This window comes from Symphodus melops, assembly GCF_947650265.1.
Source record: "Symphodus melops genome assembly, chromosome: 1".
NCBI lineage: Eukaryota > Metazoa > Chordata > Actinopteri > Labriformes > Labridae > Symphodus > Symphodus melops.
In genome coordinates this window covers 51,575,545-51,716,659 of record NC_136691.1, presented here as the reverse complement: position 1 = coordinate 51,716,659, position 141,115 = coordinate 51,575,545, and the positions used below count along the sequence as shown (strand labels likewise).

The 141,115-nt window shown below is 41.4% G+C and overlaps 11 protein-coding genes and 2 long non-coding RNA genes across 16 annotated transcripts; 6 read left to right on the top strand and 7 right to left on the bottom strand.

Annotated features, from left to right (window-relative positions):
- Positions 1–12,583: 12,583 nt before the first annotated feature.
- smarcad1a (SNF2 related chromatin remodeling ATPase with DExD box 1a) lies at positions 12,584–26,308 on the top strand. Its single transcript, XM_079341938.1, has 23 exons — positions 12,584–13,061; positions 14,054–14,192; positions 14,283–14,412; positions 14,545–14,614; positions 14,867–14,967; positions 15,302–15,403; positions 15,640–15,718; positions 15,827–16,434; positions 17,426–17,622; positions 19,185–19,275; positions 19,661–19,760; positions 20,037–20,096; positions 20,426–20,501; positions 20,688–20,823; positions 20,974–21,105; positions 21,547–21,642; positions 22,281–22,398; positions 22,495–22,610; positions 22,740–22,928; positions 23,026–23,144; positions 23,582–23,764; positions 23,931–24,040; positions 25,110–26,308. The coding sequence occupies exons 1-23, from the start codon at positions 12,947–12,949 to the stop codon at positions 25,169–25,171; spliced, it is 3,129 nt and encodes a 1,042-aa protein (XP_079198064.1). The 5' UTR covers positions 12,584–12,946; the 3' UTR covers positions 25,172–26,308.
- A 241-nt stretch (positions 26,309–26,549) lies between these two features.
- prf1.5 (perforin 1.5) lies at positions 26,550–30,925 on the bottom strand. Of its 3 annotated transcripts, none has more exons than XM_079341981.1 (5): positions 30,066–30,925; positions 29,283–29,558; positions 28,464–28,735; positions 27,893–28,034; positions 26,550–27,750 (listed from the first exon to the last, which is right to left on the bottom strand). In XM_079341981.1, exons 2-5 carry the CDS (start codon positions 29,550–29,552, stop codon positions 26,863–26,865), a joined length of 1,572 nt encoding a protein of 523 aa, XP_079198107.1. In that variant the 5' UTR covers positions 29,553–29,558; positions 30,066–30,925; the 3' UTR covers positions 26,550–26,862. The 3 variants fall into 3 exon arrangements, with proteins under 3 accessions (XP_079198107.1, XP_079198105.1, XP_079198106.1); XM_079341979.1 differs by having other exon boundaries at positions 26,551–27,750; positions 29,866–30,925; XM_079341980.1 differs by having other exon boundaries at positions 26,551–27,750; positions 29,889–30,925.
- A 79-nt stretch (positions 30,926–31,004) lies between these two features.
- mpeg1.1 (macrophage expressed 1, tandem duplicate 1) lies at positions 31,005–35,476 on the bottom strand. Its single transcript, XM_079341971.1, has 2 exons — positions 34,669–35,476; positions 31,005–33,210 (listed from the first exon to the last, which is right to left on the bottom strand). Exons 1-2 carry the CDS (start codon positions 35,116–35,118, stop codon positions 31,540–31,542), a joined length of 2,121 nt encoding a protein of 706 aa, XP_079198097.1. The 5' UTR covers positions 35,119–35,476; the 3' UTR covers positions 31,005–31,539.
- A 1,882-nt stretch (positions 35,477–37,358) lies between these two features.
- LOC306838134 (macrophage-expressed gene 1 protein-like) lies at positions 37,359–52,990 on the bottom strand (the record flags this gene model as incomplete). Its single annotated transcript, XM_079366118.1, has 3 exons — positions 37,359–37,585; positions 50,260–51,933; positions 52,550–52,990. The coding sequence occupies 3 exons, from the start codon at positions 52,988–52,990 to the stop codon at positions 37,397–37,399; spliced, it is 2,304 nt and encodes a 767-aa protein (XP_079222244.1). The 3' UTR covers positions 37,359–37,396.
- Positions 37,571–40,461, bottom strand: LOC306838144 (macrophage-expressed gene 1 protein-like). The gene is made up of 2 exons (XM_079366130.1): positions 39,916–40,461; positions 37,571–39,547 (listed from the first exon to the last, which is right to left on the bottom strand). The coding sequence occupies exons 1-2, from the start codon at positions 40,363–40,365 to the stop codon at positions 37,913–37,915; spliced, it is 2,085 nt and encodes a 694-aa protein (XP_079222256.1). The 5' UTR covers positions 40,366–40,461; the 3' UTR covers positions 37,571–37,912.
- A 14,615-nt stretch (positions 52,991–67,605) lies between the features above and the next one.
- On the bottom strand, positions 67,606–68,562 carry LOC306824309 (uncharacterized protein). Its single transcript, XM_079344403.1, has one exon. It carries the CDS (start codon positions 68,450–68,452, stop codon positions 67,862–67,864), a length of 591 nt encoding a protein of 196 aa, XP_079200529.1. The 5' UTR covers positions 68,453–68,562; the 3' UTR covers positions 67,606–67,861.
- Positions 68,563–72,367: 3,805 nt separating this feature from the next.
- On the top strand, positions 72,368–81,574 carry tspan36 (tetraspanin 36). Its single transcript, XM_079363273.1, has 7 exons — positions 72,368–72,639; positions 77,922–78,113; positions 78,219–78,293; positions 78,395–78,490; positions 79,616–79,768; positions 79,877–79,960; positions 80,710–81,574. Exons 1-7 carry the CDS (start codon positions 72,580–72,582, stop codon positions 80,788–80,790), a joined length of 741 nt encoding a protein of 246 aa, XP_079219399.1. The 5' UTR covers positions 72,368–72,579; the 3' UTR covers positions 80,791–81,574.
- On the bottom strand, positions 72,626–73,517 carry LOC306836284. The gene is made up of 3 exons (XR_013780754.1): positions 73,338–73,517; positions 72,783–73,188; positions 72,626–72,698 (listed from the first exon to the last, which is right to left on the bottom strand). It is a non-coding gene; the product is annotated as an uncharacterized lncRNA (long non-coding RNA).
- A 6,524-nt stretch (positions 81,575–88,098) lies between the features above and the next one.
- On the top strand, positions 88,099–91,144 carry LOC306822789. Its single transcript, XR_013778951.1, has 3 exons — positions 88,099–88,416; positions 89,666–89,754; positions 90,052–91,144. It is a non-coding gene; the product is annotated as an uncharacterized lncRNA (long non-coding RNA).
- Positions 91,145–91,153: 9 nt separating this feature from the next.
- On the top strand, positions 91,154–107,400 carry mapk4 (mitogen-activated protein kinase 4). The gene is made up of 8 exons (XM_079341952.1): positions 91,154–91,749; positions 92,711–92,886; positions 98,102–98,246; positions 99,773–99,855; positions 100,093–100,171; positions 101,503–101,722; positions 101,984–102,149; positions 103,164–107,400. The coding sequence occupies exons 1-8, from the start codon at positions 91,383–91,385 to the stop codon at positions 104,115–104,117; spliced, it is 2,190 nt and encodes a 729-aa protein (XP_079198078.1). The 5' UTR covers positions 91,154–91,382; the 3' UTR covers positions 104,118–107,400.
- A 1,047-nt stretch (positions 107,401–108,447) lies between these two features.
- me2 (malic enzyme 2, NAD(+)-dependent, mitochondrial) lies at positions 108,448–120,170 on the top strand. Its single transcript, XM_079365632.1, has 16 exons — positions 108,448–108,561; positions 109,901–109,962; positions 111,599–111,750; positions 114,923–115,056; positions 115,147–115,296; positions 115,419–115,494; positions 116,037–116,198; positions 116,282–116,495; positions 117,328–117,425; positions 117,531–117,644; positions 117,782–117,893; positions 118,612–118,754; positions 118,909–119,011; positions 119,129–119,199; positions 119,782–119,880; positions 119,996–120,170. Exons 3-16 carry the CDS (start codon positions 111,637–111,639, stop codon positions 120,155–120,157), a joined length of 1,752 nt encoding a protein of 583 aa, XP_079221758.1. The 5' UTR covers positions 108,448–108,561; positions 109,901–109,962; positions 111,599–111,636; the 3' UTR covers positions 120,158–120,170.
- Positions 120,171–123,434: 3,264 nt separating this feature from the next.
- elac1 (elaC ribonuclease Z 1) lies at positions 123,435–127,687 on the top strand. The gene is made up of 5 exons (XM_079365641.1): positions 123,435–123,708; positions 125,689–125,895; positions 126,142–126,200; positions 126,550–126,760; positions 126,845–127,687. Exons 1-5 carry the CDS (start codon positions 123,552–123,554, stop codon positions 127,315–127,317), a joined length of 1,107 nt encoding a protein of 368 aa, XP_079221767.1. The 5' UTR covers positions 123,435–123,551; the 3' UTR covers positions 127,318–127,687.
- A 1,274-nt stretch (positions 127,688–128,961) lies between these two features.
- On the bottom strand, positions 128,962–136,373 carry mier3b (mesoderm induction early response 1, family member 3 b). Of its 2 annotated transcripts, none has more exons than XM_079346618.1 (13): positions 136,277–136,373; positions 135,454–135,478; positions 135,007–135,152; positions 134,725–134,847; positions 134,447–134,570; positions 133,703–133,776; positions 133,527–133,599; positions 133,290–133,438; positions 133,101–133,182; positions 132,721–132,815; positions 132,468–132,595; positions 132,221–132,375; positions 128,962–132,000 (listed from the first exon to the last, which is right to left on the bottom strand). In XM_079346618.1, exons 1-13 carry the CDS (start codon positions 136,283–136,285, stop codon positions 131,525–131,527), a joined length of 1,659 nt encoding a protein of 552 aa, XP_079202744.1. In that variant the 5' UTR covers positions 136,286–136,373; the 3' UTR covers positions 128,962–131,524. The 2 variants fall into 2 exon arrangements, with proteins under 2 accessions (XP_079202744.1, XP_079202745.1); XM_079346619.1 differs by having other exon boundaries at positions 136,294–136,354.
- Between the last annotated feature and the right edge of the window lie 4,742 nt (positions 136,374–141,115).

Sequence of the window (141,115 nt, the reverse complement as noted above, 5' to 3'; positions counted from 1 at the left end):
AACCAAGTGGAAACCTCAGGTGTTGAAAAAGAAACCACCAGAGCAGAAGAACAAAATCCTGAATCCTGTTTGTTGAAGGTCTGCTCCAGGAACACCAGAAGTCATAAACACACCTCCTTCAAAAAAGCCAATTTTTACAGCAGCAAAACTGGGCAAACTGTAAGGGGACACTTTTTTATAAGCATCCATTTTGATTTTATGAACAACGTGTTATTAATAGTAAGGTGTAGCTGACATGATTGACAAGTCTTATTAAATGCCAATAAATGTTGCCATGCTGTTGCTGTTTTAAACAATATAAAAACATCACTAAAGCACAAGTCAAAGTCCAATACTGATTCGTCCGTACACCATTGACCTTTATGGTAGCAGATTATTAGGCTTCAGAAAAAAAAAGTATTGTACAATGACCCTGCTGACCAACATCTATTATCAAAGTCACGACCAGCCTTTAAAACAAATCTCTCCAATTTGATCCAATAGACTGGGTGTGTGTGAATAAACAATAAGAGAAAGCTCCCATTTTAATCCCATCTAAACCTTAAACCCTGCTCTTCATTTTCCCACAGGAGAGAAATAAAGGCTTGTACAATAACCACCACCTACACATGCCTCACTCCATAAACTCCTGCACACACCTTGAGCCAAATTGATGGAGAGTAAACCGAAAATGAAAATTAAAACACTGTCACCTTGTTTTTGGAGATGAAAGATGCCGAGTAAAAGAAAAGTGAGCTGGGAGTTATTGGGTTAGCAGCCGACACAATCGCATCTGAGCAGATTTGCCTCTGTGCTGAAGATGTGATTGTGGGCAATAACGTGTCGATTAAGGAGGCCGTGGCTGGACTATTGGAGGCTTTGTGTGAGGCTGCGGAGGAGGTGATTAGATTAGTGAGGGGACAGAGTGGGAAGACTGAGAGAAAGGGGGTGAATACTGATGAGAAGGTCGAGAAGTAAATACACCAAAGTAACACTTTATGGTGCGCGCTACTGTTTTGTGCTCCACAATGTAAAAAGGAAAATCAAAGTACAAATGGTGGGGTTTTGTTCTCTGTTATCAAAAATACTTGAAATAGGTTACTTTTGGAGATAAAAATTATAAATTATAAAAGTTATACATTTTAAAAGTAAGAATTGTCTTGTTTCTGGTGGATATGCAAACACTATGTGAAATTAAGGATGTGGTAAAGATATGAAAAGACTGACGATTCTACAGGATCTGTTTTTTTTTTTTCGGTCTGCACCATGGTTTGCTCCATCCTACAGGGCTGGCCCGTCCCCACTGGGTCCGCTTCTGGAGCGTAAGTGCAACACGCCTGAGCCTCCAGCCCGAGTCAAGCCATGAGCAGCTGGACTCAGGTTCACAGGAGAACTGCAAGGTCATGCGAGAATAAAGACAACAACGTGCAAATAACAGGTAAGTTTGTCTTTCCGAAATGTATTTGTTGTTTAAATCATTACCGACATTTTCTTATTTAGACTTGTGCTTTTTGGTGTTTTTGTTGGGTTTTTTTTTTAATTCAAAACATCCCAATAAGACACAAGCCTCAACCCCTGACCCAGAATTAGCCTATAGCCTGTTGTGTAAAGCCACCCAAAGCTTGTCTAAAAACATTGTTAATATGTCATTCAACCTTTGTTATTTAATGAAGGGATTTAAAAAGCTGTTGTTTTCAAGTAAATAAAAAACATTGCCTAAGCTGCTAACATTAATAGCTATCTCCCTTGGCTGCGGTAAAAAGCTACCTTTTTCATACACGCTTGACTTCTTTCCACATCATGTTACATCTTCCTTGTCCCCACCTCTTGATCTCCTTCCTCCATCTGTCTCCCCCAGACGAGCAAGAAAGGACCTCTCTGATTTCACCTTGACAAATTGTCTTATCGGTCCGTGAGCCGATTGGGACGAATGAAAACATGACCTTTCTCATGAGGGGTCTCTAACAGAGAACTCCGGGTACACTGATCATGACTGATAAAAGCTGAAGGAAGAGGATACTGCACACTCACACTGAGACTTATCTCCTCGTACACTGATCAGAGATGATAAAGCCTCTCGAGGATAAGAGAGAGCAGTGGAGTGGCAAACAAGCACCATTAGGGTTATTCTGTTCATACTTAGGGAGGGGGAGAGAGAGAAAGCAGGGTAGGCAGTTAAGTGGCTAACTAGAGCCATTAGTACTACTCAGACTTTCAGTGTGATGGCTGGCAGGCAGGCAGACTGACTGACTGACCGACTCGCTGATTGACAGGAGTGGATAGGGGCCAAAAGGTTGGAGCAGGGAGAGAGGAAAGACTTGGAGAAGAAGCAAGAGACGAAACACGAATGATTCCATGTGACACGTCTCTTACACATGCACTTCTGAAAAGTTATGCCCTAAAATTCCCATTCCCACATTCTTCAAAATATTTGTCCTGTTGAGGGGAGGAAGGGGTGTCAGAATACGATGTTGAAAGGACGCAGTAGTAACTGTAATCTTTACACATACGATGATGGACAAAGCGACATAGAGTCCAATGCTTTATGGAAACAGTTTTTTCTCACCATGTCAGTAAACAATGTTCTGGGATGTATTCACAGTATCAACGAAAGAGGGGAAAAGAAAATTCAAGGGAGCAGGTGGAGTGAAGCAGTTACAAGCGTGTTTAGGAGTTTTGTAATTGTGAATGCTGCTCTGGTTTATTTTCTTAAAGTGACTATGCTTGTGTGACTGTGAGAGATTGAACCTATAATAACCTAATGTATCCAATCCAAACTAATTTAAATGTATATAATACGAAGAAATACACAAGCAACGAAGGAGCATAAAGTGTTTTTCGTGAGAGTGTGTGCGGATACAGGGAACAAAAAGGTTTCCTAAACTTTCCGATCTGTCCCATTGTCCTGCACTAAAAGCATCAGTGCCAAATGTGAGAGCACGAGGGGAATGGTCTCCCTGTATGCAGAGGGAAGTTAGTTGAAAGAGAGGAAACTAAGAAAAAAAAAGTAGGGTGGAAATAAAAAGTTTGAAAGAAGACAGGGTTGAGGGTAAAACAAGTTCGGGTGTGCTCTAAAACACAAAACAGCCCCTCCTTTTCTCTTTACCTCACGCTTGGCTGCCCCTGGATTGAGAGAGAAGGAGAACGAGAGAGAGGGGATGAAGAAGAATAGAGGGTCACACGAGACAGTGGGGGCTTTGTGGGCACTTATCAGACTGATGGCAAAGCAGTGGGCCCAGAAAGGGATGAAGGTGTGTGTGTGTGTGTGTGTGTGTGTGTGTGTGTGTGTGTGTGTGTGTGTGTGTGCGCGCTTTTTTTGACTAGGGATAACAAAGACTTGTGGGTATTAAAAAAGTAAAGATCAGACAAACAGTGGACATCAAAAAAAGGGGTAAAAAGATCATGCCAAGTGCAACACGCTGCCGGTTTGTAGATCCCTTTACAGACCTGAAAGCATGCACCTTCAGGAAAATATAAGGATGGAGGAAAGAGGAGGACGGAGGGATCACAGGGACACAGACAAAGAGTGAGAAGGTCAAGGAGAGGTATATGATATGGAGGGAGAGAAAATGGTCGGTGGAGGTAGGAAAGGAGGAATGAAGATTGGGTTACACAGCAGGAGAAGTCCAGTGTCATGTTGATCAGGGTGATGTTTCACAGAGTCCTTTTTTAATGTTGGGATTACGCAATGAAACTCCACCGTCTTTAGGCCTTCAGTAGTCTAATATTGGTGCGTCTGTGTGAGTTTAAAACCCACCAAATGGGAGGTAACGACAGTGATGTGTCAGCATCACCATCTATTGTGATGCATTCATTGCAGTTCAATTAAAAAAACCTTACTTGTACCCAAGGGGCAATTCAAAGTGTTCAAGCACCCAATACCGGACAGCAGTGGCAAGTGTTTAAAAAAAAAAAAAAAAAGATGGTAGATGACATATCTATATCTTGTTTTACAAACTCTGCTGACTCAAGCAAAGTTGATCTGAATTTTGATCAACGTGATATAAGAGATCACAAGTCTATTCTGCCCTGAGTGATTAACCGTTTTATATTGCTACCACTTCCCCCTAATTACACCTCTGTACCGATTCTGGCTTAGCAGCGGGACGATGGCATCCCACCATTATGCCTCTGGTACATTTCCATTGATGTCAAGGTGTAACAGGGGTGGCACGGAAAGAAGGCCCGAGATCAGGGGTCTCCAACTTGTTGCACACGATCATGCACACGTAGCTGATGGCACCTTTTAAGTAGCTCGCTAAGAGGTTCAGATGAACAAAAAAATCCTACAACAACAAATTCACCTTGTGCGCCTCTTTCCACATCAATCCAATCAAATCAATCCGGCAGCTGTAGCTGTAGGGACTTGGGTTGGGAAATAAAGGGTTGCTGGTTCAATTTCTGGTATGGACCAAGGTCTGGAAATTGTACTGGTTGCTGGAGAAGGGTTAAGTTGCTTCCTGAGCACTGCCAATGGGCCCACGAGCAAGGTATCAAACCCCTAACATCTGGGGCGCTATTTCATTGTGCAGCTCCCTCACTCTGACACCTTTACACAACTGCATGCCTATAGAAGATTGTGTTGTGTAATTGAGTATTCTGGCCTACAGTATGTGTCTGTGCCATGTTCAATAAACAGAAAAAAAGGAATTTGTCATCGGGGATTGATAAAATATTTCTACTTCAATACATAGATTCCATCTCCAATACAAAATAACAAGAAAGGCCGGTGAGCTGTTAATTAAAAAAAGGTTATTCTCCTTTCAGGTTGGTCAACACCTGAAACAAACCAATCACAGCAATGTAGCAGCAACCTCCGCACACTGTTGAGTCAGTGACGCTGTAAGCCAGCTGAGCTAAAGTTAAAGGTTCAGTGCTTTGAGAGAGCCTGTTTAGCCAGATTCATGATGGACTTTGACAGTGGCCATGCTAAGAAAAAAACAAAAAAAACACAATGGCATGGAAAGTTTGCACTTTGTAAGTTCTGTATGGCAACATTTAAAATGCATATTAATACAGCTGGTTGACTTGTTTTGATATGTTATGTGACTGTACATAAGCTTTGTGATGTAAGTAGCTCTGGGTCATGTTCGTTTTTCAAAGTAGCTCTCAGATTTGAAACAAAAGGTCAGGATCCCGGAGAAAGTGAAAGACAGAACTTGTTTTAAAAAGTGGAAGGACAATGTAGGAAAAGTTTTGTTGTTGTTGTTTCCCACTTTCTTACCTCAGTACTCTCCTTCATTTCCCTCCTAAAACACACACACACGCAGACACACAAACACACTCAGTCAGCAGCAGCTCCCAGCTCCCCACCGTGCGCCCGCTGAGAGGGGTCATGTCAGACATCAACTCCCGTCGCGTCAGCTCTTTTTCTCCCACAATTCAACACAGCTGAGGCTGTCACCACGCTAACCTCCCCCTCCTCAAAAAGGGCCCAGACACTGGCCCCTAACATTTACGGAGACACACACATATTTATGATGTACACACATAAATCGAAGCACACACACATTCACACGCCTTATCAAACACATACACATTTAGATGCAGCAGCGTCCCAGAGGGGACAGACCCCCAACCGGCTACCACCAGCAGGGTTTCTGATCCTGCGCTGACATTCCCATCTAAGTCGTCTCTACCTCCCTGTCAGTTTACAGAAGAGAGAGAGCAGAGTGCGCACACACACACGCTCACACACACACACACACACACACACACACACACACACACACACACACACACACACACACACGTTCATCGTTGTCTTAACAAGTCTGTCAGCTAAAATAAATCCTTAACATGTTTACATTCTCTTCCTGTGTCTAAAGCTTTTCAAACTCCTTATACGATAAAGCAAACAGTGATTTACATATTGGTTTACACTCTGGGAATGCAAATTTATTATTATTTATTTTATCCCAAAAACCTCAAGGAGATTTTAAGGTAGCAGCAGAGAAGATAGGGATAAAAATAAAATTAATAAAAAATAATAGCCACTTGTAATCAGTTGACCACTGCAGGCGTTTGTCGTAAATAGATTTAAAAAAACAGTGACATTCAGTGAAGAGTTGGGCTGCTCTGTCAGTGATGGAGGAGTGTAACCAACATTTAAAAAATGTATATCATAATTTTATTCATATAGCGGCTTTAAAAACACAGGTTTACAGACTGCTTGACAATCATCAAAAACATAAACAGCAGCAACATGACAAATGCGAAAAACTAAAACCCAACAGACCCAACCCGAGCCCAGATAAAACAAGAACCTAACAACAAGAGCTGAGACCAAGAGGACAGAAGATTAGAAGGATCAAGGAACTAAAAGCAAATAAAAAGATACCAGCAATAAGAAGATAAGAGCAGTAAGCAAAATAGAAGCAAGCAAGTTTTAAAAAAATTGTAACGGCTTGTTAATCATCTGTCGTGCCACAAATAGAGCCAAACTCACATAGTGTAGATTTAGCCCCAGTTCTGACAATGACCAAACAATTGAACTCATAAAGCTAGATGAATACTTGATACATTTGTTACTCATCATTTTTTTGAATCTATTGTAAAAATTCGACCGTAGTGACAAAGTGATTGAGATGCTCTTTTGTTATTCACCACGTGTAACGTAAAATTTCATTTAATATCAAATCACATTCTTCTTTACAGTTGTGGATTTTTCTATGTCTTGCTTGTGTAACATTGCAGCACTTACTATCTTGCCTTTGTTTGTGGTAGCATGAAGTTCAAGTTGTCTGATAGCCATACTTACTTTTATTTGTTCTGTTGTTCAGGTCTCCATGTGGTCTCATGCAGATTAAAAGGGATGACCCAGCACTGACTGGGAAATTATAGGGTTGATGATGACATCACTGGGGCAGGCCTGAAGGGTTTTGTTTTCTGATGTTGCCTGTCTTATCATTTCTTTGTTATGTTAGTTCAGGGTAGAGTGAAGTATTTTAAGGGGATTTAGTTGAGTAACTGATCTGATGTTAAAGGTAAGGCGTTATTTGTATCTATTTGCTGCAAGAGAAAACTTATAACTTACTTATAAAGGTGAGTTGTGCTGAACCCAGGTGTGGCCCTATTGTTAATGGGGCTGTCCATAAAATGGGGGCACATTGGTGCCTGCAGGGAAGAGCTGAGGACGTGCTTCCAGTATGCATTACTTTACCTTTTTATTTCATTGAACTTTTGTTGTTAACACGTGTTGGAATTATCACTATAAATAAATGCTCACCTCTGGAAAAATGCCATCTGCTGAGTTTACGAGTAGTATTAACACATGTTCTAAACTTGTGTGAATTTCCCAACATTTGTTTAAGGTTCCACTCTGATGGACACGTGAGAAAGGGCAAGTATGCGATTTTGGAAGTGGTCTGTCTGGACATTTTTTGTGAAGTGCAAGTGAAAAAGTGGTGTCAGAGTACATCAGTGAACTTTTACATTTAAAACTGTTTGGCCTGCTGGTTGCTCTAGAACACAAAGTAAACACATAATCAGGTGTTTACTGGCATATAAACTCTGAAAAAGTCCACAATGTAATAATGGATGTGCTGAAACTGGTCCTGCTTTGAAATCTTGTGTCAAGATACATTTCAACAAAGTTGCCCTTTTTGCTCGAAAACTAGTCTCACTAGTTTTAATTTTACAGCTCTGATGGGCCACACCCGCTTTGAAATGATCATGTATTTGTAAATGTTTTTAACCTGCATTTTGAATTTATTTTCTATTGTGTGGATTATATCGAAGCAAGAAATCAGACCAAACTGGGTTTCTGTCATTGGATTCGATATTTCAAACCCCTCATATATTAACTCTGATAACATAAGTCAATCAAGGTTGGTCAAAGGTGCCTGGCACTGTTTGTTCCATTTTATATGATTTTTTTTAGTCCTTGACAAAGCAGAATAATAAATCATGGTTCACAATATTATCCGTCTAAATGACAGAGACATAATTGGCAGCATCATTTGATTCAAACAATTGCAGACAGGAGGACAATGAAAAGGCACGCAGCGCCAACAAAACTCTGGCTGAACGACGTTCTGTAAGGAAGCCTGGGGATCAGTCATTGTCCGGCTGTCTTTCTGCACGTCTCCTTCTGTTTAATTAAAACACTTGGAGAATGTGACACACCAAACAGCCAGTGATTGGTGCTGCCATTAAATGTAGCAACCAAGGACAACTTTTCAAGCAATGACAACTTATTTATGTTTTCTAGTGAGTGATTTTGATCTTTAAAAGTCTTCAACTATATCAATGGATACAGTCAAGATCAAATATACTTAGTTTGCGTGAACATATATAACATAGATGTAAAATAATTGCATTAAACAGATGGAAATGGGCACATTTTTGATATAGCTGAGTATTGTTTGATTAAGGGGTGCAAGCAGAGAGACAATGCAGAGGAATGCAGCGCTAACAAAGCTCAGTTTGACTGATGTTCTGTACGCCAGCCAGGAGGATCAGTCATTGTCTCTCTGTGATTGGTGGGTCGTCTCAGCCGCTCTGCAGCATCACCTCCAGCAACATGGGAATTTCACCCCTGCTGCTGTGCCTCTTCGCATGCAGAGAGAGAGAGGGTGGCTACATGAGTGATGACTAAACAAAAGCAGTACAAAAGAAGTTAGGTTATCTGCCAGCAGATATTGAGGAGGATCTTTTGATTGGTCAATGATATCAACATGGAAGTTAACGAGTTATGGAGTTACCCAAAGTTGTGCTGCTTGTGTGTGATATATATTACTGCATGAAGTTTTGAACAGACTCAAGTCCTTTTCACCAGCTTCTTTCCGTATGTACTTTAATGATTCTGCTGATCATGCAATTGTGTGCTTGCTGGAAAGCCTAGCTGACACAACTTTCCGGGGAGGTTAAAGGTCAGACTCGAGGCTTGTTGCCTTTCCTATTTTCTATCTGACACAATTGTTGTTGTTTAAAGGTAAGGTAGGTCATTTTTGAAAGCATGATTTTTATAGTAGCATTACCTCTGTGCTCTGTCCCCTCTATGCGCCCTCAAAAGCCACACCCCTCACTTACATGCAGGAGCGCCATTGGTCCAGAAGCATATCTCAGCTCTTGCTTTGAGTGTGAACTCATGCATGCGTGAGGTAAGCAGGGAGACAGGGAGGCGTGATTGGTTCATAAAAATTGAACCGAGTGTAGACATTGGTCAAAGTTTTTAAAGACTTACAACTGCTGGATTGTCTTTGTTCCTTTTTCAGAGCACATGAATTATTAATCTCTGTCAGGCCGTAAAGACAATTTCAACCAAAATCTTAAAAAGTGTTTCTGGAGGAAATTACCAACCCTGCCTTTAAATAGCAAATGAAATTGCAACCCCAACGGCAACCAGGGTTGTGGTTGGTGTGATCAGGGGCAAAAGCTGACACATTTCTATCTTTAAGATACAGAAAACAAATGATAAAAACCTGATATAAAGTCTGAAGTCTGTGACGCAGTATGTTTGTGCTTTTTAAAGGACAGAGGAATAAACACAATAATGAGCAAAAAAAAAACATACATTATTAAAGTGCACAAACACAGATTATCTTATCATCTGTCTGTCTGTCTGTGTAAGTTGTTAGAAAGTGTTTCATATGTGCTGGTGTGTATGTACCCATGTGGGGTGGGGTGGGGTGGTTATGTCCCAGACATGTTTCCACGGTGACAAGGTGCTCCCTGCCGCCGTCGGGTCTCGGCCAAGTTGGGCGCCATGGTGACTGGGTGGTGACAGACTTTGTGACGAGTCTGCTGGGACACCGTAGTTGGGTCAAACTTAAAGAAAAGTGCGCACGCAAACACACATGCAATTTGTGCACTTACACATGCACTTCATTGAAGTGCTTCATTCAAATCATTGAGGCACATATAATGAACACTTAATATATTCAGATGCAAGCTTTTTACAGTTTCTGTGCAGATACATGTACAGTATGAGAGGTGGTCACTTGTACAGTTTACGTGCTGTAGTCCAACTCATTGGACCTGTGTGAGTTTGTGATGGAGTCTGTGTGTGTGTGTGAGGGGGCTCGCACTTCTCATTACTGACTAAAAGTGTTCGAAAGCTGCAGAGCGTTGGGTCATCTGCTTCACATTTTGCAATGAGAATGATTGCAGGCTTTTACCTCAGTTCTTGCACCAAGCTAAAACATCCTTGAAAACATCAACGGCACTCGTTTAATGTTGTTGATGCAATCACTGTGTGTGTGTGTGTGTGTGTGTGTGTGTGTGTGTGTGTGTGTGTGTGTGTGTGTTTCAACGTGTCTATGTTAAATACTTGCCTCAGTATTGCGATGGCTTGGTGATTTATATTTCTGTGTTTTTGTATATGCGCCTGCTTGTCTGTGTTTGTGTGAGTGTGTGCGCTCACATGTTATATTAAATACACAGAGTTGTACACAGAATATAGATGTGCAACATCCCTGACAAAATTAAACAAAAAAAAAAAATAACTTATCTAATGCAGATAAAAGACACACTCACACACACACACACACACACACACACTAACACATACACATAAATAAAGAGAAGGCAAGGAGCCACAGTTTGAGCCTCCTGCTGTGAGGGGTCATGACCCCTATCAGACTCTATGTCAGTCTGCCTATTGTGCCCGGGGTTGAACACAAACACACACACACATGCGTTAACTTACATGGTCTCCATGACGATGATGGGGGCGACAGTAAGGCGGCAGGATGGCGCTGTGGTGTTCTGATGAGAGCACCCGACCTAATCATCATAATATATTCACTGTATCTGAGCACAAGCCACAGGTGTAACAACATCAGCAGTAAAGTGTTCAAGAAGGTGTTTGAATGGATGTGTACATATACAGGACTTGTACAAAGTGTGATATACACTGTATATGTTATACAGATATTACAAATCTTTTCTTAAAAAAACAAAAAAACAAATATATGTTCTTCGCTGTGTCCATATTAGATATAAGATTGAAGATCAGCAACCAACCACGCACTGTGTGTGTGTGTGTGTGTGCGTGCGTGCGTGCGTGTGCGTGTGTGCCAGAGAGGGAGAAAGAGAGACAGGGGTATCTGCCTTTGATTTTGACCATCAAGTCCAACTGCCAACTGTTGGCAGTGTTTGTGGTTTCTGATGAAAATGTATTGATGTCATTTTGTTACCATATATAAATGTATATAATAAAGTATAATCTTACAGAATACCTTGGGTCTGTTGATCAATGTATAGTCATGATCAACCTTGATGGACTCGTGTATTTGGAAGCATGGGTATTTTTTTTCCAAATCAGTCATTTTGCACGTTGCTAAAGGGCACTGGCATAAAAAGTTATTTTTTCAGTGGAGTCGTAAGTGTTTCAGACAAAATCAATTTTCATCATTTTGTCCTAAAATTATCATCAGTGACAGAGTGCTTGACACAGCCATCGGGGAATGAAGAAATCACAAAGGGTCAAGATTTAAATCTTGCAGGTAAACCTCATCATCTCATGTCAGACTATGGTTATCTGCTGCCCTCTGTTGATCAGTAAATGTATGACAGTCTCTAAATCACATGAATCTGAATTAGTTGAGTTTGTTTGCGCTTCGTGTTTTATATGAAACCAGTCTATCTAATGCTTGTTAGATTATTCCTATACGTTGTTGTTGTTGTTGTTTTCTTTTTCACTAATGTAATGTCTATTTCGTTCAGATTTCCAATATAAACTTTAGATGCATTGGTTAATTGTAATATGTGTTTCATTTCTAAATGACAAATGACAATTTGATTAGGTTTATATATTGAAAATCATTTTAATTTTAGCTTTGAAAAGAAAAGTGTAGCCTACATGTGGCCATTTTTTGTTGACAGATTATTTATAGTGGCGGGTTGGAGGGGTCCTGCCAGTGCATTATAACGTTAGTTTAGTATGATCGTCTACTGTGTTGGATTGTCAAAACTCTTTAATCTGAGCTGGTCACTGGATCAAGTTTTTTAATTATCACACAGAAAAATATTTTTCAATCCAATGATGCATAATAATAACTTCATCTGATTTTAAGAAATAGCCAAATAGGCGGGGCTAAAATCGCTTCAACTTCAGTAGTCTACTATGTTTTGGACTTCAAAGACTGCAATTTATTTCAGTTAACTCAGCAGGAGCAGATAACGTTCTGGTACAACTTTTCTTTGACAACTACAAGGTGCATGAAGAGTGAAAGGCAAAGAAGAGGTCAAAATTCTCCAGTAACAACCCTGATGAAGGACACAAGCCTTCTCCGTCGGTGTTACTTGTTAAAAAAGAAAACACTTTGAAAACATTAAATAAACATCTACAGGCCCTTGTTGCTTACTTTGACTTTACGTTTGACGTCACAACACGTTTCATAAGCGTTGCTGTGACGACTGTCAAGATAGTTCCCTTCCAGTTAGTCTTGACAATTGGTTTGAAGCATACTTTAAACTACTGTTATGCCAGAATGAGGCAATTATATATCTTATTATATATGGGGCTACTCCGAGACGATCACATGGCTACTGAGCGGGGAAATTACATAAATGTCTGTGTCATTGTTAATGATTTTGGTTTGTGAATAAAAATTGAAGCGACAGCGGAAGTAAGGTACAGCGCGCAATCTTGACGTAAGCGTGCGTTTCCTTCCGACTCCGCTCTTCTGACCAATGAGCGGAGCTTTTCGTCCTCCTGGGCCGCTGTGTTAGCGGGAAACCGGCTGTTATCGTAGAGCTGCTAATGGACTCTGCATTTAGCTACCGTCTTTGATATAACATCTGTCCTATATTTATCCAATAATTAAAACTGTCAAATTTGAATTTTGAGCAGTGACACAGTTTTAAACGTCATTCCGACCCACAGCTACCCGAGCTGCTATGCTAACATCCGGCGCTAGTGAACAGTAGCTTGCCAACGGGCTTACAGGAAAAAACACACACTGCTGGATTGAGAGAAACAAAGGGCTGCCACGACCAGTCAAGAAAAAGGTTTGTGAGCATGAGTACGTTCAACCTGGACCGTTTTCGTTTTGACAAGAAGGAAGCGAAGACAACAAACAAAGAAGTGGACAGCGGCTCGAAAAGTCCCGAGTCTGAGAAGGAGAACAAGCCAGGTAAAAAAGATGTTCACTTAGATGTTTTTTTTTATTCATTCACATGCTGTCAGATTTACAATAAATATAATGTCATGGTATATCAGAATGGATGCTTTGAGACAGTGACACCTGTCCTTTAGGACCTGAAACAGATTTCACTGACACAATGAGAGCTCACATGTCTGGACATGATCGATCTGCACACAAGGGAGAAATCTTAGACTCAATACAATCCAGCAAGTAACACATGATCCATTATCTGGGTCTTAAACACGTCAGCCATACTTAATGTCTACCATGAAGCGGGTGTCAAGGGTAAAAACAAGTTATATAAACTCTGATTATTAGAGATGGACAGACTGTGGACATCAGGGCTGACTGTTTAAAATAACAATTGCTGTTTTTAAAATAAGTTATATGATTGGAGCATTTAACATATTTGTAAATAGTTCCTCCTCTTTAAATGTCCCTGGATCATGAATTATAAACTCCACGTGACTGAGATTTCTTAAAAATGTTGTGAGACTCCCACACTGATGATATTTTTCTTTATCTTTGACCGTGAAAACAAATCACAGTCCAACAGTTGATAAAACTGTACACTGTTTGTTTTTACAGGTGCGAGATCAATAAAGGATTATCTTAAAAGATACACAAAAGATGCACATTGTCATTGCATGACACATTATGTACTGATGGGCTGATGTCTGTCAACAGGATGGATATCGGTCAGTGCAGATGTACAAGAGATGTATCTGCTTATCCCCAATTATTGTTCGATCATCATTTTCGCCAGTGACTTGTAATGTATAACACTGTTTTGTCCAGAGGTCAAAATATTTTTATATGATGCTGAACAAACCCTTTCACTTAAAAGCTCTGTGTCAGAGAACTGTCATGTGCTATGAAAACGCAGGTAGCGATCTACTTTTTAAATTAACAACACAGTTTGCTGCTTACATAAAATGCACATCTGACTTGTATCTCTCTTTTTTTTTCTTTCTTTCCAGCTAAAATGAAACCTGTCAAAGCTCCACCAAAGTCCCATGTCCGAGGAGTGGTTTTCGAAGAGGTCATTTCGCTTGATTTGGAGGAGGAAGAAGCCGTTTCTAAAAGCAAAAACAAAGTATCACAAAGCAGTAAATCCATGTAGGTGTCGCCTTAAATAACGTCACATGTTGCTTTTTTTTCACATTCATGCTGCCGTGAGGTTAACACTTGTAAACTCTTCTTCTGTAGGAGTGCCAAACAGAAATCATCAAAATATGCAGAATCTGATCAGAGCGACGAAGAAGACCGCGAGATCGAGGAGAAAATGAGCACACTCTTGGAGATGTTTCCTCAGCTCACAAGGGAAGAGTTGATAGAAGTGAGTCCAGAATGAGCAGATGCATTGCACTTCATAGATCACGCCATGATAACCATCTATAAATTTGATATCATTCCGTTGAATCTCCAAACCCGAGCTGGTCAAAGCATCTTGTCCTGTTTTTGTCTTCAGGTCATAAACAGCACCAGCACTTTGGAGGGGGCTGTGGCTGCATGCATTTTTCAGTTTGGGGATAAAAAAGGTAAATAACTTTTTCATAGGCACATTTAATAAGTTTGCACTACATTTTTATGTATTTTTGGCTTTTAACGGTCAGTCTGTGGCCAGTTAAGGAAAGTCGAAACTTCACCAAAGAAGGTTTGATTAAGTCGGGTGTTCAGCTAGAGAAAAACAACAAAATGCTTTCAAACTGGAAGGAACGTCTCTGTGAACAATCTGTTCTCCTTCAGTTCTCTAATCCTCCAAACACCTGTGGGCTGCGTTGTCTTTTCAGAGCCAGAACAAGGCAGGAAGAGAAAGCAGGATGGATCCAGCAGCTCTCAGGAGGACAGTGTTGATCTTCAGCCCAGCAAGAGGAAGAGGAGATCATCTGATGTAAGATGACTGATGCTCACTTCACACCTGGAGAGATTGGCATCAAATGCACAGGCGTTTGGGATCCCTTATGAAACACTGCAGAGATTTTAAAGTGCATAAAAAGACGGATGAACTGGTTTAAATGTTGATGAAACACAAAAAAGATGGCTGCTGAACAGAGAAACTGCATGTTTTAAATACTCATACGGACTCTTTGTTTATGGTGATTGAATCAACGGTGGCTATTGTGGCTTTCTCTTCATGCAAATAACCATTTCCTGTAAGTTGGTATTGAATTTCATCGGTCAGGGTTCTTTAAACCTTATCAATCCTCTTTTTGTGTTTTTCGAAGGTTTCTGAAGATGAAGGCAGTGAAGACAAAACGCCGAGCTTTGAGAAGAAGGAGGCCATGGTCAGAAGACTGCAGAGAAAGTTCCCCGACCCCGACAAAGAGGTGAAGACACACAAACACTTTGTCTCCGTTTGTAACACACCTACAATTCTACAGGTCACTTAGCAGACGCTTTTCACAATCAGAATTACTTTATTAATCCCAGAGGGAAATTTGGTTTTTACAGTTACTCAAAAACAGCTCAGAAGTAAATAAATAATTTAGACCGTCTAAATGTCCGACGTGTCTGTTATGTGGGACTACTTCAAGCAGTAAAAGTTCTTTTTGGCTTGTTGTAGGAGCTGCGCATGGTGTTACAGGAACACGACTGGAACTATGAGGACGCTCTGCAGGCTCTACAAGTCTTCTCCGATCCAGGTGCGAACACAGAAGCCATCGTCTTAGTCCATCTTGTCACTGACATGTCGATATCGATTCTGAGACTGATTTTGATTCGTTTACTTTTTTTTTTTCTTCTGTTGTTAGAAAATACAAGCCACAGCTCCAATGAGGCAGAAGAAGATGATCTCGGTCAATCAGAATGCAAAAACAAGTCCAGCAGAGAGTCAACCAAACACAAGGAGGATGCAGGCGAGAGCTCCGATGATACAGACAATACAAAGGACAGTGAAGAAGAATCGGACTCAGACGACAGCAGAACTAAAAACAGAAGTAGAATGTCCACTCTGTCTTCATGGCTTACATTAAGTCCAGCCCCAGTGTCTTTGAAGAAATCAACTACCTCCTCGTCGTTAAAGCCAACTTCATCCTCGTCCTCCACGGCCCAGATGCTGTCCAGGTTTGCCAGTGGGACCAGTATAGCCAAGAAGCAGGCAGAAGAGAGTAGAAAGAAGGCCCGCGCTGCGGACCAACATGTCAGTTCTGGCGGGGAAAGTGACGAAGAGGTTAGCAGTGAGTTTGAAGACTCGGACGAGGAGCTGGACACTAAAGGTGGCATGACGGATGTGAAGAAAGAGATACTCACCTTCTTACAGGACGCGTCGATCGACGAGCTGTCGCTGATCGCCGGCTGCTCCGTTAAAAAGGCCCAGAAGATCGTGGAACTGAGACCCTTCGATAGCTGGGGAAGCGTGGTGAGTGTGTCCGTGTGTTTGCAGCACTACCAGAAATAGAAACTTCAGTGTGATGCTGATACATTTCAAATGATATAAACGATGTAGCTTCAGTGTAAATCTTTCATCGATACCACTGTAACTAAAACGTCGTTTTTTTTTCTCTAATTTTGGGGCTTTTTACGCCTTTATTAAAGACAGGACAGTGGACAGAGTCAAAGATCAGAGAGAGGGTGGGCAAAATAACCACAGGTTGGATTCAAACCCGGGCCACCCCTGTACGTTTGTCACATGCACTAACCAATACGCCACCGGCAACCGGTCAGGACTTTGGGTCAAAGAGGTTAACGTTTTAATGCTATTGATCTTTAAAGTAAGAAATGGTACCGTTATTTTTAAACGTGGTATCAAAACGTGTTTTAAGAGTTTTGACAACCTTGATGTGTACGGTTATTAAGCAGCAGACAAGAGGACCCTAAAGGACATTCTGTTTCTTCTTCTTTCTTCTTTACAAATCAAATCTGGTTTTGCACATGTTCTTAAGAAAAGGTAAAATAAAACACAACACAGCCGGTTAGTCAGTCTGCTGATCACCTGTGTAATTAGATTCTGAATGTATTTACTGATTGAGCGTCTTCTGTGTAGGGCGAGACATTCCTGACGAACTGTCGAGTTATAGAAGTCTTCACTTCCTGACAAACCTCCTCTGGTGCTCTGTTATCCAACTGTCGACCTTTGTGTCTTTGTTTTAAAGAAAAGGAGCCTGTTGAACCAAACACAGGACTGTTCAACGTGTAGAACTCAAACACAACCTGAAGATCTTTTTATCTGTGCATGTTTGGTTTTGTCGTCCCGCCTGAAAGATAGATGAGGTCACCTCGACCATACATGTGCAAACAGCGGCAGAACGAGTGAGGACGCTCACTTTCGTCTTGATTGTTGCGTCATCTGATGATTTTGCTTTTCGTCCTCATCTTTGTGTGGATTACAGCTCTCTCACTTCCCTCTTCAGGTGGACGTCTTCAGTAAAGAGAACGGGCTGTCCGAGCAGCTGCTGGTGGGCTGCAGAGTCGTCCTGAAAGAGAGAAAGGTGGTCCGTGGGCTCATGTCCAAATGTGAGACCATCTCCACAAAAATGACCAAGCAGGTGAATTCGGTGATAGAGAAGGGCACCGGGGCCATGAAACCACCGACGGTGCTCAACAGCCAGTGAGTCCAAAGCACAAACACACCAAATCTTATCTTAGACTGTTTAACTGAGCCCAGAAGATCCCAAAACACACACAAGCTGGACGCAATTCACTCCAAACACTCGCACAATATTGTCATCTTATAATATATATCATGATAGAATATCCTTGTCCTCTGTACTGTGCATGTTTGTGTTTTGCATAAACCTGTGAATGTTCTGACTACGTGTACAAGTTGCAGCTCTGTGCTTTTAGTTTTGGCTAACCTCGCTCTTTGCCAACCGTACATTTCTTTGTTGTTGGATTTTTAAACGTTGATCTTAATGTCATCAATTCACGGCCGATAAAGTGGACAGACCTTGTCCTTGTTGCTTGTTCTCAGCTGGTCCTCGTATGAAGACGGACAGAGAGGTCCGCTGAGCTCCAGCACATTTTAAAAAGTCAAAACTCTGCCGTCAGCTTTTTGAAGACGTAGCTTCATGAGAAGTGACCGTATTAGGGTCCGACTGGTGTGGGCATGTTTAACGATAAATCAGCCGATATCTTTCTTTAGATCTATGTTCCATCTTTAGAGACGGGTATACAAAAGTTTTGAGGTTATAGCTCCAGTGCAGTTATCAAACACATGTGGAAAAGACATACAGAGTACAACATGGACGAGATGGAACTGTGCATGTACTGGAGGTCATGATTCTTTGTAAGGTGAATACATTGGGTTATATCAGCACATGTCCAATAGTCTCTGCATACACTGATGTCGGATGATATTACACCGGTCTTTGCTTCCCTCAATGGATTGGTTACTTCTAAGTTGAAGAGTCTTTTTAGCCTTTGAAAGCCTTACATTTTGGAGGCGTGGTAAATTGGCGACACGCACGACCAAGTGGTGAATTGAAGCGTGCAGAACGTGTTTTCTCTTCTACATTTTATTTGACTAAATATCAAACTTCCTGACAGATCTGCGTCATTATGATCATTAAAGTCGTTGTTTAATACGCGCGCATGTGGTCACCCGTTTTCTGTGAGTACCTCACAATATTAAACGTAACAAATCTAAAAGTCCTCCACACATATTTGATCAGCGCCGTCTCACCTTCGGACCTCAGAGGACCGGACTGTGCATGATCCAGCGCCGGAAACCTTTGACCTGTCCCCTCGTTTGTCGCTGCTCTGCATTGACCAATTATTGTAGCAGGCGGAACATGAGGATCATCTACGTACGCACATTTCAAGGTGGATCGTGATTCATAAAGGGAACTTTGCGTGAAGGTGTGCGTACCAACGGTTTAAATAAATCGGAATTATTTTGTGTGCACGCCATTTCCGGGTTTTTGGCGCACGTACATTTTTAGAGCCCAGATCAGGAGAGCTGGAGTAATCCTCTGAAGGCACACCTTGATGGCTTAAAGGATAGATTTCTACTGGTGTTCGGGATCTTCTTTAGTTAGTTTTCTCAAAGTGCTTCATAAATAAACTTCTTACATGGGCCTCTGTTTTTTAGGCTGTTACATCATTGTTAGGATTTCTGAGTGACTTCCAGTTCTTATTCGTGTCCTCAGCAGCTCATTCGTTGTCTTTCAGGTTGAAGCTGAAACCCTATCAGCTCATCGGTCTGAACTGGCTGCTGCTGCTTTATGATCACGACCTGAGTGGTATCCTCGCCGATGAAATGGTAAGGCACCCAGCAGATGACCTTTTAGGAGGGGACGCGTTGCAAAACCCCGTGTTTGTGAGGTGTTGATAAAGATCCTGAAGTAAAGACAGGAGTGTAAACTCCAAACAAAACGTGCAGGGCATCAGGCGCGTGCAGAGCGTTGAACTCAGTGAGCGTGACTCTGTCGGCGTCGATGTGTCGCCTGCAGGTGAACAAAACAACCAGCAGGTAGAAAGAGAACTCTGAAAGTTTTATGGAGCTGGTGTGAATGAATATGGAGTCTGAAAAGATGGTTTTCGTTTGTACTGGTAGTACAGATGTTCAAATAAGTCTTCAGTGTGTCCAGCTGGCTCTTCATACCACACGTGTTCGATGTTTGACCGACTCTCTTTTATTCTCTCAGGGTTTGGGGAAAACCATCCAGGCTATCGCGTTTCTGGCCCAACTTTACCAGAATGGAAAAGAAGAACCGAACCTCATCATTGTGCCGACCTCGACACTCGGTAACCATCTTTACAATCCAACAACCAACAAAAGGACAAAACTGTTCAGCGTAAAATCATTTGAAATAATAACGCCTTTTTCTGAGAGACAGAAAAAATATATTGGATTAGATTTTCTATCAGCCAAGCACAGCGTCCTGTTTGACATGGAGATGTCCGGGGTTTGGTTTGTTTAGCTGTCCTTTTATCCTAGCTCGTTGTCTTGTATGCCTGTTGTTAGTGTTCATTCAGAGTCTGTCATTGAGTATTTTCACATGTTTTGTTTTGGATTTGTAGATAACTGGGTCAGAGAGCTGAAGCTGTGGTGTCCCAGCCTCAAAGTTCTAGTCTATTATGGTAAGACTCCTCACTCGTCTTAAGACATAAAACACAGACAGAAGCTTCACAAACACAAAGAATCCTCTTTTATACATTTGATTTCTGTGCATGCTGCAAGTTGTTGATGGTGTGCACATTTCATCCCCTTTCTTTGATGGATGGTGACTCAGCTTTTCTCTCATTTAGAAGTACATTTGTAAATTCATTTTTCACGTTTTTTATTGTAACTTTTTTTTATTTTGTTTGGAACTTTTGACTTTTCCAAGGATTTCTTAATTTAGGTTTTATTAAGTCAAACAGCTCAGTTTTTTTTGTCACCTTCTGAACTCAGTTCTGATCCTTCACAGGATCCGTGGAGGACCGCCGCTACCTCAGACATGACATCCTCAACGGCGCTGTTGAGTTCAACGTCATTGTGACAACGTAAGCAAACACACACACACAAACACACACACACACCTATTGTTACATTTTACTGTTCATTACAGGATCAGTGCAGGTGATGTTGGGGCCATGAAACGCCTTAGGCAACTTGTCTCTCCCACTTAAATACAAATCAAAGAGTTGGATTGTCTTTGGTTTATCGTTGGTTTTGTTTTTCGGTCTCAGGTATAACTTGGCTATCGGCAACGACTCTGACCGCAGCCTGTTCCGAAAACTGCGTCTGTTATACGCAGTGTTTGATGAAGGTCACATGCTGAAGAACATGAACACTCTGCGCTACCGCCACCTCATGGCCATTAATGTAAGCTCAACAACACTGTGTGATTTTTTTTTTTTTTCTTCTCCCAACAGTATCCCCTGCTTCCTGTGCTGTCTTCATGTCATCACAGTGAATGTCCCTTCGTGACGTTTGCACGTAACATGTTCATGAAGTCTCGTTTTCCCCCTGCAGGCGGAGCACCGCTTGCTGCTGACAGGCACTCCTTTACAGAACAACCTCTTAGAGCTGATGTCTCTCCTGAACTTTATTATGCCTTCGATGTTCTCCAGCTCCACCACACAGATCTCCAAAATGTTTTCCATGGTGAGTGGTTTTCACTCTGAGCTCAGTTTGTCTGGATTGGTAAAAGCTAAGCCATTTGAGGGTGGATGGGTCACTGCATGTACTTAGAAACACAAGCGTGCTCTCCTCAGTGATGAGCTATAGATACTTCAGTTTGATCATCTGCTATCACACTGTGGAGAACTTGGAGATCAGCGCTGCATCCTTCTGGGTGAAACCATGGCGTTCTTGTTTATATATGCAGCAAGCAGATGAGATGCTAACACGAGTGGTCACTGGAGACATATTGTTAATGCAAAGTGTGCTGACTCCACTTGTGATCAGATCACTGTACGCACACAGGGATTCTGTTTCACAGGTGAAATCAAAAAACGTCCTCACTGCGAGCTACGCCACCAATACCGACAAGTCAGCTGGAGCTTTTTTATCTCTTATGTTCAACGTTACACTTTTGTGTTTCAGAAATCCCACGAGGAGCAGAGCCGCTTCGAGAGGGATCGTATTTCTCAGGCCAAACTCATCATGAAGCCTTTTATCCTCAGAAGAGTCAAGAGTGAGGTGAGTCCTTTAGGCACGGTCACGCACACTGTTCAAAATAGGAACAACGGATTTACGAGTGAGGTGGTAGAAAAGAGGAAGCCCTGCGCGCGGCACTGTCACTCCTCCTAGCTAGCGCGAAGCTAGCGCGTAGCAATGACAAACAGTTCCGCGCTGTTTATGAAGCAAACTGTGATTTAAATGCGTTCAAAAAAAATTCTGCGTTATTTTCTTTTAATTAATTAATCGTAATTAATTTGTTAAAGTAAAAAGTAATTCCGCCATCAATTTTCTCTTTGAATGTCAAAAGGTATTAACATTAGATAAATGATGTGCTGTAATTAGTAAGGGTGGCACATTTTTGCTGATCGAATCGTCCTGACTGGTTTGATGCAGTGATCACCTTTCTGCTGCTAAAAATCAACATTTTAATTAGAAATAATTCTGGCACTCCAAACAGAGTTTTTCTGTAGCAGTGTATTATGCTTTAGTGAATCATGCTTTAGCAGACAACAAAGTAGTGTTCAGGTCGAAGCTGTCTAATGTTATACATCAGCACTTTTTACCATATTGTGAGTTTCTCTGCGATTCCCATCCTAAATAGTGAAAAACAAAACCCTCTGTAAGTATTGAGTCTCTAAAAGCTTTTCCTTTGGCAGGTCCTCAAACAGCTGCCAGACAAAGAAGAGAAGCTCGAGTTCTGCCCAATGAGTGACAAACAGAAGGTCCTCTACCAGAGCCTTTTAAAGAAACTCAAAGGCTCCACCAATGGCGAGAGTAAGCCGGATCTTCAGATCGCTGAGCGGCGTCAGAGTTCTACTTTTCACAAATGTTACAGCAGATAATGTGTCCTTTTATATGTTTGTCATGCAGAGCGCGAGTTGTGTAATGTGATGATGCAGCTGAGGAAGATGGCCAACCACCCTCTGCTTCACAGACAGTACTACACCACAGAAAAGCTCAAAGCTATGAGCAAACTCATGCTGAAGGTTGGTTCTGCTCATTTATTTGTCAGATGACACTTTCGCCTCCTCGTTTCACTCAGCCTTGTTGCCACCTTTCTCTGCCCCTCTCATATGAGATATTCACTCACTCTCACTCTCTCTCATATATGTTAGGAGCCAACTCACTTTGATGCAGAGCCGGCTCTCATCCAGGAGGACATGGAAGTGATGTCAGACTTTGAGCTGCATAATCTGTGTAAGCAGTACTCGTCCATCAGCTCCTACAGGCTGGAAAACGATCTGCTGCTCGACTCTGGGAAGTTCCACCACCTCACAGAGCTGTTGGCCTCACTCAAAAACAAGGTTAATACCGTTGTGCTGAATGTGTATGGTACATGAAACAAGAGGCTACCACACATGATAACAGATCATGTAATAAGAATGTCTTTTTACCGTCCAGGGAGACCGAGTGGTGTTATTCAGTCAGTTCACCATGATGCTGGACATTGTCGAAGTGCTGCTGAGACATCTGACGCATCGTTACGTCAGACTGGACGGATCCACGCCGGTAGCAGACAGGTTTGAACTGAACAATACTTAATCTGCTAAAGCGTGATTCACACACACACACACACACACAAGTATTTAACTTAGTCCACAAAACAGAAACTCAGGGATGTGATCTTTAAAGGTCTCAGTCAGTTCTTGTATTTGTTGCTGTTCATTATAATACCCATAATACTCTTACCCAATTGTTCTTTTTACACATGCTGAAGTAAGAGTGATTCTTGTGAGTTGATACTAAACTACATATTTAGTGCATTACAAAGCTCCAACAAAGTGTGTAGGTGAATTAAGATGAATGAAATTGTCCTTGATGAATATTGATGCCAGGATTTGATATGTGCTTCGCCCTTTTCATCTTTTTTTGACTTTGCTAATGAGTTGTACAGTAACCCCTTCTTTCCTTCCTTCCTTCCTTCCTTCCTTCCTTCCTTCCTTCCTTCGTCCTGCAGGATTGTGTTGATCGATGAGTTCAACACAGATCCTGACATATTTGTGTTCCTGCTGTCCACGCGTGCCGGTGGCCTGGGCATCAACCTCACCTCAGCTAATGTTGTCATCCTACATGACATAGACTGGAATCCCTACAACGACAAGCAGGCAGAGGACCGGTGTCACCGTTTAGGCCAAACAAGGTACAAAAAAAACAAAAAAAAACCAAGACATCAGAATGCATGTCGATGTGTACTTCATGCGTGTGGATCCTGAATTCATTCAAATTACGGAATAATTACAAAACCTGTTTGAAGACTGTGTTACCTGTATGTGTTCATTAAATGGCCAACATGCTGTTTGTCTCAGGACTGTCAAAGTGATTAAGCTGATCAGTAAGGACAGCATCGAGGACTGCATACTGCAGCTGAGCCAGAAGAAGCTAAAGCTGGAGCAGGACATGACCGCTGCTGAAGAAGGTAAGGAGATGCAAACAGACAAAATCAAAATCCAGACATCAACACGAAGGCCATTATCATACATTTCTATAGAGCCAGTCTAGTAGTGAACTATTTCCTGTCATGCTGCTCGTGTTTGTGCCTTAAGGTATAGTGACCTTAAATTTACTCTGAAGTGACCTTTGATAAAGAGTGAATCACTGAGGAAAGAGGTCAAAGACAAAGCCAGCCCTCTGCTAGATCACAAACTGTGCACAGAGTGCAGTAACTATACTATCAATCAATCTATCAAAGTTTATTTCTATTTAAACACATTTAAACAACCTTGGTTGACCAAAGTGCTGTACAGGCAAAAATCACAATGTAAAAAAAACAGTAGTAACTAACGGACGAAAGAAGCGTCCAAAACATGGCAGCCTTTTCATTAATCAAAGAGTCGATCCAGCAGTTTGACTTTTCAAATCTGACTAAAGTCTTTGGAAGCTTCCAGTGTGAATGTAGTTGGATCAAATCTGCAGAATGTCTGTGCGGAGTAATGCAAAGAGGAGTACACAAATGTGTAACGGAGGAACGAGAATGAAGGACTCCCTCTATAGCAGAGCAGAATGCTGTGTGTATAAAAACAGCAATGGTCAAATGAAAATGTGGTGAAACACGTACAAGAATGTGATTTAAGCAAAGTCTTCCATCCAGTGACGATCAGTATCAGCTCGTTTTATGGCAGATATTTACTGATATTACTAGACGTGTTCAACAGTCAAAAAGCATTTCTTTTGACTTTTCGATAGCAGTTCTCTTTCACCAGCAGAGGGCGCTATATGGCCGATAACAAGCACTATCTCACTCCAGTGTGTCAGGCTGTGATGCACATCTGTGCACAGCTACCACATTGAGAAGATATGAAGTCACTTCCAGGTGCTGCAAAGACCTAACGTGACAATAGATGCACAGTATTTTAAAAAAACAAGGGCGGTTATCAATCTAACATCAAGATGGTCAGCTGTTGTGTCCAGCACTCTGTTTGTTGTCTTGCATTTGTACCCGTTTGTAAAACTAATCATTAAACCAAAACTGCACATATGTTGTTTAGGTGGTGAGGGGACCGTACCTGAAGATATGGCTTCCTTACTCAAAGCTTCACTGGGACTGTGATTGGCAAACTGGAGATGTTACAAATACCTTGTTTTGTTTGCATTCCTGTGTTTCTGGGCAGACTTGAGTGTTCTGACTGAACACGCACACAGAGACACACACACACACACAGATATACTCTTACTGTATGTGTGTGGACAGGAAAACTACTGAGAACCATTCACTGTCATGCAGAGAAGTTGAGATGATGAAATCCTGTCCACTGTATGGCAGCTGTGCCTAAAACCTTTTTAAACACACTTACAGGTTTGTACTCACTCCTCCCTGTATACAAGGACAAAACAAACGTGCCCTTTAATATAAAAAAAATAACATAATAATCCTAAACTGCGAGTGATGCAGCATGTGTTGGAGTACATTCTCACACTTTAGTTCACCATGTTCCCTTGTAGTTCTGTAACGTTCACTTTTAGATGAAGTTACGGAAAACGGCTGGTTTGGAAATTGATGCCTACAGCTCATCTGCTGGTCAAGACTTTCCAAATTAAGGAAGGAAGGAAATTGAGTTGAGAGAGAGTGAGTGGAAGCTTCTCTTGTTGTTTTTCCTCTTCTCGTCACCTCTGTTTTAAAAAAAAAAAAAAAAAGAAAAAAAGATATTTTCGCCTCACAACTTCTTTGCTGCTGTGACCACAAGCAGAAGGTAGGATTACTATCTTTAAAGTCTTACTATTCATGTTGATTTCTGATCACATTTTCACAGTTGTGGTGCATCAGAAAGTAAGCCACGGATCTGCTGTGACGTCACTCTAAACGCCACGTGTTGACTTTCATCCTGTTTTATAATTGAAGTCGTATTTGGTAAAAGGCAGAACGACTGACGGTACATGCTTTGTGATGGTCTAGACAAAACGTTAGTACTTAAATATTCCAGGTTTGTAGAGTGCAACTCGAGAACAGTTAAATCAAACATAAAATAGATTTGATGAACTTGAATTGAATCATTCTACTTTAAAATATCTGAATCCAGCGTCGGAGAGTGAAATGATCTGAGGAAGCAGCTGCTGCATATCTGTACTGTACACGTAGCCCCTGTGATGTAAGTGTTTCAGTGTTATTGTATTAGCTTTTCTGAAGTCATTTGTATGTTTTTAAGGTTCTTGTTTAAACTTAAAAACAATAAAGATTGTAATAAATGTTTGTGCGGTCGTGTCTTCTACCAGCTGACAGTGAGAGAGTCTCGTCCTGTGATGAAGAACTCTGGAAGGTTTGCTAACTTATCGTCCCTCTGGTGTTAATATTTCACAAGTATCATGTTGACTTGGTACAGTTTCCCTTTCATTTTTGTAGAGCAGTCAAAGATAATGTCATCTCAAGTTGGTTGGAATTACCTCAATGAGCTTATTGAAGGCAGCTTAATATGATGTGCATGCTTTAATCTTGTGTCTTGTTTCTTTGTCTTTGATAGAGAACATTTTCTCCTTCTTGTGAGTCAGTAACACTTTGAGGTGATCAAAGCGTTCTTAATACAAAATAATCATGACAATACATCAAAATCCCTTTTATTTAACTTTGTACAAAGTTTTTTTTAGCGAGTGAGAAAATGTGAACATTTGTTTTGGTTTGAGGGGGGAAAAAAAGTTCACAGATGTTTCCAGTTATGATGAATATGAAATGACAAACTATCTCTTTGTTAAAAAATAAATCTACCACTTGAAAGTTCAACATTACGTATCGACAAAAATCACGAGCGTTTACTCGGCAGTGGGGGAGTATCGTCCGCACCGAAAGCCCGTCAGGTGAGCGTCACATGTGATCGTGTAGCTGAAGTAGAGAACTCCTCTTTTCAGTTGACAACTTAGAGAGCGACGTCCTCGCTCAGGAAAGACTACACATCTACCCACCACATCGTTGTAAATCACATCTCTGTCCCAGACTTCAAACCTCATTTCCTGACCCAGTTCCACTGATCCAAAGTCGTAAGTTGCATTCCACACGGGGTCGTTGTTGTCCATCACCGTCTCGGTCTCCTCGTACATGCCGTTGTAGAAGATCTTCACGTAGGCGTCTGTTTTGGTGAAGGTGTCCGCCCTCAGACCTGCAGCTCTGTGCATCTCCAGTCGCATAGTTCCTCTGCCTGCCCGCAGAGGACAGCAGTTGTGGTCGAGGTTCGGAGTCGGGGAGCAGTTCCTCAAACCAACCTGGTCTTCTTTCAGCTGGTTCTCTCTGATGTACTGAGACACCGTGACTCTCAGGTTATCACTGACCTGCTCGTCTTCCACCAGCTGATGAAGAGGAAAGATGGCATAAGACACCACGTCAGGGTTGTCGTGGAGGCTGTTCATCCAGCTGTGGTACGCCTCAGACGGGTCCTGCTGGTACAGGATGTCGGGAAAGTACCTCTCCCCTCCGATGACCTCGATATTATGGGTCATGAAGCCCTGGTAGAAGCCCATGCTCATGTTACCCTTCAGGAGGTCGTCACATTTGTTGGAGAAGGAGGCGTTGGCGGGGACAAAGCCGAGAGCCATTCGGAGTTCAATGTTCAGGCAGTTTTTAACCTCTCTTTCAGAAAAACCTTTTAGTGTGGCCAAGCAGGTCCTGAAGGCGGTGATCCGCCTCACCTTACCACCAAGGTGGACCTATAGGAGAACAAATAATACATTAAAGACTGGCCTGTCAGTAAGCTTCTAAACCTCTTCACCTTTAGCATTATTTAGCAGTCTTACAAAAAAAAAAAAAAAAAAAAACATCTGTTAGAGAGCACTCTATCTACCGCCTGACCTGGTGTATATAGTGAGTTCCATAGGTGTCTATCAGCCGTCTATAGAGGGCTCTGTCCTGGCTTGTGTTCATGCTCTGTGGGAGTCTCTTCAGATGCTTCGTGAACTCTGAGCTCAGCTGGGGATGGTCAGCGAGTCTGTAGCTGTAAAGAAAACAAAAGGCATGTTGAGTTAACCGCGACACAGTCAGACTTAACGTGAAAAAAATAAACAGTTATGTCCATCCTGAGGTCGTTTCTCACATTGCAAAATGCTTCTTTTATGGAGCTTTTTCTTAAGAAATTAACTTATGAAAAGCTAAGATATCTTTTTTTTTTTTAAGTTAATTTCTCAGCTTCATCTTTGTTGAGCTAATTTTACAAAACTGGCTTGAAGTTTCTTGAGCCAATTCATTTATCCTCAGTAGTACCCATTTAATACATGCACAGTTTGTTACAGAATGTAATGAAAATATTTTTTTCCTGTACATCTTACAATACTTAAGACAATTTCCTCATCGTAATCCTCCTGATTTATGAATTGATTCTACATCTATTTACAAATCTCCATAGATTCCAACTCTGCTCCTTTACCTGTAGTAGGTGCAACTGATTTCATGGATGGCAAACGTGGCCTTGTCCACACTGTGCTGCGAACGAGCAAACTTTGCCATATCTGAGCGACTTCCCCCAAGCACCGCCTTCCCAATTTGGTCCAAATTCAAACCCATGCCCCAGTTGTTGTTAACCAGAGAGTTGGAGCTGCGCAGCAAAGAGTCCACAGAGTGGTGAAGGGCGCTAGAGAGCTGCTTACTGCAGCGACTGAAGGGACGCCAGTCCAGCACAGCTGCAGGAAGCTTCTGAATCTAAAGGGGGAAAAGGCAGGATGTACAGTATTGTTGGATTCAGGTGGAGGAGGAAAATCTATAAAGGAAGTCAGGAGTACAGAGGAAGAAAAACAGGGTAGAAGAACTTAAAGTTAAAGCTCCTGTGAGAAGCTTTTTCGCTGGTTATGAAACTAAAATATAAATGTACCTCTCTGTGGAACCTACAAAAGCCAAAGACTCTATCAGTAATAGTAAGATGAATCATTTTTTATTGTAATTTTCATGCCTGAATCTGCTGATGTGCTGTCTGTGTCAGATTCAGAGGAAACAGTTAAAGCATGCTGCCTGTTTTTACATTGTACATTGGAAGGATTGTCTGAGTGTTGCATCTTATTTTTAAAAGAGAGTATAATTTTTTCTTTAATAGAAAAAATTATTATTGCATTTTCAGGGGAAAAAAAACACTTTGTCCATAGAGGGCACCAAAATCAACACAAGCCAAAAGTTACCCACAGGAGCTTTAAGATTTGAATTGAGTATGTGGAGTTAAAAAATAAAGCGAAAAACAAGGAAACTAAGATTTCACCTGCCCACTTTGGAAGCGGTTCGGACACAGTATACAGGTCTGGTTGTCAGTCAAAGCACCTTTGACATTTATGACATACGCCCCTGTTCTACGCATCCGCACCACGTCAAAACCCTCGCCTGCCAGGTTGTGGCCCGGCACAAAGGAGGCTTTCTCGCACTCTGTCCCTGAGCCAACTCGACAACCATGGGCGCTCCAGACCTCCAGCGTGACCAGTGAGGCCAATATAAACACGACATAGTTGTTCCGTTGGTTTCCTTCAGCTTGCATGGTAACCTAAAATGGTACAAAACATGGAGGGTAAGAAAAGGGTACACAATGTCTTTATTCCATGATGAAAAACTCTATTCGGCATCAAGTAAGTGTTTGGCAGGATGGTCAGTGAAGAGGGGAGTGCATTGTTGTTATTGGCTGAAGAGTTCTGACAGACACGTATCTGTATTATTTTTGTTGTACAGTAAATGCAGATGAGCTTTTAATCCTCTCTGCTTTAGAAACTGGAGTAATCCTGCACCAGATGTAGTGTCAACACTCAAAACGTGCACAACAGACAGACACAGAACTAAAAGACATGCATGCTTACCTCGGACAGTTTTTGATGTTTACCTTTCAAATTGTATCTTTGATTTCCTCCAGGAGTTTTTAGCTGCCTTTGCCTCCTGAAATACTAAAATTCTTCTCCAAATCTCAACGGAAAGAATGAAAATACTGCGGGTGTGCCTCTTCTTCCTTCACTAACCCCATCGGTGGCATGGCATTATAAATGATGAACCGCAAACTGACCTCGTCCTGCTCAAAATAAAATCACGGTCGAGCAGCCTTGTGTTTTCCTGGCGGCCCGTGCTGAATGCCTGCTGGGTGCACTCTTTTGTCCGTCGTCTGCTCTATGAAAAAGACCGAGAAGGGAGTTTCCCTGCTTCAGGACTATGCATCTGTCTCTCTATCCCTCTTCCTCGCTCTCTCTCCCCTAAGGCCACAACAATTTCCTCAGCATGACTGCGTTTGTTTTCATGTTCATGACCCAGCTTTATGAATCCCTCACAGCTGTGTGTGTGTGTGTGTTTGACCATGGTTGTGTGTGCACGTGAATGTGTGGGGGAGGGAGACTGTACAGTCACGAGATAAAAAGATGCATGTTAGTAAGAGCTCGCTTTCCGGGAATTGCCTATGTGTCTATGTATGAGTGCACGGTGCATGAGTGTGTTTCTTTTGGAGCGACCGCGTGTGTTTTTGTCTATATAACGTCTGAGCAGACCTGTCTGTGTACTGATAACCTCACCAGAACCATGAGGTCAGCCTTGCCATTCTCTATTTATGGAGATAGGAGGGACGTTGGTGGTTTTCTCAGTGTGGACAGGAAGGATATAAATGGTTATTTGCACTCTGTGTGCAAAAGGTTTGATTCAAGGAGAAGTGAGCCGATGTGTGCTTTGGTTCCACATTTACAGACTAATTCATGTTTACAAATCAGTTTGCTTCAGATGACACGTTTGCATTTTCTATAATCTTTAATTCCGCAGTATTAACATAAACTATTTAAAATATAGAACTACATAGGACTAGCTTAAAGAAGTAACTACATTGAATAAGCTTGTTAGAATATACAAACATTAGATCTGTCACTCTAAGTGAGCACTGAGCACATACTGTAGTGAGTTCAGACATTTACATTTGAACATAAAACATTTAAAGAATGAAAGCAATGTGAAAAAACAGACCACATTAGTGTAAATGAATTTATTAGGAGTTAATCAGAAGAGTTAAGTCCACATACATTTAAAATGATCTGAAAATTTAGCAACACAAAACTTAAATATACTTCTTATTTTCATATATTGCAACAGTAATCCTAGAACAAACAAAAAAAAAGAATATATACAGTATATATATTTGAAAGTGTCAGTAAACGTGATTTATTACATGACACTATGCTGTCAGCCTCATGAGGGCAGTGTTGGGTCACTATGGTCCTCTGCTGTGTGTTAAGAGACATCATATGATTTCTGTTACAGGAATACTTAAGAAACATCTGAATTATAAAGAACAAAAAAGTGCATATTAGGCAATCAGAAAATAATGTCTTTCCCGAAGTGAGAACATGTTAATAACTGGCTGGTTTCCCAAACATTTAAAACAAAAAAAGATTTTTTTTTCAGTGGAGGAGACCTCAGATACCGAATATGAACATCCTCCACTCATGTAAGATCCATGTCCTATACTCAAAAGTTGTTTTCAAAGCCTCTAAACTGCTTTTCTTTTAAGCCTCATCCTGCTGTATCAGCCTCGCTTCCTCCTCCCGGTTAGCCTCTCCATGTATACTCACATATTCTCTAGCTCTACTAAACCCAGACAGCCTCTTCCTTCTCTTCATCAGGACGACCCCCACTACCACCAGCACCATCATCCCAATCACCCCAAATGCTACCCCAGCCTTCTCTCCACTAGACATCTCATACAGCTCTGGGTTCAGCTTTTGCATCATTTCTTTGATTTCTTGTGGGTTGGCCACTTTCCATGCCTTGGTCTCTCCTACTCTGACCCAACTCTTATCTCCTTCAGTCATCACCATTACTGTGTTTGTGGCTTGCATGCCGACAAGTGGAGGTTTGCTGAAAGGAGGCAGATGGATAGGAAGCAGCTGTCCACCTGTGAACAGCCCTGACTGGACACAGTAAAGGATTTCACAGCCATCGCTCACTGAAGCAAGATGCTGACTGAACTTGGGAGGGCAACGATGTTGGTAACGAGACAATGGGTTACTTGACTGACAACTAAAGAGGCCTCCGAATGGTACAGAGAATCTGGTGCCAGCCTCATAGTCCTTACTCATACAGATCATTTGTCCGTCAGAGAGAAATTTAACTGGAATGAAGTTTTGCGGGCAGCTTTTTGCGTTGGTGAGGGGGTTCAGGAGAGAGGGGCTGTAAATTCCTCCAAACAGATACCCTGAGTTGTCTGGAGCTGCTCCGTTTACAGAGCACCAGTAGGTATCAATGTGGGCAGAGCGGACGTGGTAGGTGTCCTGACACACTGTACGATGGCAATGAAAAACCCCCCAACAGCTATGTCTTTCGTCATGGCAGTCGTATGAAGTGTAACCCTCCTGTCTCACTTCGGATCTCAGTAAAGTGGGGGTGTAAGGAGGACGGCAGGAGAAATCACCTGTTTCTATGTTTTTCTGAGCCAGTTTGTCACACAGTGGCCCTGCATCATTGCTGATTCGAGCACACGTTTGGTAGATGCCGCCAAAGCTGAGGTTTGTAGCGGGGCCTTCGCAGGATGAATCATCAATATTAGCCTGGAAGTTGAAGTTCTTGGAGTTAATGTCCACACATCCAGGCCTCGTGTTGACCTTATAGTATCGATCTATAGCCTGACTTACTGTGAAAGCCACTTTGTTGATTGTAGACGGTGGCAGATCAGGAATGGTGTTTGTGTTTATGAAGTAGTGCAGGGGAATTCCAGACCTATCAATAGCAACCAGGTTGTTCCGGGTACTTTCCTGCCACTTCTGCAGAGTGATGCCAGGATAAAATGGTGCGCCACCGTGACTTTGAACTAGAGAGTACTGAATATTGGACTGGTATGTTTTAAGTGTTGAGCTCTGTTGGGTGCTTTGACTGCTGATGTCAAACTTGAGTTTGTCAAAGAAGTTAAACCCTGCCTGAGCTTTGATGGTAGAACTGTCTGACGAACTGTCTGACACATACGAAGAGCGGAGGTAGTCGTCCTCAACCAAAGTCGCCCCGGCATCAACACTCGTGATAACATGGGTTCCATAATCAAACACCATCTTCTCTGAGAGATAGTCGGCATTTCTTGTTTGGTTGTTCTCAATGGCATCGGCGATCTCTTTGGCTTGTTGAGCAAAGCGAGTGTCCAGAGTAAAGTCCGGAAACGCCTTCACTGTGTAGATCAAGTTGCGAATCTTTAAAAAAGAGATGAAAATTTCAGTTTAGTTTATTTCAAACATGTAAAAATAAAAGAAAATAGAAAACAAAGTAAAATTTAAAATGGACAAACAATGAGTGCTATCAGACAAACAAGCTCTCTGATACTGTATGTATAAATGTGATGTACACGTCCGAAAAGGAGTGGCAAGAAGTATGAATTTAATTAATCCCACCCCTTCTCTATTAATTCAAACATTGTTTTTTAATTTAAATTTTTAACAAATATATGTTTTTATATTAAATATACAATCTACAATGTGGTTGTACCATATTCCTATATACCAGAAACATGTATAATATGCATACACCCACATACCCTTAAACAACTATTTGTAAATATTTACATGTGAACACTGTTATTTAGAGAAGAAGAAAAAAAAACAAGACAGATGAAAAAGACAAAAGAGAGGAAAAAGAAAGAAAAAATCAATATGTAGCTGTTTAGTTAGTTTTTTATCATCTACCATAGTGAATAGACGGGTGTAGTTCTGAGTCCTAAAACCAGGAAGTGAGTTAGCATTTTAGCGCTGTGGTTCTAGCCTCTAAAAGTCAATGGGGATTTTGAATGGGTTTGTGGTTAGACGCCTGAAATAAGATCTGTGGTTAACACAAGCTGAAGAGATGTTGATGTTTTGTAAGACGAGATAAACTACGTGCGCTAAGACCCCACTTGTGAATTTTAAAGTTTTTACGTGAACTTTAAACGGCGGTTGCTAACGAGTAGCTAACTGAAACTACAGTGGTTGTCGCAGACATTAAACGTCATCACGCCTGGAACTCTCTCCCTAATCCTCCTTACAGCCTCTAGTCATGTTTTTCAGTGCTCTTGTAAATATTATGTTAATAAACAACTTATTAAGCTAACGTTTAGCTATCTTGTCAAATCCGCTGATTAGATCGATGAAGCATAACGTGACGTCATTACAAACCGACCGCGGTGTAGTTTGCGAGTGCATAACGTTAGCTTTTTACTTATCTCAGCTGCATTAACTCTTCAAACTTCATATAAATGATGTTCATCTGTAAAGATTATCCCGCTGAACAAAACAGCAACACATCAGGAACGTGTTTGACACAGCTTATTTTCTGCAATGATCCAAAATCCAATGCAAAAATCCCATAGGCGAATTTTCGTAGGAACCACCGGCGCCATTTTTTCGGGTTGGCCTACAAAAATATGTCATTACTATACCAGTCTATTGAGCTTATTAATGTTCTTAAATGTCTTTTAAAAAAAAATATTTAGAGCATTTCGTAAATGTACCATGGCTCCTGTTTAAAGTCCAGTAAAAAGAAGTACAATGGAATTCAACATCTCTATCAATCAAATAATTAAATAGCACATAAAGAGAGGACTTGTATACTGACGCTGTTAATCCAGAATCAACGCAGCAACCATGTCCTTTATCCACACAATAGAATGTATAACTCACTTGCACTCTGGCTGTAGTTGAAGAGTCTTTGACCTGATGGGTTTTCATTCGTTTGTTCTCTGTAGAAAATTTCCCATTCAGCATCTTGAGGAATGATATGTCAGCATTAATGGTGTTAGATGTCGAGCTTTTCTGCTCCAGCCAGGAGCTGATTATCTCTGAGTTTGTCTCCACGCCCGTCTCCTTGTGGGGGATGACGAACACCTCGTCTGGGATGAGGTAGAGCCCGTCCTCAGTGGTCTGGCACTCCAAGTAGCTCAGGTTCATCACCCGTCCCATGTCCATGTTACGGAGGTTGTCCCAGCCTCCACCTGGCAGCACCTCCAGTGCAGTGATGGAGATGTTGGCGGAGGCTCGACATTGTCTGAGCCAGTTGGTCGAGCGTCTGACTGGACCTGAAGAGCAGACATGAAGGAGAGAGAGAGCCAGGAGGGTTACTGCTGCCTTCATGATGTCTTTGTCCCACCAGGTTAACACAACTGAAGGGTTCAGACCAAGTTCCTCCTCCTCTTGTCAGTTTTATCATATGACAAACTGGAACATCAGGTTTGATAACTGAAGGCAGAGGAAGTGGTTTTGCTTTCATTTGCAAGTTTGCATTTGTACTTACCCCAAAATATGTAGACTGTAGACTTCCTGCTAATAGATAAATAAGTGTATTGATCTTATCCAAGCCTTTAACCTGAATACTTTTATTAAATCATGATCTTTGAATTGAAATCAAGATCTTTTACACAAATTAACAAATTCAACTCCTTATTTAAAGTTCATATTATTGTCACTTTAAGGGGATGAATTGGTAAAAGCCATTAACCTTTTGTATAGATTGAAATTAAATGTGATTTTTCCCTCAGTTCTTGCTCAGGTGATAAACAAGCAGTGTTTTCAAATTCATGCACTCTAACGTGATTGTTATGTGGAAAAAACAAGAGAAGCATGCCTTAACATGAACACACATGTTATCAGTCAAGGAACAACCCCCTAGTTATGATTTGGCAAGAAAATCTAAAAACCTAAAAAGTCATGTAAAACCAAAAACAAAGTGGCTGAGAGAGACAAAGAAAACAAAGACAGCTGAAACAAACAGCAGCATTATCTGGGAAAATGAAATTTAAATGTAACAGAAACCTACAGAGCTTCAAGTTGTCTGCTCTGGTTGATAATTCACATCAGTATGTGTCTTATCAGTTTAAAATATGCACTGCTCAGATAACGCCTTCTACTATTGTTACAGAGGTTTATTTTTTTACTGTCTTCCTCCTGTAAAAGGGGAACAGAAAACAGATTTGCTTTCTGTTCTCCTTTAACAGGAGCACGAGATGGTTATCTGCTGAAGAAGCAGAAGTCTCTGTGTTTGCATGTACTGTCACATGACTGTACATCACTGGGAATGTACTCAGAAAGTCCAACCTGCTCACCACCCAACATGACGCACAATACTCCAGCTGAAACTTGAAAATCTCCTGGGTTACAAAAGATTATTAAACATGAAGGAATTAACTACGGAAACACAATGAATGATCTTTTAAAAACTAAAGCAAGAGAAGGAATAGCCCTAATGCTCAATAGTTTTCTTACATCAGAAGGACGAATTTCAGATATAATATTTAAACTGTGGGTTTCAGGAGCGCTGCTGTTTTTATATTTGTGTGTGTTCATCGTTTTGCACAAAAACACCAAGTCAAATATGTATTAATGTCATTTTCAATAAACACCAATTCTAATTATGAATTTGTACTTTTTGTTGGGTATTTTGTAACATTAATCACTAGATAATGCAGTGAAATTTCGTTCTTATCAGTACTGTGAAGTTCAAATTTCAATGACAATAATGGAAGTCTAAGTCTATAACTATGGAAGTACAATGCATTCACCGAAGGGAAAAAAAACCATAATATAAACATAATGGCCCAGCAATTTTCACGTATGCACGTTTTCAACTCACGTGGACTTACAGTACAGACATGGAGATAAAAGGAAGTGCAGTCAGACCAGATCAGTTATGTGAAGTGTGTACACAGGGAAGTGTAATCTTGTACTGAAAGGTTTAAAATGACAGACCTGAGAAAGTTGAAACATTTCTCGGGGATAGATTTTTGACCAAACAAAATATCAGGTTAAAATGTCTTTAGGGTTTTTTAAGTCACCTTGTGCGTGTTGGTTTTCTTAGAGAAGGGAGAGAAGAGACTCAGTGTATAAATCATAGAAGAAATATGTGACAGAAATACTGGAAAGTTTTGAAATGCAGGATTGTAAGTCCAGAGGGACTCCATGTGAACCAAAACTTGAGTACACAGAAGATGCTGAAAAATTAAAAGAGCCGAGAAAGTACAGAGAGGCAATTGGAAGTTTAATCTACTTGTCCACATGTACTCGACCGGATATAAGTTTTGTGGTCAGCAAACTATCTCAGCAATTTGTTGAACCAACTGAAGAACACTGGAGCACAGAGAAACATGTTTAGATACATCAAAGGTAGATTATTTAGTTAAAATATAGAACTAGATAAGTCTAGTTTAAAGATGTAACTACGTGAAATAAGCTTGTTAGAATATAAAAAAACACATTAAATCTGTCACTCTAAGTGAGCACTGAGCACATACTGTTGTGAGTTTAGACATTCACATTTAACATAAACAAACATTTAATGAATAAATGCATTGTGAAAAAACAGACATCGATCTCCCACATTTGTGTATATGACTTTATTAGAAATTAATCAAAAGAGTTAAGTCCACATTATATAAAGGGATCTGCAATTGCAGAACCAAGATACAAAACATAAACGTATGCTTCTTATTTCCATATGTTGCAACACAAATTCTTGAACAACAATAATTATATGAATACATACAGTATATATATTTGAAAGTGTCGAGCAAAGCCTAAGTGAGTAAACATGATTTTTTATATGAAACTGTGCGTGTCAGCCTCATGAGGGCAGTGTTGGGTCACTATGGTCTTCTGCTGTTTCTTGGGAGACATCATATGATTTCTGTTACAGGAATAATTAAGAAACATCTGAATTATAAAGAACAAAAAAGTGCATATTAGGCAATCAGAAAATAATGTCTTTCCCTAAGTGAGAACATGTTAATAACTGGCTGGTTTCCCAAACATTAAAAAAAAATACTGTATTTCAGTGGAGGAGACCTCAGACACCAAATATGAACATCCTCCACTCATGTAAGATCTATGTCCTATACTCAAAAGTTGTTTTCAAAGCCTCTAAACTGCTTTTCTTTTAAGCCTCATCCTGCTGTATCAGCCTCGCTTCCTCCTCCCGGTTAGCCTCTCCATGTATACTCACATATTCTCTAGCTCTACTAAACCCAGACAGCCTCTTCCTTCTCTTCACCAGGACGACCCCCACTACCACCAGTACCATCATCCCAATCACCCCAAATGCTACCCCAGCCTTCTCTCCACTAGACATCTCATACAGCTCTGGGTTCAAATTTTGCATCATTTCTTTGATTTCTTGTGGGTTGGCCACTTTCCATGCATTGGTCTCTCCTACTCTGACCCAACTCTTATCTCCTTCAGTTATCACCATTACTGTGTTTGTGGCTTGCATGCCGACAAGTGGAGGTTTTCTAAAAGGAGGCAGATGGATAGGAAGCAGCTGTCCACCTGTGAACAGCCCTGACTGGACACAGTAAAGGATTTCACAGCCATCGCTCACTGAAGCAAGATGCTGACTGAACTTGGGAGGGCAACGATGTTGGAAACCAGACAATGGGTTACTTGACTCACAACTAAAGAGGCCTCCGAATGGTACAGAGAATCTGGTGCCAGCCTCATAGTCCTTACTCATACAGATCATTTGTCCGTCAGAGAGAAATTTAACTGGAATGAAGTTTTGCGGGCAGCTTTTTGCGTTGGTGAGGGGGTTCAGGAGAGAGGGGCTGTAAATTCCTCCAAACAGATATCCTGAGTTGTCTGGAGCTCTTCCGTTTACAGAGCACCAGTAGGTATCAATGCGGGCAGAGCGGATGTAGTAGTGGTGAAACAGCATACACCTTAATGTATGATCATGGCAGGCATAACCCTCCTGTCTCACTTCTGATCTCAGTAAAGTGGGGGTGTAAGGAGGACGGCAGGAGAAATCACCTGTTTCTATGTTTTTCTGAGCCAGTTTGTCACACAGTGGGCCTGCGTCAAAGCTAAGTGGATTACACGTTTGGTAGATGCCGCCAAAGCTGAGGTTTGTAGCGGGGCCTTCGCAGGATGAATCATCAATATTAGCCTGGAAGTTGAAGTTCTTGGAGTTAATGTCCACACATCCAGGCCTCGTGTTGACCTTATAGTATCGATCTATAGCCTGACTCACTGTGAAAGCCACTTTGACGATTGTAGACGGTGGCAGATCAGGAATGGTGTTCGTGTTTATGAAGTAGTGCAGGGGAATTCCAGACCTATCAATAGCAACCAGGTTGTTCCGGGTACTTTCCTGCCACTTCTGCAGAGTGATGCCAGGATAAAAAGGTGCGCCACCGTGACTTTGAACAAGAGAGTACTGAATATTGGACTGGTATGTTTTAAGTGTTGAGCTCTGTTGGGTGCTTTGACTGCTGATGTCAAACTTGAGTTTGTCAAAGAAGTTAAACCCTGCCTGAGCTTTGATGGTAGAACTGTCTGACGAACTGTCTGACACATACGAAGAGCGGAGGTAGTCGTCCTCAACCAAAGTCGCCCCGGCATCAACACTCGTGATAACATGGGTTCCGTAATCTAACACCATCTTCTCTGAGAGATAGTCGGCATTTCTTGTTTGGTTGTTATCAATGGCATTGGCGATCTCTTTGGCTTGTTGAGCAAAGCGAGTGTCCAGAGTAAAGTCCGGAAACGCCTTCACTGTGTAGATCAAGTTGCGAACCTTTAAAAAAGAGATGAAATCATTATGTAGTGGTTTCTTTAGTTTGGTTTTTATCATCTACTGTACAGAATTGAGCGAATTAATGTTCTTAAATGTCTGTATTGTTTATAAAAGGTGACATCTATAAAAATCAATTTAAAAAAAAACATAAAGATGAACACCGGACATTTAGAGCATTTTGGAAATGTACCATGGCTCCAGTTTAAAGTCCAGTAAAAAGATAATATGTACAAGAGAATTCAATATCTCTATCAATCAAATAATTAAATAGCACATAAAGATAGCGTTTGTATACAGATTGAAGCTGTTAATCCAAAATCACTGCAACAACAATTTCCTTTATCCACACAACAGAAAGTATAACTCACTTGCACTCTGACTGTAGTTGAAGAGTCTTTGACCTGATGGGTTTTCATTCGTTTGTTCTCTGTAGAAAATTTCCCATTCAGCATCTTGAGGAATGATATGTCAGCATTAATGGTGTTAGATGTCGAGCTTTTCTGCTCCAGCCAGGAGCTGATTATCTCTGAGTTTGTCTCCACGCCCGTCTCCTTGTGGGGGATGACGAACACCTCGTCTGGGATGAGGTAGAGCCCGTCCTCAGTGGTCTGGCACTCCAAGTAGCTCAGGTTCATCACCCGTCCCATGTCCATGTTACGGAGGTTGTCCCAGCCTCCACCTGGCAGCACCTCCAGTGCAGTGATGGAGATGTTGGCGGAGGCTCGACATTGTCTGAGCCAGTTGGTCGAGCGTCTGACTGGACCTGAAGAGCAGACATGAAGGACAGAGAGAGCCAGGAGGGTTACTGCTGCCTTCATGATGTCTTTGTCCCAGCAGGTTAACACAACTGAAGGGTTCAGACCAAGTTCCTCCTCCTCTTGTCAGTTTTATCATATGACAAACTAGAACATAAGGTTTGATAACTGAAGGCAGAGGAAGTGGTTTTGCTTTCATATGCAAGTTATCATTTGTACTTACCCCAGAATATGTAGACTGTAGATTTCCTGCAAATAGAAAAATATCTTTATTGATTTCTTGTCTAAGCTTTCAACCTGAATACTTTTATTAAATCAAGATCTTTTTCACAAATGAACAAATTCAAGTTCTTCAAAATTCAAGAGAAGCATGCCTTAGCATGAACACACATGTTATCAGTCAAGGAACAACCCCCCAGTTATTATTTGGCAAGAAAATCTATAAACCCAACAAGTCATGTAAAACCAAAAACAAAGTGGCTGAGAGAGACACAAAGAAAAAAAAACACAGAGCTGAAACACACAGCAGCATTATCTGGGAAAATGAAATCTCTTCTGATTGGCTGAGTGAGGATCACATGCTTCTCGGCCTTACTGAGGTGTAGAAGGCTGGCCATATGTAATGTTTGTGGAAATTACCAAAAAAGAGTCACTTTCCCTATAAAGGGTTAATGTCTTCCTCTTATAAAAAAAGAAACTTAAAGCAGATATGCTTTCTGTTCTCCTTTAACAGGAGCACGAGATGCTTGTCTGCTGAAGAAGCAGAAGTCTCTGTGTTTGCATGTACTGTCACGTGAGTGCACATCACTGGGAATGTCCTTAGAAATTCCAACTGGCTCACCACCCAACATGACGCACAACACTCCAGCTGAACCTTGAAAATCTCCATCCATCCATCCATCCTGCCGCTTATCCGGGGCCGGGTCGCGGGGGCAGCAGTCTAAGCAGAGACACCCAGACTTCCCTCATACCAGACACCTGCTCCAGGTCTTCCGGTGGGACCCCAAGGCGTTCCCAAGCCAGCCGAGAGACATAGTCTCTCCAGCGTGTCCTGGGTCTACCCCGAGGCCTCATCCCGGAGGGACATGCCCGGAACACCTCCCTAGGGAGGCGTCCAGGGGACATCCGGACCAGATGGCCGAACCACCTCAACTGACTCCTCTCGATGTGTAGGAGTAACAGCTCTACTCCGAGCTCCTCCGTGGTGACCGAGCTCCTCACCCTATCTCTAAGGGTGCGGAGGAAGCCCATTTCGGCTGCTTGTATCCGAGATCTCGTTCTTTCGGTCATGACCCAAAGCTCATGACCATAGGTGAGGGTAGGAACGAAGATCGACCGGTAAATCGAGAGCTTCGCCTTTCGGCTTAGCTCCTTCTTCACCACGACGGACCGATACAGCGACCGCATGACTGCAGACGCCGCACCGATCCGTCTGTCGATCTCACGCTCCATCTTCCCCCCACTCGTGAACAAGACCCCGAGATACTTCCTCCACCTGGGGCAAGGACTCCCCACCGACCCGAAGAGGGCAAACCACCTTTTTCCGGTCGAGAACCATGGCCTCAGATTTAGAGGTGCTGATCCTCATCCCAGCCACCTCACACTCGGTAGCGAACCGCCCCAGTGCGCGCTGGAGGTCCGGGTTCAATGGAGCCAACAAGACCACATCATCTGCAAAAAGCAGAGACGAGATCCTGTGGTCCCCGAACCGGACCCCCTCCGGCCCCTGGCTGCGCCTAGAAATTCTGTCCATAAAAGTAATGAACAGAACCGGTGACAAAGGGCAGCCCTGCCGGAGGCCAACGCGCACCGGGAACAGGTCCGACTTACTGCCGGCAATGCGAACCATACTCCTGCTCCGGTCGTACAAGGACCGGACCGCCCTTAGCAAAGAGCCCCGAACCCCATACTCCCGGAGCACCCCCCACAGGGCGCCGCGAGGGACACGGTCGAATGCCTTCTCCAGATCCACAAAGCACATGTGGACTGGTTGGGCAAACGCCCACGAACCCTCGAGCACCCGCTGGATAGTGTAGAGCTGGTCCAGTGTTCCACGGCCAGAACGAAAACCGCATTGTTCCTCTTGAATCCGAGGTTCGACAATCAGCCAGATCCTCCTCTCCAGAACCCTGGAATAGACTTTCCCAGGGAGGCTGAGGAGTGTGATTCCCCGGTAGTTGGAACACACCCTCCGGTCCCCCTTCTTGAAAAGAGGGACCACCACCCCGGTCTGCCAGTCCCGAGGCACTGTCCCCGACCTCCACGCGATGTTACAGAGAAGTGTCAACCATGACAGCCCCTGCACATCGAGAGACTTAACTCTTTCCCCGCCAGAGAATTCTAGAATTGTTGCCAGCCAGCGCCAGCCTTTTTCACCATTTTCACCAATCTTTCAAGACTCACAGAATATTTTGTTCTTTGAATATGTAAATATGAATTTCCCTCGGGATCAATAAAGTATCTATCTATCTATCTATCTATCTATCTATCTATCTATATTGAATACATCAAAAGAAAGATCAGAGCCTCTGCTTTCATATACAAAAAACTATTTTATTCAAACTTCATTCAATCTTTTTTTATCAGCACTTGAATATCAGCCATTTTCACAAAAAAACAACATTCCGGACAAAAAGCTGAGAAAACAGCACTTTTGTAAAACACACTTATTTTCAAGAAAAAATACACCAACTACAGTTATATTTTAAAATAAATAAAAATGATTACATAAAATTATACATTTTCTTTGAATAGTGTAGCACTACAACATTTACAAACTAAATTATACATTTTTCTTCTCTTATACACTCAGAAATACTTTGTTTTTACAAACACTTAAATATCATTATTATTTTCAATAATAGAACATTAGTTGAACAAAAACCTGATCAAGAAGAGAGACAATTCAATTCAAGTCAATTCCCTGGGAGACATTGTGTCTCCCAGGGAAGTGCCTTCTCTGCAATAGGGTTTCATATTGTAACAGTACCCTGTGTCAGAATCGCAAAGGATGTAGGATTTGAACCCATATTTGACAAGTTTTTGGGGATTGTACACCCTGAACGCTAGCCGTCCACACCACAGAAGCATACCCTCATCAATGCAAATGTTGGTGTTAGGTTGATACATTTGACTGAATTTAGATATAAGGTAGTATAAGACAGGGCGGACTTTGTACAACCTGTCAGTGCTATTTGCTGGCCTTGATTCATAATCATTGGAGTGTAGAAATCTCCATATGATTTCAAACAGGTTACGGGACATGACCTTGTTGAAGTAGGGGGTGGCCAAAATGTCATCTGTAGACCAGTACATTTCAAGGTCAGGCTTACGAATGATATGATCAAGAGCAGCAGCATCATTTAGAGGTCCAGGATTCTCAGTGAAAAGAAAGTCTTTTGGCAGCCAGTTCATTTCTTTCCACATCAGATTACCTGGACCAGGACCTGCACCTGGCTGGTTTAAAGACCCTCTTGCTTGGTCACCAGGTACTTGACCTCCACCACGCCCATGAGATCCACAGGTCCGACCTCTGCCTCTTTGCTGTGTTCGACCTGTAAATAATTAGAATGACAATTTTTTTATTCAACAGTGTGATGTGCACAAAGAGAGGAACGTTATTTTTCGGCCTCTTCATATCATATCTTACCTCTTTCACCTTGGGTAGTTCTGTATAAAGGACACCTGGGCCTTGAATCCCTGGACTCTGTGTGTAAAATGACAGTAAAATGTCATACAAATATTCATTTGGTAAATAGTTTGTGTACAAAATGAAAGCTAAATTATTTCTTTGTTATCTTCTCTCACAAATTAGCAGACGCTCTTGACTTGTAGTATCTAATAATCATACAATCCAAGTAACATACTATCAAACTAAATAAAACATGTTATCATGACTCAACTCTTGCACCTACGTGTATGTCTGGACCTTGGAGACCTGGATCTTGGAGACCTGGACTCTGTGTCTGGAAATTACAATAAAAAGTCCGTCAAAAAATCGTTTGGTACATCGTTTATGTACAATACTGAGGGATATGTTATTTCGACGTCACGTTATTTCATGAATTATCAGATGCATATGCTATCACGGTGAATCAAAAAATAACGTGATCATATCTTACCTCTTACATGTCCTGAAGGTCTGAATGTAGGTCCTGAATCCCTCCATTCGCTGTCGCCGCTGCTGCCTTCATCCAGATCAGTTTCACGGAGGTCAAAAAATTAATTATCAGAGTCTGTATCGATAATTAACTCTATCCTTCCGCAGCCGAATATCTCCTTGCTGACGCCGGCATGTTTGTACTGTTCAAGAGCTTTTATCTATCATATCTATACAGCTAATGTTTACTTTTTGACGCGCGTCAAACTCACATACAGACTGATCGAACTCCGCCCGCTGGAAAATAAGGACGAAGAAGATGTTTGTTTTTTTTTCTCTACTTTCCCGCGGGTGGTCTTGTTTGTTGGTTTTTGACCCCACAGTCCTGTAACTTTTTCACAACATCCGTCAGAGCGCCCCCTATCATATTACACTGAAAACACCAATTGACGGAAATTTCCGTCAATGGCGGAGAACGGTTGGGTTCCAAATGACGGAAATTTCCGTCAATGGCGGGGAATGAGTTAAGATACTCAGGGTGAATCTCATCCACCCCCGGAGCCTTGCCACCAAGGAGCTTGCCATCTACCTCGGTGACTTCGGCTTGGGTGATGGACGAGTCTACCTCTGAGAACTCAGCCTCTGCTCCCTCGGTGGAAGACGTGACGGTGGGATTGAGGAGATCCTCGAAGTATTCCTTCCACCGTCCGACTACATCCCCAGTTGAGGTCAGCAGCTCCCCACCTCCACTGTAAACAGTGTTGGTGAAGCACTGCTTCCCCCTCCTGAGGCGACGGACTGTTTGCCAGAATTTCCTCGAGGCCGACCGAAAGTCCTCCTCCATGGCCTCCCCGAACTTCTCCCAGGCCCGAGTTTTTGCCTCCACGACTGCCCGGGCTGCAGAACGTCAGCTGCCTCAGGAGTCCTATGCGCTAGCAACGCCCGATAGGACTTCTTCTTCAGCTTGACGGCCTCCCCTACTTCCGGTGTCCACCACCGGGTTCGGGGATTGCCGCCACGACAGGCACCAGAGACCCTGCGACCACAGCTCAGAGCAGCTGCTTTGACAATGGAGGTGGAGAACATGGTCCACTCGGACTCAATGCCCCCAGCCTCCCCCGGGATCTGTGAAAAGCTCGTCCGGAGGTGGGAGTTGAAGACCTCGCTAACAGAGGGTTCAACCAGACGTTCCCAGCAGACCCTCACTACACGTTTGGGCCTGCCGAGTCTGACCGGCTTCCTCCCCTGCCAGCGCATCCAACTCACCACCAGGTGGTGATCAGTTGACAGCTCAGCCCCTCTCTTCACCCGAGTGTCCGAGACACACGGCCGAAGGTCAGATGACACGACCACAAAGTCTATCATCGACCTCCGGCCTAGGGAGTCCTGGTGCCACGTGCACTTATGGACATCCCTGTGCTCGAACATGGTGTTTGTTATGGACAAACTGTGACTAGCACAGAAGTCCAAAAACAGAACACCACTCTGGTTCAGATCAGGGAGGCCGTTCATCCCAATCACCCCACTCCAGATCTCACTGTAGTTTCCCACGAGAGCATTGAAGTCCCCCAGTAGAACAATGGAGTCCCCAGTCGGAGCACTGTCCAGCACCCCTCCCAGGGACTCCAAGAAGGCCGGGTACTCCACACTGCCGTTCGGGCCATAGTCCGAGACGACAGTGAGAGACCTGTCCCCTACCCGAAGGCGCAGGGACACGACCCTCTTGTTCACTGGGGTGAACTCCAACACCTGGCGGCTGAGCTGTGGGGCTATGAGCAAGCCCACACCAGCCCGCCGCCTCTCACCGCGGGCAACTCCAGAGAAGTAGAGAGTCCAGCCCCTCTCGAGGAGCTGGGTTCCAGAGCCCAAGCAGTGCGTGGAGGTGAGCCCGACTATATCTAGCCGGTACCTCTCAACCTCCTGCACAAGCTCAGGCTCCTTCCCCCCCAGTGAGGTGACGTTCCACGTCCCAAACGCCAGAAGCTGCGTCCGGGGATCGGGTCGCCGAGACCCCCGCCGTCGACTGCCGCCCGATCCACATTGCACCCGACCCCTACGGCTTCCTCTGCGGGTGGTGAGTCCGCTGAGCCCGACCGGGCCCCACGCGTCATCCTTTCGGGCAAAAGCCCGGCCACCAGGCGCTCTCCTGCGGGCCCCAACCCCAGGCCTGGCTCCAGGCTGGGGCCCCGGCTCCGCCATGCCGGGCGACGTCACGGTCCTTGGTCTTATTCCTGTCATAGGGGTATTGTGAACTGCTTTTGGTCTGACCCGTCACCTAGGACCTGTTTGCCTTGGGTGACCCTGCTGGGGGCTCAAAGCCCCCGACAACATAGCTCCTATGGTAATTCGGGTGCTCAAACTCCCCCACCACGATAAGGTAGCAGTTCAGGGGGGAGCAGCAGTTCAGGGGGGAGCCCTGAAAATCTCCTGGCTTACAAAAGATTATTAAACATGAAGGAATTAACTACGGAAACACAATGAATGATCTTTTAAAAACTAAAGCAAGAGAAGGAATAGCCCTAATGCTCAATAGTTTTCTTACATCAGAAGGACGAATTTCAGATATAATATTTAAACTGTGGGTTTCAGGAGCGCTGCTGTTTTTATATTTGCGTGTGTTAATCGTTTTGCACAAAAACACCTAGTCAAATATGTATTAATGTAATTCTCAATAAAAACCAATTCTAATTCTGAATTTGTACTTTTTGTTGGGCATTTTGTAACATTAAATATTACAACAAAAAAAAGAAAACATAATGGCTCTTACTTAAGAAACATACACTACCGTTCAAAAGTTTGGGGTCACTGAGAAATGTTGGTGGTGGTTTGCCCATTAAACTAATAAACCCATTCTTTACATTGTTAATGAGGTAAATGACTGTTCTGGCTGCAAATGTCTGGTTTTTAATGAAATATCTACATAGATGTATAGAGGCCCATTTCCAGTAACCATCACTCTGGTGATCTAATGGTGCATTGTGTTTGCTAATTGCGTTAGAAGGCTATTGGATTATTAGAAAGCCCTTGTGCAATTATGTTAGCACCGCTGAAAACAGTTTAGCTGGTTAGAGAAGCTATAAAACTGACCTTCCTTTGAGCTAGTTGAGTATCTGGAGCATCACATTTGTGGGTTCGATTAAACTCAAAATGGCCAAAAAAAAGAGTACTTTCATGTGAAACTCGACAGTCTATTCTTGTTCTTAGAAATGAAGGCTATTCCATGCAAGAAATTGCTGAGAAACTGAACATTTTGTACAACTGTGTGTACTACTTCCTTCAGAGAGCAGCACAAACAAGCTCTAACCGGAGTAGTAAGAGAAGGGGGAGGCCCAACTGCACTACTGAGCAAGAAAACAAGTACATAAGAGTCTCTAGTTTGAGAAATAGACACCTCACAGGTCCTCAATTGGCAGCTTCATTATAGTACCCGCAAAACGCCAGTGTCAATGTTTACAGTGAAAAGGCGACTCCGGGATGCTGGCCTTCAGGGCAGAGTGGCAAAGAAAAAGACTGGCCAATGAAAGGAAATGATTCATATGGGCAAAAGCACACAGACATTGGATAGAGGAAAATCTGAAAAAAGTGTTATGGACAGACAAATCTAAATTTGAGGTGTTTGGATCACACAGAAGAACATTGAGACGCAGAACAACTGAAAAGATGCTGGAAGAGCACCTGACGCCATCTGTTAAGCATGGTGGAGGTCATGTGATGGTCTGGGGTTGCTTTGGTACTGGTAAAGTGGGAGATTTGTACAAGGTAAAAGGGATTTTCAATGAGGAAGGCTATCACTCTATTTTACAACGCCATGCCATACCCTGTGGACAGAACTTGATCTTAGCCAATTTCATCCCACAACAGGAAAATGACCCAAAGCACACCTCCAAATTATGTAAGAACTATTTAGGGAAGTAGCAGCCAGCTGATATTCTGTCTATTATGGAGTGGCCAGTGCAGTCACCAGATCTCAACCCTATTGAGCTGTTGTGGGAGCTGCTTGACCGTAAATTACACAAGAAGTACCCAACAAGCCAATCCAACTTGTGGGAGGTGCTTCTGTAAGCATGGGGTGAAATGAAACAGTCGGAGTGCCAAAGGTCGGCAGTGCTGTCATTGCTGCAAATGGAGCATTCTTCAACGAAAGCAAAGTTTGAGGGAGAAAATTATTTCAAATAATCATTATCTCTAACATTGTCAATGTCTTGACTATATTTTCTATTCATTTTGCAGCTCATTTGATAACAAAAAAAAGTGACTTTTCATGGAAAACATAAAATTGTCTGGGTGACCCCAAACTTTTGAACAGTAGTGTAGGTACGAAAGAAAAATGGGTGTATGGACATTTCCACTCAAAGCCCCGCAATTTGGACGTGAGCGGAGGGTATGGTCAAAACCCATGCCAGGTCTCAGCTACGTCGTACGCACATTTTCAACTCACGTGGATTTAAGTTACAGGCATGTAGATAAAAGAAAGTGCGGTCAGATCAGTTATGTGAAGTGTGTACACAGGGAAGTGTAATCTTGTTAATATGGGTTGACGATCTAGTCATAGCAGCTATCAATGACGGTTCATTGAAAAATGTAAAGATGGTGTTAACTGAAAGGTTTAAAATGACAGACCTGGGAAAGTTGAAACATTTCTTGGGGATAGATTTTTGACCAAACAAAAGATCAGGTTAAAATGTCACAGGATAAACACGTGACCAGTATACTGGAAAGCTTTGAAATGCAGAATTGTAAGTCCAGAGGAGACTCCATGTGAACCAAAACTTGTGTACACAGAAGATGCTGGAAAAATAGAAGCCGAGAATGTACAGAGAAGCAATTGGAAGTGCAATCTACTTGTCTACATGTACTCGACCGGATATAAGTTTTGTGGTCAGCAAACTATCTCAGCAATTTGTTCAACCAACTGAAGAACACTGGAGCACAGAGAAACATGTTTAGATACATCAAAGGTAGATTATTTAGTTAAAATATAGAACTAGATAAGTCTAGTTTAAAGATGTAACTACGTGAAATAAGCTTGTTAGAATATAAAAAAACACATTAAATCTGTCACTCTAAGTGAGCACTGAGCACTGTTCAGGGTTATAAGCCACCTTGTGCGTGTTGGTTTTCTTAGAGAAGGGAGAGAAGAGACTCAGGTTCAAATTGAACAAACCAGAAAGTTTAATGAAGCAAAGAAATACCATGCAGATACCGAGGGCGTTGTCTCAGCTGAGGGTCTACCTCGCTGACTCGCACGTCAGCTACCAAAACCAGAGAGTAGACAAGGAATGTAAGAAATCACAGGATTATATACAGTAGTAAGGTGCCTCCTCTAAAATGTTGGTGTGCTGTGTCAGCAGAAGTTTTAGCAGAGGTGGGGTGATGTTCGTGTGTTAGTTTCTGATAAAGAAAGTGTCCTTGAATTGTTGCACCTGGAGAAGACAATAGAGAGTCTATGCTGCAAGTTTAGAGCAAAAGGAAGAGGCCCATATAAGGATATACGGAAGAGGCACATTGACCTAACAGTACAGTAATTTGTTAAATGGTTATATAGCACATACTGTAGTGAGTTTAGACATTTCCATTCTTATATAAACAAACATTTAATGAATGAATGCAATGTGAAAAAACAGACATTGAGCTACCACATTTGTGTATATGACTTTATTAGAAGTTAATCAAAAGACTTAAGTCCACATTATATAAAGGGATCTGCAATTGTTGAACCAAGATACAAAACGTAAACGTATGCTTCTTATTTTGATATATTGCATCAGTAATTCTTGAACAAAAAAAAAATATATGAATATATGTTTGTGAAAGTGTCAAACAAATCATAAGTAAGTAAAAAGGATTTTTTACATGACACTGTGCGTGTCAGCCTCATGAGGGCAGTGTTGGCTCAATATGGCCTTCTGATCCAAGTCTGAATTATAACGAACAAAAAAGTGCATATTCTTCCTTCTCCTCACCAGGACGACCCCCACTACTACTACTACAACCAGCACCATCATCCCAATCACCCCAAATGCTACCCCAGCCTTCTCTCCACTAGACATCTCATACAGCTCTGGGTTCAGCTTTTGCATCATTTCTTTGATTTCTTGTGGGTTGGCCACTTTCCATGCATTGGTCTCTCCTACTCTGACCCAACTCTTATCTCCTTCAGTCATCACCATTACTGTGTTTGTGGCTTGCATGCCGACAAGTGGAGGTTTGCTGAAAGGAGGCAGATGGATAGGAAGCAGCTGTCCACCTGTGAATAGCCCTGACTGGACACAGTAAAGGATTTCACAGCCATCGCTCACAGAAACAAGATGCTGACTGAACTTGGGAGGGCAACGATGTTGGAAACCAGACAGTGGGTTACTTGACTCACAACTAAAGAGGCCTCCGAATGGTACAGAGAATATGTTGCTAGCCTCATAGTCCTTACTCATACAGATCATTTGTCCGTCAGAGAGAAATTTAACTGGAATGAAGTTTTGTGGGCAGCTTTTTGCGTTGGTGAGGGTGTTCAGGAGAGAGGGGCTGTAAATTCCTCCAAACAGATACCCTGAGTTGTCTGGAGCTGTTCCGTTTACAGAGCACCAGTAGGTATCAATGCGGGCAGAGCGGACGTGGTAGGTGTCCTGACACACTGTACGATGGCAAAGAGAAAGCCATAAAACCCCACACCTATATGTTTCGTCATGGCAGTCATTAGTGTTACCCTCCTGTCTTTCTTCTGATCTCAGTAAAGTGGGGGTGTAAGGAGCACGGCAGGAGAAATCACCTGTTTCTATGTTTTTCTGAGCCAGTTTGTCACACAGTGGCCCTGCATCATTGCTGATTCGAGCACACGTTTGGTAAACGCCGCCAAAGCTGAGGTTTGTAGCGGGGCCTTCACAGGATGAATCATCAATATTAGCCTGGAAGTTGAAGTTCTTGGAGTTAATGTCCACACATCCAGGCCTCGTGTTGACCTTATAGTATCGATCTATAGCCTGGCCCACTGTGAAAGCCACTTTGACGATTGTAGACGGTGGCAGATCAGGAATGGTGTTTGTGTTTATGACGTCGTGCAGGGGAATTCCAGACCTATCAATAGCAACCAGGTTGTTCCGGGTACTTTCCTGCCACTTCTGCAGAGTGATGCCAGGATAAAAAGGTGCGCCACCGTGACTTTGAACATCAAAGTTCAGAATATTGGACTGGTATGTTTTAAGTGTTGAGCTCTGTTGGGTGCTTTGAATGCCGATGTCAAACTTGAGTTTGTCAAAGAAGTTAAACCCTGCCTGAGCTTTGATGGTAGAACTGTCTGACGAACTGTCTGACACATACGAAGAGCGGAGGTAGTCGTCCTCAACCAAAGTCGCCCCGGCATCAACACTCGTGATAACATGGGTTCCGTAATCAAACACCATCTTCTCTGAGAGATAGTCGGCATTTCTTGTTTGGTTGTTCTCAATGGCATCTGCGATCTCTTTGGCTTGTTGAGCAAAGCGATTGTCCAGAGGAAAGTCCAGATTCGCCTTCACTGTGTAGATCAAGTTACGAACCTTTAAAGAAGAGATGAAATCATCATGTAGCTGTTTCTTTAGTTTGGTTTTTATCATCTGCCATACAGAATTCAGCTTCAGTTCTTTGATGTTGGTAACGAGACAATGGGTTACTTGACTGACAACTAAAGAGGCCTCCGAATGGTACAGAGAATCTGGTGCCAGCCTCATAGTCCTTACTCATACAGATCATTTGTCCGTCAGAGAGAAATTTAACTGGAATGAAGTTTTGCGGGCAGCTTTTTGCGTTGGTGAGGGGGTTCAGGAGAGAGGGGCTGTAAATTCCTCCAAACAGATACCCTGAGTTGTCTGGAGCTGTTCCGTTTACAGAGCACCAATAGGTATCAATGCGGGCAGAGCGGACGTGGTAGGTGTCCTGACACACTGTACGATGGCAATGACAATTTTCAAACACCCTACACCCATATGTTTCGACATGGCAGTTGTATATGAAGTGTAAACCTGCCGTCTCAGTTCTGATCTCAGTAAAGTGGGTATGTAAGGATGATGTAAGAAAAGGGTATTCAATATTTCTATTAATCAAATAATTAAATAGCACATGAAGAGAGGGTTTACAACCATTTTCTTTCTCCAGACAATAGAAAGTATAACTCACTTGCACTCTGGCTGTAGTTGAAGAGTTTTTGACCTGATGGGTTTTCATTTGTTTGTTCTCTGTAGAAAATTTCCCATTCAGCATCTTGAGGAATGATATGTCAGCATTAATGGATTTAGATGTCGAGCTTTTCGGCTCCAGCCAGGAGCTGATTATCTCTGAGCTTGTCTCCACGCCCGTCTCCTTGTGGGGGATGCTGAACACCTCGTCTGGGATGAGGTAGAGCCCGTCCTCAGTGGTCTGGCACTCCAAGTAGCTCAGGTTCATCACCCGTCCCATGTCCATGTTACGGAGGTTGTCCCAGCCTCCACCTGGCAGCACCTCCAGTGCAGTGATGGAGATGTTGGCGGAGGCTCGACATTGTCTGAGCCCGTTGGGCGGGCGACCTGAAGAGCAGACATGAAGGAGAGAGAGAGCCAGGAGGGTTACTGCTGCCTTCATGGTGTCTTTGTCCCAGCAGGTAAAAACAACTGAAGGGTTCAGACCAAGTTCTTCCTCCTTGTCAGTTTTATCATATGACAAACTGGAACATCAGGTTTGATAACTGAAGGCAGAGGAAGATTATTTCGCTTTCATTTGCAAGTTGGCATTTGTACTTACCCAAATATGTATAGCCTACATACCACACCAACAGACAATAAAAGACAATGAACTGACACAGAGGGTATGAAACACAGAAACTAAATGGACTTGGGGAAATCAGACACATGTGAGACTAATGAAACTGACAACTATTTGTATTTTGTAGCTTAGATTATGTACATTACATATCACAGATATTTAAATAAATGATTAAAAACTTGACTGGAGTTTGATTGTCCCCAATAACTTCATTTTGTATATATGGACCTATGGGTCTGAAATAAAGTATAAAATAAAGTAATCATCGGTTATAATTTAATATTTGTGAATCTAAGCTCAGTGCTGAACACACATTGGCTACCCCGACTGCACATGTACCCCCCTCTTATCACACACACTATATATCACTGTCCATCGTTCTCTGAGGCGTCAGCTTATGAGATCTTGTCTCACAAATATGTGTCTGTTTTCATCTTCGGTGAATGTGATGTGCTTCAGTACATAACAGATCACAACACTAATCAATAATGTTAGCTATTAGCTGTTCATCACTCCTCCAGCCCACCTCAACACATCCACAGCATCTCAGAAGACAAGATTACAAATACAAAATTACATTTAAAAAAAAAGACATGTGGACGTAAGTAGGTTTTCTACACAGACATGGATATATACTTCTCATCCAAGACAGAAATAAAATAAGAAATATAAAGATGAAGAGAAGCAAAGATGAAGAGACAAACCGCTGGCCTTGTGATTGGTCCGTTCTACCCTTATAGAATTTATTTAGTCTTTTCTTGTTGTTGTGCTCTTCACCATCTGTCTCTAGTTCAAGTATACACACATCTACGGACAGTGTATGTAACCATAAATACTAACTCTAGCTGCAGATTTTAAACTGAGGATTATATGAGACGACAAGATACTGAATTACTGTTCTCCAAAAAATCTCCTGTTTGTCTTTCAGCTACATTTTCATGTAAAAAATCTTGTTACAAATCACAGCGCCTGCTCATTACAGTTTCATGAGAATCACATAGACATACAATAAGACATGGCCAGGTTTATCTATTGAACACCACTCAATTCATCAACTCAAACAGTTTTACATAGCTGAAAAAAGAACGTCATCAAAATGTATTAATACACAGGCCCAACAACCATTAATTTAATTATTGTATCTTCTTGAATGCATTCCTGCATAGGCCTAAGTCTTTTTTTTCTCCTGAGGTCTCTGTATTACAAAAAACTAGAAATGCTTCTTTATTAAGCCAAAGAGTCATATGCACTTTGTGTATGAACATTGTGTTTTATAAACACAACCACGTTGTAGAAACTCTATTTGTTCCACAAAAATATGATCATGATGAAGAGTGACCTGAGTGACCTCTATAGTAAAGGAGTTGTAGTTACTAAAGCCGGCCTCTAGATGGCGAAATTGGACAATACAGCTGATAAACTGTGTGATTGTGTGGAAAACTCCTTCATCTGACCATCTGACAGTTTGGAAACAAGCTGAATTTCAGCACGCAAAAAAGTTTGTGATTGATATGTTTAATTTTATTTTTACATGGAATCCTTTCTAAGTTCAAATCAGACATTTGTTGTTGTTTTTTTTTTTAATCTAAACTAATTTAAAGTAACTTCCCTCATCAACTTTCATTGTTCCTGACTTGCCTCTGATGTTGCTTGACCTACTCTGAAACCATGTCATGTGTTTTTTTCTCTGCTGGAGATAAAATTAAAGCCAACAAATCCAGCCGCATGTCACGCCCTGAATGCCTCACTGCCGTATGATTCTGTGTGGCAGACGAGTGACCTTTTGTCATGAAGACTGAAGAAAAACCTGAAATAAAACATCAAATCTGTCACACAGCGATGGGTGCATTTGTCACTGTGCTTAACGGCGCGTAAAAGCGCCATTCCAAAACATCCCGCGCGTTCCAGTGCGCCGTCAAGTTTCAGCAAATCAACTATCCGATATTAGCCATTATTTACAAAACAACTTCTATTCATGAGCAGACAGACCAGGTCATATTTATAACTAATGCACAAGTGAAGGTTATTTATTTAAACACCAACACAAACTGAATGAATAGGTTTGTGTTGTTGTATCGTGTTCTTATCCAGTTAAATACAGAATATACAGTAAAGCTATGCAAATAATCAAAGCTGTTATTGAAAACCGAATTTAAAGCAAACAACAAACTCTTTAAATGAAAATATCTTTATTATTCCCAACAAATCCAAGTCTTTACAAGCCAACAACAGGGGGTTGCAGGGAGAGACGTTTTAACAGCAGATTATGAATGTTTAAAAAAAAAAAAAAAAAAAGTAAAGGGATAAAGCATACTTAAGTTCTTGGAATGACTGTAGAAGTTTAGTCCAACCAAAAAAAAAAGTCAAATGCTCCAGGAAATGCGTTTGCTCAGCACCCAGTGTTCATTAGGAGAGTTTTTACTTCTTGGCAGCAGCAGCTCTGGTCCTGGTGGCCCGTTTGGCCTTCATAGGACTCTTTTTAGGACTCTTCTTAGGAGTCTTCGGCTTCTTCTTTTTCACCACCTTCTACTTGCGCGGTTTAGGAGCCTTTTTGTTCACTTTGAAGGAGCCAGAAGCACCGCTGCCTTTGGTTTGGACCAGAAACTTTTTGTCCACCAAGCTTTTGATGGCGACAAGGATTCTGGCGTTGTTCTTCACCACGTCATATCCTCCAGCCTTCAAAGCTTCCTTCAGGGCAGCCAGGGAGAGACCTCCAGGCTCTGAGGATTCAGCCACAGCTTTATAGATCAGGCTTGACAATAAGGGACCGCTCTTCTTTTTTGTGGCTTTCTTCTTTGGAGAAGACATAGTGCAATAGTGTCAGGGTCAGAAGGCAGGGCTCACAGAGATAAAGGACAGAGTGATATCTCTGTTTGCCCTCTTGACAGCTCTGGCCTTAATGAAGAGCTGGTGAGAACCGTGTAGAGCCAGCCTCCCTACCAGCACACATCTAGTCTCCACCACAAACCTGATAAAGTTTGTGTTTTCTCCAGCTGAATATTTCGATAAAAAATGTGCCTAAAATGTTGAAAATCCACATAAAACACAGACCACAAGAATCAACAGGATCTGTATGGTACAAATATATGTATATTATGTAGCAAATTAAACTAAATATCTTCAAGTATCTCTGATTGTTCAAATGAAGCCCTTGTAAAGCTTAATGTGAGACGTGTATTTTGAACATTTTCACGAATTTCAACTGTCTTAAAAATAGGAGACAGACTTTAAGAGCTGAATACCTTTTGATTACAAAGTGGCTGATTAACTGACTCCCAAACTGGCTTTAATTTCAGCCTTTAAAGCTGATTAAATTCACTTTAAGATCTTCAAAGAAGCACAGTCTTCTCGAAGACCCATCATGGAGTGAACTCAGCATAGATTTAAATCTCTGAAATGCATGTTCAGGACCGTTTTAATGCAAACACCAGCTGGAAAAGATGAAATAATAGAATAGAGTTGTATGTCTTATGTTATGTTGTTAAAGTATGAGAGCAGGTTCCTTTATTGTGTCCTCTCTAAGGGGAGTTGGACCTCAGCCAGTTTAAGAGTTAAATGCTTACATGAGTCCCCTCAGCCCTCCTCCCACCCTCTGCCTTCCTCCCCCCTCTGCCTCCTTCCCCCTTTACCCTCCTCCCCCCCCCCCCTGCACCCTGCCACAGTCTGCCCCTACAGCATCTGTCATTACCCCCCTCCACCTCCACCCCCCGCGTGCTCCACTAATTCATGCACCCTAAAAAACTCTGCATAGCCGTTTACTGTTTACTGTTTATACTGTTTATGCTATTTGCACCTTTCAACGCACTACCTCACTTTTTAACTTCATCTGCACTCTGTTTATATTGTTAATGTTTTATAATTTATCTACATACATACTACCTCATGGTGAAAGACTCACAAGTGCCCTTGTCTGTCGATTGTCTGTCGTTCGTTATTTGTTGTCCAATGTCTTTAGTTAAGTTATCTGTTTTATAGTATTGTTTTTTTTTATTGCTAGTTTTAGTGCTCTTCTTTTGCACTGCAGGTTTGCACTGGGGTTGGGGGGGATTGCAATTTCATCTGTGCTGTATGTTTAACATGGAGCATATTTGACAATAAACAACCTTGAACCTTGAACCTTGAACCTTATCAGCCTGTACAGAACGGCGCCAAGAGAAACGACTTCTGGATTCATTCCACTTTAATTTTGTTTTGTTTTTTTACCATCAGTGTGATATTTATCCAGATCAATATATTTAAAAAAAAATATTTATAAGCATGTATTTATGTGTATGTAAAGCACTTTGGTGCTGCATGAAAGAACTCTGAGGCAGCTCTGGCTTCATACTTCACTGAATATTCAACTTTTTTTCACTTAACTAATCCCTTATTAGACACACACACACACACAGGGCCGAATCACATGCACAAGCAGGACCTGTGGACATGTATTAGTGGAGAGATGTCAGAGTGAGGCAGCTACTGTGCAGCCAGAACTACAGAGCTGTTTGCAGTTCAGTATCCTGCTCAAGGGCACATCAGCAGTGCTCAGGAGGGGCCCTGCCTCTCCAGCTACCAGACCTACTTTCATAACATCAGGAGTTGAACTGTTTCTCAACCCTGCTCCTGATAGACTTCAGAGCTTCTGCCGCCCCTAACTCACAACCTTATTTCAGTCTGTGTTGTGATGCATTTGGTCCATTAGCATCATTTTGAAATCTGAAGTTGCATCATATTTAATACATAAAATTACATTTTCTATAGGATTTCATTGTTTCCCTTTTAGTGTTATATAAGAGCCAGAACAGTCATTTCGCTCTGATCACATTGAAGGTGAAGTATATTTAATCAAAGATGGACGATGGAATTACCCGCTCGAGGAGATTAGGTCAGTCGACTCAGTCACCTCTTTTAAGGCCTTTCTTCAGACAAATTATACAGACAAGTATGTACTATTTTTGTTATTGTATATCATATACAGTATAAACCATAGTGTAGGAGCCATTTTGTGTTTATTGTTATTGGCATGTTATTTAGTTTAGATATTTCTTGTATATTATTTTCCACTAGGGACACTGAAGGCACGGGGGTGTTTATATCGGACCATAGGTGACAGGAAGGGGAGGGAACAGAGGGAGCACAAACAGTTCTCACCAGACAGGCACTCATGTCAGACCAGCACTCATGTTACCACCAGCACTAAGAAAAACCACTGGAAAATGGTATGTTTTGTTCTCATTTTATCATCATCAGTTCACTACAATAAACCGTCAAGTCAACAAGAATTACAACTGGACTGTCATGATTTGCCTCTGCGTTCAAACTTCATCCCTGCCTGCCTGTTAATGGCAATCAAATAAAAGGACGAACAAAATTGAAAAATTGCCATTACAACTAAGTGAGAACTAGGCTGTATGAGTATAATTCAAACGATAAGAGAGGATTGAGATGTTGACAAAGATTGTTTTGTTTTACAAACCTGATTGCCATCACCGATCAACTGGAATTGACACCGGCCCTACACTAATTGCTGCGGTGGAGTCAGCTAACTGAAAGCTACAGTCTTTAAACACATCAGCTGTTTGAAACATTGTATCGTTGACGCACGGCGTTTTCATTCAAAAAAAAAAAAGTCTGCTGTCAATTCTGATGTTCCGCCACAGGAGGGCGATGTTGAGAAGGATTCTGAGAAGGAAAAACGAGTTATCAGACCAACTGCAAAAGGCATGCTTTTATTCATTGAAACATGTCAGAAGTCAAGAAACTCAAAATTTAAACAAGCTAAAAAATCAATGGAAGTGCTAAAAGAGCTCATGAAATTAAATGAAAATACAACTGATGTCAAATCTACCTTGGAACAATTAATAAAACTCTGTCATGAAGCCAAAGAAAACCACGAGTCATTGATGAATTTACCACTGCCTGAAAATGAATATGAAAAGCAAAATCAATGGTTTAATCAAAAAAATGGAAAAATATGATGGCTTTGTACAAGATGTTAAACTGTGGTTATCTGAAGTTGGACAAACACCACACATCAATGTTGAAGGTCAAATTGCAACACAACAAGATGAGGTAAACTCAGATATTATTGGACCTGATGACAGTGTATCAAACGCCTCAAAACCAATATCAAGCCACAAATCTCGCTCTTCATCACGTGCATCTTCAACATCATCTGCCTACATTAAAGCACAGGCGGAAAAGGCTGCACTCATGGAAAGAGCTGATGCCTTGAGGAAAAAAACATGAACTTGAAGCCCAAGAGGAGCCATTGAAAAGAATGAAGGAACAACTGGAACTGGAGACTGAGCTGGCAGCAACAAATGTAAAAATCAATGTGTTAAAGGGGAGAGACACATCTGATGGAATGAACTCTTACTTGATAAAAGCAACTGCTCAAAAGGAAGGATCAGCTGAGTGGAAAGCACCTACAAGTGAACATTATCCTGATCAAATACAACAAGGACAGGATAAATGGAAGGAAACTGAATCTTTCTCTCAGCAGCAGGTTGTTAAACCAAAGCAAATATAGCAGACTTAAGATGGACACTGGCATTCATGAAGGCAAACATTCAGGCAGGCTACAGGATCAACATGTTAATTTTCTGTAACGTAGCAAGAGGGCACGTACACACGTACAGCAGTAAGGTCTCTCTCCCAGTACAAAAGCCGTCCCTCTTATATTTCAAAGTGCAATATAGAACATTAAATCAACAAAAATACATTATAACACACCTGTAACGTAGCAAGAGGGCACGTCACATGTACACACGTACAGCAATAAGGTCTCTCTCCCTGCAGCGAGCGAAAATATGCAAATGAGGCAAAATGTCCAACGTTTTTATCATAGTTTAGCGTCATCGGACAAAACTAACTTCAAAAATCATAAACAAACTTGGGGCGCCAGTGGCGCAGCGCGCGCGCCCCATATAGTGAGGCTCTGCTCCTCGCATGGGCGGCCCGGGTTCGCGTCCGGCCTGTGGCCACCTTCCCGCAGCTCTCTCCCTGTTTCCGACTCTATCCACTGTCCTTCCCTATCAATAAAGGCCAAAAATAAACCTTTAAAAAAAAAAAGTCATAAACAAACTTACAATAAGTTCACGCTACATCTTTGTGCAGTTTAAAACAGAATAAACTACTTGTTTTATACTCGCTAGCTTAAACAATGGAAGAGCCCTTTATTTTTGTAAATAAAAAGCGCACAGGAAAAGTGATTGTACAGTTCTAAACAACAAGTTTTGGGAATGTTCACAAACATTAAATAGGAAAATATTTTAAAACAAAAAGATTTACTCGGCTACATACTCCCCTCTGAACTTTTCAAAACGGCACAAGAATAGATCGACAGATGACTGAAATGCACCATGAACCACTTATCACAAATAGTACAGTCTCACAAGCAACATAAATGTCTCCCAACCAAAAGGGAAAGCGAAACAAAGAAGCTGGCCAGGCTCCTAATATCTACTTGCTAAAGAAAGTGCCTTATACACAATCACATACTGACAACTAAACAACTGTTACCCTGTATACATTTGGTCACACTAAATAATGTCGACAACACATATCCTCCATACTGATGCAATTCCTGTGATCTAACAACCTATATGAATAAAGTCCTGGCAACCTCACGTACAAAAGTGCCTGCTTGCTTGTTTTTCTGAGTCATGTTTTGAATTAACCTGCTAACTGGCTTCACTACCCTCCCCACTCTGGTCCTAATGGGGGCAACTGGTTGACTTGGTGATGCCCTGTCATGGTCTGTAATAACCCTATTAGTCTCTCTGAATGACTGATACTAGGATTTGGCCCGACTATGGTCTGCCCCAAGTCTGCCACACTCCTCCCGTCCTTGTCTGATCCAACTCCATCCATCTCATGTCCAACACTCTCACCAGCAGGAGGGCACGGCTCAACATCTCCAAAGGGGTCGGGAGAATGACTGTCGGTTACATGTTCAGTCACTCGAGGGCCTTCCATGGAAGTGGATTCAGCTACCCAGCTAGCAGTGCGTATGGAATGTCATGTCACCATTGTACATATTTCACTCACATTTCAACAGTGCGTATGGAATGGTCAACTTCTGACCCTTCTACTATGAGGCTCACCTCTCCATCATTGGTCTGTTGACCTGACTCAGATCCATCATCAAATGAAGACGACTCCTCCACTTGGTCCACCTCAACTGGCAGAAAGTTGGCTTGCAAAAGCAAGTTTCTGTGGACAACTCTCTCTTGACCAGTGCCTAGGTGTCTGATACGGTAGGTGTGACACCTTGGGTCTCTGGAGACAACTGTGTATAGTATAGACTCCCACTGGTCTGCTAGTTTTCTGAGACCCCGTACACACCTGTTGGCCAACAGGACCCGATCTCCCTCCTCGATGTCTGCACCGAGTACCTTTGTTGTACAGATCTGCCTGACGCTGCTGACTGAGATTCGTGTTGACTTGGGCTGTGGCTAGAGCTTCCCAGAGGTCTTCTCTCATCCTCTTGACATAGCTGTCATAGTCCGTGATATCATTGTCTCTTTCGATGTTGTGAAAAATAACATCTACTGGCAGTCCTGGGATCCGGCCATACATCAAAGAAAACGGCGCATAGCCAGTGGACTCATGCACTGTGCAGTTATAAGCAAAAGTCAGTGTCTGCAGCATCTGCGGCCATCTTTGCTTGTCTCTGGGCGGTAAGGACCTGATCATGTTGCCTAAAGTTCTGTTGAACCTCTTACAGTTGCCGTTACCCATTGAGTGGTACGGAGTTGTTCTGGACTTTACCACACCCCTTATTTGCAACAGCTCCTGAACCAACTGGCTCTCAAAATGTGCACCCTGGTCTGAATGGATCATCTGAGGAAATCCATATACACAGAAGTAGCGATCCCATAGCTGACGTGCTACCTGCTTCGCTGATTGATCAGGGCACTTGAAGGCATGGGCCATTTTGGTGAAATGGTCCGTCACTACCAACACATCCAAACTTTTCCCTTTAGAATCTTCTGCCGACCAGAAATCCAGACAGATCAACTCCAGGGGGCTTGTGGTCTTGATACTCTCAAGCTTAGCTCTTCCCTCAGGTTCCAGAGTCTTACTGACAACACAGCGCTTGCAGCACTTGACATATTCCCTGATGTCATGCTCTATGTTCACCCAGAAGAATCTTTGCCTAGCCAGATGCAAGGTCCGGCTCTGACCTTGATCGCCTGCCTTATCGTGGACACCCTGCAGAATATGGCTGACCAAGGAGGTGGGAACGATGTACTGGTGACGCTTCTTTCCAGTCAGCAGATCCTTACAGACCCTGTAAAGGACACCATCCAGCAATTTTAGTTTGTACCACTGCTTTAGATTCTTTAGCACCCTTGACGACAATCCTGCTCTCCCTCCTTGACGGCCGTCTACCGCGGTCAACAAATGGGTTGACCTGGGACAGAGAGACATCCTTTCTTTGCTCATCCTCGAGCTCTTGAAGCGAGAAAGCAGGTAAGGTATCCAGACCCGGTGGAACTAAGTTTTGCAGGTCCTGAGCGAGCCAAGAGACCACCCTTTGCTTAGAGCCATGATCCCACTCAACATGGCTATCTAAAACTGCAGACACCTCATGACTGGTGAAGGAGCTGTGCACCAAGTCGTCAGGCACAGGGTGCTGCTCAACAGCCTGATGGTTTGCACTGGCTCTGAACATTTCTTGCACGACACCTTCTTGGACTCGTTCTGACTCATCCAACAGTTCTACATATGGCTCCCTCATAAGCCTTTGGCAGACACGGTTCTGGATGAAGGGCCGTCTGCTCAAAGCATCAGAAACAATGTTCTTACTGCCCAGAGTTTGATTGTCCACAATAACTTGTTAATTCATTTTGTATATATGGACCTATGGGTCTGAAATGAAGTATAAAATAAAGTAATCATCGGTTATAATTTAATATTTGTGAGTCTAAGCTCAGTGCCGAACACACATTGGCTACCCCGACTGCACATGTACCCCCCTCTTATCACACACACTATACATCACTGTCCATCGTTCTCTGAGGCGTTCAGCTTGAACACTTCACATGCTACCGTTCGGACAGAATCCTTATTAAAGGAGGAAAGAAGAAAGGTGGTGGAGTCTGTGTCTACATCAGGGATGCTTGGTGTCGGGATGCAGCTGTGGTATGTAAACACTGTTCACCGCTGGCGGAGTTTATGATCGTAAGGTGCCGTCCTTTCTATCAACCGAGGGAGATTACAGCGATCCTGTGTATAACCCCCCCACTAACAACAATGTGGATAGAGTCGACGCACTTTGGGAACTGTACAACGCCATCGGTGAGCAGCAGACAGCCAACCCAGACGGATTTTTCATCATCGCGGGGGATTTTAACCATGCAAATCTCAAGACGGTTTTACCCCACTTCCACCAACACGTGAACTTCCCCACAAGAGAAGGTAACACCTTAGAGGTGATTTACACATCTGTTAAAGGTGCTTACAAGGCTTCGCCCCTCCCCCACATTGGCCGCTCTGACCACATCAGTGTAATGCTAATGCAAGCTTACAGACCCAGGGTTAAAGTCACCAAACCAGTTCTGAAGCAGGTATGTGTGTGGACAGAGGGGGCTTCTGCTGCACTGCAGGACTGCTTTGAAACCACAGACTGGGAGATGTTTAAGCAGGCAGCCACCTACAACAACCACACAGACATTGAGGAGTACTCTGACACTTTTACGTCCTACATCGGCAAATGCATTGATGATGTCACCACCACCAGAACCATCACCACCCGGGCTAGACAGAAGCCATGGCTGACAGGAGAGGTACACGGGCTACTGAGGGCCAGGAACATCGCCTTCAGAGCTGGAGATGCAGTCGGCCTGAGAACAGCGAGGGCCAACCTGTCCCGTGGCATCAGGAAAGCTAAACACAGCTACTCACTTAAAGTAACCGGACACTTCAAGGACAGCAGAGATGCGCAGAGCCTGTGGCGTGGTATCCAGACCATCACAGACTACAAACCCAAGCCACAGACCTGTGACAACAACACCTCTCTGCTGAACGACCTAAACAGCTTCTTTGCCAGGTTTGAAGCAAACGACAGCATGCCTGCACAGAAGACCACCCCTCCTCCCCACGACCAGACCCTGTGCCTGACTGCAGCCAGCGTGAAGAGAACCTTCTCCAACATCAACACCCGCAAGGCTGCAGGTCCAGACAACATACCTGGCCGTGTGCTGAAGGACTGTGCAGAGGAGCTCAAAGATGTCTTCACATACGTTTTCAACACTTCTCTGAGGCATCTGTTGTTCCAGCATGCTTCAGAACGACCACCATCATACCCATTCCAAAGAAGCCATCACCATCCACTCTCAATGACTATAGACCCATTGCACTGACCCCCATCATCATGAAGTGCTTTGAAAGATTAGTCATGGCCCACATCAAATCCACCCTTCGATCCACCCTGGACCCCTACCAGTTTGCATACCGGGGCAACAGATCAACCGAGGATGCAATCTGCTCTGCTCTTTACCCAGCCCTCACCCACCTGGACTCCAAAAATTCATACGTCAGAATGCTGTTCATAGACTTCAGTTCAGCATTCAACACCATCATCCCTCAGCAGCTGATCGGCAAACTGGACCAGCTGGGGCTCAGCACTTCCCTGTGCAACTGGCTGCTGGACTTCCTTAGCGAGAGGCCTCAGACTGTGTGGGTTGGCGCCAACGCATCAAAAACCACCATCCTGAGCACCGGGGCCCCCCAAGGCTGTGTACTCAGCCCCCTGCTCTTCACGCTGCTGACCCACGACTGCACTCCATCCTTCAGCAGCAACCACATTGTGAAGTTCGCGGACGACACAACAGTGGTCGGTCTCATCTCCAACAACGATGAGACGCACTACAGGATGGAGGTGGGCCAACTGGCCACGTGGTGCAAAGACAACAACCTCTTCCTGAATATCGACAAGAACAAGGAGGTTGTTGCCGGCTCTACCAGACTGAGAAACAGCTTCTTCCACCAAGCTGTCAGGAAGCTCTCCCCTCTCTTCCCTCCCTTCCCTCCCCTCTGCCCCGATGAACACTGAACATTGGAACCTCCTCCTGTTTGAACATTGAAACAGAGCCCTGGTCACTTATTGCACATTGCACGCATGCACAAGTTTCACTTTTCTAATAATCTTGTTTTATACTCCATTTTTATTTAACTTTGTACTTTTTGCACATTTTTGCACATTTAGGTTTATTCTTGTAAATAACGTAATTTCGATTTCACTGTATGTCTGACATATTTTGGAATTGACAATAAAGAACCTTGAACCTTGAACCTTATGAGATCTTGTCTCACAAATATGTGTCTATTTTCATCTTCGGTGAATGTGATGTGCTTCAGTACATAACAGATCACAACACTAATCAATAATTAATAGTTAATTATTAGCTGTTCATCACTCCTCCAGCCCACCTCAAAACATTCACAGCATCTTTTTTTATTACAAATACAAAATGACATAAAAAAAAAAAAAGATGTGTGGACGTAAGTAGGTTTTCTACACAGACATGGATATATACTTCTCATCCAAGACAGAAATAAAATAAGAAATATAAAGATGAAGAGAAGCAACAAACAGACAAACCGCTGGCCTTGTGATTGGTCCGTTCTACCCTTATAGAATTTATTTAGTCTTTTGTTGTTGTTGTGCTCTTCACCATCTGTCTCTACTTCAAGTACACACACATCTACGGACAGTGTATGTAACCATAAATACTAACTCTAGCTGTAGATTTTAAACTGAGGATTATATGAGACAACGAGATACTGAATTACCATTCTCCAAAAAATCTCCAAAAAATCTCCTGTTTGTCTTTCAGCTACATTTTCATGTAAAAAAATCTTGTTACAAATCACAGCGCCTGCTCATTACAGTTTCATGAGAATCACATAGATATACAATAAGACATGGCCAGGTTTATCTATTGAGCACCACTCAATTCATCAACTCAAACAGTTTTACATAGCTGAAAAAAAGAACTTCATCAAAATGTATTAATACACAGGCCCAACAACCATTAATTTAATTATTGGATCTTCTTGAATGCATTCCTGCATAGGCCTAAGTCTTGTTTTTCTCCTGAGGTCTCTGTATTACAAAAAACTACAAATGCTTCTTTATTAAGCCAAAGAGTCATTTGCACTTAGAGTATGAACATTGTGTTTTATAAACACAACCACGTTGTAGAAACTCTATTTGTTCCACAAAAATATGATCACGATGAAGAGTGACCTGAGTGACCTCTATTGTAAATGAGTTGTAGTTACTAAAGCCGGCCTCTAGATGGCGAAATTGGACAATACAGCTGATAAACTGTGTGTGTGGAAAACTCCTTCATCTGACCATCTGACAGTTTGGAAACAAGCTGAATTTCAGTGCGCAAAATTTTTTATTTTTTAAATTTAATTTAATTTTTACATCTTTTACATGGAATACTTTATAAGTTCAAATCAGACATTTGTTGTTGTTTTTTTTAAAATCCAAACTAATTTAAAGTAACTTCCCTCATCAACTTTCATTGTTCCTGACTTGCCTCTGATGTTGCTTGACCTACTATGAAACCATGTCATGTTTTTTTCTCTGCTGGAGATAAAATTAAAGCCAACAAATCCAGCCGCATGTCACGCCCTGAATGCCTCACTGTTGTCACTGACGATAAGACGCGTTTGGCAGGCAGCTGGGAGTGTCACAAGCTTTAGTTTAGAGACCTGCCTAGTCTAACCCTGTGTACTTCTGCCAAAACCCGTCAACGCATAAAAAAAAGGCGCAAACTAAGAAGTAACTTCCCAAAGCCCGATACAGGGTTCTTCTTTTTGTTGTCCTTGTTACTTTCCGACAATTTCTCACAATAAGCCGTATGATTCTGTGTGGCAGACGAGTGACCTTTTGTCATGAAGACTGAAGAAAAACCTGAAATAAAACATCAAATTTGTCACACAGTGATGGGTGCATTTGTCACTGTGCTTAACGGCGCGTAAAAGCGCCATTCTAAAACATCCCGCGCGTTCCAGTGCGCCGTCAAGTTTCAGCAAATCAACTATCCGATATTAGCCATTATTTCTCAAGTGTAACACTCCCCTTTTAATGGACACTAAAAAGTGAGCCGTAAATGCAGATTACCTACTGAGCGTGATTTTACGACATGATTTAACCATTAAGACGCACAGTATTATGTGATGCATAAAATACCCACCAATGATTGTTTAAACCCAAAACAACTTCTATTTATGAGCAGACAGACCAGGTCATATTTATAACTAATGCACAAGTGAAGGTTATTTATTTAAACACCAACACAAACTGAATGAATAGGTTTGTGTTGTTGTATCCTGTTCTTATCCAGTTAAATACAGAATATACAGTAAAGCTATGCAAATAATCAAAGCTGTTATTGAAAACCGAATTTAAAGCAAACAACAAACTCTTTAAATGAAAATAGCTTTATTATTCCCAACAAATCCAAGTCTTTACAAGCCAACAACAGGGGGTTGCAGGGAGAGAAGTTTTAACAGCAGATTATGAATGTTTAAAAAAAAAAAAAAAAAAAAGTAAATGGATAAAGCATACTTAAGTTCTTGGAATGACTGTAGAAGTTTAGTCCCACCAAAAGAAAGAAAAAAAAAAGTTAAATGCTCCAGGAAATGCGTTTGCTCAGCACCCAGTGTTCATTAGGAGAGTTTTTACTTCTTGGCAGCAGCAGCTCTGGTCCTGGTGACCCGTTTGGCCTTCATAGGACTCTTTTTAGGACTCTTCTTAGGACTCTTCTTAGGACTCTTCTTAGGAGTCTTTGGCTTCTTGGCCACAGCAGGCTTCTTTGCCTTCTTTGGACTCTTTGGTTTACTCTTTTTCTTAGGTGACTTCTTGGCTGCAGGAGTGGCACCTCCAGCTGCTTTCTTCACACCAGCCTTCTTGACCTTTTTGACTGTTGGCTTCTTCTTTTTCACCACCTTCTTCTTGCGCGGTTTAGGAGCCTTTTTGTTCACTTTGAAGGAGCCAGAAGCACCGCTGCCTTTGGTTTGGACCAGAGACTTTTTGGCCACCAAGCGTTTGATGGCGACAAGGATTCTGGCGTTGTTCTTCACCACGTCATATCCTCCAGCCTTCAAAGCTTTCTTCAGGGCAGCCAGGGAGAGACCTCCGCGCTCTGAGGATTCAGCCACAACTTTCAAGATCAGGCTTGACACTGAGGGACCGCTCTTCTTTTTTGTGGCTTTCTTCTTTGGAGATTTGGCCGAAGCCACAGGAGGCACTGCAGTCACAGCAGAAGACATAGTGCTATAGTGTCAGGGTCAGAAGGCAGGGCTCACAGAGATAAAGGACAGAGTGATATCTCTGTTTGCCCTCTTGGCAGCTCTTGCGTTAATGAAGAGCTGGTGAGAACCGTGTAGAGCCAGCCTCCCTACCAGCACACATCTAGTCTCCACCACAAACCTGATAAAGTTTGTGTTTTCTCCAGCTGAATATTTCGATAAAAAATGTGCCTAAAATTTTGAAAATCCACATAAAACACAGACCACAAGAATCAGCAGGATCCGTATGGTACAAATATATGTATATTATGTGGCAAATTAAACTAAATATCTTCAAGTATCTCTGATTGTTCAAATGAAGCCCTTGTAAAGCTTAATGTGAGACGTGTATTTTGGACATTTTCACGAATTTCAACTGTCTTAAAAATAGGAGACAGACTTTAAGAGCTGAATACCTTTTGATTACAAAGTGGCTGATTAACTGACTCCAAAACTGGCTTTAATTTTGGCCTTTAAAGCTGATTAAATTCACTTTAAGATCTTCAAAGAAGCACAGTCTTCTCGCAGACCCATCATGGAGTGAACTCAGCATAGATTTAAATCTCTGAAATGCATATTCAGGATATTTAATGCAAACACCAGCTGGAAAAGATGAAATAACAGAATAGAGTTGTATGTCTTGTGTTATGTAGTTAAAGTATTAGAGCTGGTTCCTTTATTGTGTCCTCTCTAAGGGGAGTTGGACCTCAGCCAGTTTAAGAGTTATCAGCCTGTACAGAACGGCGCCAAGAGAAACGACTTCTGGATTCATTCCACTTTAATTTTGTTTTGTTTTGGGTTTTTTTACCATCAGTGTGATATTTATCCAGATCAATATATTTAAAAAATATATTTATAAGCATGTATTTATCTGTATGTAAAGCACTTTGGTGCTGCATGAAAGAACTCTGAGGCAGCTCTGGCTTCATACTTTTTTTTCACTTAACTAATCCCTTATTAGTTATACACACACACACACACACACACACACACACACACACACACACACACACACACACACACACACAGGCCCGAATCACATGCACAAGCAGGACCTGTGGACATGTATTAGTGGAGAGATGTCAGAGTGAGGCAGCTGCTGCGCAGCCAGAACTACAGAGCCGTTTGCGGTTCAGTGTCCTGCTCAAGGGCACATCAGCAGTGCTCAGGGGGGGCCCTGCCTCTCCAGCTACCAGACCTACTTCCATAATATGGTCCACATCAGGAGTTGAACTGTTTCTCAACCGTGCTCCCTACACACTTCAGAGCTTCTGCCGCCCCTAACTCACAACCTTATTTCAGTCTGTGTTGTGATGCATTTGGTCCATTAGCATCATTTTGAAATCTGAAGTTGCATCATATTTAATACATAAAATTACATTTTCTATATGATTTCATTGTTTCCCTTTTAGTGTTATATCAGAGCCAGAACAGTCATTTCGCTCTGATCACATTGAAGGTGAAGTATATTTCAGGTCAGTCGACTCAGTCACCTCTTTTAAGGCCTTTCTTCAGACAAATTTCTACTGGCAAACTTTTCCTGATTTTAGTTGAATTTTAATTTTTAGTTAAATCTCACTTTTTAAAATGTATTTTTCTTTTTAGATTTGTTGTCTTAAAGTGATTGTTATTTCTAAATCTGTGACTTGTTTTTGATAAGTGCTGTATAAATAAAGGTTATTGTTATATTCCAATTCAAAGGAGTTTTGTTGGTGATCTGTGTTTAAAAAGCAGTACAGAAAAGTCTGAACATTTACAAATTAATAGTCAGTTAATTTGTATAGTATAGTTTATAATATACACATATCTGCAAAGAGGACATTAAAAATGAGTATGAATCATGTAATAGGTGTAATGAGAAACTTTGGGGGGCAGTTTGTCTTTATGTGTGACAACAGTAAACATGTTTTTAGAGGTTATGACTGCAGATGTTTATCCCCTCAGATGGAGCATCTTCAGAGGATCAGAAGGATACAAAGGATTGATTGGTTCAAAGAAAACCTCTTATACCTTAATCCATTAAGAACATTTATATGCTATATGTATGAGAACATAAGTATGTACTATTGTTGTTATTGTATATCATATACAGTATAAACCATAGTGTTGTTAGCCCTCTGGTATGTCCATATAAAGAATACAGACCTAATCTTACGCTCTCTCACTCTCCCGCCTCCTCATATTTTTTACACGAGATACTTTGGAAGAGTTGGTGTGAGAAAGAGAGAGAGCGAAGATCGTCCTTCAGTGCCTTCTGCAGTGAACTGATATCACCTCCCGCTGTTACTAAGTCCACACACACACAGACACACACACACACACACACACACACACACACACACACACACACAGTTAGTAACAGTAGGTTCAGTAAAGATGCAGTTGGCCCATTAGTGACTTCTTTTAGTACATAAACCTTCGTTTTGAAGTCACTACAAATCATAGAGCTGTGTTTGACACAGCATCACAATCAAGCACTTTGCAAATGGAAATGGAAATAGAAGTAATTTCAGGGAAAGTTTTACTAGTATTATTAAACTTGGTCCAAGTGTTACTTAAAGACTTCCCTTTTACCCTTTGTATTTATTTATTATTATTATTATTATTATTTTTAATTCTTTTTTTTGGGGGGGGGGGGGGGGGGCGTGGGGGGCTCCAGCTGAAAGAGAGAGTGGAAATACATGAGTGAAAGGAGTCGCAGGTCGGAATCAAACCTGCAGCTGTTGTTGTTTGAAGTCTCTGGCCTGAGCAGATGTTGGGCAGACCACTAGGCTATCAGCATCCCTCACCATTTTTTTTAACACAGTTTGTATTTAATTTCAATCTGTGTCTGACATTGACTATATCAAAAGCTTTACTTCCCCAAGCAAACAGTAAGTGCAACAGTTCTTAGATTATTGTTGGTTCCTCTCTTTGTTTGTATCAATGTTTCATTTTAAAGCTACTCTGAGGTGTTTTTCTGCATGCCAGCTTTGAAATAAGCATTCAATAGTAGCCTGTAAAAACAATTGTTTAAATTTTTTTACAGCAAATATTCATAGTGAGTGTTATGTTCAACTTTTGTGAAGGAAGCAGGATTTAACTTTTTGTCAGAAAATGTTTATTTATGTACAGAACAGAATCAGTAAGAAACCTAATTCCCAGCTGTGTCCACAGGGGGCGCCATGATCGTGAGTAACCAAAAGATAAAAAGGAGCTTGAATAAAAAAGGTGAGAAAATAATAAGGGAGTCGTTGTTTTATTGTTATAAATCTTCTATAGGCCTAAATCTGTTTGCTGTATGTCCTCATTATTTTATTGAATCTCTTTTCTGTGTTACCTATTCTTCCTTTACATTTCTGCCTGTTTTTTTTTCATTTAATTTGGCATTTTGTTTTTTGTTTTTGACTTTTTTTTTATTTATTTAAAATGATCCTCTGTTTGAATCCTTTGATTTCATTATCAGGGGAAAACAGATAAGAAGAACAAGAATAATAAAAATGTTACGAAATATATTTCAAATGGCTTCACTTTTACTGCTGCCATGTATGGAAGCCCTGACTGGACATGTACCCAGACAATTTAATTGTACACAGTTGGTTGTTTTCTTAAAATGTCAATTTATATATGTTGGTTTGTTGAGATAACAACTGTAGGCTAATTCTCCTGTGAGAATGGGTTAATTTTTAAAGTTTTAGAGAAAAAGAGTGAAATCAAGCCATTGTCAGGAGAAAAAAAAGTAAAAACAACATAATGGGTGTGTATGATTTGGGCTTTCGTAATTATGACTTCTGCACTTTCTTTATCAACGTGCATGGGCTCCCCCTCCTCTTCCTCTGAGTAAGTGATGCGTGATGCGGTGTGTGTGTGCGTGTGCGTGTGCGTGTGCGTGTGTGTGTGTGTGTGTGTGTGGCAGGAAGCCTGTACGACCTGCTGTAACATCGCTCGCCTCCCCGAAAGCATGTGACCGTGTGAGCGCAGCCTCTCTCTGCAGACAGACCCAGGCAGACACATTGAGAAAACTTGTGACCACCGCAGCAGCAGCAGCAGCTCTTTACAAAAGCTAAAACCAGGGCTTCACTGGCCATCACTTCTTCATCTCTTCAGCTCTCAGCCACACAGACAACAACATGGATTGCGGGATTTTCACCTCCAAGACCGTCCTCCTCTTCCTCAGCTTGATATTTTGGGTGAGTTGCGGTTTTATTTACCAATCCTCCACATGCAGGGATGATCATTTGGACTGATGCTGACCAGAATGAGGGCAGTTAAAAATTTGTTAGGCACCTTAGATTTTTCTGTCGCTTTTTTTTTATTGATTTTCACACAGTACCTGGTACACACCTTTGAAGCCTGTCCTAGTTTTCCACTCAGCTCATTCGCCATCATTGTGCTGTACTTCGTTTTTCAATTCAAGGAAAGGAAAATTCAATGTTTCAAAATCATGTGAAATTCTACCAGATATGGAAGAACCATGTCCAATTGGATGGAGCCTTATCATTTAAAGATTGACTTTAGAGTTTAGGTATCTGGCTTGATTTCATGTTAAAGGTAGGATCCATGTTGTTGGCACACATTTCTCTCTCTGATCCTTTGTCCTCTCTGCTGACAGCTCGCCTCTGTCTTCTATACAGTCACAGAAAATCCGTGTTGAAAAGAGCGAGTCAACTTTTCTGCCAGTCTGAGGCTGATGTCTGTGTTATTAGATTACTGTGACAGAGAACAGGCCTGCTTTGTCTCTGTGTGTTTGAAACACAAGGAAAGTTTGTCTTTAATTCAGTATCCTACTCACTTATTCTTCATCTTTCACCAAATATAATTTTTTTTTAAATTAATAAGTGTGATTGTGATTGATCAGTCCGTCCTGAAAATCTATTTATTCACTCACCCCAGATTCCAGAGTCGGTGTTTCTAGTTTTTCCACAAACAATACACGCCACTTCTTAATATCTTTTGACAAACATTGGTCATACACAGGCTCTTGTTGCAAAGCAGCAAAAGCATGACTGTTATCTGGTTTTCTTAAAAAGCAGCAGCTCAGTCATGTAGATTTTCAATTCTAAACGAATCAAGCAGAGTCTGTGTGAAGAATTAAACAGAGCTGAAACTCTCAGTGTTCTTCTTTTAATAATGAGGTCACAGTCTGACATGTCAGCAGAACGGGATCAACCTTTTTTCTTTAGTTATCTCCAGTTTAGATTTGCTGATTATCGAGCTCTTAAGAAAAGATCAGCGAGAGGGCACACACTTAAACCAGATTAACAGAAACGATGGAAAAATGTTGACGGCTGATTTAAAAAAATCATCCTAATTCAAATCAAAAAATTGAATGATCCTTTAAACTCTGCCTGACCTGTTGTATCTTAATCAGAATCATATCATTCGACTCAATTAGACAAATGTTTTCATCCCTCATGGGGCAATTTGTTTGGAGCAGCTCAGACATGAGGACATAAACACAGAAAGAAATAATAACACTGAAGAGCAAACATGGAATAAAATACCATCTTTGTTAAATACAGTTATTTAGAAGAATGATAATTGAATAAAGAAATCCATAATCATTGAGCTAAAGGCTGTCAAAATGTTTCGATACTTTTTGATACCATTGTTTGAACATTTACAATCTGCATTACTTAACTTAACTTACTTTAACAGAATCATGATTGTGAAGTTTTAATAAATGTAGACGGGGTTTTGGAAAGGAATGAATCCATCAAAAATTGCAAGGAAACTCTCGTACAATGTCTAAATTGCTCAAATACATTGACAATGTTTCAGTTCTGAAATGTTGCCAATTACCATAAATATCCACAGTTTACACTGCAAGAAATTGCTTCCTCGTGTCCGGTGCCTCGGACTTACTTCTTTCTTTGCCTTCACTGATCAATATTGTTTTTCTGAACGAGGGTGATATATTGGATGGATTTATTGAACAAGTAACTCACTTAACTATTGGAGAATTTTGGTTTGACCTGTAAGTGCTGTTATTGTAATCAGTTCACCTGGTTGTGAAAGGCTCCTAAAACAAATAAATAGTGTTATTCATTAAGTGGAAAATCAAAAGTTTCAAAGGTTAAGTTGCTCTGTCTGACTGTTTAGAAGCATGTGAGCAGAGACGTTATGGCGGCTTTGGTTCCCTGATTGGAAAAAACTTCCAACATGTCTGCCCCCCTTGGACTCATTCAACGACACAGAACGAGTGTGCTGTGCTCTGAAGTCATCCCCACACATCGAGAAACATCCCCTCAGAGGCGGCTCACATTCCTCAGAGGTGGCACCGTGCTTTGGCGCTGCACGTTGTGTAAGCCTCTTTGTGCTGCTTCTTAGGCACAAGATCAGAATTTCTGAAAAGATTAAGGGGGGGAGCCGTGGGGAGGAGGTGAGGTGGAGGGGTCGAGCAAACTACCCCTGAAGGGATCCCGTGACTGTGGAGGGGTTTAAGAGAAGTGAGTCATGAGGATGAAGTGGAGGATAAATGATTGTTAGGCCCAATGAAAACCAAAACCGCACTCATACGAACAGAGACGAGCACACTGTGTATAACCCAGCTCATCACAAGGGAAGTAATACTAAAAATGACTCTAATCTGAGACGAGGAACTTCTCCTTTTTTAGTGAGTCGTACACTGTCATCTTTTGGCCATCATTTTCCACCGACCTCTCATGCAAAGGAAAATGTAGCTGATTACAAATTTCCTTAAAAATCTATTTTTCCACCCATAAACAAAGCCTGTTTTTCAGTGTAATCTTATTTGCAGTCCAGACTCAGATGTGTTTTTTTTTATTTTATTTTACAGGATTTGATGCCTTAGCAGTAAGTTTTAGTTTTTGCACTTTTCGCACAGCGAGCAGAGTTTGAATCTGCTCTGATATAGTGAGGTTCAAAGGCCAAAGAGAAGTCATGAGTGCTGATAACGAGATAAATACATCAGAGCATTTGTTTGTTTTTCTTCACAGCTGCCTCTGTTCTTCAGCTCTTTATTTCTATTTGATTATAAATGACTATTACCTTTAAAGAATAGACTTTATTTTTGTAGCGTATGTATGGCTTAGCACATTTCCATACTTTGCCCATCTATGCCCCTTTCAATAGTTTCACTATTAAAACATTTGCAATCATCATAAGACTCTGTAAGTTGTTCTAGGTATAAAGCAACACATCCTTCTTAACTGAAAATGGTTTAACTGTTCACAAATGTATCTGCTGATTCCTTTTTTAATTACAGAACATTATTTAATAGCCACTCAGCGTTGATCAATGAGCAAAAACTCTCCTATTTTACTGCTCTACTTATTTAAGCCTGCACCAAAAGAGTGATTACTTATTAGGTAATTCATTATTCAGCTTCAAAACCTCGGCTTTGGATTTAAAAAGAAAGTGGAGCAGAAAACAAACGCACTGATACAGCTGAAGGGATTTACATTATGATCTGAGTTTTAAATAGTTAAAATGATCTTTTCTCAACTATCCATAAAATTTATGGCCAAAAGAAAAGAAAGGCAAGAGTACATTACCTCCCATCTACACACAGTCATATGACCGATGAGCTCACTGCTGAGGCATGACTTGTGGTCATGATGATGGTGTGACTGACTGCAATACAGACAGGCAGCGACCTTTTTACAGCATGTGTGCAAAGCATGGATCCCAGCAGCAGACAATGAACAGAGAACAAAATCTCTTTATTCATTAGCAGAGACCGTTTCAACAAGTAGCTTTGACCTTAAAGTTATTAAGATTGAATTTAAATGTCTCGACTAAATGTAGGCTAGCCACGTTCAAACCATCCACACAATCTAACTGACTCAAATCTTAAATATTTATGAATGGATGTGTCATAATCTTGTATTTCCTTTCAGATTCTTCAATTCAGCCTGAACAAAACTGAGCAAAGATAAATCCTTTCACAAGCGAAAAGTTTCTAAATTGGTTTATGCTCTAAGGCTGAGGTTGTGTTTTTTGTCAAAGGACAGCGGGCGGGCTGCGGGCTAGATGTATTTAGCTCAAATGATCAGCAAATCAAGAAGACTTAAAAGGACTGTGTGACTGTGTCAATCATTTACCCTACAGACATGTATAGAGGAGGATGCTACAGTGGTTGGGCTGTAAAAAGTTTGCCCCATTACATATTATGACATTTAGTATTATGTTGAGTTGCTACTTTATGGTCCACCAAAATTTAAAACAACATAGTCAATAATTCGAATGATAATTTTCTCATTTTAATAGTAAGGGAGGTCTCAGCCCATTGATACCTTTCTCCTTTAAACACACCACAGAGACAAAACAAAGACCCCATGACCGATCCCTTCAGTTGTATCAGTGTGTGTTTGTTTCTGCTCTCTTTTTGAAATCCCAAAGCTTCTTGAAGCGGAGTGATTAATTACCCACTCATTATTAGCAATTTTTTAGAGCGGACTTCAATAAGCCGGGCAGTAAATTAGAAGGGTTTGCCTTAATCTAGTTCACAGCTCAATGCTGGGCAGTTGTGATACAATGTTGTGTCATTAAAAAAGGAAATTGCTGAGATGAATGTAAACTAGTTCATTAGTTTCACTACTACTAAAACTGAAACGGTTTTCTAATTTAAAGTGAAAATACAGGACATTCTGTGCATTTAACAATTCTTCATTCTGAAGGGCATGCTTCTCCTCACCTTAAAGCTCTTGTTAGGCGTTTAAGGCTGGTTATGAAACTGAGTGAAATCCCTGATCTCTCTTTATGAGCTACAAAAGCAAATGAGACCATCAGCGGAACGATTGATTACTTTTTGATAGTAATTCTTAATACCCATAACCACTGCCGTGGGCTGTGTGGCAAGATGGAATCAGTCACAGCTCTCTGCAGAAACAGCCTTTTTTTTTAAAAGCAAAGAGTCATTGTGATACTTGCTGTGATATTTAACTTTAGAGTATAAGATTTGTCAGCAGAAACTGTACTTAAACATATACAGGAGATATGAGGAGTCCCTTTGCCCACAGGGGGCGCCAAAACCGTCAGGAGCTTTAACCATTCTGCTAACTTGGCGAATATAAAGTATGTAAACCCTTTGTTGTGTGAAGTATATTTAAAGCAGGGGTGTCCAAAGTGCGGCCCGGGGGCCATTTGTGGCCCTTGAGTGTATTTTTTGTGGCCCTTGACTTCAATCGAAGAATCAGAAGATTTTGGCCCCAGGCCTCATCAGATGGCATATTTCATTCTTTTTTTTCTTTTTCATGTTCGCGAGGGAGACCTATAAAAGCCTGACTATTCTTTCCAAAAAATTAGAACACAACAGTTTCCCACTGACATTAGTTATTGTGTATTTACATTATTTTTTGAAGAGGTCAAAATCCCAAAATTTCCTTCCAATATTTAAAAAAAACCAAAAAAAACCCTGTGGCCCGTGAGCGATTCTAACGCGACAATTTTGGCCCACAAGAAAAAAACTTTGGACGCCACTGATTTAAAGGTTTCTCCTCCTCCACAGGCTGCAGGAGCGTTGATGGCCTACGTCGGTGCCTACGTGATCAAGAGTTATGACAACTTCAACAACTTCATCCAGGACAAATACACTCTGATCCCAGCGGCGATCATTATTGGCGTCAGCGTTGTCATGTTCATTTTTGGTCTGCTGGGATGCTTCGCGACGATCCGGGAGTCCAGAGTCGGCCTTAGCTTTGTAAGTGTGTGTGCTTGATTGTGTTTGTTTGTGTGTGTGGATCCATACTGTTTTTTTTTTTTTTCAAATGATGTGCTCCTTCACTCTCATTATATTTCTCTACAGTTCTTCCTGTTCATCATGGTGATCTTTGTGGCGGAAATTGCTGCTCTGGTATTCAGCTTCATCTATCAATACAAGGTGAGTCACAGATTCTGTATGTTCTCTGTCACGCACATTGTTCTCTTCGGATGGACGATTAGACTCTCTTACTTTGATTCCTACTTTTGTTGTGTGTGCAGATCAGCGGGGACCTGCAGCGCTCCATGAGTGACGTCTTTGATGGCTATGATGGAGAGGACGCTGAGACCAAAGCTGTGGACTATCTGCAGACTCAGGTTAGTGTTTCGTTCAACACTTTTAAAATAGATCTCTTTTTTTAGCTGCTCTTTCACTCTCAACACCTGCTTTGTTTATCTTCCAAAGTTACTTTCATTTCCTTCTTTTGTTCTTTCATTTGCTTTCAGCTTTGTCTCTTCTGACTTTTCAGACGATCTTAAGAAGGTTTAGACACAGAACAAATTTACATTTTTGTTAAATGTCCGTACTCTTTTTCTCTCTTTAAATTAGATGTATTTATAATCTCTACATTTTTTCTTTCAAAGTTTTCTTGTGTTTTTGAATAATTTATTTTAAAATCAATAGTTCTCCTTAAACTAAAAGTAGGCGGCTGTTGTTTTCTCACTGCTTGTGTTTGACCTGAATATCAGCAAAGTTTTAGAGCTAGATTACAGCACTTCCATAACAACACGTTTTCTAATCCCAGATTTGAGACAAGAGGAGGGAATTTGAGTTAATCCACAGTTTCTCTCTGCCTCAGATATGGGTATTGGTAGCAGAAAACTGATCTTGTTTTTCTGTTGTGTTTTTTACCTTTAAATGAAGGTTTTCTTTCACTTTTTACCTGAAGTGAAAGAAAACTTCCTGAGAGAGATGCTCCTCAGAAAAGGTTGAAGCTTTTTTTAACACAGGCTTACACACTATAGGTTGAGGATAAGTGATGGGACAACATATTTATAATATACAACAATATCTTGTTCTGACTTGTGGTACAATTAACCAAATTCTGGGGCCAAGTGCTGAAATTTTGATTTTCCTGCCAATTTGACTCTACTTCCTTTATGTCTGACGCCACTGTAAATTCTCCCCTTTCATTGAGTAATGCCCACTGTGCTAAGATATACTGCGAGTTTAAACATCTTTTCTCCCTCATGTGGTCTTACTCCTGCATTTAAAGAGTAGTATATTTGTCAGTAAATAAAGCTTGATTGAAAGACCCTTCAATTAAAGTCAAAGAGTGACCAGCAGAAGTGGGCTGAGCGTCTCACGAGCTGTGGGTCTGCTGTGGAAGAATGGAGATTGTCTTTGTACTGTAATTTTTCATAATGCCTCTTTTTGTCAACTATTCAGATATTGATTTTTCTGTATTAACTGCTGTCTGTTTTATGTTCGTCTCTGTACAGTTGCAGTGCTGTGGGGTCAGAAATTACACCAGCTGGTCCAGCACAACCTGGTATGCTAACCACAACAACACTGTGCCTCTGAGCTGCTGTAAAAACGAAACCTTGGCACAGTGCACAGGCAGACTGGACCAACTAGACCTGCTTAACACTGAGGTAACTCACACAAACAAACATGTCGCCTTTTTTTATGATGATTTGGATTTTAATTGCCAGATTGATGTGTGCTCATGTGGATTCACTGTTTGTGTGCATGTATTGCAGGGTTGTGAGTCTAAGCTGGAGGTCCTCCTACAGGATGTGTTGGGTTATGCCATGCTGGTTATCCTGGGCTTTGCAATCGTCAAGGTAAAAGAGCTTAAACGTCACTCAGAATCAGTATTAGTGCACACCTCAGGGAGCTACATGTCGACACATGCACTTTTTAAGCAGATAAATAAATATATTTCTCTCCTCTGGAGAGCATGTTTGTTCTTCTAACCTAGCTCTACTTGTTTTCAAGTATTTTGTGTTGGGGCTTATAATACTGATTAATTCAACTTGATTGCCTGTCTTCAATCCCACTTGTGTTTCATTTCAATGATAACGATGTTGAGGGGTTCTTTTTAAACAGAAGCAGGTGAGTTGATGCCTGACCTCAGAGATCACCCTATAAGGAGAAAAAAGATCTGAACTGAGTGACCTCCTGATAACGCAAAATCTTTCACAGAGTTAATCAAATTTGTTGTATTTAAATAGTGGCCATTAAAGTACTTCAGCTTGTAACAGCTGAGCGGGTTCAGTGGTGCCTGTTTGGTTTTAAAATCTCAAAAACTGAAGTTGAGTTTAGCTTTTGACTCAGTATTTTCTTTGAAGGTACAAAGCCTCTAAGAAATAAGGAAAACATATCTAGGACTTAAAATAGACAAAAGAGCAGTGAGCCGCACATAATCATTCAACAAACACTGCATCATCGCAAACAATAAAGCGTTTTCTCCCACAAGTTTCAGAAGTCTGAGTTTTGTGTCACACCAACAACAAAAAACTCTGCAGTTATTATGCTGTAAGAAACGGAGTCAAGTACCTGTGTCTGATCACTTCTCTCTTCACCTTTGCAGTTCTTTGGGATGCTGAGTGTGTGTGTGATCACCTGTCGAGCCGGCAGTCGGAGGAGTGGCTACCAGCCGCTATATGCCTGATACACCTCCTGCAGCCACCACACCTCCTCCTGTTGCTTGACAAGCTTTGCTGACCACTTAATCAGCAAAGTGCAGAATCATCCAGACAGAACATTGTACAAATCTGAGTTTCTTTGTTTATGACATATATTATGTAGAAAAGTCTTAGTCGAAAGGAGGTCACGGAAAAAAGAATATTCCTCCACTAAAAATACAACATCAATGTTTCTCAAAGTTATTAAATAATTTAATTGAATATAAACATGGAATTCAATTTGATTGTTAGTCTTAATTTTCCTATTTGGAGATACCTGTGTCCTCTCTCAGCCCAGGTGAGGCCTATATGTGTGGTAGGACACAGTTGGGAGACATTTAGATTAAATAAATTGTTGATCCCTGAAGTATTTAGTTTCTGTCTTTAAGCTAGCTAGTTTCTTAAACTGTCTGGAAACATGGTGCAAAACTGTGACACGAATAGAGAGGAAATGTAGCTGAAAAGGAAAATATATATTTTGAACATCACGGTGCTTACTTGTATATCTCGCCGTGCCGTCTCACTCTGCTGCGTTCATGTAGATATTCTGTAAAAGAACAATATTGTTTGGCATATATTCAAGGTTCAAATTAAAGCTTTATATTCAGCTTTTAGTGATTATGAGCAAAAGGACAGCGGTTATATGTCTGGTATTTAGGTGTGTATAAGTGTATATGCAATTTAAACTGTATTGAATAACATTAATACATAGAATGACTTTGGTTGTGTTTATTTCATTTCTAAATTAAACAGCTGAAAATGTTCAACTTTTATGGGCTTTTTTCTGTTTCTTTTTTTTTAATCTTATGACATTAAAACTATGAAAGCTTTGCATGTCACATGTTGACATTTTTTAAGGGAAAAGAAAACAGTTCTATCTAAACCTGTGGTATTTTTAGAGTCTATGGTTTGAATTCATCTCTATAGTATCTGTATTCAAAAACACACAGAGAGCATGACATTGAACGTGACCCCTGCCTGTTATCTGTCACCTCCTGACTCTGCTGATAAAGAGGCTACTCGACCCGTTCAAACAGGAGATAAGAGCGTTCACTTTACATAAAACCATGACAGTGTTCAAAAAGATAAACAACAACATAAACTTGTATACTCATATACATGGCAACTGCAGACTATAGATATAGTGATCACTCATCCATTGATAAGGGCGATAAGATTCACCTGAAATCACCCAATAGTGTGAAAAGATCCTTTGGCTTTTTAAATTAGGTGCAGTAACAAAGAAGATCCCACAGATGGTGCTAGAGAGCCTGTTCTGTTATCTGAACAAACAGGTGTGATTGTGAAGAAACCCAAAAAACCCTTAATTTTATTTTTATAAGAAGTTAGTAAAAAGTCCATATTTTGTCATTTAGTTTGAATATGTATATTTTGAAGGACAAAAACCATGACTGCACAAACCTGGGATTATGTGAAGGGTTTTTTTCTGAGATCTCAACATGTCTTTCTTATCTGTGTATAAAAAAAGCTGGTTTTCCTGTGATAATAAATACAACAAATCAGTCTTGTCATATGAAGATATCGTTTTAAACATCTAGCAAACAAAATAACAGGTGAGTCTCTATGTTGAGCGAGACCACAACATGCTTCCATTTCTCACACTAGAGGAGGACTTAGTGTATTTTCTATGTTTGTTTGCTTTTGCCACTCTGGGGATCCCATAAGAGAACAGAGAAATCAAATTTGCAGTTTGGATGGATGTCTGCTTAGGGCTTCGGTAGTTTTTAAAAAGTGTTATTATTTCCAAAACTTACAATGACTTTTGAATTCTTATTCCTCATCTTAATATTGAGATCAATCTTAATGTGATTATAATTTGTGTGCGCTCCCTAATGACTTCCAGTGATGTAATTGATTTCCCCCCCTTCCTCAGTGTGTGTCTCATAGCTTTCCTCTGCATATCTTATTCAGGGCATATCCTCTCTGCTTCAGGCCGTGTTGACATTTAGACAGGCTGCTTCTTTTCAGAGCACACACACACACACACACACACACACACACACACACACACACACACACACACACACACACACAGATAACCTTGTCAACTGTGAGAGCTGTTTTTCTTCCTCAAACTGTCTCTCTTTGGCTCTCTTGTCTGTTTATCTCGGGGTGTTTGTGTCAGTTTCACAGCTCACCTTTCCTCTTTTGTCAAGAACCTTTTTTTTTTTTTTTTTTTACCTGTTTTCTGTTTTACACTTTTGCTGCATCTGTTTCCCTACCAAAACGTCCCATCTGTTTTCCGTGCTCTTTTTTTTCTCAGCTTCGATCACGAGTGTTAACCCTTGATATGGCAGTGAGGGAGAGGGCCATTTCTCAGTAATGCTCTTTCTTTGAATAATACAAATCAATCTGAACATAACAGCTGTTTTTTTTGGTACGTTATCAGTCACCAAACAGATTTTTATAATTGGTTATGTGTTTTCACTTAAGAATTGGAAGCTATGAAGGCAGTGAGATAAGGGACACCTTCAGGTTTGGACGATTATCAAGATATCCTTCTTCAAACATGACATGGGGCCTTAAAGTGTTACTGTATCGTGACAGCTGCATTGTTTTATTGCTTGGTTTAAAAAGAAATCTTCAATTTTCTTTGTGTTTTAAATTAGTTGTGTCCTTCAGTAGAGATTGGCTCAGTATGATGATGGATGTTGGTACAAAGCATTATTTTATGTTTTGGTATTTTTCTCAGCTTTGTTGGGTGACAGGGAAAAAAAGACCTTCTACCCCAGCTAACTCTTTTTCTTTTGTATGTTATTCCAGTGATTCGTTCATGGGTTCTAGGGAACTCTTAAATCTCTTCAGCTCTTAAAACAGTTCCCACAAACATATAGACTTAAAGAGAATTCTGCCTTTTTTTCATACATTTAAATATGAGAGTTGTAGTTCTTCAGATGCACTGGCTGTAGTCCTTTAAATACCCTAACCCATGATATGTGTAGTTCTTTAAATGTAGGATCCGTGAATATATACTTAACATAAATCCATTAGAGAAACATGTGAAAGCCTCATGAGTGGATGACCTCATGGTTGGGTCGCGCCCCATGTGTGGACGCTGCCCGGATTCGGGTCCCACCTGTGGCTCCTGTGTTGTTCCTCACTCGCTCCCAGTTTCCTACTATGTCAACTGCCCTTCCCATATTTTACTGTCCTATCAAAAGGAAGCAAAAAAGCTCTCACTGGATAGGACGGTAAATATTTCTTGTGACTTTTAAAGAGAAAAAAACAAAATCAAGTGTCATGTTACAACTCCTATGTTGATCCATTTTTTGGATCAAGGATAGAGATCCATTCATGATTTTAAAAAAAGAAGCATGTTGCTGTTATTCCCTGTCTGATAGAAACCACCTTGTTCATTCCTCACCTTCTTGCATCTTTGGGGTAAAAAAAACGAAGAAGTGAAAAGTAGATTTACTGAGGTGAGAGCTGAGTGTGCGTATGATTTAGCATTGTAGCAATTTCTATTCCCCTATGAGTCATCTCTGCACACCTACAGATGTGTCCTCGCCTGTCTCCCTCGCTCTTCTTCAAGGCCATTAGCCAAAAATGTAGTGCAGACACACGCACACGCCAAATGAGCCCACAGAGCCAGATGTTGTCACAGGGAAATTACAAACTAACCCCTTATTTATTCATCTCCTCTCCTACCAGAACAGGGGTCTTTTTGGAGGGAGGTCACCTGAGGAGGACGCACAAACTGTTGCTGCTTGCGCTGTGCTGGAGGAGGCAGGTGCTTTCTGTGTGTGAGTGCGTGTGTAGAGAGAGAGAGAGAGAGAGATTTGAGAAGTAATTTCCTGCATGACACATGAAACACTTCCAATATTAAACACATTTTCTGGATTTCTTTTGTTTTGGTTCATATCTTCCATCAAAAGAGAAACAAAGAAGCATGCTTACCACAAATACTTAGACTGATCTGCATCATATAAAAGATTTAAGGGATGTTTTCTTGCTTCTTTGGGGAAAAAAAGCAACATCTCTCCAGAGAACCAGGGCAGCGTCAAGTTAATGTTTGAATTGTCAGCAAAATATCAGGACCAAGGAGCAAGTGCTGATGACAACACATGTGCCTGTGTTTATGCGTGTGTTTCCACCACCTTCGTGTGCGTTGTCTCCATTTGTCAGATGGTATCAGTGTTAATTAGAGGGAGCAGAAAAGCAACCGAGGTGCTGAGAACAAAGAAGCCAAGGAATCTAATTAGCATCAGTAGTTTAATAGTATAATCCATATTATCTTTTATTTCTTAACTTTATCTTCACTGCTTTACAAGAGGAAAACAAGAAGCCTGATTGCTTTTTCTACCACCTAGTTTTTTTTCTTTCTCTTAACCTTTTTTTCCCATTCTTCTTTTTCTGTGCTTGTATTTTTCCCTGCCTATTCTTTAAGTTTATCCACTATGGAATTTCTTTCAAGCGGTGGTGTTTAAAAGATGCAGGAAATCAAAAGATGCAGGAAATCAGATCTAGTTTTTGGCTAACCTCCAGCAGCTAATGATTTTCCCTCTATACTGTATGCCCAACAACAATTGCATTGGAAGCACCAAAAATCACCTCACACTTTCCTTGTAGGTAGCTTCAGGAATTTAAATCACAAAAACCCACACAGGTGGTTGTAGCTGAGCTGGTATGTTGGAGCACAGTTTTATTTTCTGCCATCTCATCTTGCTGTACATAATGGCAGGTTTTGATATTGCATTGTTTCAGAAGCTTTGTCAGTGCTGTAAAATCACAATACTCCCAGGAGACAGCAGGTCGATTGATTAATGCCTTTGCGGTTTAGATACACTTTCAAAGTGTTCTTGTGCTCGTCCCAGAAATCAGAAATTGGATTTCATCTTCAAAACAGGCTTTATTACATTTTCCTACAGCTTTGTAGCTGAATAAAAAACACCTGCTCTGACACAGGAGCAAGAAAAGTATTTGACAATTTCCTTTCCTCTATATTTCTTTTGTAAACATAATGCACACCTGGAAAATGTCAAATTCAAAGCCCAAAACAGCTTACGTCCAGAGCTGTTGTTTGTGACAGAATGAGCATTTTTATGTCACTTTAAAGCTCTTGTCAGTGGGCCTTTTGGTTCTGCCGATTTTGGCGCCCCCCTGTGGACAAAGCAGTGCCCCTTATCTCCTTTTTTCCTCTACATGTTTAAGTTTGGTTTCTTTTCCATTTTCATAAAGAAATATCATCCTGCTTTCGAAAATGCTGTTTTTGCATTGGGCTGTTACTCGCCTCATCCAACACCTATCCCACAGCAGTGTTTACAAGCATTACTCATAACTATAGACAAATAATACGTTTTGTCACTAATGGTCTTGTTTGGTTCAAAGAGCCATGAGAATTAATTTCAGACTGTTTCATAACCTGTTAAAACTCCTCATGGGGAATTTAATTCCCCCATAAGCAGAAGCTCACTGATCACATCCTCCTCTCTGGAATCACAAAGGAACCACTGACCCGTCCTCCAATGCCCTCATTTAGAAAATGATTAATCAGATTCTGCATCACACTGACATTTCATAAAGATTGGAGTGGTTTTATTCTTTCTTTTTTTTTGTATCGGTACCTGCAAGTAATTGTCATTAGGCTCAGCGTGCCCCTTTTAATCTGGATTTATTATTTAAGGTGACTCCTGAGTCTCTGTTCTGTCTGCTGCCTTTGTCCTCTTTGTTAATCTTGTTGCACCTCTGCATAATCATTATTAGATTGACCATCCTTCCTTGTCTATCTCTCACTGTACTGACACATGTTTAACCTAAACCTGAACTACTTCTATACCCCTCATTAACCTTTACTCCTGTGTCTTACTTTGCTTTATTTTGTTTCATAAAGTAAAGCGAGGATTAACTGTATCACTGACAGTTCTAGAGCTGTGATCACTCCTTTATAAGGCCTGATCAATAACACAATATACAATATATATGTTTTATATTATTCTTGTAAGAACATTATATTGTTTTGTTTTCTTTGCTCCATGACTCTTTGACCTTCTATAACCTGACTATAGCCTCGCTTTACTTCCCTCTTCGTTACACAGGCAGCAGGCTGGCTATATACTACTTATGGCTATATCAGACATGATATAGCCATAAGACTTTCCAAAAATTGGAAAAACGTGTGTTTCTGCTGCTGTTATGCTCTCTCTGTTTTCAGCCCACACAGAGGGCATCAAGGTCACAGTTTGTCTGAGATCTTTATTTATCTTTCTTTCACACTAATTTTGCTTTTCTGGGGTCTTTTAAAGAACTATTAGTAAAAGAAATCTTACCCTGAAATGACACATCACAAAACAACCCTGAAAAAAAAAATTTTTCAAGTGGCCTATTCACACTGCTGATTCAAGGCGCGAAATTTACGCCCCTGTGACTTTTTTTGACTTTAACATGAATGTCACAGAGGCGTAATGAGAGGGTGAAGAGAGATTTTCACTGTTGGTATGATACCAGTGAGGTATCAGGAGGCAGGACAGTGTCCATTGTGAAAAATGTGTTCACACATGCAGATATGTCAGAAACTTTTTGGGGAATTTTCTGCATGTGTAAATAGTTTAATATTGAACATAAAACATTATATCACTTTGTTATCAATGTTTTCTTTGACTGTAATTTGTAATTCCACTCATGTATGAAGCAATACAGCTTAGATCTTAAACATGCACACACTTTAAAAGACATAATAGTAACCTGATAAAACTCTTAACATGTGTTTTTTTTTCAATGTGAAATTATTTTCTATTAGAAGTTATTAGAATGAATTTTCTTTTTTCTTGTAATTAATTCAAATATTTCACCACATACACATTTATTTCCAGTGAAATCAGCCTCCTGCTTAAAGTAACGCATGCCATCTTTATATTCCCCTGTTTAATCTTACTGCATCTATGACAGTAACCATCGACAGTAAGGACAGATGTCTTTCACTTGAACAAATTGTAATTTCTCATTAGAGGTCCTTGACAATAGTGAACAAAGGTTCCTCTCTAGCCCTCTATTCAGGCACACTCGAACAAAGGTGAAGGACTCTTGTTAGAATGAGGACTATGATAATGATCAGAGGTAGAAGAACAATAAGCCCTCATATATCCTACTTGTGAGAAGTACTTTTGTAAAAACCATGCCAGGTAACTGAGGTGCTCCTGGGAGTTCTCCAGATAGAGAGGGGGGGGGGGGGGGGGAGAGAGAGAGAGAGGGAGATGGGTGCTTAATCACCCATGCTGCAGTGCGTGTGTGTGCGTGCGTGTGCGCGCGCGCGCGCGCATGTGCCTGTGCGAGTTTGTGTGAAGCCACTCAGGTCTTGTGTCTGGACCGGGTGATCCCTGTTATCCTGTGGCTCGCGGACACACAGCGGACTCTGAGCGAACTCTCTGCGGACAGTCTCCCACAGTCAGCGGCTCTGTAGCCTCCGCGGATCGTGCCTACCCGTACCGGCTGCTCACTGATTGTATCAACTGAATCACACACACAGAGACAAGAGAAGGAGAAGAAAGAACCAGGGATGTGGCTGTGTTTCACTTTCTTTGCCTCCATGGACCCGTACATCTAGCCTTTATCTCCCACATCTTCAGCTCGGATCATTGTCTGCTGCAGCTGTGTGAGTACGGTCGCTGTTGTTATCTTTCTTTCTTTCCTCCTCTTGTTTTGCTCACCGAACAGACACTGAAGATAAGATGATGTGACGCTAGATTGGAAGCAGAAAGAAGCACATGCCTGGCTTTACTTCTTTTTTTTTTCTCAATCAGTAAGAGGCAATATGTAGATAATAGATGCACTTCCATCGGAGTGTTTTTGTTCTGTCAGAGGGGCGTAACTGGAGCGCAAGTAGACACACAAAGGCAGCTGCATGAAGACAGTGTGCAGGGAGGATGCAGCGTTTTTACACTTCAACTACCTTGACGTCTGATGGGGAGTAAATTGAGTTGAAAGGAAAAACAGACTGTTAACCCAGTTAGGAACAGAGAAGCAGCTACTCAAAATACAAGATGAGTTCTTATTTGTTCTCTATACATTATATTGGCTGTACAGCAGCTTTTTATATTTCGCCCTTCACCTTTAGAATCTGAATCTGCTTTATTGGACAGGTATGAGAGCACATACACTGTTTTTACTCTGGATAACTTTGATCTAGATGTACAAGCAGTGAACAGCAATAATTATAGCAAACTATTGAGACTATTATATTAGCCTACACAAGACAACAGTGCAGTGGTCAGAAATACAAACAATGTTGGGAAAACAACAAGATAGTATGTAATTTTGTATCAGATGGGTTTACTGACCAGAGGTAGATTTATTTCACAGTGTTGATGTGAAAAACTGTGCATATAGGTTTATGACAGATGAGGGAATGAACCTGTGTCTTTATTTAAGGGTCTTTTTAAATTTCAATTTCAAGTAATGAGTAAGTTTTTAAAACGGGCTCAAAAATAGCAAATTATGATCTTTACTTAATTAAAAAAAAAAAAATCTTAATTCTATGCTGATGTCTGGTTGCATAACTGCAGAACTATGAAAAGTAAAGCACACCAAGCTGCCATCTCCAGTGGTTATGCATTATATATTAAGTTGGCCCAGTGCTGCGCCTCCCACCCAGCACTACTGTCAGAGCTCCTCTCCGCTCTCTTGTTCTTCTCACTTTACACCCTGACAGAGTAAGCCCGGACTGAGGCAAACACCAACATGTTCGTAAGTGTTTTAAAAGACAATTGCGTTCCAGTTATTGAGTGCACATCCTGATTTTTTGTAAGGGGAAAGAGAGGGAGAGAGTGAAAGCTTGAGTCTGCCTTCAGGCTTTTGACTGCAAAGAGATTTGTTCCATGGATTGATGGATTGTTTGTGTTCTTGCAGCCGTGGGATGCAGGGGTGACAGAAAGTCAATGCTTTTGATTTAAACCTTTAAGGGCGTGCAAGTGGGGCAAACAGAACTAAAACAACAGGTAGATAACTCACATTGCATTTGTGTGACTTTAAATGAGGCAAATTAAGTTTTTACTATTTGATGCAATCAAAAATGCATGAAGACATTTACTTAAAAAAGAACTGTCCAAATGGTCTAAGCGTCATATTAAAGCAGTGAATGACATGATAATCCTCTTTAAGTCAGCAGAGTAGATCGGGTTACACTGCCATTCAGTGTTATGTAACGCTAACTCTCTTGTGACAAAGCCCCATGTTTGCACACTGACTCTGTTGCTATCTTACGTCTGTTTCCCATTTCCTCTTTTCCTCCCCAGCATCATCATCATCATCAGCAGCAGCAGCAGCAGCAGCAGCAGATGTGTAGAGAGACACAGTTAATAGCAGGATCTTTTTCCACAGTGACCACAGCCTGATGCCGAAATCCCTACATTCATGAGATGGCAACAGGAAGCAGATTACTGAGGGATTAAACACGCACACACACACACACACACACACACACACACACACACACACACACCAACAGAAGGGCACAGTTACTGGATTTGTCCGCTGTCCAACTGAGGATCTCACTCTCAATGAACTCGTCTGACTGACTGATTGAGACTCTCTCTCTGTTATCATGGAAGAAGAGGAGGAGCCAACTGAGCCTCATTGAATTAAATTCACATAGCCCCTCCCCCTCCTCCTCCTCCTCGCCTTCCTCTCCTTCTCTCCTGGTTCACAAGCGAAGGCTTGGACTGGTCGATGAGGATTACGGATTTATGACAAACACAGCTGAGTGTGCAGAGAACGGGGGAGAGAGAGAGAGAGAGGAGTGCAGAGCCCAGTGTCCGCCTGGTGCTGTCCCATAATGCATCTCCACATGTAAGAGCAGGATCAGCCACACAGAGGGCTGTTACTATGGATACCCCTGCCCAGGGTAGTATTAATAAGACTTGCTGATATTTTGAATATCTGCACGTGACAGAAAAGATACAGGGAGAGATTTGAGGTTCACGCCTGCTGCAGCGCACTACAGTCTCAAATAAGATCAATGGAGCAGAGGAAGACACCATCATTAAGCATGGAGAGGAAAACTTGACAGAGAGAAATAGTTATTTTTAGCCAAAAGACATTTTTTAAAAGATTTATCGAAACCTGCAGCAACATTACTGATCTAACTGTGTTTGATTTAATTAAACGTTTTCTGCGTTTTGATTTGTTAGCTCAGATAGCCTTCTCCTAAAGGCCTGAAATGTTGTGTTCAGAAGCACATTAACCACTGCAGGTTCAGTAAAAAGGATGAGTCCTTCCGTCCTTCAGACTCATCCCACACACAAACAGAAGTCAAGAAGAAAATGATGCACAAAGAAACTTCTGATGCCTGGAGGAAAAAGCTCAGTTTCTAACTTGCCTGCAAAGATAATTTCCTTAAACCAACACCAGAATAGTTTGGTTACTGAAGGTTGGCCTTATTTAAATGAGAACAAAAACTTCATGCACCAGCTAGTCAGAGAAAAACAGGTCTACAGTAGAAGTTTGGTGATCACCAGCACAATGTAACATTGAAGCTAAAACAATATACAAAAAGCACCTGTTGGGATCCATTACACTTCAGGAATCTAGTCATCATCCTTCACATACAGCTCTAAAGTGAGCTATCATGGCCAGACATGACACCCCCCTCTTCCCCCACGGCTTCGACCTGGGTGGCCACTTTGTTGACCTAAGACCCCTTGGCATGGGCGTAACAGGCCTGGTGCTCTCGGCCGTGGACCAGCGCACAGGGCAACGAGTGGCAATTAAAAAGCTTGTGATGCGTGATGCCGTGACGGTGAAACACGCCCTGCGGGAGGTGAAAATCACCCGGTGGCTGCACCATGAAAACGTGGTGAGGGTTCATGAGGTCTTGGCACCATACGGACGTCCCTTACCCAGAGACCCCACCCAGCTGAGCGCCCTGTACATCGTCCAGGAGTGCATGGAGACTGATCTGGCTCGGCTGCTGGAACAAGGACCGCTTCAAACAGGTAATCAGTGCACAAGCTGGTTATTTGCTGCATTGCTGGCTGTGTTTACGTTGTGATTTACTGGATTTGGAGGCAGTCAGTCTGAGACCCTCTTTAACTGCGACGACATTCACATCCACAAAGCACACATTTTTGTAGCTCCTTTTTCATAAATATTCTCAGTCAAGTGAGACAAAAAATAATTGTATCGTGATTAATTAGACTTTCCTATATGTAAAAAAAAAACGTATTAAAGCTACTTGTGTCGCTTTTGGAGCCCCCATGGACAAAGTGGTACATGGGTTGTTTAAGTGCTGATTGGTTGTGTATTAAGTGTAAGTAATGTTTTCTGACAAAAGGAAAACATCTCATCCTGCTGTCTTTTAAAAGTAATTAAAGTCACTTTAGTGACTGTATTTCTATCACACTATTTAAAGCCACAGGAGTTGAACCACAGTGCTTTATATCAGATATCGTATAAGACCAATAATAAAATAACATCTCAATATCTGTTTGAATGATATTCAAAATCAGGCATGGAAGTCTGAGATTAAGAGATGATAAATAAAAACAAAACAGATTTAAAAATCTGAAACAGAAACGATAAAATACAATCAAATTAATAGTGGAGCCAATGACTCAACATGAATCCGTTATTTACCATGTACCACACACACTAGCATTCAAAGGCATTGAAAATAACTATACCGCAACATCCTGTCCTCTCCCTGATGATCCCCCTTCACTTTTGTAGCTCATAAAAAGGCATTCATATGAATTAATTAACATTTAAGTAGTCTAGTTTTTATTATTCAGACGTTAAAAGATGGAGTGGATGGACAGTCACCTGTGAAGCACAAATGTACTGGCATGTTTAAACAAACACAACACTGTTCAGAAATGATCAGTGCCTAAGTGTTCACCAGAGTGAGGATGAAAGTGGTGTGCTGTATCCTAATATGAGTTACTTGACCTTGAGCAGGTCACGCCACTCTGCTGTTCTACCAGCTGCTGAGGGGACTGAAGTTCATTCACTCGGCCAACGTCCTGCACAGAGACCTGAAGCCTGCCAACATTTTCATCAACACGGACCAGCTGCTGCTCAAGATTGGAGACTTCGGACTTGCCAGGATAGTTGACCCTCACTATTCTCATAAGGTAAGAGACCGGAAATATTTCTCATTGATGTTTCCGGTCCTGAAAAATGAAGCTAATGTGGAAGTGCAAAATCCTGCGGTTTGTCGAGTGTCTGATTGATGCTGGCTCCAGATGTCACAAACACACCAAAACATTTTTTTTTACAGCATTAATAAACATGTTTACAGCCTTGTAGAAAAAACAAAGTAGGTCTTATTAGTTACTGTCATCACAGGCACACACTGTATGGAGGGATTTTTTTTTTAAACGGCTCCATTTGATTTTTTATCAATGATAACTATGTTATCCATAGTTAGGCTTGTACCTGATGTGATTGACAGGTGGGCATGATGTAACGGTTTGTCAAGAGGCTTAAAACCCGCCTCAGCTCCAGCTCTCAGTTTGTCGTTAGGTTGACGGAAAGTTAGGCTCAGACAGGATTTCCAGCATGGCGGCTGCCGCTGATAAGCCTCCGGCCCCCTGCGGTAACAGATTGCTGACGTCACTTGGGTTTTGTCCATTAATATTTACAGTCTATGGTTTTAACTTTATAAAGCCTCAGGGTGTCAAATGCTCTTTTCGAATCCTTGTGCTCATTATTCTCTTTAGGCTCTTCTTCTCCTAATAACAAGTTTTGTATTCATTTTATAATCCATAATCTTCAGAGGACAAGCCAGCATCACATTTTAAAGCCCAGTCCACAAAACTTTTGGCTTCACTGATTTTAGTCTTCTTTGATTCTTGTTCTATCAAGATTAATCCAACCATAAATATTCAAGTCAGCAGAGCAGAGGAGGATTTTTTCACTCAGCTCATTGCTCTGACTCAGCGTGGGCTGTTGTGCTCCTGATGGATGAATCTGGAGAGAGTATTGTAATATTAAACATTATCTCTGCTCCTTCCCTTTGAGGCAGGGCTGTTATCAGGAAGGAGAGAGCAACTCCTCGAGCCCCGACTCTGGGTGCTTCGCAGAGAGCAGAGCACAAACCTTTGAGTTTAAGTAGAAATGGATACACTGCAGGATAAGACCATCAAAAGAATCCTCCTGTAGTGAGTGAGTAAGTCTGCACGCATCATGTGTGCATTACAACCGACGCTTGGAATGATTAATCTTTCCAGCTGATTTCCTCTGAATGCTCAAATGAAGCCAGTGTTGAAGTGCTGCAGTTCCTCGAGTGTCCTCTTCAGGCTGTCTTTAAAACAGTGGAATCCCAAATAGTTCCCAAAGTGTCAATACCTATTTAACAACAACACATTTTCTTTCACTGCTCTTGAATCTTGTTTGCATGATGTGGATAAAATAACCTGTTGAAGCGAGTCTGTAGCCCTGTGTCCACGTGTTTTTATCACAGATCACCTCCCTCCAACACCAACCATGTCAATGATGTCGTACCAAAACTGTTTTCAAGTTCTGTGCCAATCAAACCTGTAATTGTCCTGTTCATTGTAGATGAAAGCTTCCCAGAGATGAATGTGACAATTGACTGCTCCGTTGTGCTGTGCTATTATGTATGAAGATCCCACAGCATTACTGTAACACTAGCAGGGCAGGGTGTGCGTGTGTGTGTGTGTGCATGTGTTTGGGTGTGTGTGTGCGCGCGCGCGCGTGCGTGTGTCCGACCCGGCCTGTGCTTGTGGAGAGGAGCTCTGGTGAAAGGCGATCTTTGTCAGGCAGAACACGGGACCGGGGATCAGCTGGGTGCAGACACAGGAGGTGCGTTCGGAAGAAGGGGGGGGGGGGGGGATGACGAGAGAGGGAGACAGAAAACAGATGAGGAGAAAGGAGGGGGTCGAAAGAAAGAGAGGTAGAAAAAGCAAAGGCAGAGGAGGGGATGTAAGGAGGAGGGTGAGCTGAAGTGCAAAGAGGAGAAACTGTGTGAGAGGAGGAAGGAGGGGTGAAAAAAGAGATCAAATAGAGCAAGAGAGAGAGAGAGATGAAGGAAGTTTGGGCTGTGCAGGAGAGCAGAGAAACAAGCTTTGACTAACTCACATATTGCAAAAAAAAACACATCGTGATTCATCACATCATTTGGTTGTCTGAAGAATAACAACACCCCTTAAAAGGTAAAGTGCAGGATTATTGTATAACACATTTATTAATGGGATAATGGATGACACAAGAAAGTCTGTACTTTAGATCCCACGGGCAGTATTTTCCCTTCACTTGTGCTGCAGTATGAGCCTCTTTCTTTCACAGAGACTCAGAGCTTTGATAACAGGGGTGCATTAATAACCAATAAGAGTGCTGGCTGCACATTACACTCCCACTCTTTCAACTAACTGCTGATAGTTGGCCGTCGGTCCCAGCTGACGTGTGTGTCAGCCTGCAGAACATCAGGTTGTCGTTGTTCATTAGCATAAAATAGTGTTACCAAGGTTGTGTGTGTGTGTGTATGTGTGTGAAGATGAAGCCGGGCTTTTTGCAGTGTTGACACTAAAGCAGATGCCTGCAGTGAATGTGCTAGCATCATCTCTCTTATTTAATAATGCAGAGCCAAAGAGCTGCTTTTTCCAACATTTTGTGGTAACGGACGTGTGCTGTAATGAGCTCAGGGGGATTCACAAATATTATAAACTGTTACATTGGGTCATAAAACAAGCTCTACTGTTTTTGCATGTGCTATTGACTGTATATTGCTTTAAAAAGGGGCCTTGCATCCAGAGGAGGGTCTAGATGTTCTTCTGCAGGGATGTCAGAAAGTTTGTCTGCACACAGACATGAAAAAAACCCATTCATTTACTGTAACATATAACTCTTTGATTGAGTTTGATTCTTTGAGGACTCGTAAAGAAGATAAATATTCAGTGTCACAATTTAAAGTGTGCACAAAAGGATTGAAATGCTACAAGTTATTAAGTACAAATAGTTGATTAAAACACGAGTCCCACCTCTGACAGCAAATGTCCAACAACATTGTAGGATTTTGACTCCGGGATTCAGCCCTGCTCACATCATAGTTGACGGTTGTACTTTTTTGTTTGTTTGGCATTAAAATGTAAGGGTTCGGCTCATTGTTTTCTCCTCATAGTCTTTCTTACCTTTTCTTCTTCAGTGTGTCACACGGTTTATGTTGATTTTCAGCAGACTCTGACTCTACTCCGCATCAGTATGAGGCTCTCTGAGGAGCTGTCGAAATGTGCTCCTCCGACTGCACCACCAAACATTTACTTGAGAGGCCACACAAACATTGTTTGTTTACAGTCAGCAACCAAAAAGACCTCTGAGTTTCTTTGAGCGTGTACGGCTGAATGTCACCTGCCGAGGCCGAGCTGGTTTCTGCACAGAAATTATTCATGACCTGGATGAAGGACAGAGAGAAGAAAACGGAGAGGAAAGGTGAACGAGGGGCAGAAAAGAAAGAGAGAAAATAAGGGATGAAATAGAAGGAAAGATGCAGGACATAGTACGCTGGTGGAAATGTGACTGGAAAAAGAGGAGAGAGGGATGAAAGAGGTGAGAAAGGAGGTGAAGCAAGCAGGGGGCGAGAGAGAGACAGATGGGGTGAAGCATGAAGGAAAGAGGGTGATGGCGAATGGAGGGGATAAGAAGAAGTTAGAGAAGGAAGGGGCTTGCAAAGAAGCTTTTTTAAGATATTAAAACAAAATCTCTTAATTTTTTTGCTCAAACATATTTCAAAAAGTCTTTTATTCATTTATTTTGATCACTCGTTTCCATGTAACCAAGTCCACCACTTATTGTCTACAGCATGTCAGGATTAGGGATTCAGAAAGAAAAGCTCATTGGTTCTCTACCAATGAGCTTTTCTTTCTGAAGAGGGTAAAGAGGAACACACAGGTGTAAAGTGTTTGTCAGACCATCAGTGAGCACTCAGCATCAGTTTCTGCTCCGTCATCTGTTGGCACGCAGAGGAGAACAGAAAGGACGTGGATGGGTGGGTGGCAGAATGTAAGGTGCAGTGAGGGCAGAGAGTCAGGAGTAATTTAAGGTATGAACGAAACCTGCCATTATATCATTTTGAAACCATTTTGTCCAGGCTCTATTCTATGTAAGGGCACGGAGCTGGAAGTGATGTATAAGTGGGATCTTTGCCGTGGGCGGCTCACAGTGGACAAAGGCTTTGAATCATGTCCTTATTCTGCTTATCAACACAGTTGACAATTAACAGTAAGAAAATGTGTACCACCTTGAAATATGACGAGTGTCACAATTGAAGCAAAATGCAAAAGTCACGTTGAAACAGACTTAAATCATAAGAGAGGCGCTGTCCTGCTTTGTGATGATCTTACAGGCTGGTCCGAGATAATTTAACTGGTGTCTAAAAAGGTCTCACTGAAAATGATACCAATTTTTTTTAGTGTGAAAACTCATCCACGTCACATTAAAACCCCTTCTGTCTATGTGGCATAGACCTTGATAGTGTAATTGTGCGAGGGGTGCCAGATATAAAGGGACATACATCTCTTTATCAACCATAAAAATATGTGTACCATTTAGAAAAATATATCCATAGTTTCCTTATATATGAGATATATATGAGGAAATTTGCCGCAGTAAAATGTAATAGTGCTTGGCAACAATCTAAAGTCATCTGACATCATGACTGTGAAGAAGCCTCAGGCACAAGATCGGGGCTCAAGAGACGAGGAAGAGAGAAGGAGTGATGAAGTTAGGTGAGAGAGTGAAGGATAGAGTGTCGTAAAAAACAAAGTGAGAAAAAAAAATAATGATAGCAACAGGCAAATACGTGACATTACATGTAAATCTGTTATTTATGTTAATGCCCTCCTCTGTAGCTCATTTCCATGCACAGTGTCATCAAGGTGAACATTTGCTAAAATGAAAGCCGCCGCGTACAGAGCAACCCTAACAAGAGGATTTGTGTTGTTACATACAGCAGAGCGTCACAGGCTCCGAGGATATCAGGACCTGCAGAGATATTTTTCTCTGCAGAGAAGCCACCTTCCATCCTAGCCTGGATGACATGAATTCATGAAGTCTTTTCGGATGCAAATCAAATGCCTCCCATGAGCTGAAGTTTCTTAGTTTTCTAGCTGAGAATATTAACAAACTGCAGACTCTTTTTTTTAACTGAATATTAGTAGTTTAAACACCTCGTTTTCACGCAGTTACGTTCAGATTATTAAGCCAACGTGTAACAAGATATTCAGTTGCATGCTCATCATCATGACTAAGACTTCTGTATGTAATCGTTAATTGTTTATGACTCACCTGTTCCTGCTTTTAGGCACTCATGCTACTCATCTGCTCCTCCAGGGCTATCTGTCTGAGGGTCTGGTAACTAAGTGGTACTGTTCCCCCCGTCTGCTCCTGTCCCCCAACAACTACACCAAGGCCATAGACATGTGGGCCGCTGGCTGCATACTGGCTGAGATGCTCACTGGACGCATGCCGTTTGCAGGTAAACCTCTTCCTCTTCGTCGTACAGTTGCTGCTGAAACATTTGTTGTTAGTATGCACTCCATGCCCAGCAGAAACTTTGTGATATTTGTGATCACTAATTCAGAGACGAAATGGAAAATGATCAAATCATTAGTATGCAGCAGAACATTCTTATCACTCAGAGTCCTGCACGATCTCCCTGGGAAATGAATGTTTCGACTAACTGGCAGTTTTTCCATTCAATCTCTGGCATTCATGTTGACAGCGCATGTTAAAGATATGCAAAATATTTGAAGTTCAATTTTACGAAGCTCATTGTTATGTGATCATTAATATTTAACATGCAAACATTCTTACGGTGAATGTAGTATGCACATCAATGAGTAGGTGAGACACTGGAAGCAGGCCTCTTTGACGTCTAAGTGGATAGACTAGTTGCATTGCAGTCTGTTTACTGATGTAAAGTTCTGCTGAGCAGAGGTGCTAAACAGCTGCCTCAAGTCTCCGTCACGAGATGGCATCAACTGAGGGCTAAGAAGAGTTTTTCTTTGCAGTGTCCTCCTCCAAAGATCCTTTATTCTCTTTCTGCAGGCTACTTCTTTGCCTGACCAGAATAACAATGATGATAGAGAAAATCTTGCTGTCTGCAGCTGATGTAGCTCCTCCTGATAGGCCTGATGTGACCTCCACCAGCCCTCTACACCACATGAGACATGATGCACTTAACTCATAGCGTCATCTGTTCCCTGTTGTCCGTCTCTGGCAGACTTTCTCACATCAGCTTTCAGAGATGCTTGTCGTGCTTTTCACTTAGCTGCCTGAGTTTACATGGTGCATTATTTTTATGTTTACTGAAGTGCAAGCAACTCTCTCTTATCCAATTACGCTCCGCCTCTTGTTCCTCTCTTAGAAGAGTGTGATAAAAGAGCACCACCTGCTGGATCTCAGTGACATGAGTAAAACATTTAAAGGAGCATTTCAAACAATTGGGGTTTTCGCACACAAACAAAACTCATGAAAATTGCCTGAAATGTCTGGGATGAGCTAAATTTATGAACACAAATGGCCACATTTTTTAACCCCAACTTTGTCTGATGTGTATCCTTTATATGTTGGAGTCATTGTGTGAATGCAACAGGAAATGTTGAGGAACATTCACAGACGGCAAGCAGGCAGAAGTGATGAAATGTACACAATAAAGCAGTTTTATTTCATACACGGCAATCACAGTCTCGTCATTCATGCTACACGGCATTCACACAACGGTCCACCGCTGGTTAAGGTGACTGTTGTGCAGCTGATCAGGTGCGAATGCGCTTGCCGTGCATGAAATGCGACTTGTTAAACTCTTCTGCTGTAGTGCTCATTCATAGATACTCTGAATATACATTTCAGCCCCCTTAACTGTACCATTTCTTTCACTTGATAGCTCAAAGCTCCTAGGTATTCCTGTTTGACTCTAATTGGTCACCTCTACCTCTGCTCATGTAACCAATCTTCTGCTTGTCCTCCTCTCGTCTCTGATTGGTCGGTTTCCTCTCCCAGGAGCCCATGAGCTGGAGCAGATGCAGCTGATTCTGAACACGGTGCCTGTGCTGAGAGAGGAGGACAGACAAGACCTGCTACAGGTGACGCTTCAGTGACTTCTACTCCCATATGTCTGTTTAAATATGGAGCAGGGTGTCGTTGTCATGTTCTGTTTGCTGCTTCAGACCTGACAAGTATAGTCTGCAGTTCAGACAAGGTTAAATGTGAAAACGACTCTCTTAAACAAGGGCCCCTCTGTTGCTTTCAACTCATTTACATTTCATTTATAGCAGGAATCCAATAGGGTATTTTTTAACCCTGCTGTCATCCTTCCTCAGGTGATGCCTTCATATGTCAGTCATGGATGGAGAGTCAAGAAACCCTTTTCGGAGTTGCTGCCTGAAGTGGATGCTCAGGGTGAGCAGAGGGAATTGAGTAAAGAGAAGGGGAGGAAGGTCAAGCGGTGTAAAAGAAAATGAAGACAAATGAGATGAAGTCACCATTTTCTCACAGCGTGCCATGTAACATTCAGGGTGGGACGTTTACGTGCTGGTACCACTTAAGCAGCAACCTGAAGAATGAAGCTAATGGGAAAGTGCAAGAAATGGCAGCTTCTCCATTGTGCACTTGTGGCTGGTTGCGAAAGCCAAGGAATCCCAGAAGGAGCACATATTAAAATGTCCTTTCTTATAGCAAAAATAAATATACTTACAGCCTGTTTAAGAAGTTTTGGTATCAAAAGCGAATTTCTTTACAGGCCAAACAACATAGGTTTTTTTTTTTTTTTAAATTAAGTACTTAATTAAACCGTAGAGGTTTTTTTTTAATCAGTTAGGGTTGTGGCCGAGTGGACTGACAGGTGACTCTATAGTACTGCTATTTTCCAAATGTGTAAATCATGTTGATCTGTTGTGAAGAATTGTGGCCAATAATTTCTAAACTATCAAAGGAATAAGAAACTAATATTCATTAATTAATGAAAACCAGAAAGAAAACAGTTCATACTTTCAGGTAATATAGCACATTTGATAGACCTTTAGATGCAGATACACATCAACTTCCTCCCTCTCTGCTGGTAACACTTCCCCTGGATAGTCCACTAATCAATCCATATTAACTTGAAAAATGGCAATTTCTAATTACTGTAATCTCGAGACACGTTTTAAAGTTTTCAAGAGACCCAGTATGAATCAAACATGTGCAAACACTTGGCAACAGTGGCAAGATAAAAACGTCTATTTTAACAGGCAGAAATCTCCAGCAGAACCAAACAGCCATCTGCTGTGACTGTTTTTGGCTTGTAAAACAGAATAGAGGTGATGTTGAATAAAACGGATAGAGACAAATGAACAGAGCAACGGCACACCAGATAATATGAAAGATTTAGGGCTACAATGCCAATTATAGTGATAAAAGTGTCTGAACCATTAGCAGCAGTAAGAAAATGATAAAGTGGTAAACAAAGGCCTGATTTCTGAGCTAATATCAGCTTGATATGAAATGCTTATGTTCACAGTTTTTCAGTAAAGATCTGTTAAAAGCCCCTGAATATTTTCATTTGCAAACCTTGAACACATGCGGCAGATCAGAGCTTATTAGCCGCCTAATGACCATGGAAGATTGAAGGGGTGACAAGCAGAAACAGATGCTTCCCCTGAAGGTCTAACAACTATCATGTTGCCCTGAAAGAGGATGCTTAAAAAGAACGCAACATGCATCATTACTAATACATCTTCTTCTCCTCTCAGCTGTGGACTTCCTTGAGCTCATCCTGACCTTTAACCCCATGGACAGGCTGACAGCTGAAGCAGCTCTGTCCCATCCCTTCCTCCAGCAGTACTCATGTCCGGAGGATGAGCCCACCTCGTCACATCCCTTCCGCATTGAGGACGAGCTGGAGGACAGCCTCATCACCGAGCAGAGCCTCAGCAACAGCAACAGTCAGGCCTCTAGCATCCACTGGGAGAGGTGTGTACATTTAGGTTTTCATACACTGATGAAAGTTAAGTACGAGAGCCAAAGAGGATATGTACTGTATCCCTACATTTGATTTACTGTGTCTAACAAGGGACTGTGGGTTGTTTATTCAAGATCTCAGCTTATTTATTTGATATCCTCAGAGCCATGAAAGCACAAAAATAAAGAAATAGGCTCAGACTACCTTGTTAGTGTTTGAAATCTCTGCACAGCACTCCTTTTACAAGCTCTTATTTTTCTACCTTGACACAGGTATGACAACAGTTTATCAACAGACGTGTCCTGGCAGCAGTCAGGTGGGAGGTGTCGCTGCATGCCCCCCAGTCACAATACATCTGACCTGGGAGACACCACCGAAGAGGAGGAGGTGCAGAGAGACCCACGGGCCAGTTCCACCTCACAGCCGGAGGAGGCTCAGGTTGGATTGTGTAGCAGTTGTTTCTTTTATTTTTTAATTTACTTTGTGTTCAAAGTATTGATTTTTTTTTCTGCCTTGTTGCCTTTGTTTGTGTCATTCATACAATATGTTCTCTCTCAGTCTGCTTAAGACAAAGTAATTGTAAAAATTACACATTTCTTACATCATTCAGGCTGCAATGCTGGAAATGCTCCGCGCTTGTATCACTGTCTGTTTGAAGAGCTGTGAAATTGATGTGACACATTTTTTAGCTTTTTTTAGACTTGACTCACTGCGCAACGAAAGAATGATAACAAAGTAACAACAGCAATACAAAAAAGGTTTTTAAAAATACATCACAATCACTTGATTGCATCATCGAGGCTAGATTTTAAAAATGAAGACACAAATTACCAACATTCGTAACTTGTTTTTTTTCCACGTGCTGTGCAGTGCTCCTTTACATTTTTCTAACCTTTTACTGATGATCATTTCATATACCATACTTTAAAGGAAACCTTTTTACCCTGTCACTTTAAATCATCTTCATCTTTGCAGTTGAACACTTGATAATATGATTTTATGAAGAGGAAAAGGAAGACCAGACCTTTGTTTTCCTTCTGTCAATATGTTGCAAGCTTGTTAAAACCAACGGAAGTCAATTAATATTTTTCCCACATGTATACCTTTAAACTTTATGCTCGGTTGTATTTATAATAATTGGCTCTGAATAATCAAAACTATCATTTTGCTTATTAGGATATATTTAGATTTAAAGCATCATTTATATTGTAAATAATTGTTTTGTTTGCTTTTGTAGGTCACAAAAAGTTATCAATATGAATTTCAATCTGTTTCAGCACCAACTAAAAACTCCTCATCGGAGCTGTCTCTATTTCAATTACGCCTGTTCCTTAGATATAGATAAGAATGAGTCGACAAAGTTCACACTTAATCAAAGTGAATGTTCCACTTTCCATTCTTCCCCATTAATCACCGTCTCCTTCTAGTAATGTTTCACTGTTTCTTATCTAGGTCGATCCACGCAAATATTCCCACAGCAGCTCAGCCGAACGCTTCCTGGAAAACTCCCACTCCTCTCTGGAGCGGGCCTGTGGTTTGGGCTACGGGGATCTGGATTGTGGTCGCTCCTGTGACTACAAAGTGGGCTCTCCTTCCTATCTGGATAAAATAGCCTGGAGAGAAGGCAAGCCTCAACACTACTCAGAGCCAAAGCTGATCCTGGATCTGTCTCACTGGAAGAGAAACACTAACAGCCTCCCTGTGCCTGCCGGGCCGGTCTGTGGCAGCGTCGTGGAGGACCTGGGAGACATAAACGGGGAGAAAGCAGAACAGGAGGAAGATGAGGAAACGGGGGATTTGTTCAAAGAGATTTCTCGCTGGGTGGAGAGCACCCAGTCTCGTCTGCATTCACCCAGTCCCAGCCCTTCTTTGGAGCAAAACTCACCCTCCTGCTTCACATCCTCACCCCCTCTTCCTCTCTCCCCATCTGACCTCCCAACTCCCGTCTTCCACTACTCTGAAGCACTGCGACAGCCGTCAGCAGGTTATGATGAAGTAGCGATGAGTCCGCTTCCACCTGACTTGTCCTCCTCGCTTCCCTCACTTCTCCCGTCCTCTCCCACCTCTCCCCTTCCTCCTCAGACACCTCAAACTGCGTCTCCCCCAATCTCACCACTTATCCCTCCTTCAGAGTCTCAACCCCTCTCCTCAACTTCTTCGATTACTCAGCCAGTAAACGATGACTGCTTGGAGTCACTTCCTGTCAAGCAAAAAGATCGCCTGTTTGACTTGGATGTTTTCATCTCCCGAGCTCTGAAACTGTGCAGGCAGAATAGGGAGAAAGCAGAAGGGAGGAAAGGAAAAGAGGGAGGGTGGAAGGAAGAAAGCAAACAGCAGAATATTAATCGAAAAGTGCCCAGACTCCCAGAGCACAGGACTCCACCTCCACAGACGCCCAACTCTTGATGCTGAATTTCAACTACAGGTACAACACAGAGCAGCATCATAATGGATAGCACTTCCTTATTCTCATAGTGCATTACATATTGATGGAGTCTGTTTAAATATTTGGCTAGACGTCAGTGTTAGCAGCTCTCGTCCTTTTGTTACCCGTGCAATGACAAGCGACATGCTGTGACTGACACTTCAACAAGCAATCCTGCAACTTTGTCAAGATGTGTTCTCAGGCAATAAGAGGTCAGACTGCAGTTTGGTTAATATAAAGAGCCATTCTAGCTTTGAAAATGTATCAAGTATTTGTTCTGAACAAACGTTTGTAAAAACAGTGTGTACATGATTGTAGGGTTTATAATCGTTTGTCAAACTTGGACATGTTGGTAACTTATTTTTAAACAAAGATTTGTTGGCCTGCTAGCAGGATTTATCTGGGCCATTTTCAACATTCACTCTGCGTTTTCCTCTGTTGTTAAGCATAGAATTGGAAGATAAAATGTTTTAATAATATCGTCTTGCTGTAATCTAGATTATGATCCCCACCTCCTTCTGTTTGACAAAGTGGGAAATGTGGGGAATCTGACAGACTTTATTATTTTTAGTGCTTGTGTTTCATTTGACAACCGAAGGGCGAGAGAAGGTGAAAAGGGTGAGGGACATCGATCTATATTTCAAATTAAAACAGCATTTAAAAAAAAAGAAAAAAAAAGAAAAGAGCAACAGATAAAACAACCACTAGTGCTAGCATTGAACCTATAGCTCCCTAGCTAATATTACTGCTTGGAAGCTAGCCTGGAGTTAAAACAGATTTGCTATTTTATTGTGAAGCACTTCCAAACATTAAGATTATAGCTCATAGCCACTTCTTAGCTGAAACATTTATTCTGTCTTTGCTGTTGCTAACAGTAGCTAATGAGTTAAAAAAGAAAAAGAAGTGTTCTTTGGGCTTGAATATGGAACGGTGTCCCTCCAGGTTTTAATGATGATTGCCTGTTTTAGTTACTAATAATCTGAAGAGCTGTAAAATAAAAATTAGGCAGATTAACTACATCTAACAGTATTAGAGCGAAACACTTTTAGCTTGAGTTTAAAGGGAAAAAACATTTTTGGGGGGATTTAGGTTAATTGTGTATTGGAAAACTGTTTTATAGGCAAACGTAGGCTACTTTCTTTACAAGAGATCCTTTGATTTGAGATAGTGAATCAGTAATTTTTTCAAAATGTCAGAAAGTCTTCCAAAGGTAATATTCACAAACTGAGTGATGAGTGACATGTTTAACCTGAGCTCCTCTGAATGTATTTACTGGGAAATACTAAATTATGCTATAAGCTAATTTGTTGCTATTTAACACATGGTAATTTAATGAGCTCTGTCACTGCTACCTGCCTTGTAAACCTGTATTGAACTGATTTCATATTGTATTCTTTAATATGTTTCGCAAGATTGTGTTAATGATAATCTTGTGTCAAAAGATGTCTCTATTCTTTGCTAAAAGCTAGAGCCCAACATTATGTTAATTTGGAGTGAGTTGTATTTTGTTTAAATGTGGAATGCTCTGTTGTAATAATTTATGATTACCCTGAATACTTTGCTCTAGTTTGATCGCAAATAATTTTATATTCTGTCTGCCTGATTCACCAAACCAGGTCAGAATCTGTTATACAACTAACTCTATCCACTCTGCACTAAGAAAGCAAGAAATCTGTCACCATGTGTGCATACCTGAATGTTAGCTTCAGAAAGCTATATTGCTGACAACAAAAGCCTATTTTGGAGATTGTAATTTCATTACAATCAACATGATTTCTTCTCAAAGCTCCTTAATGCTGCCCAACTACTGAGTAGATGGGTGTGAGTAAATGTAATTTAATCTAGTAGCAATGTGTCTCCATTCAAGATAACCAAATTAGATACAAAATACTGTCAGCTCGAAGTTATTAACCGATAAAAGCTGTGGACTTGTGCTTTGGATTTTCTTGATCAAAGGCATCTCATTCGTTCCACATATCAAACTAACAATCTATTGGTGGGCATATCGTTACAGCAAAATGAGTCTGTTGGGCTCTTTCCAAAAGATAGACAGTTGAGCACACAGTGTAGAAAGAGCTGGTTCAACTGTATGATATTTACTCTGCTGACTTAGTGCACTCAATGGGCTTTATGTACATTTAGGCACAATAGTAAGCTGCTTAAAATCACTGTCAGCACAGCTACAACAAATACCATGTCTTTCTCTGACGTTTAATTAGTTAGCAACAAGTCTTTCATACTGTCTTACATGTTCGCTGTAACTCCAAGTCCACACCGTACAACCCACTCAGAGAGAACCAAGATGGCAACAGCATAGGAGGAATGACGAGCCTTTTTCCACAATGGAAAAAATGAGTTTTAAAATGCTTTTAAAGCTAATGTGCACTTAAAGTTAATTTAAAAAATGTTGACTTTGTTAATATTTCAATTTCAATGTAGACAAAGTACAGAGGTTGACTGCAGATCAACGTGTGCACAACATGAAACAGCCATACGTGACAACGGCTGACAGTACACCCTTTGATACAGAAAAGCCAGATACATTCCTTCATACTCACAATAGACATGGAGCACACGTAGAGTCAATAGCACATTAAGATTTACTCAGCCATAATTCAAACATGTTAGATCTCGTCATGAATGTAACTCTAAGGTATTAACACACCTGGACTTTATTGCTGTACTAACTGATGTGCGTATGTAAATTAAAAGTGCAAGCTTTCAATCTTCTAGTCCGGAGATAATTATCTATCTGCTCATAAACAAAAGCTGTGCTGCAGTGAATCTCATTACAAAGGGTCTAGAATTGACTCTATCCAGGTCCGATGATCACGCCAGGCTCTATACGGTTTCTCTGCTCGTAATGCCAGCAATACCATCCATCCCAAATAACACAAGCATACCTTAACAGCTGGTTACTGGGCTGATATTAATTGATATAAGTGTGTGAAGCAATGTATAAAATGTGCCTCATTATTACACCTTGATGCTTCCAGCTTGCTGAATGTAACATATCCTGTCTACTCTGCATGGCTTTCACAGCTTTTCAAAATGTGTTAAATTTCTTGTATTTATTTGGTGACACTTTATTGTAAAAGTCAGATATCTGTGGGCTCTGATGTCTTTTGTACTAATGCTGCAAAGAGAGCTCTGCTTTTCATTTTGGAACAGCTGAGAGGTTTTTAAATGCTCAACAATGATTGATAGTATCTTTCTGCAGTTTATGTTTTTGCTGAATATTTAATAAAATATTACTGAAAGTCTCATTTGTCCTTATGTGTGTCACTGTTTTGGTTTATTGAAATAAACATGATAAGATTACTTTGTATTTTATCATTATTTATGTTCATGGACATTTGTAACATCAGAGTATCTCTGCATTATAAACAAAACTAGTCTGCAATACCTTTCCTTCAATAGTTCTTAACACACAACTCAAGAAAAAAGCATCACAGCACGTGGTAAAATACAAACAGAAATTGCAGACAAATACAAAAGAGAGTTTAAATGTATGTTTAAAGTGAAGCTAGTTTTGTCCTTTTTGTTATTGTAATTTCACTGAGTGAAAAGGAGTTATGCAGTCAATAATGGGCTCTTCACTGTTGACCTTTTTTGTTCAAATATTCATAGGAATATACCGTGTACATTTTGAAATGACTGCAATAAAAAAGTAAAAACAATTAGGTCAATTTCAGGACCTTAAATGTTGAGAAGCCCTGTTCAGCAGTGGCCCACCTGTTGTTTTGCAGCCAACGTGAACTAAGATGAACAATTCAAACCAGACCTCTAACGCCCTCTACTGTAATAATGGGATATATTTTTTTTTTTTACAGATGTTTTATTTTTATTGTTTCTAATTCATATTCAGCAACAACAAACAACAAAAAAGAAGGGGGGGGGCATAGCTTTCTTGATTTATGAAGTGGGGAAAAAGTGATTCACTTCATATTATTGTGATGCTCACATTTAATTCGTTTACTTCATTTAGTTCAACACAAAATAAATAAATTCCACTGACTAAATAAGTGTTTGTCAAAAGACCAAGATATAAATACACACAAACATTTTATTTAACGGCATTAAAATATTTTCAAAAAATCCCAAGTACTTCACGTATTACGACTTCTCAGTTCATACTAGGTTAACTACGGCTGATGAGTATGGGCCTCATAACTCTTGCACACGTCATAGAGTTTTACGGTAACCAAGAAGGAAATCCCGACATGTGATTGGATGAACGCGCAAAGCGTCCACAGCGCGTGAGGGTGCCCTCTCTCTCCTCTGCAGCACCGCTTCACTCCATCTGAGGCTGAAACCAAAGAGGTCAAGCTGTAGTGTTCTGTATAAAACCTGGAGAAACATGCTTTATTAACAGTAAACTATCCGACGGAAGGAACTGTGCGCGTGTATAATATCAAGTAGCAGGTAAGAAGACGCGTGGTTAGTCTCTTAAAAAAAAGGAAAGTCTGTGCCAAGAATTATTAGAATATACGAACAAAGGGGGTCTGAATGACTGTCAACGAGCAACTCATCCGGTTACAACTTCCGCCTTACTGTACGTCTCGTGTCAGATGCGGGTGTTTTTCTGTCGCGTGACATTTACGTTAAAACAGGTGCTCAAATGTCAATGTTAGTATGTAGCATCAGTTAGCTACGTCCTGTTTATGGTTGCGTTAAAAAAAAAAAGCTCAACTTACAGTAGTCAACTGCAATGTCAGAAACTGTTGACATGTAGATGTGATGTTTTTTTAAATGTAAACATGATATGGTTGTCACACTCGGTAGTTACATGCCTTCCATCTACTCCCATCAAGCAGAAGATGGAGGAGAAATATGGAGTGGTAAAAATAGCCGTCGTTTTTTTACATTTGAAAACCAATAAAAAACCCCTAATGACCTAGTTTCTACTGTAAAATTATTTACATAATTTTCAACCTTTATATCTGTTTACTATGTTCATTGGAAAATGCCCCTCTCAAACCATAATAAGATGAAGCGTGTGTGTGTGTTTGTGTGTGCGCGGGTGTGGTTTGTTTGAGATCGTGTTATTGACTGTGTCTAAAACTAACAGATGATGCTTACAGTCCATGTAAATGTGCACTGGCTTTCTGCTTTCAGGAGTGAAAACTTGAGTTATTGCATCATGTCTTCAGTTGTCTTTAATCTCCATATTGACAGTATTTCCAGACCCCAAAAAAGTGATATTTAATTGCAAGTGCAGCTTTTTCTGTCTGCTGTTTGCTTACTTTTTTTTTTTGGAAAGCTTTCTGTGTTCTTGAAACAGGTGGCAGAAGCACTTTTTGTGTATGGCGTACAACTCAAAGGAAGGAAGTCAAAAGGACAGCCTCAAAGCCGTTTCCTCTCCGAGTATCAGAGAATTGAATTGTCTGCTCATTATTTGTGTTGCTCACACAGTCTGTCACTTTGGCCTCGGATTAAACGTTGCTTTCTAGGAAATATTTCCTGGAAATGTAGTTGTAAGCCAGGACGGGGCCAGCTGGCTATACTTGTCATTTCATTCATCAGATGTTGTTGTGTAAAAGGAGGGACTCGAGATAAGACAGAAGTTCTTACTCTGAATCTGTTTTGAACAAGTACATGCTAATTGAAAATATGCATCCCTAATAATATAATAAACAGGGGCCTTTAGGGATGCAAGCTTAATTTAATGTAGCACTGAATGATGTGGACGGGGGTTTTTTTTCTTGTTTTTTATGAATTTATTTTTGTGTCTCCATTGGCTATTTTTTTCTTGATATAAAAGGTAGATAAGTGAGGGCAGTGAGGCGAGGAATAGAGGAGGACAGGAAAGCCCAGACAGCACAGGTGAGCTCTGGTTTATCACATTTCATGACTCTAGGTTCGTCTCTGTCACAGCTCAGCTGCATGTTGTTCATTCAGGAGCTTTTTCTCCCCCCACATGTTTTTAGATGTTTCTATATCATAACAAAGATTGGACATTGTTTTTGCAGTAAGTACAGACAGACTTTCGTTTCCTCACCTCTTTTGTATTTTTGAAGGACCACGACTTTTAGAAGTCTGCTGGCCACTCGTAGTAAGTGAAGAGGAGACTGAAATAGACGCTGCGTGTGATAACGACCACGTTGCAGCCTGTCACCAACAAAACTTGCTTACAGGTCCACTTGCAGTTCCTCTGGGTCAGGCCATGACATAAAGGAAGGTCAGAATGAATTTAGCTTTGACAAAGACGTGAAGAAGAAAGAAAGTGGACTAAATGTAAAAGTAATGACTTTATATCGTTGGTAGTTTAAGAAATGACGATGGCTACTTTTCTGTTGTGATCTGTTTTGCTCGCTTCGTTGCACTATGATACTTTACCAATGCACGAAGCAAAAAAACTGTTAACGCCTAAGACAGCATTGTGTCTTTGAGGACTGCTTGCTACAATAACGATTACAAAGAGAGGTGGTGCTCTGAATGTTATGCAGCTCGGTTTTAGAGGGAAGTATACTGACCTCTTTCCCCTAATTGTAACAACACAACACGTTACTGTGAATCACGGGTCACATGCGTGACAAAGCTCCTACAATGAGGATACTATTCCCGGCTGCCATCAGCAGCTGAAAGCACGGCAGAGGCCCTCCGCCCTCGTGAGAGTGAGAGTGTTGATGATGTGTCTTTTCTGAAAACTCTGACGTCACATGCAGATTTTGCATATCATGTGTGAGGTTGTTTTTAGGGCCTCCATCGCCTTCCATTTTTGCATTGCATTTCAGCCTAACACCCTGTTCATGTACGGTACATAAAAATCCACTTTAAACACTAGTACAATGCACCTCTTATACCTCTGTCCCTTTGTCCTTCATGTTGATGGATTATTTTAAATATGGACAGAACAAGCTTCATGGTTGGAGAATAAAAACTAATATTCCTATATTCTGCAGGTGCTCCTCATGAGTTTCTCCTCCAGCCTGTGTTGTCTCTCTCTCACTCCCCGTCTTTCCTGTGTGTGTTGGCTGATGTCACCATGATTGAGTTGTCTTCATGTGAAGCTCAATGCAAAAAGGATTAGGACAGTCTTTCAAAGCTTTTTTTTCCTCAGATCACACACTAAATCTCTTCAGTCTAGATGAATAACCGGCCCCTGCTGTCAGCATCTGTAATCCTGGAGTGTGGGATAGTCTGAACTGGCAGTGTGCATCTGAAGGCTTCTGTGATCGAGTGTGTTTCAGAGGACTGTCATAGCTAAGTGTGAAAAAAGGTCTGGTGATGTCATGTTTAAAAGGTTGACACAAAGACATAGTTCCATGTGTACTCTGGTATGAAACAGGCTAAACACTTCGTCCTTCCTCTGCGATGTGAACATGTGCACTCATGTTTGAAGACGAGCTGGTAATATTCAGCACTTACTTTATAGATGAGATTAGATAGATAAGGCCGACCCTTACAGATCGATTGTAATCCTCCTTAGCGTGACTGTTTCTCTTTTCATTCTCACCAGCCTCCCACCACCCGTGGACCTGACTAAGAGTGTCCACCATGTTGTCCCGGTTGAGATCCACCTGGTCCCTGAGGCCCTGCGTCTCTGTCTGCAGATGGGTACACACCAAAGAGAAAGGAAAGCCCCTCATGCTCAGCCCTCGCACGAACAAAGTAAGTCTGTCTGTGTGGGCTTTTTAAAAAGGCTCAGTGGTTAAACAGATGGCAGCTTTATTAACATATGTTTGAGCAGGTCAGCCCATTTGTTCTGGATCCATGCCAGTTATGTCCAGATCAAAAACAGGGCTAATTGGGCGTTAGCTTTTTGTGCATCTGGGTGGAGAAACTGTGATGCATGTCTGAAGTCTTCTGTCTCCATCTGGTTGGTAGAAAAATTCTTTAAATTATAACTGGATTATATATTTTGTAAAATGATCATTTCTCTTTTTTTGTCACTGGTTCAGTCACTGCAGCCCCCTCACTCTGATGTCTCTCTGCGTGTACTGATTTGCTTCCAACACTGTAAACCTTTAAGTCATGATTTCTTCAGGGAGCCGAGCTAGTAACTGTACTTACTGTACATCTTTGAAATATTGAAAGTATCATCATCAGCGATTTGAAAAAAACAACAACTCAGTAACACTGCTTCCTAACTCGTGAAATATAAATGAGCCAAACAGCTTTACAGTTTGAATTCTTTGCCTCAACATGACTAACACATGCAGACATGATGAGCCTTCCTCAAAGCTCAGGTTAACACTTGTTGTGTCGACTACGATTTTAAAGTTTTAACAAAGTGGAAAGAAGTCTATATGGCCTATAAGTATCAGCGATTCTGTGGTTAAACTTCAAATCTTTGCCAAATCAGTTTTTTTTGTTTCATCTTGTGAGGTGTGCTGACTGACTGCCTGTGTGCACTACAGTTTCATTTTCCTCTTCTATTTATATCAGGTCATTGTACTCTTTATACCCCGCCCTGCCTCTGAATGATGTGGTATGCCTGTCTGTGAAGAACTTTGGACTTCCTTGTGTTTAAAAGGTGCTTTACACCTGACCTGGACATGCAGGTGTAACCGCCACACCCACACAGTGTTACTGTCACTGCTGCATGCATTCTGCAGCAAGGCAGGGAACACAAACAGATGAATCAACTCTTGAACAAATATCTAATAAATATGTTCACATGAGCATCAAGCTCGATGGTCGTTATGGAGGTCGGACCTGTTGGGGGTTTGGAGATGGTGTTCTTTAAAGTCTCCTCCCTGGAAATGTGCAGTCAGTCTGTGGCTATTTGTTTGACTGCGTGGGGGTTTCTTGTGACTTTTTCTTTTACCTACTACAAGTCACAAATGACATTTGAAACATGACGCTTTGGCAGCTTGAAGTGACATGATCTCACTCTGTGTGCAGGTTGTGCTAAACTTAGCTTGGAGTGCATATGTCGTGCTAAACATGGATCTGGTAACATACAGCGGGGTCAGAGGCCAGCTGGCTGATGGAAACACTGGATGTAAAGCTGCTACACTGCTGTAAACCTCCTCATTGTGTTTATCTGCTTTGGTCTGATTCAGAAACTCATGTCTCTCAGGATCAGAAGTGTTACAAGCTGTAAGAAGAAGTCTTATTTCACTGCTCTCCTCCTGTGAACACGCTCGCTGTTTAGTTGAAATGAAATGTGCCGTTAGACTCCAGCAGCGTGTCTTTAATCTTGAAACTGCACGAGGTGAGACACAAACAGGAAGCATTCTTCCTCTTCATCAGCACCGTGACTCTCATTAGGACTGAGCATAGAAACACATAATGGTCATAGAGCTACAGACAGGCTCTGCTTATTATCTTACACTTTCAGAGAAGTTGAGTAATTCAATATATTTTGTGAGAAGGTGCTGTATCCTCTCCCATCATCTGACACTCGTCAATCCTCGTATATAACAAGTGCTCTCTACATTTGTTATACGTGTTGCTTTATTTAATATTTCATGTCTTCCTTTGGTCAGGTGACTAGTTGTACTCCTACAGTATACGTTTGTTTTATTTTTTGTTCCGTGAAGTTATTAGATAGGACACTGAGGAGAGACAGGCCGAGGTTGGACCCACGGTTACCACAACGAGGACCACCGCCTCAGTACATTAAGCGAGCGACATAACCGCTTGTCTGTCAGGCCCTTCACCATCACTCACTGAATGTATCAGTTACCCTGTGCACATGCACAGCAGAACACGTTTTCAATGAGCGGATGTAAAGGAAGTGTTTGAAGGGGAAGTTTGTAAGCAGGATGTTTGATTTCTCGGAGGACGTTTTAAATGATCAACTAAAAAAATGAGCCAAACCAAAGACGTCGGTTAACAATTATCAAACAGGGTTTTTTAAAATGGTATCAATTGTTCAAAAGCAGGAAATCTGTGCGAGTTATTTAGGAAGCATTTCAGGATGTATTCATCTTTCTATTTTGTGTAGAGCTTTTTTTTTTTTTTTTTTCAGACTAGTTTGAGTTGTTCAGAATAAAATCTTACTGACAATGTTGAACAATCAGCAAAACATTTAAATCCGTAAAGATCTAGATAGCAGCAGCGTGATTCATTCCACAGAGAGGAAGTGGGCAGTGAAGCTGAGAGAAGTGAAACGCTCCATCACCATGACTCAGCACTAATCCAGGGGAGCCCCCAACATACATCACTCCCGCTGAATAATCAGACCCTCTGCCAGCTCCACACGTTATAGCTTCCACGTGTTGAGCCCATATTTCATTCATGGATTGGCTGGTTGTAACACACTCAGTGTAGGAATGTGAAACCCCTCTGTACCCCTCCTCCACTCTCGTCCTCTCTGTTGTACAGTACATGGGGTGTTTCTACCTCGAGCCCTCTTCATTGGCCTCTTAAAGGTTTACTCCCCTCTTGTCGCCCTTTTTCTTCCTTTCTCCAACTGCAAAATACCTTCCACATGTTCATGATATGTTGTGTAACGTATGTATACGAAAATGAAAGAGTTCATGCAGCTGAATGCTAGCTTGTGTTTGATCTGACTGCATGACACTCAGCCCTGTTCATCAAACACAGCCCTCCATCCCACAGGCAGAATACACACATGCTGAGTGAGAAGGCTGTTTTCTTATTTATCACAGTAAATTCTGATCAGTGTATTGCTTAAATCCTTTTAACCATGAAAACACATTTAAAGACAACAGTCGTTGTAACGTTTGAGTTGAGAGTTTAAACTGTGACAAACAAGGCAGACACAACACATCAGACTGTAAACCCATTATAGGCACTGTAGCTTTATTTAAATAATTCAATGATAATACGTGATGAATTGTTCTCCTCTCTTTTTGTTTGTGCTCTGTAGGGCATGGCCTTCTCTCTGGAGGAGCGACAGATTTTGGGGATACACGGTCTGTTACCTCCCAAAGTGGAAACCCAGGACACTCAGGCCATGCGCTTTCAGAATAATCTGAAGAAGATAACTGACCCCTTACAGAAGTAAGGACCACAGTGCGGGCGTCTTTATGTCATGGTTCAGCATATTTAGCTTCAAACGAGCCCTCTAACGTTCCCTCCTTTTTCATACAGGTATGTCTACTTGATGGGCATCCAGGAAAGAAATGAGAGGCTTTTCTACAGAGTGTTAATGGAAGACATCGAAGAGTTAATGCCAATAGTCTACACTCCCACTGTAGGCCTGGCCTGCACACAGTATGGACACATCTTTAGAAGACCCAAGTAAGAATGAAGTGTATCCATCAACAATCCACATCTGTAATAGAACAATGGAGGAACAGAGCTGTGCATCTTCTCTGTGAATGTTTGAATGTTAAACGTTTCGTCTCTGTGCCTCTCACCAGGGGTTTGTTCATTTCGATTCGGGACAGAGGACACGTCCGATCCATCCTGGATAACTGGCCAGAGACTGATGTTGCAGTGAGTACTAGAAAAGCTCACAGTGACGCCTGTACTGTGTTCACACATGCACGCCTGAAAACGTTCAGAAATGTCAGACCAGTCTTCCCCTGACGTCTCCCTGAGTTCCTTTCATCCTGCCTTTACGTCGCTGCCTTGTGTGACCTTATGTTCCTCCTGGGATTAATAACGTATTTCTGATTCGAACTGGATGGATTCATGTTTTCGATGAAAGAATTTCCCCCCGGGGGGAAATAACGTTTTTTGAATTTGAATAAGAATGGAAAAGAACTTACCAGCCAGCAGAAAAGAGTAACTATAACGTTGCAGTTCTTAAATCTCTCTCTCTCTCTCATCTCTCTCTCTCTCTCTCTCTCTCTCTCTCTCTCTCTCTCTCTCTCTCTCCTCTCTCTCTCTCTCTCTCTCTCTCTCTCTCTCTCTCTCTCTCTCTCTCTCTCTCTCTCTCTCTCTCTCTCTCTCTCTCTCTCTCTCTCTCTCTCTCTCTCTCTCTCTCTCTCTCTCTCTCTCTCTCTCTCTCTCTCTCTCTCTCTCTCTCTCTGCAGGCCGTAGTAGTGACTGATGGAGAGCGTATTTTAGGATTAGGAGACCTGGGGGTTTATGGAATGGGAATCCCTGTAGGAAAACTCTGCCTGTACACCGCCTGCGCCGGCATCCGACCTGAGAAGTGTCTGCCTGTAGCGATCGATGTTGGAACAGATAACGAGGTACGAAAGCTGAGCCTGTGTTGTCTACATGTACTGTATGTATTTGCTTTGCAGAAATCTAATCCTCCTTGGCCTTTCATCAGACTCTCCTCAAGGATCCGCTGTACATGGGCCTGTACCAGAAGCGAGATCGCTCTCAAGCCTACGACGATCTGATTGATGAGTTCATGGAAGCTGTGGTGGAAAAATACGGACAAGACACGCTGATCCAGTTTGAGGACTTTGGGAACCACAACGCCTTCCGCTTCCTCCGGAGGTACAGGGAGAAGTACTGCACCTTTAACGACGATATCCAAGGTTTGAATACAACTCTTCACACAGCGCTCAGCTTGTTTGTTTGTCATCAATTAGAATAATATCACTTTAAGCCAACACCTTAATTCACTTTGGAACAGCTCAGTTGGTGCTGCTTGAGAAAAACCTTCACAAGGGTTTGGCTGTGTGAGTCCACCCCTCCCTGTCTCCTTTGTTTAAAGTTATTTCAGGAAGTTTCAGGAGTCTGAAAGTAATCCATTCTAATAAACGTGTGGCGACCTCACAGAGCTTCTACAAGGCAGTGCAGTATCGTGTAGGGGAGCCTTTAGAAAATGTACCCGTGATGAGTTCAAGGAATGACTGCGTGTCTGTACGTAACACATTTCATTACAGCAGCCAATCATAAAATAGAAGAACAATAGAACTCAATGATCATTAAACTCAAGTGAAATCAGGAAACTCTCTCTGATCGATGTTTAAAGAAGATCTTTAAAAGTTGTGCAGCTCTTACCAGAGCTTCAGGGCTTTAACTGTGAATGCTCTGTCAACCAGTAAAAGAGCTCTGCCCCAGAATCTCACGCTGTCTAATGTTAGCATGGAGAGAGGCCATGAGCAGCCCTAAAGGTCAGCAGCAGGGTCTCCAAATCTATTCTAAAGCACATGGTGAGCCAGCGTGTGAAGTCTGTACGTACTGGAGCCAACATGGATGTTGTAATGATCAAGATGTGACTGATTATCTGTGTGATGAATCAGGTCCATTAAAGACAGAGACCACAGATACACATTCAATCAAAGATATTCACTGTGTGTTGTGTACATGTAGCAGAGAATGCCTCTTTATGAACGTACAGTATGTCCCTCTCGATGTGTCCAGGTACTGCGTCTGTAGCACTTGCTGGTTTGTTGGCAGCTCAAAGAGCCGTGGGAAAGCCGATCACTGAACACAGAGTGCTTTTCCTGGGAGCTGGAGAGGTAAGATTTGTAATCAATATGTCGCTCTAAAGCCATGCTGCCCCCTACTGACCAAAGAGGATAATAATTAGAATCTTGAACTTGATGCAGTTATTTTCCTCGTAGGCTGCTCTTGGTATCGCCGGTCTGATTGTAATGGCCATGATGGAGACGGGGATGAGCCATGCTGAGGCCACAAACAAGATCTGGATGTACGACCAACATGGCTTGCTAGTAAAGGTCAGTGTGTGCGTGTGTGTGGATTAAAATAACATAAATGATACGTCTGTCTGGACAGGAAGCCAGACAGTCTGTATAATTAGTAAAGATTGGTTTAACTCTTTTTTTTTTTTGTATTGACTCACTGTGACTCACAGGGCAGACCGCAGAAAACGGACACAAACCAGGAGGCGTTTGTTCACGACAGTCCAGGAGACGTGCAGAGCTTCCTGGACGCCGTCAACACCATCAAACCAACAGCCATCATCGGTACCTCAGGCTTTCTCTGTTTTAAATCATCTTAAATCCTCCTGTCATTTCAAGGGAGTCATTCTGGGCTTAGCCTGTTTAGCAATGCAACTGTTTACTGGGAGGCCTTCCTACACACACGATCAAAATGCAGCAACACAACCGGCCTTCAACCTACCGATAAGAGCACACATCACTCCGCTGTTCATCTCCGTACGCTGGCTCCCAGTTACTGCTCGTGTCAAATGTAAGATTCTGCTGCTCGTTTACCAAACATCGACAACAACAGCTCCTCCTGACCTAAACTCTATAATCCAGGAAAACACTCCCTGCCACCCACTATGCTCTGCCAATCAAAGGCGTCTGATCCAACCTTCACAACAGGGTCCTAAGACGCTAACTAGACTCTTCTCCTCTGTCGCCCCCCAGTGGGACAAACATCCAAAGGCATGTTTAAGAAAAAGCAGAAGACCCAGCTCTTTCATAATAACCATAGTCTCGGTTGACAACGATGGTTTTGTTTGACGGCTTTTAAGTTGGTTTGTGCTTTGTCTCTGTGCCTTGCCTGTCCAATTCCACTCAAAGCTGATGGTTTGCACTTTCGGACATTGTTTCCTTTCGTGCTCGTGTTTTACTTGCTCTCTGATGAACGCCGCTGTGGATAAAAGTGTCTGCTTAGTGAATTGTAGCAATGGTAGCTCACAAGCACAGTGTGACTTACAGTCCTCTCTCTCTTCAGGTGTGTCAGGAGCGGGACGTCTCTTCACTCACGACGTCATCAAGTCCATGGGAGCCCTGAACGAACGACCAATCATCTTCGCCCTGAGTAACCCAACCACGAAAGCAGAGTGCACGGCAGAGGACGCCTACACTCTCACGGATGTACGCCGTTCTTGTGGCTTTACTGTCATTCGTACTTCGATTCATTAATCAGTTAATACATTTCTGATTAGTTTGCTCGTCACGTGTTACATCACGTCTTCCTGTTTATGTCCTCTTTTCCTCTTCATCATCATCACCTCCTCATATTCCACAGGGTCGATGTCTTTTTGCCAGCGGTAGTCCGTTCGGTCCAGTGACTCTGAGTGATGGCCGTGTCTTCACTCCTGGACAAGGAAACAATGCTTACATCTTCCCAGGTAAACGGAGAACTAAACGGAATATGAACAAAAGTGAAAAGGAGAGACGGATCTACGACCTGAAATATTTTTGTGAATTTAAAACGAAGCCGAGTTTTCTCCTTTTGTTTGTTGCAGGCGTGGCTTTAGCTGTGATCTTGAGCGGAGTGAGACACATCAGCGACACCATCTTCTTAGAAGCTGCCAAGGTCTGACGTCATCTCTCAGTATCTCTGTTTTAGTGTTTTACACATTTACAGAAGTTTATCTCTACCTCGGCCCCTCACTCCATCCTGCACTTTCTCGCTGTCATGTACGCTGTGTTTGGTGGTTTTAACCCTCTGATGTCTCCTCTTCCCTCTCTTTCTAGAGCCTGCCTTAACAACTAATAGATGAGGAGCTTTTTAAAGGCTGATCCTGCTTTGCACTCCTTCCATCCATTTGTGTTCTGTCCTTTTTCTCTGGCCGACATTTAACCTCATTGATTTATAGTATTATTGATAAAGGTCACATCATGATTTATTCGTTCTCTTCGGCCAGTACTCAAATGTCTCACACATATTAGACAACGCTGGTATTTGCATTTTGGATTCAGTGGATTTGATTCAACACCATTTTCTAAGATCTTGCATCTTATGTTTCCTTTTTTAAAAGCACATAATTACGTGTAGGATTACACACTAGTGTCATAATCAAACAGCAGAGTCATATGCTGTAGGTAAATGTGTAAGTGTCTGTTTTGGACCCTAAGACTTCATCAAAAGCCTAAAACCATGTGTTACTCCTTCCAGACCCTCTCAGAGCACCTGACTGACAAAGACCTGGAAGAAGGAAGACTCTATCCTCCTCTGTCCAACATCAGAGAGGTTTCTCTCCAGATGGCTGTCAAGGCAAGTCTCCTGAATATACCTGATGTACCGTGCAGCCAGAAGTAAAGATTCCAGCTTGGCACAACACTTGTCTCACAGTGAAAGTTAATGCCAATAATTGTCTTTCTTGCTGCAGGTGGTGGAGTATGTCTATGCTAAAGGCATGGCGTTCCGCTACCCTGAGCCTATGGACAAGGACAAATTTGTCCGTGCAACTGTGTGGAACACCGACTATGACTCCTTCCTGCCTGACACCTACGACTGGCCAGGTGTCAGCTTCACCCCCAAAGCTAAATAGAGGTGTAAAAGACCCTCACTGTGTTCCTTCTCACAATGCCCCTCTTCCTCTGTTCACACTTAATTTGCAATCACAGATCTCTTGAGATGATCGCTGTTGTCTTGAGTGCAAACATCAACTTCAGATAGAAGGAGTGCCCTGCTGTCTTGTTGCTGCATTTGCACCAAATCAGTCTTACTAGATCTGTGAAATTGTAGAACGAGTGGAGTTCGAAAGAGGACGTTCAAGGTGAAAAGGCCAATTTCACTTCACATCCATTTCTTAGTCACTTCTGTGTCACACGTAAACCAAAGCAGCACCTGGAGGCCCTCTGGTGGCAGGAAAAAGGCAGCGCAGATATCTGGTTTCATTGTTGAAACCTTGCATCTTAATCATCTAGACTCAGTTTAAAAATGAAAACAAGATCAGCTTTTAAATTATACATTTTAAGGGTTAACGCCATGTACAATGCAATTATCATCTCAGCTACATGAACACTCCTCATGTCTTCTAGAAGCTTTTTAACATGCATATGTTTGAACGAGGCCTTTTTCTCTCATCAGACGGGCCTCTGGTGGCTTCACTGATCAATCCATAAAAGACACGTTTACGACTTATTTTGACTTCGGCTTCTCTGCCGATCACGAGAGGTTAACTAGAGCAGGAGGGGAAAGAATTCGGCCATCATCTTGCTCGCCTTGAAGAACACAGAGGACATGCTTCACAGCTCAGCTTCATTGTGATATGTATTTATTGTTCTCACTCAAACAATCCCTCAGAAGCTCATCAGGTTGTATACCTTCGAAACATAAAAAAACATAAACATGCTGAATCAAATCAGTCTTAAATTTGAACTTAAAATGAAAAAGTAACCAAGCATCTTTTAGCATCCTTACAGTCCTTTTCCCCATTTTACACCAAATGAAAGAAAACAAAATCTAAGTTAATATAACAATTAAATGAATCTGAATTTTAGTATTTATTCAGTTCTTTATCTTTTTGTTAAAGAATTTAAACAAACCAGTTACATTTGTTCAATATTAATTATCATTTATCTTTCGGCTTTCTTTGTTTCATGTGAACACTAAACTATAAAACTAGATTACATCACTATGAAATAAACAGCCTAACTCCATGTAAACACTCTTAACAGATGATTCACAAAGGACACTCACTGACTGTGCATCTGTACTGTCCCTCTTCATTGAACTCAGCCTGAAAGTGACTCACCTCTCTCCTGTCTGTCAGTTCGAACCTCTCAGCAGGTTCAGAAAGGTTACCTCATTTTTCTGAGCTGTGTTGCTCTCCACTGTTAAACACACATGTTAAATAAGGACTGGCAACAGAGATATAAGTAATAATACAGCTGCTTAACCCTAACAAATAATTATTAATTTTCTGATTTTCCTTTGATTTGAACGAAACAATAAGAAAGGGAGCAGCCATGTTACTCGAGAAAGAGTGACGTTTGGAAGGGAGGATCTCAAAACTGTAGATTTTATGAAGGGAAATGAAAGTTTGAAAGCACTTGTTCACTCCAGTCACTTTCTGTTCAAGCACTCTCAAACATCGTTTGTTTCTCTGACTTGATGTTATGTTCTGGGGGGATATTCAGATGTGTTTGCATTATATATTATATACAAGGTTTGTCATCAACACTCCTTAAATGAGGTCATCCCTATTTTTTTTTAAAAAGGAACCCTTTGCCCAAGTGTTATAAAATTTACCCTAAATATTTAATAAAAATGTTCAGAGTTAAATTAATTATAAAGAGATTTGTTTTAAAATATTTTATTTCGTGTACATGTTCTTTTGTGGAAAGTGAGACTGTACTACAGTAGTGTGTGTGTGTGTGTGTGTGTGTGTGTGTGTGTGTGTGTGTGTGTGTGTGTGTGTGTGTGTGTGTGTGTGTGTGTGTGTGTGTGTGTGTGTGTGTGTGTGTGTGTGTGTGTGTGTGTGTGTGTGTGTGTGTGTGTGTGTGTGTGTGTGTGTGGTTTTGCGCCTGAGACAGGACAGCAGATTTACAGGCCTGGTGTAATTTCCCTTTTGTCATCAACCCTTACTAATGATATTAATAACATCATTAGCAACATCATGGTTTACTCACTTTATCTCAGTTAAAGACAAGCATCAGAAAAAACACTGAGGAAAGGCAAGTTTAGTGCTGCACATGAGACAGAATAGTAGGTTTGTAACCTTATAAAGTTATTTCATCATTCATGTTCCTGCTCAGTTTGATATTTTCGCTTCGACAGTACTGATAGTCGCCCCTTCCCAAAGTCTGTTGCTATGTGCAGTCACTCGTATTCCTGAACATATTCACTGAACAAACCCTTAAAGCTACAATAAGCTTGAGTCTGAGATATTAACCAATGACATTAGCTGTCAGTTTTGTTTGTTTTACAGTGTTGTCATACATGCTGTCAAGTATTCATAGTGTCACACATTAGTGTTCAGATATTTTAAAATACCAGCCCACATTGTGTATTAAAACCTTTAGAGGCTGACATTGAAGTGCCTGCTCAGTGTTCACTGTACATTCAGCCCTGTGCTTGTTTAGTACTGAACAATGTTACTGTGTTGTATTCAATGTGCAGCTTATGCTCTGATAGGCTGTGCAGTTAACATTGATATGTGTTGAAAGTTATCTCCACACGCTGTACATGTTGTAGTTTTGTTTGAAAGAAACCCAGTCTCTCCACAGTCGCAGCTAAATGACGTGCCTATCTCCCTTGATGTTTGCTTTCTCATCATCCTGTAGGAGGTTTTACTTTGCTCGTCCTGTGAGTCTTTTCCTCTTAAACAAAATGTACTCTCAATTCATCTCAGAGTGTATTTGTGTAGTTTTGTGTCCTTCAATCTATATTTCTACTGCTTATTTTTGTTTCAGATAAATATAGCCTTAGAATTTAAATATTTACGCAGAAGTGTGCTGCTTCTAGATGTCTGTGTACTGAAATTGAAGAATAAAAACTGTTTTATACTGGCTAAAATAAAAATGTTATCTCTCTTTTTTTGTGATTTAGTTATGAAATCTTGAAATAACCCTTTAATCGAAATTTTAATCATTGTTTCTTTACATTATTTTTTTTTTAAATATAGATGTTATTCAAGAATTAAATTTGATCTGACTTTTTTAAATAATTTTATTCAAAGGTACAAACGCTTCAGGTAAATGGAAATGGACAAGCACGTGTAAAAATAAAAGAATAAACATAATATAATAATATCGTATAAATTACATACAGTGATGTATAGATGAAAAAAGAACCTAAAAACAAATACAATTATTAAAAAAAAGTGAAACGTCAACGTTGCGCTGTCGCTCACCTTACGTCATCAATGTGCGACTGTTTTCCACGCTGAAGTTGTACTCGCTGAGTGTTTTGGTCACTTTGCGTGTACCTGAAGGAGGATGACTATGGATATGACTTTCCTCGGGACTGGCTCGGCCTACCCTTCCCCTCAGCGCGGGGCCTCGGCTCTGGTTCTGCGGACGGACGGGGACTGTTGGCTGTTTGACTGCGGGGAGGGGACCCAGACCCAGCTGATGAAGAGCCAGCTCCGAGCCGGTCAGACAGTCAGGGAGGACTTCCTCTTCATTTTGTTATTTAGATGACAAGTTCTTAGCCTTATATCAACTTCTCTTAAATTTTTACCTCTATCTTGACTATTTAATCTAAACCTGGAAGTCTAGTTCAGTAAAGTCTGGTTCAGTAAAGTCTAGTTCAGTAAAGTCTGGTTCAGTAAAGTCTAGTTCAGTAAAGTCTGGTTCAGTAAAGTCTGGTTCAGTAAAGTCTAGTTCAGTAAAGTCTAGTTCAGTAAAGTCTGGTTCAGTAAAGTCTGGTTCAGTAAAGTCTGGTTCAGTAAAGTCTAGTTCAGTAAAGTCTGGTTCAGTAAAGTCTGGTTCAGTAAAGTCTAGTTCAGTAAAGTCTGGTTCAGTAAAGTCTGGTTCAGTAAAGTCTGGTTCAGTAAAGTCTGGTTCAGTAAAGTCTAGTTCAGTAAAGTCTGGTTCAGTAAAGTCTAGTTCAGTAAAGTCTAGTTCAGTAAAGTCTAGTTCAGTAAAGTCTAGTTCAGTACATTTTAGACACAGATCCTTCCTGGGTCAGTTGATGTGACGTCTCCTCTTCATCACAGTCTGAGAAATTCCTCCAGATGTGTCCAGACAGCAAAAAGACCCTCTGCAGTGGATGCTACAATATCAATAAAATAATTTGTATTAGTTTAATAAAGCTCTTTTCTAAATACTCAAAAACGCTTTGACAAACAACATTGTATTGTATTGTTATTGTAATATTAATATTAATATTATTATTATTATTATTATTATTATTATTATTATTATTATTATAAATGATAGCCTCAGTTAGCTCTTCTACATCTCTACACTGAAGAACATTTACAGTTTAACAGTTTCCTTTGAATAGTAAAAATACTTAATAATATGTAATCATGTTATAAATAACTCCTGGCACAAATATAGAAGCACAGTCATTATTTCAGTGTCTTCTGTTTCATGCGAAGTTTAAAAAAAGAAGAAGTTCTCTCTCACGTGACGTCAGTGTTATGAAGTAAAGAATCTGAACAGAGCTTACAGAGCCACCAAACTTTCACTCAACTCCTCTCGTCTGGGTTCTACACGTGTGAAATGTAAATATAAATGTGAGTACTCTGATTGGATAAGAGGCAGTTCATCAGTGTGTGTCACACTGTTAACTTATTTCTGTTTTATGCCCGTCAGACTATCCACACAAAAAAAGAAAAGAAAAGGTCTGGAGTGGTCTGAAAACAGCCACTGATGCTCTCTGTTAATCGATGTCACAGCAGAATACATTATAACACACATTAAATGGAGGCTGTCACATTGGTCTACAGTAACAATGGACACTCACAAGGTGACAGGAGGGGATGAGAATGTTTAGGTTGCTTGGCAACAGATGAGTGGGCGGAGCTAAATAGCCATTTGTTTTTGAATATTGCGACTTTTTGCTGCTTGTTTCACCTTCGTATAAAATGTGTACCACACTCCAGGTCTCGATGTTGTCGAGTGTATCAGCTCCGCCTACGACAAACTCTCAGCAGCAAAGCAGGATAGCAGAAGAAAATCACGCAGTGCAAAATTAAATTAGATAAAAATAAAAGAATGTAAAAAAATATGCATCACAAAATAATTATAAGAGCCAGTGACTTAAAGCTGTAAATCTGTATAAACTGTATGAACACTATCATGCACTCCGTGCTTGTAAGGATGGGGTAGACAGTGATATATGACTAATACTTACTGGTTAGCACTTTGTACACATTTTGATTTTATTTACTTCCTCAAATATTTACCCATGATTAAGGGAGCGTTAAAGAACTGACATAAAGTGTTTAACATGTCAAAACTCCAAACATTAGAGAGAGCTGGATGTTTCCTTTATGTCTGATCATACTGTAGGCTCATGTTATGATTTCATTCAGTAGATATTTAACATGTCGATCTTTTCATTCAGATAAATCTGTAGCACCTGTCGTGTGTATTTATATATAACACCACCTTTACTCCTCAGGTCGAATCACCAAGGTGTTCATCTCCCACTTGCATGGAGATCACCTGTTTGGCCTGCCTGGTCTTCTTTGCACTGTGAGCCTCAACACCAACCCAGACCCCCAGCACAACCTCAGCTGTGTGGAAATCTACGGGCCCCGGGGCCTCCGCCACTTTCTGAGGGTGACACTCGGCCTCACTGGATCCCAGCTGCTCTTTCCTTATGTAGGCAAGTCCAAAAAGCACGTTTAAAACCTTCTGCTCCGAGCCGTGACAGGACATAACACAGTTACCAGAGTTTGAGACACCAACCAGCAGCCACATGACACAATGGATACAGATGCATGTGAAACATTTTTATCTTATTTAAGAGTGCCTACATCCATAAAAACCTCAGACCTCATTTAACTTCCTCAGAAAATCATCCAATGAGAGCAGCTCGTTACATTGATGTTTATTATGTCTGTTGCTGCAGTTCATGAGCTGGAGCCCACGGCTGACCAGAGTCCAGAGGAGGGCCAGCTCAGTCAGGAGGTGGGCTATGACATCGTTCTTAAACGTGTATCATGTCTAATGCAAAGTCCTCTCCATGTACGTTTAGAAGTCGTTGTATTTAAGAGAAGACCATCTCATCCACAGTCACTGTCGTGTCCCCAAGAAGACATTTTAGTGCAAATTCATTCAAGTGTTTAGTTGATATTGTCTAAGCATGTTTACCAAACGTTCAATAGGGAGAGACTAAAACTTAAATACATCATCCTCATTCATTAAGTTGTGATAAATTGGGCGGCAGTAGCTCAGTCTGTAGGGACATTGATTTATAGGCGTGTCCTCGGATCAGGAGTGTTCACAGTGTGACCCACACTGAGTTTGTGTTCTTCAGGTGACAGCGGATTGCGGCCCTCTGCACCCACAGGAGCAGCCGGGCAGGTCCATCGCTCTGGACGTCTCTAGTGACTCTTACTTCCTGTTTGAAGATAAGAGGTTTGTGGTGAAGGCCTTCAGGTTGTTTCACCGCGTGCCCTCCTTCGGGTTTTGCATCCATGAGCGAGATCGACCTGGACGACTGAACACTGACGTCCTGAAAGAACTAGGTAAAAGTGCACTTTTTTAAAATCACTGTCTTTATTTATCTGGAGGTTAAATGTGGAAAAAAAGAGTATCTCTATGTTCCCCAGGCTTGAGACCAGGACCTCTCTATGGGCGGCTGAAAGCCGGCGAGTCTGTAACTCTCGAGAGCGGGCGTGTGGTTGAGCCGAGCGAGGTGCTGGAAGACGCCGTCCCTGGGAGGAAAGTCTGCGTCCTCGGAGACTGCAGCTCAGTTCTCGGGGAAGGACCGCTGAGTCTTTGCAGAGGAGCGGACGTCCTGGTTCACGAGGCCACACTGGGGAACGAGCACAGGGAGAAAGCGGTGGACCACGGACACAGTACGCCGGAGATGGCGGCGGCGTTGGCGCGGGCTTGCTGCGTGCGGAGGCTGGTGCTGTACCACTTCAGTCAGAGGTACAAACCCTGCTCCATGCAGAGGGAGGGCGACGAGGACGACATGTCAGAGCTGAAGAGACAGGCTGAAGACGCTCTGCAGGACAGCGGCGTAGAGGTGACTCTGGCTGAGGACTTCCTGACTTTACCCATTCCTCTCCAAAGATGATGGACATGATGTACTGTTTTAATGTTTTATCATTCAATGATAAAAGCTATTTTCATTCATTCAGGAATGATAAATGAGCTAATGGTTTATTGATAAACTCTCGATGAGTGAAAGAAGTACATCGGTGAAACATTCTCAAACTAACAGCTTCGAATGATTAACCTTCATCATCATGTGGAGCTGGATAACAAGGATCTAGATTTGGAAGTCAACTGTTTTTCTAAGTAAAAAAAACCTGGAAGTGATCAACCTCGTACAGAAAGACTTTTTCAAGAACTACGAAATAAGGATCAGCAATTCTGTAAATACAGGCTTCATATTTTGACCAAAAGGATATTAAATGATTGGGTTAGGGTTAGGGTAGGGTTAGGGTTAGAGGGTTAGGGTTAGAGGGTTAGGGCTAGCTTAAGGGTTAGAGGGTTAGGGTTAGAGGGTTAGGGCTAGCTTAAGGGTTAGAGGGTTAGGCTTAGGGTTAGGGTTAGAGTTAGGGTTAGGGTTAGAGGGTTAGGGTTAGAGGGTTAGGGCTAGCTTAAGGGTTAGAGGGTTAGGGTTAGGGTAGGGTTAGAGGGTTAGGGTTAGAGGGTTAGGGTTAGGGTCACTGATAAAGTTCCTCACAGCCCTTTTTTTTTTTTTACATGTTTTATATTCTCTATTATTTGGTAAAAATGTCCAAGTCCTAATATTTATCTTAAACACTGTCTTTGTAACAACGCAGCTTTCAATGCAGAATAAGAACAGTACTGTACTGTACATGACTAATTGATCGACATTGTAAAAATATTTTATTTGAATTAAATGTGTTGAACTATTTATTCCTGTTATTCAACCTGCTTGGCTCAGGAAATAAAAGGGAATCAAAGTTTTTTCGCTCCAACTCTCCAGTTTGAACACCACAAACTGCAGATTTAATCCAGATAAAAACTCAGATTGGATTACACATTCTTATCTGGTGTTGGAGATGGGGAAAAATCGATTTATGTAAAAATCGAGAATCTGATCTGAGACTTTAAATAGATTCATAACTTCCAAAAATGGATTTGTTTTGTTGGTCTAAGTGCTAATGCTAGCTCGTTCACTCAATATAATGCCGAACAGAGCAGCAAGAACTTCAGGCAGGAGACTGAAGGAGATCCTTAAGTACCTACTCTTTGAAAAATAGACTTTGAATCCATGACTCGAGAATCGTTTTGAATAAAAGAATCATGAGACACCCAAAGATCTTTTTCTTTGGAACAACCTGACTTCTTGAATTTCCCTCGGGATCAATAAAGTATCTATCTATCTATCTTCTAGATTTGATTCTTCTCAATAGCTTGAATCTGAACAGATCACTTTAGAGCTACTGGAGTGTAGGAGATGCACGGTGTAACTCGACTTTTAAACCAATAAGAGATTGTCGTGAGGTCTAACTGATGAACAGCTTCTCTGTAAAAACTGAGCTAACATCATGTTGGAGGAGATTGTGCCGATAGAGTCCAGAACAAAGAAGTGAGTGGAAAACAGACTGACGTGCTTATTCCCTCCAGTCCTACTGATGGTAATCTTTTCTCACGCACTCGCTCATAACCACAGGCTGAAGTCTTCTGTTTTCTCAGACAATTGATGCGATCATCTTCAGTGTGAAAATAAAGAAGGTGCAATCGATTGTGAACCTTTTCCAGAGCTTTATTTCTGGATCTGTACACAAGGTATTAAAGTACAACAGAAAATACAAAATAATGTTTAACAAAAGAAAAGAAAAACAACTCAATGTTTATGTACAATTCTTATAAACAATAAAGATAGCTTCTTGAACATTTCTCATAGTGAAGATTTTGATTGTCTATATTTCTGGATATACATTTTATCGTTCTGTAGGTTTTTTTTATTTTACAAAGGTGTTTTGTTTTCATCAAAGGACTTTAGACAGTTTTTTTTCTTTTTTTTTTTCAAAACCACAACTGCTATTAATGTTTTCTTTTTTTCCTTTTAAACTTCAAAACACAATACAAAATATAAAAGAAATGTGTTTCGTGCTCGTTTGCACACACGCGTCTGAAACCAGAGGTCAATAAAAGATCACATTTTGGAGAATTCACAGGGAAGTGAAAAACCTACTTCTACTACTTAATGGCCTTTACATTCGGACAGTTTTTCTGAGTCTTTGTACAAACCACAGGTGAAATAAATATCACTGCACTGCTAAAGCTAGAAGAGCTTGGAGGACCTACTGCATTATGCACGTTGCATTCAAAGAGACACGAGCTCTCCACACACTCAGAGCAGCAACCATCCCTTTACCATCGAGACAAATATAGACGACAACATGTAAATAGAGTTTGTTTTTGTTTGTTTTTTTAAAGAAAGATAGATGAGCGTCTTTTACACATGACTGCGAGTTAATGTGAACGCAAATTTGCAACACTGAGTTAATATCAATACGTCTTCGGGTAAAGCCGTTTTCAGTGGTACACTCGAGAGACGGACTCAGCCGGCATGCGTGGATTCAGCCGAGTCCTGGGGATCGTGACTTTCCAAAGAGAGAAAAATAATTCAAACACCAAGTCAACCGGTAAAATTCAAACCCCAAAATATCTGTACATATCTACAACTTATTGCCTTTTGACAAAAGAATCAAATGAAAACCTTTGTATGGACACAGATTCACAAGTGTAAGAGGTCAGTTGATAGACTTTTTAAAGGCTATTTGCTAATTATTTACATGAAAAGCAGAAGTGAATCTCTTCTCTGATGCTGGGCGTGGAAACTGAATGACTTGATCAAAAAAATAATAATAAATCGAAGACTTCTCTGCATGACTCCCGTCTGTACACATAAAGGTGAATTATTAAACCTAAGGACATGACGAACATGATGCACCCCTGAAACAAACTAATTATTCATAGCACAATGCATAGATAAATTAAGTAAACACTACTACTGCATCCAATCAAACTGACGAAAGACCGCTTTACATTTTACAATTCACAATGGAGGACTTCAGTCAGGAGAAACGCCGGGCCAGATGATATCAAGAGTCCCCTGTTCCATATCGGTGAGGCAGAGATTAAATACAAAAACAGAGTGGCTTTAAATAAAGACATAATACTGCTAAAGGTTTACCCAAGCTCGCTAAGTGGTCTGAAAGTGGCAAAAGCTAATTTAGGAGCTTCTTTTTTGTTTTTTCCTACAACTAAAGGACATGCACAGTCAAAGAATGGGAGTTCAAAGATTCAACAAAATCTCACAAAAAGTAATAAATACATAATTTCTGGTGCCTGAACGTCCCTCTCTGCATTGTTATATGGCTGTTACGGTTTGCTTGTCTGACTATTGTCCTGTTGGAAACAAAGCGTCTAAAGAATCACATCAAACTGTGGAACAGGTTGACTCCCATTATCAGATTATGCACAGCTATTCATTTGTGGTCACCTGTTCGAACCAGGGTTTATCATTTGACCTACATGTGATAGATATACAACAACAAAAATAAAATCTGTTGCAAACATTAAAGTGTTCCAGTTTGGCAACTCAGAAGATTTAAGAATGAAACAAGCAGACGACCTACAGACAAGCTTCTAGGAGAGAAGAAGAGAGAGAGAGAGGGAGAGGAAGGCGTTAGCAGCTGAAGCCCAACACTTCCTGTTCTCCGAGCTCATCTCCACGCTAGTGTTGCTCTTCATACAAAGTCTAGCCGGGGTCGAATTAGGAGTCAATTAAACCATGTGCACCAGCCTGGATACTGAACAGTACCTGTAAACCAAACACTAGTTTAAGTCGATTAAAGTACCACTTCAAACTGAAAAGACAAAGCAACTAAACACGGACACTAAAGGCAGAGAACGACGCCGACTTTGGCAGCTGGAAAGAATGGCAGGATAACATACTGTGGATGTTGTGTGTAGCTGTGAGGGAGGAAGACACACAACTCTCCTCCAGCAGCCTCTGGGCCCCACTGTACATGGACGTCACACATCCAGAGACCGCGCAGAGCAAAAAGAAATGAAATGGCTATATAAACTCTTGAGAGAAATCAAGATTTTAGTTCTATATGATAGACATCACTGATGTCATATTACACAAGAAAATGAAAACAAAAAGTATATTCATATACATATATATAGATATATATATATATAATAAAATTTAAACAAATCAAATTCTCCAGTGAGGTCAGTCTTATGTACACGCGGGATGAGGGCTCTTAAAGGGAAGACGACGAGGAAGATCACTCGGACTGAAGTGCTGCAGTGTGTTGTGTGTGGTGCCGTGCGTGAGCGCCCAGAAACCCGTTGGGCTCCCCGCTGCCGGCCAAGCTCCCGAAGTCTGTGACGGACACTGCCATTTTGGCGCCAGTGATTCTGTGGTGGTGCGTCGCTGTCCGTCGTGCTTCGAACTCCACGCCGAGGTTCCCCACTGACACGTCGTTCATAAAGGAGTCAGGGAGCGCCATCTTGAGTCTTTTGGAGGGTCGCTCGCAGTCCTTGTTGACGCACACTCCTCCGAGCTGACCCAGGTCCGAGTGGTAGAAACCGGCGTCGAGCATGTTGAGGCAGTCGGGGTCTGCTCCGTTCGAAGGAAAGCCGAGGGACTCTTCGTGGTTCAGGGAGCCGCGGTGGAGACTTTCCAGGGGAGGAAAGCTGTAGGAGTCCAGGCAGCTCACCTCTGCAGGGCTGCACACGGTCGCCACCGTGTTGCTCAAGGCTGCAAAGAAACAGGATTTAGTTCCAGAATACGGGATGTTATTTCAATGCTGTGACCAGATGTAAACTAACGCCACGGTGACAGGAGCTTGTGAACTACCAATAAGATGTGGACGAAGTGAGGCAGCCATCGTACACACGTGAAAAAGCAAGAATATCTCCGGCCTTTATTTAATCAAGTCCTTCTTTCCATAACGTCAGGACGCAGCGTCGGTTCTGACCTGTGAGATCGCTCGCAGTGATGGAGTTGAGCAGGCTGAGCTGCTGGTCCGTGGTGGTCTCCATCCTGCCTCCTCCACCTGCTCCAGAACACACCGAGGACGAGCTGTCCACCGCCAGTCCCTCCGCCTCGTCCACCAGCCGGTCCATCAGGTCGCTGGACACAAAAAAAACGGACATTCGGCTGTTAGTGTCACACACACAGACAAAAGAACGTACACACTTACAGTGAATTTTTCAGTCACTTACGTTACACCCGGATAGCTGCTGTACTTTTTCTTCCCAAACCGATTCTGCTGCACAAAGAAGTCAAAGCGCTCCGACTTTTTCCACATGTAGTAAAACGCCACACACTCCGCAACGGTTCGTGTTGTTACCTGAGGAAGAGAAAAGCAATTGTTGAGAATGTTATTTAAAAAAAATAATAATTAAAAAAAAAAAAAAAACGCCTCACACAACTTTAAATGTCAGTTTGGAACAGTAGAAAAGAAAAGAGACTCACTTTGTGTTTCTGTATGAGGTGAAAGTTCTTGTCGTACATCTGTAGTGCGTGTTCAAAGTTCTTACATTCCTCTTCCGACCATGGCGGAGATTTTTCTGAAACAAAACCCCAAAAAAGTTCTTATTACAACAAACACATGATGGGAACCTGCAGCGCACTAAAAACAATCCAAACAAAGAGGAGCTCGTGGGACCAATATTTCATTTATCATTATAAACTCCATCAGTGAAAACTTGTTATAGTTTATTTTATAGAATGATTGTTGTTGATGTGTATTTATAAAGTAACCGGTCTCTTTGTCACTTCAGCGTGCTTTGACTGTAAAATGACATCATCGGTTTTCCTCCTGACGTCATGGAGAAGCCGATTCCTGTGCTCACCTTTGTTGGATTTCACACGGCTGCAGTATCTCTCCAGAGCTTCACGAGTGTTGTAGTTGCACTTGACGAGCTCGTGCAGAGCCTGAACGGAAAGAGAGGACGGTGAACTAAGCTCTAATACATAGCTGACACTGTGTTAAGTTGTGTGTAAGAACATAAAAGGCTCCATTAATAAAGACATGGACTGACCTGCTCGTTGTCTCGTACGTGCGTCCCCGGTTTTTCACAGCCCGCCTTTTCATCCGTGGTCCGTGACAACACGTCCGACAGAAAAGCCCTAACCTTGTTTTCTGCCAGTGTGCCTGGGCTCCATAATAACTCGTCATCATCTTCATACACTGAAAACCAAATGACACTCGAGTTAGATGGGTGTCCTGTTGTTATTGTGGGGTTATTATTCAAAGACATAAAAAAGCGAAGCGTTACCTTTCTCCCCATCTTTGTAGTGACAGAGGCAAGAAGGAACCTCCGCTTGGTACTGCGATCCCACCATTATTTCCTACAATTAGAAACAGAGCGTCAGAGCCTGTAGAGAAAACAGCTGTGGAGGAAAGTGTACTCTAACCTTTGTTAGCCATCTCAAACTGAAATGATTGGTTTACCTTCCTGGAGTCCTCTGGGCTTGGGCCATCATCATCACACTCGGACTCTTTGTCCCCGTCAGAGATAGCGTTGGCTGACAAAACAAAGAGACGAAAAAGTGTTAAAAAAACATCGACAGACGCAGGTCAATGGGACCAACCATCATTCAACCGAGAGTCGGTTTTGTAAGTAAGAAACGTGCACTCGTTATATACAAGCAATACATTACGTCACCAAACTCTCTATGGAAATTACTACTAAAGGCAAAATGGTACATTGCAATACGTAGTCGTCATAGTAACCACAGAGCGCCGTTCATGGGAGGATTTTAGATTCTGAAACATTCGAGAGGCTGATTTGTCGAAGATATTAAAGTAAGAAATGCACTGCAATGTCTCAGAAGGCAGAAGAGTCATAGGACTGTTAATAATCTGAAACGACACCAACGTTTAGCTGTTGGACGAATGGTTTTACTTAGAAGTTCATTCAAAAAGCAGATGCACGGAGTGCTGCATGGGTGTCCTTCTGGTGCTCTTCTATTACTAGCTTTAATTTGTCTCATCGTGTGCTGAACTGACCCTTCTCTTAATTAGACAAAAAAACAAAAACAAATTACATCTTAAATCGTTTTAGCTTCATTAATTCAAAGACATTTAAAGGCTGTAATGACTACTGGATTAAAAAAACAACAGATTAAAAATATCAAAGTATCTTGATACCATCACCTCTTGTCCTTTAAAATGTTATAGTCTGTTGTTACTTACATCGAAGTGTTCTTGGGAAGAAATCGGTAGCCTCATGGGAGGTGACAGAAGGGGTCAGATCATCTGCCGAGGACTGGGTCTCCTCCTCGTAATCTCCAGACAGAAGGTCTTTGGCAATTTCCTCCTATTGAGACAGTAAAATAAAATAACCACTGAATACTGAGGCCCAGCTCGTCAACAGAATATCTGGATTACATCTTTCATTTGAAATCTAACCCTAATGACATTTACACCATTAATAAACTATACCTCATCACCACATATAAACACTTATTTACCTTGTCCAAAGTCATGTCAGGCAGCTCATCAGTCAGGTCTCCAGAGGAGCTGTCTATACTGGAGCCTGCTGAGGCCTCATAGCGGTAAATGGCCAAAAGTTCCTCCAAAGGCATGTTCCCCTCCTGGCAGGAAAAAGTTAACATTAATTAAGTCAAGGTATTATAAATGTTGCTCCGTCAAGATTGAAACATATCATGAATTATGCTTGCAACATCAACAGGAAATGCAAATGTTTTCTATGCATGAATGCAGCATTTTTTAAATTCAGTTGAGTAGTTCACCTTTTCCAAATCTGCAATCTCAGAGCGGATATTCCCGCCTCCCTCTAGAGACTCTTCCTCCTCCAGAGTCCTCTCGTCATCATACTCATGAACTAACATTTCTGCCGTTGGGTCGAAGTCATGGTCCTCCGACGATAAAGAGCCAACTGCGAGAAGGAGAAAAACACAAAACAGCATAAATAATTTGTTATCGTTACGCTCTGAAAACGAATGATTCACAACCAACAAGAAACATTTAAAAAGCAGAAATATGCATTTTTTTAAATGACAACTTTTTAAAAACAAATGCAAGAACTCTAAAGTGAGAATATAATTAAATGTACATCATCATTAGGATCCTTATTTGAAGAAAAACGTGTATGTTATTGCTTTAGTACAAACATATTACACAGCTACATGGTATATTATTATCAGTAAAGTATTATCAATAACCACTGAGAGTCTTACCTGGACTTGAACTCCCTAGGGAAGCCTGCAAAAGACAAAAAAAAACACAAAACATGAACGAGTGTGTGAAGCGAGCGGCTTCACCTTAAAGAGACAGTATAGCTCAGTGAAGTTAAGTGCATTTGAATTTTAGACCAATTCCTGGGACTGGAGAGCTGCAGGCACCGCTAACAATATCTACAGGGAATAAAAGCTTAACACTTGGATTTTGCTGATGAAATTCACCCAAAAAAAATCCCGGCAGTCCAATGAATCCTTTCTTAAAAGACACAACTAGATGTTAGGGGGACAGTGGGATAAACGGAGTGTCGGCTCTTGTATCTGTTAGCTAGCCAGCAGGCTAAACCCCCCTCCACCAAAGCCTTCAGTCCAGCCTCTGCATCGAAAAATGTAAACACTAATATATTTTGCGCGGCACCGAAATCCACAGACTTTGACACTATTAAAAGAAAGGGTGACACTCATTTAGAATACACGCGGGAGGAAAATATATGTTCATTCACATCACACACGAAACAAAATGTTATTTCCTTCTCTTTTTTCCCACCAGCAAGCTAACGTTAAATTTACGTATCAATTTACACCGCCGCTACACCGAAGCAGCTGAGAGCGAAGGCGCAGCGGCCTTGTAGTGAAGGATCAGTCCCGACGTTAAAGCTTTTTTTTAGGCATAAAACACACACATTCGTGGCACAAAACACGCTGTACAGAAGGCAAAAACTACTATGTCTTCAATCGATAACACAAAAATTAAAACTACGGCACAAATAGTCTAAAAGTGTCGATTTAAGATCGATTGCTTCTCCCCTGTTTTCCCTCTTACCTCCGCCATATTGGTACCTTTAGCTAATGGGCTCTTTCTCGCGCAGTACCCGGATCAGCTGTGTGAACCAATCAGAGCTCCAGGTGACCGTCCTGAGTCGTGACGCCGTTTTAAACCAACCACTGATCATCCTCACTACACTGGAAAAATATTCCTTTTGCATTTAAGATTAAATTAAAATCTCCAACATATCGCTTTACATGGTTTAACATCGGATCGAGCATGTTTACATCTAAGAGTGATGTTCAACTGGAAGCTTTCCAGAACCTCCCCAGCTGATTTCCTCTTACCACCAGCTGCTGTTCATGCAATTTAAAATAGATGTTTTACCAGCATTGACAGTGTTGTCACTTTATTTTCTACACTAAATTCATCCCGTGGATCCATACCTTTAAATAAAATGGGAGGTCCCATTACATGAGATTATAAGCAATTGGTTGTATCATGTTCTTTTAAAGCCATCACATTCACATATTTGGCATGAGCTTTATTAAAATCATTTCACTAATAACCTACCAATGTAAGAATTGGAGAGTCTTTCAATATAAATGATAGTATAATTGAGCAATTATTACCGATACATAGGGTATAAAAATATCACCCTATAAGAACTATCCTCTATAATCTCTCTTTAGCGTTTTTTTTCTTTTTCTTTTTATGTTTTTTCTATTTAACGAAAGTTTATTTTTATTAGTTGGCAGTTTTGTTAGAATTTTATTTTATTCAGACTTGCTATAAAAGAGAATTCAAAACTGTTCACAGTTTTCCTATTTGATTCAAATGTCACCACATTTACTTGCTTGGTAGGCAGTGGTGGTGGGTTTAAATATATATTTAAATGTTTTTGCATTCAGAAGAAGAGAAATTCAGTTTTCTAATGTTCAACTGAATAAAGCGTGTTTGCAGTATTATCTCTGTATCTGGCAAAATCATGTCAATACATCTGTAAAATAAGTAAGTACTCAAAACACTGTGAATAAAAATATGAATCATACCTATAAGGCATAGCTAACTAATTCAGAAATCATCATCAGATATGAATTTGAAATGAAACAAGTTTTTTTTAGTGAGAGTTTTTGGCCAGCAGAGGGCAAAAGAACTCTTTCGAAGTATCTGTCCACTGCAGAGCCTTTTCATGTTCTCCTTTCTGAGAAGAGCTGGAAATAAACAAATGCTGATACTTTACATGTAGGTGTTTTATACTGTAATTTGGCCTTTACTCATTTATTATTATCTTGACTATTTATATTTTTGCTAACCTGTCATGTGTGAACAATTTGTTGAACTCTTCACCTTTTATTGTTTTAATTTTACTGTGATTGTTATTCGCTAGGTGTCCTCTGAATCCAATTTGTACCATGTTTTGGTGCTGTTTCTATTGAGGCTGTCATACTGAATTATGTTTTAAACTACTACAATGACAAATAAACTTCCTCAATCCTTTGTCATGATTTTATGTTTTTTCAGTTTGTTTCAATAATGTATATTTTACTGCTATTTACTGTCTATTAGTCTCTACCTCTAAAATCATTTTTATTGGTACCATGTTTGTAACTAATTTAGGTTTGTACTTGTTTTTCAGTCACTGTAAAGCACTTTGAAACACATTTAATTTGTATAAACAGTAGTATGTGAATAAAGCTTGATAGATTGAGTTTACTTTCTGGGGTGGATGACTGTGAAATGTCGGTATGCTTGATCATACAGAAACATGTAAAGCAGACCGTCTGAGCAAGCAGCTCGACTTGCCTTATACAAGCTTCACTACCAACAAATGATCTAAGTTATATGTATTCGTTTTTTCTGTAAGTCGTCCTTGTTGTTGTTCCACAGAGTTGTATGGTGAACAGCAGTAGCTGCAGTACAGGTTCAAGGTGAGTGCTATACACCAGCTGCTATGATTAAGTGAGGTGCAGATGTTTGTGCACGGGGGCTCGAGACAAACTGCTTCCTGTCTCATTAGGATCTAGGTCAGGAGGTTCGAGTCCATCCTGCAGCGAAACAGAAAGTTGGTCTGGTGTGTTTTTATTTAGTTGCATTAATGGTCACAACTGTAAATGATTAGTTTTTGTATTTGACAGACATAACAGCTTTTTGAGAGTTGGGAGGATCATTCGGGTTTGTTTTTGTTACAGAAGTGTAACTGCAGTTCATTTGTATTCAGTTTGGACATTCAGATAAAAATCAATAAGTAATATTAAACCCGTAGCTGGAAAAAAGATTCTTCCTCATCAATAGAGTCTGATGGCTTGATTGTTTAAGTAAGCAAAAATATGTCAAATGTGACCGGCCGCAATCTGATTTGTGTTTTTATTTAGCCTTATGACCACAGTCCTGTATTTATCAGTGTACAGCCAATAAAACCCACACAGGTGCATTCAATAACCAACACTTATAATAGTATGTGAATGATACTGTTGACTCTGTAGGCTCTTCTCGCAAAAACACATTTTTACCTTGTGATGTATGTAACACAAATATACAACAACTGAACAGGTCGAAGCATAGCGTGACATAAGTGGGTGTCAAACTCTTCAGTTAAACCTAAGCCTAGAGTCAGAGTCCATGTTGTTTACGTGTATTTCACTTAGATCATATGTGTTGTTTGTTTATACTTGTCCCTGTGAGTATACACTACTGTCTCTGGAAGACAGAATCCCCCATCAGGTGTAGGAGGGCAGTGTGGGCTCTGTTTGGAGGACTCTGCAAACTTATGAGTCAGTGTTCAGAGGCACATCCCTCTGTTTAGGTCTTACTTCAGCTGATGCAGACGACAAAGACCCGTAGCTGTACGAGATACAGCCATTAATGCGTGTAGTGTTTAGACTTTTAATCGCTAAGTTGAACAGCTGCCCACGATCTCTTATTCTCCTTTGAGTTGCAGCCATTCACTGTTGGCGTGCAGACGTCCTTGTTTTTATATGGTGCAAAAAAAAGAGCAGCCACGACTTTCTGTCTCTCTTTACCTTTAGCATTTGAATGCTTACAGTAGTTGAAGCGTACTTTGCAACAAAAATGTATCCAGGAAGATGTGGGCCCTCATTTAATGAGTGAAGTCGTCAGGTCAACAAGTTATCCTGTGACGTGCATGATGGCGAGATGGGTGACAGAGGGTCACGCTCCATTGTTACAGCGCAAAACGGATGTTGCTGATTAACACCGGCCAACACCTACACTGCGTCTGTGATTTTCCAGCAACTGCCCACTCAGCTGATGCGCTGTGAGAGGGACTGAGCATCAGGAAACCCATTGTGAAACTAATAACCTCCTCATGATTATCAATTATGTTTTGGGTGGAAATGGACATCAGCTGTGTTGTTATTCATTTGTATGAGAATTTACTGAAGAGTATTGCACTAAATGATGTGCAAAAACCCTTGGGGGTATTTTATGCTGTAAATGGTGAAAGCATAAAGCGTTATTTAACAATTAATTGGTACATATACGTAATTATGAAGGAACTAAGTTACACTGTTAGAAAAACAACAGTTGAAAAACACTTTCTAATCTTTATAATGTTCTAAATTTACACGTTCTTAAAGTGTTTGAGTTGCCTTGAGGAACTATGTATCGTCCACAATGTGGTAAATAATCACTTAAAATGAACACCAGCGACACATTCAGGTGGTGAAATTTGTGATTACTTATCCGTTTTGATTTCATGAAGGAAGAAAATGATTGATCATAAGACGTGTAGCCGACCTGACTGACAGTCGGCTGGGGTTTAACAGAATGTAAAGAGGCTTCAAATCTGCCTCAGCTTAAGCCTGTCATGAAGTTGACTGAAATTAGCTTGAGACACTACATCTTTGTGTTTTTCCTTTATTTGTAATCGTCAAATAAAGGCAGCAGTGAAAACATTTTATAATAAAGAATACCCGCCACCAGGTGGCAATGTGTGACAGCTTTGACTTCTTCATGACTCAGCTTTAACATTTAAAGTTTCCTCTGAGCTCCAAACACCGCCCTCAGTCAGCTTGCAACAATGACTGTATGAGCACACACTGCCTGTCGTGTTGATGTTATTGGGTGACTTCTATAAAGGTCCAACATACGTGCAGTGTTTACTAGTGCAGTGTTTATCCCCAAAAGGGGATCTCTAAACAGTCGGCAGCTGTGGAGCTTTTCCTGCAGTGTCAACAAACCTCTAACATGTTTATATTGTTGATGAGTAATACACAAGCTGCTGAATTTAGTTTGGATCATTTAATTCAACAAAATCATGGGGGAAATGTGGCTCTTTCTCTCCAAGCTTTCATATCTTATTGCTTTATATTCTAACCTCTCCCTTTTCTTGGAGCTCCTGAACTCTCTCAGGTTCCTTGGGACTGTTGGTGAGGATGGCCTGCCCAAACAACCCCCCCCCCCCCCCCCCCCCCCCCCACCTCCACGAGGATGGCCTGCCCAGACCCCCCCAAACCTATCCTATTCTTCTTTCTGCATCTTGTCCCATCTCCCCCATCCCATTTTCAAGCCCAGCACAGTTTAGCAGATGGCTGTTCCGGGTCTGCTGAAGATTTCTGCCTGTTAAAAGGAAGTTTTTTCTTGCCACGCTATGACGGATTAAGCTGGGCTCTTGTAATATAGCCATAAGTAAGGTCCTTTACCTGTGTCTCGAGATAACGCCTGTTATGAATTGACGCTATATAAATAAAGATTGATTGATATATATTTAAATATACATGTGTCCATTGTGCTCTGCCAGAGTCAGTAACACATAGCCAAAAAGAAAATTTAGCTTTCTTAACTATCTCTTTAAGTGAGAATAAATCTTGTTTTCATTCTGCAGTGTTGATGAGCAACACATACAAGCTGTTACGGTGAACTGGAATTTCTGTG

Excerpts from the sequence above, each read along its gene's own strand:
- mier3b (XM_079346618.1), bottom strand. Across the intron at positions 133,777-134,446 it reads CTTCCCAAGAACACTTCGAT|CCAACGCTATCTCTGACGGG; the intron begins GTAAGTAACAAC and ends TTGTTTTGTCAG. Across the intron at positions 133,600-133,702 it reads GCCCAGAGGACTCCAGGAAG|GAAATAATGGTGGGATCGCA; the intron begins GTAAACCAATCA and ends TTCTAATTGTAG.
- tspan36 (XM_079363273.1), top strand. The coding sequence starts at position 72,580 with ATGGATTGCGGGATTTTCACCTCCAAGACCGTCCTCCTCTTCCTCAGC. Across the intron at positions 72,640-77,921 it reads TCCTCAGCTTGATATTTTGG|GCTGCAGGAGCGTTGATGGC; the intron begins GTGAGTTGCGGT and ends CCTCCTCCACAG. Across the intron at positions 79,769-79,876 it reads TAGACCTGCTTAACACTGAG|GGTTGTGAGTCTAAGCTGGA; the intron begins GTAACTCACACA and ends CATGTATTGCAG.
- mpeg1.1 (XM_079341971.1), bottom strand. The coding sequence starts at position 35,118 with ATGAAGGCAGCAGTAACCCTCCTGGCTCTCTCTCTCCTTCATGTCTGC. Across the intron at positions 33,211-34,668 it reads CAACTACAGCCAGAGTGCAA|ATTCGCAACTTGATCTACAC; the intron begins GTGAGTTATACA and ends TCTTTTTTAAAG.
- mapk4 (XM_079341952.1), top strand. The coding sequence starts at position 91,383 with ATGGCCAGACATGACACCCCCCTCTTCCCCCACGGCTTCGACCTGGGT. Across the intron at positions 91,750-92,710 it reads ACAAGGACCGCTTCAAACAG|GTCACGCCACTCTGCTGTTC; the intron begins GTAATCAGTGCA and ends GACCTTGAGCAG. Across the intron at positions 100,172-101,502 it reads GCCTGAAGTGGATGCTCAGG|CTGTGGACTTCCTTGAGCTC; the intron begins GTGAGCAGAGGG and ends TTCTCCTCTCAG.
- LOC306838144 (XM_079366130.1), bottom strand. The coding sequence starts at position 40,365 with ATGAAGGCAGCAGTAACCCTCCTGGCTCTCTCTGTCCTTCATGTCTGC. Across the intron at positions 39,548-39,915 it reads CAACTACAGTCAGAGTGCAA|GTTCGCAACTTGATCTACAC; the intron begins GTGAGTTATACT and ends TCTTTTTTAAAG.
- prf1.5 (XM_079341981.1), bottom strand. The coding sequence starts at position 29,552 with ATGCAAGCTGAAGGAAACCAACGGAACAACTATGTCGTGTTTATATTG. Across the intron at positions 28,035-28,463 it reads ATCAGTTGCACCTACTACAG|CTACAGACTCGCTGACCATC; the intron begins GTAAAGGAGCAG and ends TTTTCTTTACAG. Across the intron at positions 27,751-27,892 it reads GAACTCACTATATACACCAG|GTCCACCTTGGTGGTAAGGT; the intron begins GTCAGGCGGTAG and ends GTTCTCCTATAG.
- me2 (XM_079365632.1), top strand. The coding sequence starts at position 111,637 with ATGTTGTCCCGGTTGAGATCCACCTGGTCCCTGAGGCCCTGCGTCTCT. Across the intron at positions 115,057-115,146 it reads ATAACTGACCCCTTACAGAA|GTATGTCTACTTGATGGGCA; the intron begins GTAAGGACCACA and ends TTTTTCATACAG. Across the intron at positions 115,297-115,418 it reads CACATCTTTAGAAGACCCAA|GGGTTTGTTCATTTCGATTC; the intron begins GTAAGAATGAAG and ends GCCTCTCACCAG.
- smarcad1a (XM_079341938.1), top strand. The coding sequence starts at position 12,947 with ATGAGTACGTTCAACCTGGACCGTTTTCGTTTTGACAAGAAGGAAGCG. Across the intron at positions 15,719-15,826 it reads ACAAGTCTTCTCCGATCCAG|AAAATACAAGCCACAGCTCC; the intron begins GTGCGAACACAG and ends TTCTGTTGTTAG. Across the intron at positions 20,097-20,425 it reads CAAAGTTCTAGTCTATTATG|GATCCGTGGAGGACCGCCGC; the intron begins GTAAGACTCCTC and ends GATCCTTCACAG.
- elac1 (XM_079365641.1), top strand. The coding sequence starts at position 123,552 with ATGACTATGGATATGACTTTCCTCGGGACTGGCTCGGCCTACCCTTCC. Across the intron at positions 125,896-126,141 it reads GCTGCTCTTTCCTTATGTAG|TTCATGAGCTGGAGCCCACG; the intron begins GCAAGTCCAAAA and ends CTGTTGCTGCAG. Across the intron at positions 126,201-126,549 it reads AGGGCCAGCTCAGTCAGGAG|GTGACAGCGGATTGCGGCCC; the intron begins GTGGGCTATGAC and ends TGTGTTCTTCAG.
- LOC306824309 (XM_079344403.1), bottom strand. The coding sequence starts at position 68,452 with ATGTCTTCTGCTGTGACTGCAGTGCCTCCTGTGGCTTCGGCCAAATCT.